We start from the raw sequence: 144,179 nt of genomic DNA, 5'->3' as shown, positions 1-144,179 counted from the left end.
CGCCAGATGATGGCGTCCTACATGAAATAAATGGGGACGCTGGCATGTTTCGTCAAGTGATCTTTGCTCAGTGCTGTGAGTAGCCGCCAGATGATCGCATCTTACATCAAATAAATATGGACGCAGGCCCGTTTCGTCAAGCGAATTTTGCTCTGTGCTGTGAGTAGCCGCAAGGTGATCACATCCTACATCAAATAAATAGGGACTCGGGCGTGTTTAGTCAGGTGAACTTTGCTCAGTGCTGTGAGTAGCCGCCAGATGATCGCATCCTACATCAAATAGAAAGGGACTCAGGCGTGTTTAGTCAAGTGAACTTTGCTCAGTGCTGTGAGTAGCCGCCAGATGATCGCATCCTACATCAAATAAATAGGGACGTAGGCCTGTTTCGTCAAGTGAACTTTGTTCAGTGCTGTGAGTAGCCGCCAGATAATCGCATCCTACATCAAATAAATAGGGACTCAGGCGTGTTTAGTCAAGTGAACTTTGCTCAGTGCTGTGAGTAGCCGCCAGATGATGGCGTCCTACATCAAATAAATAGGGACTCAGGCCTGTTTCGTCAAGTGAACTTTGCTCAGTGCTGTGAGTAGCCCCCAGATGATCGCATCCTGCATCAAATAAATAGGGACTCAGGCGTGTTTAGTCAAGTGAACTTTGCTCAGTGCTGTGAGTAGCCGCCAGATGATCGCATCCTACATGAAATAAATAGGTACTCAGGCCTGTTTCGTCAAATTAACTTTGCTCACTGCTGTTAGTAGCCGCCAGATGATGGCGTCCCACATCAAATAAATAGGGACTCAGGCCTGTTTCGTCAAGTGAACTTTGCTCAGTGCTGTGAGTAGCCGCCAGATGATCGCATCCTACATCAAATAAATAGGGACTCAGGCCTGTTTCGTCAAGTGAACTTTGCTCAGTGCTGTGAGTAGCCGCCAGATGATCGCATCCTACATCAAATAAATAGGGTCGCAGGCCCGTTTCGTCAAGTGCACTTTGCTCAGTGCTGTGAGCAGCCGCCAGATGATCGCATCCTACATCAAATAAATAGGGACTCAGGCGTGTTTAGTCAAGTGAAGTTTGCTCAGTGCTGTGAGTAGCCGCCAGATGATCGCATCCTACATCAAATAAATAGGGAGTCAGGCCTGTTTCGTCAAGTGAACTTTGCTCAGTGCTGTGAGTAGCCCCTAGATGATCGCATCCTACATCAAATAAATAGGGACTCAGGCGTGTTTAGTCAAGTGAACTTTGCTCAGTGCTGTGAGTAGCCGCCATATGATCGCATCCTACATAAAATAAATGGGGACGCAGGCATGTTTCGTCAAGTGATCTTTGCTCAGTGCTGGCTGTGAGTAGCCGCCAGATGATCGCATCTTACATCAAATAAATAGGGAGTCAGGCCTGTTTCGTCAAGTGAATTTTGCTCAGTGCTGTGAGTAGCCGCCAGATGATCGCATCCTACATCAAATAAATAGGGACTCAGGCGTGTTTAGTCAATTGAACTTTGCTCAGTGCTGTGAGTAGCCGCCAGATGATCGCATCCTACATCAAATAAATAGGGACTCAGGCCTGTTTCGTCAAGTGAACTTTGCTCAGTGCTGTTCGTAGTCGCCAGATCATCACATCCTACATCAAATAAATAGGGACAGAGGCCTGTTTCATCAAGTGAACTTTGCTTAGTGCAGTGAGTAGCCGCCAGATGATCGCATCCTACATCAAATAAATAGGGACGCAGGCCTGTTTCGTCAAGTGCACTTTGCTCAGTGCTGAGAGTAGCCGCCAGATGATCGCATCCTACATCAAATAAATAGGAACTCAGGCGTGTTTAGTCAAGTGAACTTTGCACAGTGCTGTGAGTAGCCGCCAGATGATCGCATCCTACATCAAATAAATAGGGACTCAGGCGAGTTTAGTCAAGTGAACTTTGCTCAGTGCTGTGAGTAGCCGCCAGATGATCGCATCCTACATCAAATAAATAGGGACGCAGGCGTGTTTCGTCACGTGCACTTTGCTCAGTGCTGTGAGTAGCCACAAGGTGATCACATCCTACATCAAATAAATAGGGACGCAGGCCTCTTTCGTCAAGTGCACTTTGCTCAGTGCTGTGAGTAGCTGCCAGATGATCGCATACTACATCAAATAAATAGGGACTCAGGCGTGTTTAGTCAAGTGAACTTTGCTCAGTGCTGTGAGTAGCCACCAGATGATCGCATCCTACATCAAATAGATAGGGACTCGGGCCTGTTTCGTCAAGTGAACTTTGCTCAGTGCTGTTAGTAGCCGCCAGATGATGGCGTCCTACATGAAATAAATGGGGACGCAGGCATGTTTCGTCAAGTGATCTTTGCTCAGTGCTGTGAGTAGCCGCCAGATGATCGCATCTTACATCAAATAAATATGGACGCAGGCCCGTTTCGTCAAGCGAATTTTGCTCCGTGCTGTGAGTAGCCGCAAGGTGATCACATCCTACATCAAATAAATAGGGACTCGGGCGTGTTTAGTCAGGTGAACTTTGCTCAGTGCTGTGAGTAGCCGCCAGATGATCGCATCCTACATCAAATAGAAAGGGACTCAGGCGTGTTTAGTCAAGTGAACTTTGCTCAGTGCTGTGAGTAGCCGCCAGATGATCGCATCCTACATCAAATAAATAGGGACGTAGGCCTGTTTCGTCAAGTGAACTTTGTTCAGTGCTGTGAGTAGCCGCCAGATAATCGCATCCTACATCAAATAAATAGGGACTCAGGCGTGTTTAGTAAAGTGAACTTTGCTCAGTGCTGTGAGTAGCCGCCAGATGATCGCATCCTACATTAAATAAATAGGGTCTTAGGCGTGTTTAGTCAAGTGAACTTTGCTCAGTGCTGTTAGTAGCCGCCAGATGATGGCGTCCTAGATAAAATAAATGGGGACGCAGGCGTGTTTCGTCAAGTGATCTTTGCTCAGTGCTGTGAGTAGCCGCCAGATGATCGCATCTTACATCAAAGAAATAGGGACGCAGGCCCGTTTCGTCAAGTGAATTTTGCTCAATGCTGTGAGTAGCTGCCAGATGATCGCATCCTACATCAAATAGAAAGGGACTCAGGCGTGTTTAGTCAAGTGAACTTTGCTCAGTGCTGTGAGTAGCCGCCAGATGATCGCATCCTACATCAAATAAATAGGGACGTAGGCCTGTTTCGTCAAGTGAACTTTGTTCAGTGCTGTGAGTAGCCGCCAGATAATCGCATCCTACATCAAATAAATAGGGACTCAGGCGTGTTTAGTCAAGTGAAGTTTGCTTAGTGCTGTGAGTAGCCGCCAGATGATCGCATCCTACATCAAATAAATAGGGAGTCAGGCCTGTTTCGTCAAGTGAACTTTGCTCAGTGCTGTGAGTAGCCCCTAGATGATCGCATCCTACATCAAATAAATAGGGACTCAGGCGTGTTTAGTCAAGTGAACTTTGCTCAGTGCTGTGAGTAGCCGCCATATGATCGCATCCTACATAAAATAAATGGGGACGCAGGCATGTTTCGTCAAGTGATCTTTGCTCAGTGCTGGCTGTGAGTAGCCGCCAGATGATCGCATCTTACATCAAATAAATAGGGAGTCAGGCCTGTTTCGTCAAGTGAATTTTGCTCAGTGCTGTGAGTAGCCGCCAGATGATCGCATCCTACATCAAATAAATAGGGACTCAGGCGTGTTTAGTCAATTGAACTTTGCTCAGTGCTGTGAGTAGCCGCCAGATGATCGCATCCTACATCAAATAAATAGGGACTCAGGCCTGTTTCGTCAAGTGCACTTTGCTCAGTGCTTTGAGTAGCTGCCAGATGATCGCTTCCTACATCAAATAAATAGGGACTTAGGCGTGTTTAGTCAAGTGAACTTTGGTCAGTGCTGTGAGTAGCCGCCAGATGATCGCATCCTACATCAAATAAATAGGGACTCAGGCGTGTTTAGTCAGGTGAACTTTGCTCAGTGCTGTGAGTAGCCGCCAGATGATCGCATCCTACATCAAAAAGATAGGCACTCAGGCCTGTTTCGTCAAGTGAACTTTGCTCAGTGCTGTTCGTAGTCACCAGATCATCACATCCTACATCAAATAAATAGGGACAGAGGCCTGTTTCATCAAGTGAACTTTGCTTAGTGCAGTGAGTAGCCGCCAGATGATCGCATCCTACATCAAATAAATAGGGACGCAGGCCTGTTTCGTCAAGTGCACTTTGCTCAGTGCTGTGAGTAGCCGCCAGATGATCGCATCCTACATCAAATAAATAGGAACTCAGGCGTGTTTAGTCAAGTGAACTTTGCACAGTGCTGTGAGTAGCCGCCAGATGATCGCATCCTACATCAAATAAATAGGGACTCAGGCGAGTTTAGTCAAGTGAACTTTGCTCAGTGCTGTGAGTAGCCGCCAGATGATCGCATCCTACATCAAATAAATAGGGACGCAGGCGTGTTTCGTCACGTGCACTTTGCTCAGTGCTGTGAGCAGCCACAAGGTGATCACATCCTACATCAAATAAATAGGGACGCAGGCCTCTTTCGTCAAGTGAACTTTGCTCAGTGCTGTGAGTAGCCACCAGATGATCGCATCCTACATCAAATAGATAGGGACTCGGGCCTGTTTCGTCAAGTGAACTTTGCTCAGTGCTGTTAGTAGCCGCCAGATGATGGCGTCCTACATGAAATAAATGGGGACGCTGGCATGTTTCGTCAAGTGATCTTTGCTCAGTGCTGTGAGTAGCCGCCAGATGATCGCATCTTACATCAAATAAATATGGACGCAGGCCCGTTTCGTCAAGCGAATTTTGCTCCGTGCTGTGAGTAGCCGCAAGGTGATCACATCCTACATCAAATAAATAGGGACTCGGGCGTGTTTAGTCAGGTGAACTTTGCTCAGTGCTGTGAGTAGCCGCCAGATGATCGCATCCTACATCAAATAGAAAGGGACTCAGGCGTGTTTAGTCAAGTGAACTTTGCTCAGTGCTGTGAGTAGCCGCCAGATGATCGCATCCTACATCAAATAAATAGGGACGTAGGCCTGTTTCGTCAAGTGAACTTTGTTCAGTGCTGTGAGTAGCCGCCAGATAATCGCATCCTACATCAAATAAATAGGGACTCAGGCGTGTTTAGTCAAGTGAACTTTGCTCAGTGCTGTGAGTAGCCGCCAGATGATCGCATCCTACATTAAATAAATAGGGATCTTAGGCGTGTTTAGTCAAGTGAACTTTGCTCAGTGCTGTTAGTAGCCGCCAGATGATGGCGTCCTAGATAAAATAAATGGGGACGCAGGCGTGTTTCGTCAAGTGATCTTTGCTCAGTGCTGTGAGTAGCCGCCAGATGATCACATCTTACATCAAAGAAATAGGGACGCAGGCCCGTTTCGTCAAGTGAATTTTGCTCAATGCTGTGAGTAGCTGCCAGATGATCGCATCCTACATCAAATAAATAGGGACTCAGGCGTGTTTAGTCAAGTGAACTTTGCTCACTGCTGTTAGTAGCCGCCAGATGATGGCGTCCTACATCAAATAAATAGGGACTCAGGCCTGTTTCGTCAAGTGAACTTTGCTCAGTGCTGTGAGTAGCCCCCAGATGATCGCATCCTGCATCAAATAAATAGGGACTCAGGCGTGTTTAGTCAAGTGAACTTTGCTCAGTGCTGTGAGTAGCCGCCAGATGATCGCATCCTACATGAAATAAATAGGTACTCAGGCCTGTTTCGTCAAATGAACTTTGCTCACTGCTGTTAGTAGCCGCCAGATGATGGCGTCCCACATCAAATAAATAGGGACTCAGGCCTGTTTCGTCAAGTGAACTTTGCTCAGTGCTGTGAGTAGCCGCCAGATGATCGCATCCTACATCAAATAAATAGGGACTCAGGCGAGTTTAGTCAAGTAAACTTTGCTCAGTGCTGTGAGTAGCCGCCAGATGATCGCATCCTACATCAAATAAATAGGGTCGCAGGCCCGTTTCGTCAAGTGCACTTTCTCAGTGCTGTGAGCAGCCGCCAGATGATCGCATCCTACATGAAATAAATAGGGACTCAGGCGTGTTTAGTCAAGTGAAGTTTGCTCAGTGCTGTGAGTAGCCGCCAGATGATCGCATCCTACATCAAATAAATAGGGAGTCAGGCCTGTTTCGTCAAGTGAACTTTGCTCAGTGCTGTGAGTAGCCCCTAGATGATCGCATCCTACATCAAATAAATAGGGACTCAGGCGTGTTTAGTCAAGTGAACTTTGCTCAGTGCTGTGAGTAGCCGCCATATGATCGCATCCTACATAAAATAAATGGGGACGCAGGCATGTTTCGTCAAGTGATCTTTGCTCAGTGCTGGCTGTGAGTAGCCGCCAGATGATCGCATCTTACATCAAATAAATAGGGAGTCAGGCCTGTTTCGTCAAGTGAATTTTGCTCAGTGCTGTGAGTAGCCGCCAGATGATCGCATCCTACATCAAATAAATAGGGACTCAGGCGTGTTTAGTCAATTGAACCTTGCTCAGTGCTGTGAGTAGCCGCCAGATGATCGCATCCTACATCAAATAAATAGGGACTCAGGCCTGTTTCGTCAAGTGAACTTTGCTCAGTGCTGTTCGTAGTCGCCAGATCATCACATCCTACATCAAATAAATAGGGACAGAGGCCTGTTTCATCAAGTGAACTTTGCTTAGTGCAGTGAGTAGCCGCCAGATGATCGCATCCTACATCAAATAAATAGGGACGCAGGCCTGTTTCGTCAAGTGCACTTTGCTCAGTGCTGTGAGTAGCCGCCAGATGATCGCATCCTACATCAAATAAATAGGAACTCAGGCGTGTTTAGTCAAGTGAACTTTGCACAGTGCTGTGAGTAGCCGCCAGATGATCGCATCCTACATCAAATAAATAGGGACTCAGGCGAGTTTAGTCAAGTGAACTTTGCTCAGTGCTGTGAGTAGCCGCCAGATGATCGCATCCTACATCAAATAAATAGGGACGCAGGCGTGTTTCGTCACGTGCACTTTGCTCAGTGCTGTGAGTAGCCACAAGGTGATCACATCCTACATCAAATAAATAGGGACGCAGGCCTCTTTCGTCAAGTGCACTTTGCTCAGTGCTGTGAGTAGCTGCCAGATGATCGCATACTACATCAAATAAATAGGGACTCAGGCGTGTTTAGTCAAGTGAACTTTGCTCAGTGCTGTGAGTAGCCACCAGATGATCGCATCCTACATCAAATAGATAGGGACTCGGGCCTGTTTCGTCAAGTGAACTTTGCTCAGTGCTGTTAGTAGCCGCCAGATGATGGCGTCCTACATGAAATAAATGGGGACGCTGGCATGTTTCGTCAAGTGATCTTTGCTCAGTGCTGTGAGTAGCCGCCAGATGATCGCATCTTACATCAAATAAATATGGACGCAGGCCCGTTTCGTCAAGCGAATTTTGCTCCGTGCTGTGAGTAGCCGCAAGGTGATCACATCCTACATCAAATAAATAGGGACTCGGGCGTGTTTAGTCAGGTGAACTTTGCTCAGTGCTGTGAGTAGCCGCCAGATGATCGCATCCTACATCAAATAGAAAGGGACTCAGGCGTGTTTAGTCAAGTGAACTTTGCTCAGTGCTGTGAGTAGCCGCCAGATGATCGCATCCTACATCAAATAAATAGGGACGTAGGCCTGTTTCGTCAAGTGAACTTTGTTCAGTGCTGTGAGTAGCCGCCAGATAATCGCATCCTACATCAAATAAATAGGGACTCAGGCGTGTTTAGTCAAGTGAACTTTGCTCAGTGCTGTGAGTAGCCGCCAGATGATCGCATCCTACATTAAATAAATAGGGATCTTAGGCGTGTTTAGTCAAGTGAACTTTGCTCAGTGCTGTTAGTAGCCGCCAGATGATGGCGTCCTAGATAAAATAAATGGGGACGCAGGCGTGTTTCGTCAAGTGATCTTTGCTCAGTGCTGTGAGTAGCCGCCAGATGATCACATCTTACATCAAAGAAATAGGGACGCAGGCCCGTTTCGTCAAGTGAATTTTGCTCAATGCTGTGAGTAGCTGCCAGATGATCGCATCCTACATCAAATAAATAGGGACTCAGGCGTATTTAGTCAAGTGAACTTTGCTCACTGCTGTTAGTAGCCGCCAGATGATGGCGTCCTACATCAAATAAATAGGGACTCAGGCCTGTTTCGTCAAGTGAACTTTGCTCAGTGCTGTGAGTAGCCCCCAGATGATCGCATCCTGCATCAAATAAATAGGGACTCAGGCGTGTTTAGTCAAGTGAACTTTGCTCAGTGCTGTGAGTAGCCGCCAGATGATCGCATCCTACATGAAATAAATAGGTACTCAGGCCTGTTTCGTCAAATGAACTTTGCTCACTGCTGTTAGTAGCCGCCAGATGATGGCGTCCCACATCAAATAAATAGGGACTCAGGCCTGTTTCGTCAAGTGAACTTTGCTCAGTGCTGTGAGTAGCCGCCAGATGATCGCATCCTACATCAAATAAATAGGGACTCAGGCGAGTTTAGTCAAGTAAACTTTGCTCAGTGCTGTGAGTAGCCGCCAGATGATCGCATCCTACATCAAATAAATAGGGTCGCAGGCCCGTTTCGTCAAGTGCACTTTCTCAGTGCTGTGAGCAGCCGCCAGATGATCGCATCCTACATCAAATAAATAGGGACTCAGGCGTGTTTAGTCAAGTGAAGTTTGCTCAGTGCTGTGAGTAGCCGCCAGATGATCGCATCCTACATCAAATAAATAGGGAGTCAGGCCTGTTTCGTCAAGTGAACTTTGCTCAGTGCTGTGAGTAGCCCCTAGATGATCGCATCCTACATCAAATAAATAGGGACTCAGGCGTGTTTAGTCAAGTGAACTTTGCTCAGTGCTGTGAGTAGCCGCCATATGATCGCATCCTACATAAAATAAATGGGGACGCAGGCATGTTTCGTCAAGTGATCTTTGCTCAGTGCTGGCTGTGAGTAGCCGCCAGATGATCGCATCTTACATCAAATAAATAGGGAGTCAGGCCTGTTTCGTCAAGTGAATTTTGCTCAGTGCTGTGAGTAGCCGCCAGATGATCGCATCCTACATCAAATAAATAGGGACTCAGGCGTGTTTAGTCAATTGAACCTTGCTCAGTGCTGTGAGTAGCCGCCAGATGATCGCATCCTACATCAAATAAATAGGGACTCAGGCCTGTTTCGTCAAGTGAACTTTGCTCAGTGCTGTTCGTAGTCGCCAGATCATCACATCCTACATCAAATAAATAGGGACAGAGGCCTGTTTCATCAAGTGAACTTTGCTTAGTGCAGTGAGTAGCCGCCAGATGATCGCATCCTACATCAAATAAATAGGGACGCAGGCCTGTTTCGTCAAGTGCACTTTGCTCAGTGCTGTGAGTAGCCGCCAGATGATCGCATCCTACATCAAATAAATAGGAACTCAGGCGTGTTTAGTCAAGTGAACTTTGCACAGTGCTGTGAGTAGCCGCCAGATGATCGCATCCTACATCAAATAAATAGGGACTCAGGCGAGTTTAGTCAAGTGAACTTTGCTCAGTGCTGTGAGTAGCCGCCAGATGATCGCATCCTACATCAAATAAATAGGGACGCAGGCGTGTTTCGTCACGTGCACTTTGCTCAGTGCTGTGAGTAGCCACAAGGTGATCACATCCTACATCAAATAAATAGGGACGCAGGCCTCTTTCGTCAAGTGCACTTTGCTCAGTGCTGTGAGTAGCTGCCAGATGATCGCATACTACATCAAATAAATAGGGACTCAGGCGTGTTTAGTCAAGTGAACTTTGCTCAGTGCTGTGAGTAGCCACCAGATGATCGCATCCTACATCAAATAGATAGGGACTCGGGCCTGTTTCGTCAAGTGAACTTTGCTCAGTGCTGTTAGTAGCCGCCAGATGATGGCGTCCTACATGAAATAAATGGGGACGCAGGCATGTTTCGTCAAGTGATCTTTGCTCAGTGCTGTGAGTAGCCGCCAGATGATCGCATCTTACATCAAATAAATATGGACGCAGGCCCGTTTCGTCAAGCGAATTTTGCTCCGTGCTGTGAGTAGCCGCAAGGTGATCACATCCTACATCAAATAAATAGGGACTCGGGCGTGTTTAGTCAGGTGAACTTTGCTCAGTGCTGTGAGTAGCCGCCAGATGATCGCATCCTACATCAAATAGAAAGGGACTCAGGCGTGTTTAGTCAAGTGAACTTTGCTCAGTGCTGTGAGTAGCCGCCAGATGATCGCATCCTACATCAAATAAATAGGGACGTAGGCCTGTTTCGTCAAGTGAACTTTGTTCAGTGCTGTGAGTAGCCGCCAGATAATCGCATCCTACATCAAATAAATAGGGACTCAGGCGTGTTTAGTCAAGTGAACTTTGCTCAGTGCCGTGAGTAGCCGCCAGATGATCGCATCCTACATTAAATAAATAGGGTCTTAGGCGTGTTTAGTCAAGTGAACTTTGCTCAGTGCTGTTAGTAGCCGCCAGATGATGGCGTCCTAGATAAAATAAATGGGGACGCAGGCGTGTTTCGTCAAGTGATCTTTGCTCAGTGCTGTGAGTAGCCGCCAGATGATCGCATCTTACATCAAAGAAATAGGGACGCAGGCCCGTTTCGTCAAGTGAATTTTGCTCAATGCTGTGAGTAGCTGCCAGATGATCGCATCCTACATCAAATAAATAGGGACTCAGGCGTGTTTAGTCAAGTGAACTTTGCTCACTGCTGTTAGTAGCCGCCAGATGATGGCGTCCTACATCAAATAAATAGGGACTCAGGCCTGTTTCGTCAAGTGAACTTTGCTCAGTGCTGTGAGTAGCCCCCAGATGATCGCATCCTGCATCAAATAAATAGGGACTCAGGCGTGTTTAGTCAAGTGAACTTTGCTCAGTGCTGTGAGTAGCCGCCAGATGATCGCATCCTACATGAAATAAATAGGTACTCAGGCCTGTTTCGTCAAATGAACTTTGCTCACTGCTGTTAGTAGCCGCCAGATGATGGCGTCCCACATCAAATAAATAGGGACTCAGGCGAGTTTAGTCAAGTAAACTTTGCTCAGTGCTGTGAGTAGCCGCCAGATGATCGCATCCTACATCAAATAAATAGGGACGCAGGCCCGTTTCGTCAAGTGCACTTTGCTCAGTGCTGTGAGCAGCCGCCAGATGATCGCATCCTACATCAAATAAATAGGGACTCAGGCGTGTTTAGTCAAGTGAAGTTTGCTCAGTGCTGTGAGTAGCCGCCAGATGATCGCATCCTACATCAAATAAATAGGGAGTCAGGCCTGTTTCGTCAAGTGAACTTTGCTCAGTGCTGTGAGTAGCCCCTAGATGATCGCATCCTACATCAAATAAATAGGGACTCAGGCGTGTTTAGTCAAGTGAACTTTGCTCAGAGCTGTGAGTAGCCGCCATATGATCGCATCCTACATAAAATAAATGGGGTCGCAGGCATGTTTCGTCAAGTGATCTTTGCTCAGTGCTGTGAGTAGCTGCCAGATGATCGCATCTTACATCAAATAAATAGGAACGCAGGCCCGTTTCGTCAAGTGAACTTTGCTCAGTGCTGTGAGTAGCCGCCAGATGATCGCATCCTACATCAAATAAATAGGGACTCAGGCCTGTTTCGTCAAGTGAACTTTGCTCAGTGCTGTGAGTAGCTGCCAGATGATCGCATCCTACATCAAATAAATAGGGACGCAGGCGTGTTTCGTCACGTGCACTTTGCTCAGTGCTGTGAGTAGCCGCCAGACGATGGCATCCTACATCAAATAATATGGACTCAGGCGTGTTTAGTCAAGTGAACTTTGCTCAGTGCTGTGAGTAGCCGCCAGATGATGGCGTCCTACTTAAAATAAATGGGGACGCAGGCATGCTTCGTCAAGTGATCTCTGCTCAGTGCTGTGAGTAGCTGCCAGATGATCGCATACTACATCAAATAAATAGGGACTCAGGCGTGTTTAGTCAAGTGAACTTTGCTCAGTGCTGTGAGTAGCCACCAGATGATCGCATCCTACATCAAATAAATATGGACGCAGGCCCGTTTCGTCAAGCGAATTTTGCTCCGTGCTGTGAGTAGCCGCAAGGTGATCACATCCTACATCAAATAAATAGGGACTCGGGCGTGTTTAGTCAGGTGAACTTTGCTCAGTGCTGTGAGTAGCCGCCAGATGATTGCATCCTACATCAAATAGAAAGGGACTCAGGCGTGTTTAGTCAAGTGAACTTTGCTCAGTGCTGTTAGTAGCTGCCAGATGATCGCATACTACATCAAATAAATAGGGACTCAGGCGTGTTTAGTCAAGTGAACTTTGCTCAGTGCTGTGAGTAGCCGCCAGATGATCGCATCTTACATCAAATAAATATGGACGCAGGCCCGTTTCGTCAAGCGAATTTTGCTCCGTGCTGTGAGTAGCCGCAAGGTGATCGCATCCTACATCAAATAAATAGGGACTCGGGCGTGTTTAGTCAGGTGAACTTTGCTCAGTGCTGTGAGTAGCCGCCAGATGATTGCATCCTACATCAAATAGAAAGGGACTCAGGCGTGTTTAGTCAAGTGAACTTTGCTCAGTGCTGTTAGTAGCCGCCAGATGATCGCATCCTACATCAAATAAATAGGGAGTCAGGCGTGTTTCGTCAAGTGAACTTTGCTGAGTGCTGTGAGTAGCCCCTAGATGATCGCATCCTACATCAAATAAATAGGGACTCAGGCGTGTTTAGTCAAGTGAACTTTGCTCAGTGCTGTTAGTAGCCGCCAGATGATGGCGTCCTACTTAAAATAAATGGGGACGCAGGCATGTTTCGTCAAGTGATCTCTGCTCAGTGCTGTGAGTAGCTGCCAGATGATCGCATCCTACATCAAATAAATAGGGACTCAGGCGTGTTTAGTCAAGTGAACTTTGCTCAGTGCTGTGAGTAGCCACCAGATGATGGCATCCTACATCAAATAGATAGGGACTCGGGCCTGTTTCGTCAATTGAACTTTGCTCAGTGCTGTTAGTAGCCGCCAGATGATGGCGTCCTACATGAAATAAATGGGGACGCAGGCATGTTTCGTCAAGTGATCTTTGCTCAGTGCTGTGAGTAGCCGCCAGATGATCGCATCTTTTATCAAATAAATATGCACGCAGGCCCGTTTCGTCAAGTGAATTTTGCTCCGTGCTGTGAGTAGCCGCAAGGTGATCACATCCTACATCAAATAAATAGGGACGCAGGCCTGTTTCGTCAAGTGCACTTTGCTCAGTGCTGTGAGTAGCCGCCAGATGATCGCATCCTACATCAAATAATAGGGACTCAGGCCTGTTTCGTCAAGTGAACTTTGCTCAGTGCTGTGAGTAGCCCCTAGATGATCGCATCCTACATCAAATAAATAGGGACTCAGGCGTGTTTAGTCAAGTGAACTTTGCTCAGTGCTGTGAGTAGCCTCCAGATGATCGCATCCTACATCAAATAAATAGGGACGCAGGCGTGTTTCGTCACGTGCACTTTGCTCAGTGCTGTGAGTAGCCGCCAGATGATCGCATCCTACATCAAATTAATAGGGACTCTGGCGTGTTTAGTCAAGTGAACTTTGCTCAGTGCTGTGAGTAGCCGCCAGATGATCGCATCCTACATCAAATAAATAGGGAGTCAGGCGTGTTTCGTCAAGTGAACTTTGCTGAGTGCTGTGAGTAGCCCCTAGATGATCGCATCCTACATCAAATAAATAGGGACTCAGGCGTGTTTAGTCAAGTGAACTTTGCTCAGTGCTGTTAGTAGCCGCCAGATGATGGCGTCCTACTTAAAATAAATGGGGACGCAGGCATGTTTCGTCAAGTGATCTCTGCTCAGTGCTGTGAGTAGCTGCCAGATGATCGCATCCTACATCAAATAATAGGGACTCAGGCGTGTTTAGTCAAGTGAACTTTGCTCAGTGCTGTGAGTAGCCACCAGATGATCGCATCCTACATCAAATAGATAAGGACTCGGGCCTGTTTCGTCAAGTGAACTTTGCTCAGTGCTGTTAGTAGCCGCCAGATGATGCGTCCTACATGAAATAAATGGGGACGCAGGCATGTTTCGTCAAGTGATCTTTGCTCAGTGCTGTGAGTAGCTGCCAGATGATCGCATCATATATCAAATAAATATGCACGCAGGCCCGTTTCGTCAAGTGAATTTTGCTCCGTGCTGTGAGTAGCCGCAAGGTGATCACATCCTACAGCAAATAAATAGGGACGCAGGCCTGTTTCGTCAAGTGCACTTTGCTCAGTGCTGTGAGTAGCCGCCAGATGATCGCATCCTACATCAAATAATAGGGACTCAGGCCTGTTTCGTCAAGTGAACTTTGCTCAGTGCTGTGAGTAGCCCCTAGATGATCGCATCCTACATCAAATAAATAGGGACTCAGGCGTGTTTAGTCAAGTGAACTTTGCTCAGTGCTGTGAGTAGCCGCCATATGATCGCATCCTACATAAAATAAATGGGGACGCAGGCATGTTTCGTCAAGTGATCTTTGCTCAGTGCTGGCTGTGAGTAGCCGCCAGATGATCGCATCTTACATCAAATAAATAGGGACGCAGGCCCGTTTCGTCAAGTGAATTTTGGTCAGTGCTGTGAGTAGCCGCCAGATGATCGCATCCTACATCAAATAAATATGGACTCAGGCGTGTTTAGTCAAGTGCACTTTGCTCAGTGCTTTGAGTAGCCGCCAGATGATCGCATCCTACATCAAATAAATAGGGACTTAGGCGTGTTTAGTCAAGTGAACTTTGCTCAGTGCTGTGAGTAGCCGCCAGATGATCGCATCCTACATCAAATAAATAGGCACTGAGGCGTGTTTAGTGAAGTGAACTTTGCTCAGTGCTGTGAGTAGCCGCCAGATGATCGCATCCTACATCAAATAAATAGGGACAGAGGCCTGTTTCATCAAGTGAACTTTGCTTAGTGGAGTGAGTAGCCGCCAGATGATCGCATCCTACATCAAATAAATAGGGCCGCAGGCGTGTTTGGTCAAGTGAACTTTGCTCACTGCTGTTAGTAGCCACCAGATGATGGCGTCCTACATCAAATAAATAGGGACTCAGGCCTGTTTCGTCAAGTGAACTTTGCTCAGTGCTGTGAGTAGCCCCCAGATGATCGCATCCTACATCAAATATATAGTGACTCAGGCGTGTTTAGTCAAGTGAACTTTGCTCAGTGCTGTGAGTAGCCGCCAGATCGCATCCTACATGAAATAAATAGGTACTCAGGCCTGTTTCGTCAAATGAACTTTGCTCACTGCTGTTAGTAGCCGCAAGATGATGGCGTCCTACATCAAATAAATAGGGACTCAGGCCTGTTTCGTCAAGTGAACTTTGCTCAGTGCTGTGAGTAGCCGCCAGATGATCGCATCCTACATCAAATAAATAGGGACGCAGGCCCGTTTCGTCAAGTGCACTTTGCTCAGTGCTGTGAGCAGCCGCCAGATGATCGCATCCTACATCAAATAAATAGGGACTCAGGCGTGTTTAGTCAAGTGAAGTTTGCTCAGTGCTGTGAGTAGCCGCCAGATGATCGCATCCTACATCAAATAAATAGGGAGTCAGGCCTGTTTCGTCAAGTGAACTTTGCTCAGTGCTGTGAGTAGCCCCTAGATGATCGCATCCTACATCAAATAAATAGGTACTCAGGCATGTTTAGTCAAGTGAACTTTGCTCAGTGCTGTGAGTAGCCGCCAGATGATCGCATCCTACATCAAATAAATATGGAGTCAGGCCTGTTTCGTCAAGTGAACTTTGCTGAGTGCTGTAAGTAGCCCCTAGATGATCGCATCCTACATCAAATAAATAGGGACTCAGGCGTGTTTAGTCAAGTGAACTTTGCTCAGTGCTGTGAGTAGCCGCCATATGATCGCATCCTACATAAAATAAATGGGGACGCAGGCATGTTTCGTCAAGTGATCTTTGCTCAGTGCTGGCTGTGAGTAGCCGCCAGATGATCGCATCTTACATCAAATAAATAGGGACGCAGGCCCGTTTCGTCAAGTGAATTTTGGTCAGTGCTGTGAGTAGCCGCCAGATGATCGCATCCTACATCAAATAAATATGGACTCAGGCGTGTTTAGTCAAGTGCACTTTGCTCAGTGCTTTGAGTAGCCGCCAGATGATCGCATCCTACATCAAATAAATAGGGACTTAGGCGTGTTTAGTCAAGTGAACTTTGCTCAGTGCTGTGAGTAGCCGCCAGATGATCGCATCCTACATCAAATAAATAGGCACTGAGGCGTGTTTAGTGAAGTGAACTTTGCTCAGTGCTGTGAGTAGCCGCCAGATGATCGCATCCTACATCAAATAAATAGGGACAGAGGCCTGTTTCATCAAGTGAACTTTGCTTAGTGGAGTGAGTAGCCGCCAGATGATCGCATCCTACATCAAATAAATAGGGCCGCAGGCGTGTTTGGTCAAGTGAACTTTGCTCACTGCTGTTAGTAGCCACCAGATGATGGCGTCCTACATCAAATAAATAGGGACTCAGGCCTGTTTCGTCAAGTGAACTTTGCTCAGTGCTGTGAGTAGCCCCCAGATGATCGCATCCTACATCAAATATATAGTGACTCAGGCGTGTTTAGTCAAGTGAACTTTGCTCAGTGCTGTGAGTAGCCGCCAGATCGCATCCTACATGAAATAAATAGGTACTCAGGCCTGTTTCGTCAAATGAACTTTGCTCACTGCTGTTAGTAGCCGCCAGATGATGGCGTCCTACATCAAATAAATAGGGACTCAGGCCTGTTTCGTCAAGTGAACTTTGCTCAGTGCTGTGAGTAGCCGCCAGATGATCGCATCCTACATCAAATAAATAGGGACGCAGGCCCGTTTCGTCAAGTGCACTTTGCTCAGTGCTGTGAGCAGCCGCCAGATGATCGCATCCTACATCAAATAAATAGGGACTCAGGCGTGTTTAGTCAAGTGAAGTTTGCTCAGTGCTGTGAGTAGCCGCCAGATGATCGCATCCTACATCAAATAAATAGGGAGTCAGGCCTGTTTCGTCAAGTGAACTTTGCTCAGTGCTGTGAGTAGCCCCTAGATGATCGCATCCTACATCAAATAAATAGGTACTCAGGCATGTTTAGTCAAGTGAACTTTGCTCAGTGCTGTGAGTAGCCGCCAGATGATCGCATCCTACATCAAATAAATATGGAGTCAGGCCTGTTTCGTCAAGTGAACTTTGCTGAGTGCTGTAAGTAGCCCCTAGATGATCGCATCCTACATCAAATAAATAGGGACTCAGGCGTGTTTAGTCAAGTGAACTTTGCTCAGTGCTGTTAGTAGCCGCCAGATGATGGCGTCCTACTTAAAATAAATGGGGACGCAGGCATGTTTCGTCAAGTGATCTCTGCTCAGTGCTGTAAGTAGCTGCCAGATGATCGCATCATACATCAAATAAATAGGGACTCAGGCGTGTTTAGTCAAGTGAACTTTGCTCAGTGCTGGGAGTAGCCACCAGATGATCGCATCCTACATCAAATAGATAGGGACTCGGGCCTGTTTCGTCAAGTGAACTTTGCTCAGTGCTGTTAGTAGCCGCCAGATGATGGCGTCCTACATGAAATAATTGGGGACGCAGGCATGTTTCGTCAAGTGATCTTTGCTCAGTGCTGTGAGTAGCCGCCAGATGATCGCATCTTATATCAAATAAATATGCACGCAGGCCCGTTTCGTCAAGTGAATTTTGCTCCGTGCTGTGATTAGCCGCAAGGTGATCACATCCTACATCAAATAAATAGGGACGCAGGCCTGTTTCGTCAAGTGCACTTTGCTCAGTGCTGTGAGTAGCCACCAGATGATCGCATCCTACATCAAATAATAGGGACTCAGGCCTGTTTCGTCACGTGAACTTTGCTCAGTGCTGTGTGTAGCCCCTAGATGATCGCATCCTACATCAAATAAATAGGGACTCAGGCGTGTTTAGTCAAGTGAACTTTGCTCAGTGCTGTGAGTAGCCGCCATATGATCGCATCCTACATAAAATAAATGGGGACGCAGGCATGTTTCGTCAAGTGAACTTTGCTCACTGCTGTTAGTAGCCGCCAGATGATGGCGTCCTACATCAAATAAATAGGGACTCAGGCCTGTTTCGTCAAGTGAACTTTGCTCAGTGCTGTGAGTAGCCCCCAGATGATCGCATCCTACATCAAATAAATAGGGACTCAGGCGTGTTTAGTCAAATGAACTTTGCTCAGTGCTGTTAGTAGCCGCCAGATGATGGCGTCCTACATCAAATAAATAGGGACTCAGGCCTGTTTCGTCAAGGGAACTTTGCTCAGTGCTGTGAGTAGCCGCCAGATGATCGCATCCTACATCAAATAAATAGGGACTCAGGCGAGTTTAGTCAAGTAAACTTTGCTCAGTGCTGTGAGTAGCCGCCAGATGATCGCATCCTACATCAAATAAATAGGGACGCAGGCCCGTTTCGTCAAGTGCACTTTGCTGAGTGCTCTGAGCAGCCGCCAGATGATCGCATCCTACATCAAATAAATAGGGACTCAGGCGTGTTTAGTCAAGTGAAGTTTGCTCAGTGCTGTGAGTAGCCGCCAGATGATCGCATCCTACATCAAATAAATAGGGAGTCAGGCCTGTTTCGTCAAGTGAACTTTGCTCAGTGCTGTGAGTAGCCCCTAGATTATCGCATCCTACATCAAATAAATAGGGGCTCAGGCGTGTTTAGTCAAGTGAAATTTGCTCAGTGCTGTGAGTAGCCGCCATATGATCGCATCCTACATAAAATAAATGGGGACGCAGGCATGTTTCGTCAAGTGATCTTTGCTCAGTTCTGGCTGTGAGTAGCCGCCAGATGATCGCATCTTACATCAAATAAATAGGGACGCAGGCCCGTTTCGTCAAGTGAATTTTGCTCAGTGCTGTGAGTAGCCGCCAGATGATCGCATCCTACATCAAATAAATAGGGACTCAGGCGTGTTTAGTCAATTGAACTTTGCTCAGTGCTGTGAGTAGCCGCCAGATGATCGCATCCTACATCAAATAAATAGGGACTCAGGCCTGTTTCGTCAAGTGCACTTTGCTCAGTGCTTTGAGTAGCCGCCAGATGATCGCTTCCTACATCAAATGAATAGGGACTTAGGCGTGTTTAGTCAAGTGAACTTTGGTCAGTGCTGTGAGTAGCCGCCAGATGATCGCATCCTACATCAAATAAATAGGCACTGAGGAGTGTTTAGTCAAGTGAACTTTGCTCAGTGCTGTGAGTAGCCGCCAGATGATCGCATCCTACATCAAAAAGATAGGCACTCAGGCCTGTTTCGTCAAGTGAACTTTGCTCAGTGCTGTTCGTAGTCGCCAGATCATCACATCCTACATCAAATAAATAGGGACAGAGGCCTGTTTCATCAAGTGAACTTTGCTTAGTGCAGTGAGTAGCCGCCAGATGATCGCATCCTACATCAAATAAATAGGGACGCAGGCCTGTTTCGTCAAGTGCACTTTGCTCAGTGCTGTGAGTAGCCGCCAGATGATCGCATCCTACATCAAATAAATAGGAACTCAGGCGTGTTTATTCAAGTGAACTTTGCTCAGTGCTGTGGGTAGCCGCCAGATGATCGCATCCTACATCAAATAAATAGGGACTCAGGCGTGTTTAGTCAAGTGCACTTTGCTCAGTGCTGTGAGCAGCCGCCAGATGATCGCATCCTACATCAAATAAATAGGCACTCAGGCGTGTTTAGTCAAGTGAAGTTTGCTCAGTGCTGTGAGTAGCCGCCAGATGATCGCATCCTACATCAAATAAATAGGGAGTCAGGCCTGTTTCGTCAAGTGAACTTTGCTCAGTGCTGTGAGTAGCCCCTAGATGATCGCATCCTACATCAAATAAATAGGGACTCAGGCCTGTTTCGTCAAGTGCACTTTGCTCAGTGCTTTGAGTAGCCGCCAGATGATCGCTTCCTACATCAAATAAATAGGGACTTAGGCGTGTTTAGTCAAGTGAACTTTGGTCAGTGCTGTGAGTAGCCGCCAGATGATCGCATCCTACATCAAATAAATAGGCACTGAGGAGTGTTTAGTCAAGTGAACTTTGCTCAGTGCTGTGAGTAGCCGCCAGATGATCGCATCCTACATCAAAAAGATAGGCACTCAGGCCTGTTTCGTCAAGTGAACTTTGCTCAGTGCTGTTCGTAGTCGCCAGATCATCACATCCTACATCAAATAAATAGGGACAGAGGCCTGTTTCATCAAATGAACTTTGCTTAGTGCAGTGAGTAGCCGCCAGATGATCGCATCCTACATCAAATAAATAGGGACGCAGGCCTGTTTCGTCAAGTGCACTTTGCTCAGTGCTGTGAGTAGCCGCCAGATGATCGCATCCTACATCAAATAAATAGGAACTCAGGCGTGTTTAGTCAAGCGAACTTTGCTCAGTGCTGTGAGTAGCCGCCAGATGATCGCATACTACATCAAATAAATAGGGAGTCAGGCCTGTTTCGTCAAGTGAACTTTGCTCAGTGCTGTGAGTAGCCCCTAGATGATCGCATCCTACATCAAATAAATAGGTACTCAGGCATGTTTAGTCAAGTGAACTTTGCTCAGTGCTGTGAGTAGCCGCCAGATGATCGCATCCTACATCAAATAAATATGGAGTCAGGCCTGTTTCGTCAAGTGAACTTTGCTGAGTGCTGTAAGTAGCCCCTAGATGATCGCATCCTACATCAAATAAATAGGGACTCAGGCGTGTTTAGTCAAGTGAACTTTGCTCAGTGCTGTTAGTAGCCGCCAGATGATGGCGTCCTACTTAAAATAAATGGGGACGCAGGCATGTTTCGTCAAGTGATCTCTGCTCAGTGCTGTAAGTAGCTGCCAGATGATCGCATCATACATCAAATAAATAGGGACTCAGGCGTGTTTAGTCAAGTGAACTTTGCTCAGTGCTGGGAGTAGCCACCAGATGATCGCATCCTACATCAAATAGATAGGGACTCGGGCCTGTTTCGTCAAGTGAACTTTGCTCAGTGCTGTTAGTAGCCGCCAGATGATGGCGTCCTACATGAAATAATTGGGGACGCAGGCATGTTTTGTCAAGTGATCTTTGCTCAGTGCTGTGAGTAGCCGCCAGATGATCGCATCTTATATCAAATAAATATGCACGCAGGCCCGTTTCGTCAAGTGAATTTTGCTCCGTGCTGTGATTAGCCGCAAGGTGATCACATCCTACATCAAATAAATAGGGACGCAGGCCTGTTTCGTCAAGTGCACTTTGCTCAGTGCTGTGAGTAGCCGCCAGATGATCGCATCCTACATCAAATAATAGGGACTCAGGCCTGTTTCGTCACGTGAACTTTGCTCAGTGCTGTGTGAAGCCCCTAGATGATCGCATCCTACATCAAATAAATAGGGACTCAGGCGTGTTTAGTCAAGTGAACTTTGCTCAGTGCTGTGAGTAGCCGCCATATGATCGCATCCTACATAAAATAAATGGGGACGCAGGCATGTTTCGTCAAGTGAACTTTGCTCACTGCTGTTAGTAGCCGCCAGATGATGGCGTCCTACATCAAATAAATAGGGACTCAGGCCTGTTTCGTCAAGTGAACTTTGCTCAGTGCTGTGAGTAGCCCCCAGATGATCGCATCCTACATCAAATAAATAGGGACTCAGGCGTGTTTAGTCAAATGAACTTTGCTCAGTGCTGTTAGTAGCCGCCAGATGATGGCGTCCTACATCAAATAAATAGGGACTCAGGCCTGTTTCGTCAAGGGAACTTTGCTCAGTGCTGTGAGTAGCCGCCAGATGATCGCATCCTACATCAAATAAATAGGGACTCAGGCGAGTTTAGTCAAGTAAACTTTGCTCAGTGCTGTGAGTAGCCGCCAGATGATCGCATCCTACATCAAATAAATAGGGACGCAGGCCCGTTTCGTCAAGTGCACTTTGCTGAGTGCTCTGAGCAGCCGCCAGATGATCGCATCCTACATCAAATAAATAGGGACTCAGGCGTGTTTAGTCAAGTGAAGTTTGCTCAGTGCTGTGAGTAGCCGCCAGATGATCGCATCCTACATCAAATAAATAGGGAGTCAGGCCTGTTTCGTCAAGTGAACTTTGCTCAGTGCTGTGAGTAGCCCCTAGATTATCGCATCCTACATCAAATAAATAGGGGCTCAGGCGTGTTTAGTCAAGTGAAATTTGCTCAGTGCTGTGAGTAGCCGCCATATGATCGCATCCTACATAAAATAAATGGGGACGCAGGCATGTTTCGTCAAGTGATCTTTGCTCAGTTCTGGCTGTGAGTAGCCGCCAGATGATCGCATCTTACATCAAATAAATAGGGACGCAGGCCCGTTTCGTCAAGTGAATTTTGCTCAGTGCTGTGAGTAGCCGCCAGATGATCGCATCCTACATCAAATAAATAGGGACTCAGGCGTGTTTAGTCAATTGAACTTTGCTCAGTGCTGTGAGTAGCCGCCAGATGATCGCATCCTACATCAAATAAATAGGGACTCAGGCCTGTTTCGTCAAGTGCACTTTGCTCAGTGCTTTGAGTAGCCGCCAGATGATCGCTTCCTACATCAAATGAATAGGGACTTAGGCGTGTTTAGTCAAGTGAACTTTGGTCAGTGCTGTGAGTAGCCGCCAGATGATCGCATCCTACATCAAATAAATAGGCACTGAGGAGTGTTTAGTCAAGTGAACTTTGCTCAGTGCTGTGAGTAGCCGCCAGATGATCGCATCCTACATCAAAAAGATAGGCACTCAGGCCTGTTTCGTCAAGTGAACTTTGCTCAGTGCTGTTCGTAGTCGCCAGATCATCACATCCTACATCAAATAAATAGGGACAGAGGCCTGTTTCATCAAGTGAACTTTGCTTAGTGCAGTGAGTAGCCGCCAGATGATCGCATCCTACATCAAATAAATAGGGACGCAGGCCTGTTTCGTCAAGTGCACTTTGCTCAGTGCTGTGAGTAGCCGCCAGATGATCGCATCCTACATCAAATAAATAGGAACTCAGGCGTGTTTATTCAAGTGAACTTTGCTCAGTGCTGTGGGTAGCCGCCAGATGATCGCATCCTACATCAAATAAATAGGGACTCAGGCGTGTTTAGTCAAGTGCACTTTGCTCAGTGCTGTGAGCAGCCGCCAGATGATCGCATCCTACATCAAATAAATAGGCACTCAGGCGTGTTTAGTCAAGTGAAGTTTGCTCAGTGCTGTGAGTAGCCGCCAGATGATCGCATCCTACATCAAATAAATAGGGAGTCAGGCCTGTTTCGTCAAGTGAACTTTGCTCAGTGCTGTGAGTAGCCCCTAGATGATCGCATCCTACATCAAATAAATAGGGACTCAGGCCTGTTTCGTCAAGTGCACTTTGCTCAGTGCTTTGAGTAGCCGCCAGATGATCGCTTCCTACATCAAATAAATAGGGACTTAGGCGTGTTTAGTCAAGTGAACTTTGGTCAGTGCTGTGAGTAGCCGCCAGATGATCGCATCCTACATCAAATAAATAGGCACTGAGGAGTGTTTAGTCAAGTGAACTTTGCTCAGTGCTGTGAGTAGCCGCCAGATGATCGCATCCTACATCAAAAAGATAGGCACTCAGGCCTGTTTCGTCAAGTGAACTTTGCTCAGTGCTGTTCGTAGTCGCCAGATCATCACATCCTACATCAAATAAATAGGGACAGAGGCCTGTTTCATCAAATGAACTTTGCTTAGTGCAGTGAGTAGCCGCCAGATGATCGCATCCTACATCAAATAAATAGGGACGCAGGCCTGTTTCGTCAAGTGCACTTTGCTCAGTGCTGTGAGTAGCCGCCAGATGATCGCATCCTACATCAAATAAATAGGAACTCAGGCGTGTTTAGTCAAGCGAACTTTGCTCAGTGCTGTGAGTAGCCGCCAGATGATCGCATACTACATCAAATAAATAGGGACTCAGGCGAGTTTAGTCAAGTGAACTTTGCTCACTGCTGTGAGTAGCCGCCAGATGATCGCATCCTACATCAAATAAATAGGGACGCAGGCGTGTTTCGTCACGTGCACTTTGTTCAGTGCTGTGAGTAGCCGCCAGATGATCGCATCCTACATCAAATTAATAGGGACTCAGGCGTGTTTAGTCAAGTGAACTTTGCTCAGTGCTGTGAGTAGCCGCCAGATGATCGCATCCTACATCAAATAAATAGGGAGTCAGGCGTGTTTCGTCAAGTGAACTTTGCTGAGTGCTGTGAGTAGCCCCTAGATGATCGCATCCTACATCAAATAAATAGGGACTCAGGCGTGTTTAGTCAAGTGAACTTTGCTCAGTGCTGTTAGTAGCCGCCAGATGATGGCGTCCTACTTAAAATAAATGGGGACGCAGGCATGTTTCGTCAAGTGATCTCTGCTCAGTGCTGTGAGTAGCTGCCAGATGATCGCATCCTACATCAAATAAATAGGGACTCAGGCGTGTTTAGTCAAGTGAACTTTGCTCAGTGCTGTGAGTAGCCACCAGATGATCGCATCCTACATCAAATAGATAGGGACTCGGGCCTGTTTCGTCAAGTGAACTTTGCTCAGTGCTGTTAGTAGCCGCCAGATGATGGCGTCCTACATGAAATAAATGGGACGCAGGCATGTTTCGTCAAGTGATCTTTGCTCAGTGCTGTGAGTAGCCGCCAGATGATCGCATCTTATATCAAATAAATATGCACGCAGGCCCGTTTCGTCAAGTGAATTTTGCTCCGTGCTGTGAGTAGCCGCAAGGTGATCACATCCTACATCAAATAAATAGGGACGCAGGCCTGTTCGTCAAGTGCACTTTGCTCAGTGCTGTGAGTAGCCGCCAGATGATCGCATCCTACATCAAATAATAGGGACTCAGGCCTGTTTCGTCAAGTGAACTTTGCTCAGTGCTGTGAGTAGCCCCTAGATGATCGCATCCTACATCAAATAAATAGGGACTCAGGCGTGTTTAGTCAAGTGAACTTTGCTCAGTGCTGTGAGTAGCCGCCATATGATCGCATCCTACATAAAATAAATGGGGACGCAGGCATGTTTCGTCAAGTGATCTTTGCTCAGTGCTGGCTGTGAGTAGCCGCCAGATGATCGCATCTTACATCAAATAAATAGGGACGCAGGCCCGTTTCGTCAAGTGAATTTTGCTCAGTGCATTGAGTAGCCGCCAGATGATCGCATCCTACATCAAATAAATAGGGATTCAGGCGTGTTTAGTCAAGTGCACTTTGCTCAGTGCTTTGAGTAGCCGCCAGATGATCGCATCCTACATAAAATAAATAGGGACTTAGGCGTGTTTAGTCAAGTGAACTTTGCTCAGTGCTGTGAGTAGCCGCCAGATGATCGCATCCTACATCAAATAAATAGGCACTGAGGCGTGTTTAGTGAAGTGAACTTTGCTCAGTGCTGTGAGTAGCCGCCAGATGATCGCATCCTACATCAAAAAGATAGGCACTCAGGCCTGTTTCGTCAAGTGAACTTTGCTCAGTGCTGTTCGTAGTCGCCAGATCATCACATCCTACATCAAATAAATAGGGACAGAGGCCTGTTTCATCAAGTGAACTTTGCTTAGTGCAGTGAGTAGCCGCCAGATGATCGCATCCTACATCAAATAAATAGGGACGCAGGCCTGTTTCGTCAAGTGCACTTTGCTCAGTGCTGTGAGTAGCCGCCAGATGATCGCATCCTCCATCAAATAAATAGGAACTCAGGCGTGTTTAGTCAAGTGAACTTTGCTCAGTGCTGTGAGTAGCCGCCAGATGATCGCATCCTACATCAAATAAATAGGGACTCAGGCGAGTTTAGTCAAGTGAACTTTGCTCAGTGCTGTGAGTAGCTGCCAGATGATCGCATCCTACATCAAATAAATAGGGACGCAGGCGTGTTTCGTCACGTGCACTTTGCTCAGTGCTGTGAGTAGCCGCCAGATGATCGCATCCTACATCAAATTAATAGGGACTCAGGCGTGTTTAGTCAAGTGAACTTTGCTCAGTGCTGTGAGTAGCCGCCAGATGATCGCATCCTACATCAAATAAATAGGGAGTCAGGCGTGTTTCGTCAAGTGAACTTTGCTGAGTGCTGTGAGTAGCCCCTAGATGATCGCATCCTACATCAAATAAATAGGGACTCAGGCGTGTTTAGTCAAGTGAACTTTGCTCAGTGCTGTTAGTAGCCACCAGATGATGGCGTCCTACTTAAAATAAATGGGGACGCAGGCATGCTTCGTCAAGTCATCTCTGCTTAGTGCTGTGAGTAGCTGCCAGATGATCGCATCCTACATCAAATAAATAGGGACTCAGGCGTGTTTAGTCAAGTGAACTTTGCTCAGTGCTGTGAGTAGCCGCCAGATGATCGCATCCTACATGAAATAAAAAGGGTCTTAGGCGTGTTTAGTCAAGTGAACTTTGCTCAGTGCTGTTAGTAGCCGCCAGATGATGGCGTCCTAGATAAAATAAATAGGGACGCAGGCATGTTTCGTCAAGTGATCTTTGCTCAGTGCTGTGAGTAGCCGCCAGATGATCGCATCTTACATCAAAGAAATAGGGACGCAGGCCCGTTTCGTCAAGTGAATTTTGCTCAATGCTGTGAGTAGCTGCCAGATGATCGCATCCTACATCAAATAAATAGGGACTCAGGCGTGTTTATTCAAGTGAACTTTGCTCACTGCTGTTAGTAGCCGCCAGATGATGGCGTCCTACATCAAATAAATAGGGACTCAGGCCTGTTTCGTCAAGTGAACTTTGCTCAGTGCTGTGAGTAGCCCCCAGATGATTGCATCCTACATCAAATAAATAGGGACTCAGGCGTGTTTAGTCAAGTGAACTTTGCTCAGTGCTGTGAGTAGCCGCCAGATGATCGCATCCTACATGAAATAAATAGGTACTCAGGCCTGTTTCGTCAAATGAACTTTGCTCACTGCTGTTAGTAGCCGCCAGATGATGGCGTCCTACATCAAATAAATAGGGACTCAGGCCTGTTTGGTCAAGTGAACTTTGCTCAGTGCTGTGAGTAGCCGCCAGATGATCGCATCCTACATCAAATAAATAGGGACTCAGGCGAGTTTAGTCAAGTGAACTTTGCTCAGTGCTGTGAGTAGCCGCCAGATGATCGCATCCTACATCAAATAAATAGGGACGCAGGCCCGTTTCGTCAAGTGCACTTTGCTCAGTGCTGTGAGCAGCCGCCAGATGATCGCATCCTACATCAAATAAATAGGGACTCAGGCGTGTTTAGTCAAGTGAAGTTTGCTCAGTGCTGTGAGTAGCCGCCAGATGATCGCATCCTACATCAAAAAAATAGGGAGTCAGGCCTGTTTCGTCAAGTGAACTTTGCTCAGTGCTGTGAGTAGCCCCTAGATGATCGCATCCTACATCAAATAAATAGGGACTCAGGCGTGTTTAGTCAAGTGAACTTTGCTGAGTGCTGTGAGTAGCTGCCATATGATCGCATCCTACATAAAATAAATGGGGACGCAGGCATGTTTCGTCAAGTGATCTTTGCTCAGTGCTGGCTGTGAGTAGCCGCCAGATGATCGCATCTTACATCAAATAAATAGGGATGCAGGCCCGTTTCGTCAAGTGAATTTTGCTCAGTGCTGTGAGTAGCCGCCAGATGATCGCATCCTACATCAAATAAATAGGGACTCAGGCGTGTTTAGTCAATTGAACTTTGCTCAGTGCTGTGAGTAGCCGCCAGATGATCGCATCCTACATCAAATAAATAGGGACTCAGGCCTGTTTCGTCAAGTGCACTTTGCTCAGTGCTTTGAGTAGCCGCCAGATCATCACATCCTACATCAAATAAATAGGGACAGAGGCCTGTTTCATCAAGTGAACTTTGCTTAGTGCAGTGAGTAGCCGCCAGATGATCGCATCCTACATCAAATAAATAGGGACGCAGGCCTGTTTCGTCAAGTGCACTTTGCTCAGTGCTGTGAGTAGCCGCCAGATGATCGCATCCTACATCAAATAAATAGGAACTCAGGCGTGTTTAGTCAAGTGAACTTTGCTCAGTGCTGTGAGTAGCCGCCAGATGATCGCATCCTACATCAAATTAATAGGGACTCAGGCGTGTTTAGTCAAGTGAACTTTGCTCAGTGCTGTGAGTAGCCGCCAGATGATCGCATCCTACATCAAATAAATAGGGAGTCAGGCGTGTTTCGTCAAGTGAACTTTGCTGAGTGCTGTGAGTAGCCCCTAGATGATCGCATCCTACATCAAATAAATAGGGACTCAGGCTTGTTTAGTCAAGTGAACTTTGCTCAGTGCTGTTAGTAACCGCCAGATAATGGCGTCCTACTTAAAATAAATGGGGACGCAGGCATGTTTCGTCAAGTGATCTCTGCTCAGTGCTGTGAGAACCTGCCAGATGATCGCATCCTACATCAAATAAATTGGGACTCAGGCATGTTTAGTCAAGTGAACTTTGCTCAGTGCTGTGAGTAGCCACCAGATGATCGCGTCCTACATCAAATAGATAGGGACTCGGGCCTGTTTCGTCAAGTGAACTTTGCTCAGTGCTGTTAGTAGCCGTCAGATGATGGCGTCCTACATGAAATAAATGGGGACGCAGGCATGTTTCGTCAAGTGATCTTTGCTCAGTGCTGTGAGTAGCCGCCAGATGATCGCATCTTATATCAAATAAATATGCACGCAGGCCCGTTTCGTCAAGTGAATTTTGCTCCGTGCTGTGAGTAGCCGCAAGGTGATCACATCCTACATCAAATAAATAGGGACGCAGGCCTATTTCGTCAAGTGCACTTTGCTCAGTGCTGTGAGTAGCCACCAGATGATCGCATCCTACATCAAATAATAGGGACTGAGGGGTGTTTAGTCAAGTGAACTTTGCTCAGTGCTGTGAGTAGCCGCCAGATGATCGCATCCTACATTAATAAATAGGGTCTCAGGCCTGTTTCGTCAAGTGAACTTTGCTCAGTGCTGTGAGTATCCCCCAGATCGCATCCTACATCAAATAAATAGGGACTCAGGCGTGTTTATTCAAGTGAACTTTGCTCAGTGCTGTGAGTAGCCGCCAGATGATCGCATCTTACATCAAATAAATAGGAACTCAGGCGTGTTTAGTCAAGTGAACTTTGCTCAGTGCTGTGAGTAGCCGCCAGATGATCGCATCCTACATAAATAAATAGGGACTCAGGCGTGTTTAGTCAAGTGAAGTTTCCTCAGTGCTGTGAGTAGCCGCCAGATGATCGCATCCTACATCAAATAAATAGGGAGTCAGGCCTGTTTCGTCAAGTGAACTTTGCTCAGTGCTGTGAGTAGCGCCTAGATTATCGCATCCTACATCAAATAAATAGGGGCTCAGGCGTGTTTAGTCAAGTGAACTTTGCTCAGTGCTGTGAGTAGCCGCCATATGATCGCATCCTACATAAAATAAATGGGGACGCAGGCATGTTTCGTCAAGTGATCTTTGCTCAGTGCTGGCTGTGAGTAGCCGCCAGATGATCGCATCTTACATCAAATAAATAGGGACGCAGGCCCGTTTCGTCAAGTGAATTTTGCTCAGTGCTGTGAGTAGCCGCCAGATGATCGCATCCTACATCAAATAAATATGGACTCAGGCGTGTTTAGTCAATTGAACTTTGCTCAGTGCTGTGAGTAGCCGCCAGATGATCGCATCCTACATCAAATAAATAGGGACTCAGGCCTGTTTCGTCAAGTGCACTTTGCTCAGTGCTTTGAGTAGCCGCCAGATGATCGCTTCCTACATCAAATGAATAGGGACTTAGGCGTGTTTAGTCAAGTGAACTTTGGTCAGTGCTGTGAGTAGCCGCCAGATGATCGCATCCTACATCAAATAAATAGGCACTGAGGAGTGTTTAGTCAAGTGAACTTTGCTCAGTGCTGTGAGTAGCCGCCAGATGATCGCATCCTACATCAAAAAGATAGGCACTCAGGCCTGTTTCGTCAAGTGAACTTTGCTCAGTGCTGTTCGTAGTCGCCAGATCATCACATCCTACATCAAATAAATAGGGACAGAGGCCTGTTTCATCAAGTGAACTTTGCTTAGTGCAGTGAGTAGCTGCCAGATGATCGCATCCTACATCAAATAAATAGGGACGCAGGCCTGTTTCGTCAAGTGCACTTTGCTCAGTGCTGTGAGTAGCCGCCAGATGATCGCATCCTACATCAAATAAATAGGAACTCAGGCGTGTTTAGTCAAGTGAACTTTGCTCAGTGCTGTGAGTAGCCGCCAGATGATCGCATCCTACATCAAATAAATAGGGACTCAGGCGAGTTTAGTCAAGTGAACTTTGCTCAGTGCTGTGAGTAGCCGCCAGATGATCGCATCCTACATCAAATAAATAGGTACGCAGGCGTGTTTCGTCACGTGCACTTTGCTGAGTGCTGTGAGTAGCCCCTAGATGATCGCATCCTACATCAAATAAATAGGGACTCAGGCGTGTTTAGTCAAGTGAACATTGCTCAGTGCTGTTAGTAGCCGCCAGATGATGGCGTCCTACTTAAAATAAATGGGGACGCAGGCATGTTTCGTCAAGTGATCTCTGCTCAGTGCTGTGAGTAGCTGCCAGATGATCGCATCCTACATCAAATAATAGGGACTCAGGCGTGTTTAGTCAAGTGAACTTTGCTCAGTGCTGTGAGTAGCCACCAGATGATCGCATCCTACATCAAATAGATAAGGACTCGGGCCTGTTTCGTCAAGTGAACTTTGCTCAGTGCTGTTAGTAGCCGCCAGATGATGGCGTCCTACATGAAATAAATGGGGACGCAGGCATGTTTCGTCAAGTGATCTTTGCTCAGTGCTGTGAGTAGCTGCCAGATGATCGCATCTTATATCAAATAAATATGCACGCAGGCCCATTTCGTCAAGTGAATTTTGCTCCGTGCTGTGAGTAGCCGCAAGGTGATCACATCCTACAGCAAATAAATAGGGACGCAGGCCTGTTTCGTCAAGTGCACTTTGCTCAGTGCTGTGAGTAGCCGCCAGATGATCGCATCCTACATCAAATAATAGGGACTCAGGCCTGTTTCGTCAAGTGAACTTTGCTCAGTGCTGTGAGTAGCCGCCATATGATCGCATCCTACATAAAATAAATGGGGACGCAGGCATGTTTCGTCAAGTGATCTTTGCTCAGTGCTGGCTGTGAGTAGCCGCCAGATGATCGCATCTTACATCAAATAAATAGGGACGCAGTCCCGTTTCGTCAAGTGAATTTTGCTCAGTGCTGTGAGTAGCCGCCAGATGATCGCATCCTACATCAAATAAATATGGACTCAGGCGTGTTTAGTCAAGTGCACTTTGCTCAGTGCTTTGAGTAGCCGCCAGATGATCGCATCCTACATCAAATAAATAGGGACTTAGGCGTGTTTAGTCAAGTGAACTTTGCTCAGTGCTGTGAGTAGCCGCCAGATGATGGCGTCCTACATGAAATAAATGGGGACGCAGGCATGTTTCGTCAAGTGATCTTTGCTCAGTGCTGTGAGTAGCCGCCAGATGATCGCATCTTATATCAAATAAATATGCACGCAGGCCCGTTTCGTCAAGTCAATTTTGCTCCGTGCTGTGAGTAGCCGCAAGGTGATCACATCCTACATCAAATAAATAGGGACGCAGGCCTGTTCGTCAAGTGCACTTTGCTCAGTGCTGTGAGTAGCCGCCAGATGATCGCATCCTACATCAAATAATAGGGACTCAGGCCTGTTTCGTCAAGTGAACTTTGCTCAGTGCTGTGAGTAGCCCCTAGATGATCGCATCCTACATCAAATAAATAGGGACTCAGGCGTGTTTAGTCAAGTGAACTTTGCTCAGTGCTGTGAGTAGCCGCCATATGATCGCATCCTACATAAAATAAATGGGGACGCAGGCATGTTTCGTCAAGTGATCTTTGCTCAGTGCTGGCTGTGAGTAGCCGCCAGATGATCGCATCTTACATCAAATAAATAGGGACGCAGGCCCGTTTCGTCAAGTGAATTTTGCTCAGTGCATTGAGTAGCCGCCAGATGATCGCATCCTACATCAAATAAATAGGGATTCAGGCGTGTTTAGTCAAGTGCACTTTGCTCAGTGCTTTGAGTAGCCGCCAGATGATCGCATCCTACATAAAATAAATAGGGACTTAGGCGTGTTTAGTCAAGTGAACTTTGCTCAGTGCTGTGAGTAGCCGCCAGATGATCGCATCCTACATCAAATAAATAGGCACTGAGGCGTGTTTAGTGAAGTGAACTTTGCTCAGTGCTGTGAGTAGCCGCCAGATGATCGCATCCTACATCAAAAAGATAGGCACTCAGGCCTGTTTCGTCAAGTGAACTTTGCTCAGTGCTGTTCGTAGTCGCCAGATCATCACATCCTACATCAAATAAATAGGGACAGAGGCCTGTTTCATCAAGTGAACTTTGCTTAGTGCAGTGAGTAGCCGCCAGATGATCGCATCCTACATCAAATAAATAGGGACGCAGGCCTGTTTCGTCAAGTGCACTTTGCTCAGTGCTGTGAGTAGCCGCCAGATGATCGCATCCTCCATCAAATAAATAGGAACTCAGGCGTGTTTAGTCAAGTGAACTTTGCTCAGTGCTGTGAGTAGCCGCCAGATGATCGCATCCTACATCAAATAAATAGGGACTCAGGCGAGTTTAGTCAAGTGAACTTTGCTCAGTGCTGTGAGTAGCTGCCAGATGATCGCATCCTACATCAAATAAATAGGGACGCAGGCGTGTTTCGTCACGTGCACTTTGCTCAGTGCTGTGAGTAGCCGCCAGATGATCGCATCCTACATCAAATTAATAGGGACTCAGGCGTGTTTAGTCAAGTGAACTTTGCTCAGTGCTGTGAGTAGCCGCCAGATGATCGCATCCTACATCAAATAAATAGGGAGTCAGGCGTGTTTCGTCAAGTGAACTTTGCTGAGTGCTGTGAGTAGCCCCTAGATGATCGCATCCTACATCAAATAAATAGGGACTCAGGCGTGTTTAGTCAAGTGAACTTTGCTCAGTGCTGTTAGTAGCCACCAGATGATGGCGTCCTACTTAAAATAAATGGGGACGCAGGCATGCTTCGTCAAGTCATCTCTGCTTAGTGCTGTGAGTAGCTGCCAGATGATCGCATCCTACATCAAATAAATAGGGACTCAGGCGTGTTTAGTCAAGTGAACTTTGCTCAGTGCTGTGAGTAGCCGCCAGATGATCGCATCCTACATGAAATAAATAGGGTCTTAGGCGCGTTTAGTCAAGTGAACTTTGCTCAGTGCTGTTAGTAGCCGCCAGATGATGGCGTCCTAGATAAAATAAATAGGGACGCAGGCATGTTTCGTCAAGTGATCTTTGCTCAGTGCTGTGAGTAGCCGCCAGATGATCGCATCTTACATCAAAGAAATAGGGACGCAGGCCCGTTTCGTCAAGTGAATTTTGCTCAATGCTGTGAGTAGCTGCCAGATGATCGCATCCTACATCAAATAAATAGGGACTCAGGCGTGTTTATTCAAGTGAACTTTGCTCACTGCTGTTAGTAGCCGCCAGATGATGGCGTCCTACATCAAATAAATAGGGACTCAGGCCTGTTTCGTCAAGTGAACTTTGCTCAGTGCTGTGAGTAGCCCCCAGATGATCGCATCCTACATCAAATAAATAGGGACTCAGGCGTGTTTAGTCAAGTGAACTTTGCTCAGTGCTGTGAGTAGCCGCCAGATGATCGCATCCTACATGAAATAAATAGGTACTCAGGCCTGTTTCGTCAAATGAACTTTGCTCACTGCTGTTAGTAGCCGCCAGATGATGGCGTCCTACATCAAATAAATAGGGACTCAGGCCTGTTTGGTCAAGTGAACTTTGCTCAGTGCTGTGAGTAGCCGCCAGATGATCGCATCCTACATCAAATAAATAGGGACTCAGGCGAGTTTAGTCAAGTGAACTTTGCTCAGTGCTGTGAGTAGCCGCCAGATGATCGCATCCTACATCAAATAAATAGGGACGCAGGCCCGTTTCGTCAAGTGCACTTTGCTCAGTGCTGTGAGCAGCCGCCAGATGATCGCATCCTACATCAAATAAATAGGGACTCAGGCGTGTTTAGTCAAGTGAAGTTTGCTCAGTGCTGTGAGTAGCCGCCAGATGATCGCATCCTACATCAAAAAAATAGGGAGTCAGGCCTGTTTCGTCAAGTGAACTTTGCTCAGTGCTGTGAGTAGCCCCTAGATGATCGCATCCTACATCAAATAAATAGGGACTCAGGCGTGTTTAGTCAAGTGAACTTTGCTGAGTGCTGTGAGTAGCTGCCATATGATCGCATCCTACATAAAATAAATGGGGACGCAGGCATGTTTCGTCAAGTGATCTTTGCTCAGTGCTGGCTGTGAGTAGCCGCCAGATGATCGCATCTTACATCAAATAAATAGGGATGCAGGCCCGTTTCGTCAAGTGAATTTTGCTCAGTGCTGTGAGTAGCCGCCAGATGATCGCATCCTACATCAAATAAATAGGGACTCAGGCGTGTTTAGTCAATTGAACTTTGCTCAGTGCTGTGAGTAGCCGCCAGATGATCGCATCCTACATCAAATAAATAGGGACTCAGGCCTGTTTCGTCAAGTGCACTTTGCTCAGTGCTTTGAGTAGCCGCCAGATCATCACATCCTACATCAAATAAATAGGGACAGAGGCCTGTTTCATCAAGTGAACTTTGCTTAGTGCAGTGAGTAGCCGCCAGATGATCGCATCCTACATCAAATAAATAGGGACGCAGGCCTGTTTCGTCAAGTGCACTTTGCTCAGTGCTGTGAGTAGCCGCCAGATGATCGCATCCTACATCAAATAAATAGGAACTCAGGCGTGTTTAGTCAAGTGAACTTTGCTCAGTGCTGTGAGTAGCCGCCAGATGATCGCATCCTACATCAAATTAATAGGGACTCAGGCGTGTTTAGTCAAGTGAACTTTGCTCAGTGCTGTGAGTAGCCGCCAGATGATCGCATCCTACATCAAATAAATAGGGAGTCAGGCGTGTTTCGTCAAGTGAACTTTGCTGAGTGCTGTGAGTAGCCCCTAGATGATCGCATCCTACATCAAATAAATAGGTACTCAGGCTTGTTTAGTCAAGTGAACTTTGCTCAGTGCTGTTAGTAACCGCCAGATAATGGCGTCCTACTTAAAATAAATGGGGACGCAGGCATGTTTCGTCAAGTGATCTCTGCTCAGTGCTGTGAGTACCTGCCAGATGATCGCATCCTACATCAAATAAATTGGGACTCAGGCATGTTTAGTCAAGTGAACTTTGCTCAGTGCTGTGAGTAGCCACCAGATGATCGCGTCCTACATCAAATAGATAGGGACTCGGGCCTGTTTCGTCAAGTGAACTTTGCTCAGTGCTGTTAGTAGCCGTCAGATGATGGCGTCCTACATGAAATAAATGGGGACGCAGGCATGTTTCGTCAAGTGATCTTTGCTCAGTGCTGTGAGTAGCCGCCAGATGATCGCATCTTATATCAAATAAATATGCACGCAGGCCCGTTTCGTCAAGTGAATTTTGCTCCGTGCTGTGAGTAGCCGCAAGGTGATCACATCCTACATCAAATAAATAGGGACGCAGGCCTATTTCGTCAAGTGCACTTTGCTCATTGCTGTGAGTAGCCACCAGATGATCGCATCCTACATCAAATAATAGGGACTGAGGGGTGTTTAGTCAAGTGAACTTTGCTCAGTGCTGTGAGTAGCCGCCAGATGATCGCATCCTACATTAATAAATAGGGTCTCAGGCCTGTTTCGTCAAGTGAACTTTGCTCAGTGCTGTGAGTATCCCCCAGATCGCATCCTACATCAAATAAATAGGGACTCAGGCGTGTTTATTCAAGTGAACTTTGCTCAGTGCTGTGAGTAGCCGCCAGATGATCGCATCTTACATCAAATAAATAGGAACTCAGGCGTGTTTAGTCAAGTGAACTTTGCTCAGTGCTGTGAGTAGCCGCCAGATGATCGCATCCTACATAAATAAATAGGGACTCAGGCGTGTTTAGTCAAGTGAAGTTTCCTCAGTGCTGTGAGTAGCCGCCAGATGATCGCATCCTACATCAAATAAATAGGGAGTCAGGCCTGTTTCGTCAAGTGAACTTTGCTCAGTGCTGTGAGTAGCGCCTAGATTATCGCATCCTACATCAAATAAATAGGGGCTCAGGCGTGTTTAGTCAAGTGAACTTTGCTCAGTGCTGTGAGTAGCCGCCATATGATCGCATCCTACATAAAATAAATGGGGACGCAGGCATGTTTCGTCAAGTGATCTTTGCTCAGTGCTGGCTGTGAGTAGCCGCCAGATGATCGCATCTTACATCAAATAAATAGGGACGCAGGCCCGTTTCGTCAAGTGAATTTTGCTCAGTGCTGTGAGTAGCCGCCAGATGATCGCATCCTACATCAAATAAATATGGACTCAGGCGTGTTTAGTCAATTGAACTTTGCTCAGTGCTGTGAGTAGCCGCCAGATGATCGCATCCTACATCAAATAAATAGGGACTCAGGCCTGTTTCGTCAAGTGCACTTTGCTCAGTGCTTTGAGTAGCCGCCAGATGATCGCTTCCTACATCAAATGAATAGGGACTTAGGCGTGTTTAGTCAAGTGAACTTTGGTCAGTGCTGTGAGTAGCCGCCAGATGATCGCATCCTACATCAAATAAATAGGCACTGAGGAGTGTTTAGTCAAGTGAACTTTGCTCAGTGCTGTGAGTAGCCGCCAGATGATCGCATCCTACATCAAAAAGATAGGCACTCAGGCCTGTTTCGTCAAGTGAACTTTGCTCAGTGCTGTTCGTAGTCGCCAGATCATCACATCCTACATCAAATAAATAGGGACAGAGGCCTGTTTCATCAAGTGAACTTTGCTTAGTGCAGTGAGTAGCTGCCAGATGATCGCATCCTACATCAAATAAATAGGGACGCAGGCCTGTTTCGTCAAGTGCACTTTGCTCAGTGCTGTGAGTAGCCGCCAGATGATCGCATCCTACATCAAATAAATAGGAACTCAGGCGTGTTTAGTCAAGTGAACTTTGCTCAGTGCTGTGAGTAGCCGCCAGATGATCGCATCCTACATCAAATAAATAGGGACTCAGGCGAGTTTAGTCAAGTGAACTTTGCTCAGTGCTGTGAGTAGCCGCCAGATGATCGCATCCTACATCAAATAAATAGGTACGCAGGCGTGTTTCGTCACGTGCACTTTGCTGAGTGCTGTGAGTAGCCCCTAGATGATCGCATCCTACATCAAATAAATAGGGACTCAGGCGTGTTTAGTCAAGTGAACATTGCTCAGTGCTGTTAGTAGCCGCCAGATGATGGCGTCCTACTTAAAATAAATGGGGACGCAGGCATGTTTCGTCAAGTGATCTCTGCTCAGTGCTGTGAGTAGCTGCCAGATGATCGCATCCTACATCAAATAATAGGGACTCAGGCGTGTTTAGTCAAGTGAACTTTGCTCAGTGCTGTGAGTAGCCACCAGATGATCGCATCCTACATCAAATAGATAAGGACTCGGGCCTGTTTCGTCAAGTGAACTTTGCTCAGTGCTGTTAGTAGCCGCCAGATGATGGCGTCCTACATGAAATAAATGGGGACGCAGGCATGTTTCGTCAAGTGATCTTTGCTCAGTGCTGTGAGTAGCTGCCAGATGATCGCATCTTATATCAAATAAATATGCACGCAGGCCCATTTCGTCAAGTGAATTTTGCTCCGTGCTGTGAGTAGCCGCAAGGTGATCACATCCTACAGCAAATAAATAGGGACGCAGGCCTGTTTCGTCAAGTGCACTTTGCTCAGTGCTGTGAGTAGCCGCCAGATGATCGCATCCTACATCAAATAATAGGGACTCAGGCCTGTTTCGTCAAGTGAACTTTGCTCAGTGCTGTGAGTAGCCGCCATATGATCGCATCCTACATAAAATAAATGGGGACGCAGGCATGTTTCGTCAAGTGATCTTTGCTCAGTGCTGGCTGTGAGTAGCCGCCAGATGATCGCATCTTACATCAAATAAATAGGGACGCAGTCCCGTTTCGTCAAGTGAATTTTGCTCAGTGCTGTGAGTAGCCGCCAGATGATCGCATCCTACATCAAATAAATATGGACTCAGGCGTGTTTAGTCAAGTGCACTTTGCTCAGTGCTTTGAGTAGCCGCCAGATGATCGCATCCTACATCAAATAAATAGGGACTTAGGCGTGTTTAGTCAAGTGAACTTTGCTCAGTGCTGTGAGTAGCCGCCAGATGATCGCATCCTACATCAAATAAATAGGGACAGAGGCCTGTTTCATCAAGTGAACTTTGCTTAGTGCAGTGAGTAGCCGCCAGATGATCGCATCCTACATCAAATAAATAGGGACGCAGGCCTGTTTCGTCAAGTGCACTTTGCTCAGTGCTGTGAGTAGCCGCCAGATGATCGCATCCTACATCAAATAAATAGGAACTCAGGCGTGTTTAGTCAATTGAACTTTGCTCAGTGCTGTGAGTAGCCGCCAGATGATCGCATCCTGCATCAAATAAATAGGGACTCAGGCGAGTTTAGTCACGTGCACTTTGCTCAGTGCTGTGAGTAGCCGCCAGATGATCGCATCCTACATCAAATTAATAGGGACTCAGGCGTGTTTAGTCAAGTGAACTTTGCTCAGTGCTGTTAGTAGCCGCCAGATGATCGCATCCTACATCAAATAAATAGGGAGTCAGGCGTGTTTCGTCAAGTGAACTTTGCGGAGTGCTGTGAGTAGCCCCTAGATGATCGTATCCTACATCAAATAAATAGGGACTCAGGCGTGTTTAGTCAAGTGAACTTTGCTCAGTGCTCTTAGTAGCCGCCAGATGATGGCGTCCTACTTAAAATAAATGGGGACGCAGGCATGTTTCGTCAAGTGATCTCTGCTCAGTGCTGTGAGTAGCTGCCAGATGATCGCATCCTACATCAAATAAATAGGGACTCAGGCGTGTTTAGTCAAGTGAACTTTGCTCAGTGCTGTGAGTAGCCACCAGATGATCGCATCCTACATCAAATAGATAGGGACTCGGGCCTGTTTCGTCAAGTGAACTTTGCTCAGTGCTGTTAGTAGCCGCCAGATGATGGCGTCCTACATGAAATAAATGGGGACGCAGGCATGTTTCGTCAAGTGATCTTTGCTCAGTGCTGTGAGTAGCTGCCAGATGATCGCATCTTATATCAAATAAATATGCACGCAGGCCCATTTCGTCAAGTGAATTTTGCTCCGTGCTGTGAGTAGCCGCCAGATGATCGCATCCTACATCAAATAAATAGGGACGCAGGCCCGTTTCGTCAAGTGCACTTTGCTCAGTGCTGTGAGCAGCCGCCAGATGATCGCATCCTACATCAAATAAATAGGGACTCAGGCGTGTTTAGTCAAGTGAAGTTTCCTCAGTGCTGTGAGTAGCCGCCAGATGATCGCATCCTACATCAAATAAATAGGGAGTCAGGCCTGTTTCGTCAAGTGAACTTTGCTCAGTGCTGTGAGTAGCGCCTAGATTATCGCATCCTACATCAAATAAATAGGGGCTCAGGCGTGTTTAGCCAAGTGAACTTTGCTCAGTGCTGTGAGTAGCCGCCAGATGATCGCATCCTACATCAAATAAATAGGGAGTCAGGCCTGTTTCGTCAAGTGAACTTTGCTGAGTGCTGTGAGTAGCCCCTAGATGATCGCATCCTACATCAAATAAATAGGGACTCAGGCGTGTTTATTCAAGTGAACTTTGCTCAGTGCTGTTAGTAGCCGCCAGATGATGGCGTCCTACTTAAAATAAATGGGGACGCAGGCATGTTTCGTCAAGTGATCTCTGCTCAGTGCTGTGAGTAGCCGCCAGATGATCGCATCCTACATCAAATAAATAGGGACTCAGGCGTGTTTAGTCAAGTGAACTTTGCTCAGTGCTGTGAGTAGCCACCAGATGATCGCATCCTACATCAAATTAATAGGGACTCAGGCGTGTTTAGTCAAGTGAACTTTGCTTAGTGCTGTGAGTAGCCGCCAGATGATCGCATCCTACATCAAATAAATAGGGAGTCAGGCGTGTTTCGTCAAGTGAACTTTGCTGAGTGCTGTGAGTAGCCCCTAGATGATCGCATCCTACATCAAATAAATAGGGACTCAGGCTTGTTTAGTCAAGTGAACTTTGCTCAGTGCTGTTAGTAACCGCCAGATAATGGCGTCCTACTTAAAATAAATGGGGACGCAGGCATGTTTCGTCAAGTGATCTCTGCTCAGTGCTGTGAGTACCTGCCAGATGATCGCATCCTACATCAAATAAATTGGGACTCAGGCATGTTTAGTCAAGTGAACTTTGCTCAGTGCTGTGAGTAGCCACCAGATGATCGCGTCCTACATCAAATAGATAGGGACTCGGGCCTCTTTCGTCAAGTGAACTTTGCTCAGTGCTGTTAGTAGCCGTCAGATGATGGCGTCCTACATGAAATAAATGGGGACGCAGGCATGTTTCGTCAAGTGATCTTTGCTCAGTGCTGTGAGTAGCCGCCAGATGATCGCATCTTATATCAAATAAATATGCACGCAGGCCCGTTTCGTCAAGTGAATTTTGCTCCGTGCTGTGAGTAGCCGGAAGGTGATCACATCCTACATCAAATAAATAGGGACGCAGGCCTATTTCGTCAAGTGCACTTTGCTCAGTGCTGTGAGTAGCCACCAGATGATCGCATCCTACATCAAATAATAGGGACTCAGGGGTGTTTAGTCAAGTGAACTTTGCTCAGTGCTGTGAGTAGCCGCCAGATGATCGCATCCTACATTAATAAATAGGGTCTCAGGCCTGTTTCGTCAAGTGAACTTTGCTCAGTGCTGTGAGTATCCCCCAGATCGCATCCTACATCAAATAAATAGGGACTCAGGCGTGTTTATTCAAGTGAACTTTGCTCAGTGCTGTGAGTAGCCGCCAGATGATCGCATCTTACATCAAATAAATAGGAACTCAGGCGTGTTTAGTCAAGTGAACTTTGCTCAGTGCTGTGAGTAGCCGCCAGATGATCGCATCCTACATCAAATAAATAGGGACTCAGGCGAGTTTAGTCAAGTGAAATTTGCTCAGTGCTGTGAGTAGCCGCCAGATGATCGCATCCTACATCAAATAAATAGGGACGCATGCCCGTTTCGTCAAGTGCACTTTGCTCAGTGCTGTGAGCAGCCGCCAGATGATCGCATCCTACATCAAATAAATAGGGACTCAGGCGTGTTTAGTCAAGTGAACTTTGCTCAGTCTGTGAGTAGCCGCCAGATGATCACATCCTACATCAAATATATAGGGAGTCAGGCGAGTTTAGTCAAGTGATCTTTGCTCAGTGCTGTGAGTAGCCGCCAGATGATCGCATCCTACATCAAATAAATAGGGACGCAGGCGTGTTTCGTCACGTGCACTTTGCTCAGTGCTGTGAGTAGCCGCCAGATGATCGCATCCTACATCAAATTAATAGGGACTCAGGCGTGTTTAGTCAAGTGAACTTTGCTCAGTGCTGTGAGTAGCCGCCAGATGATCGCATCCTACATCAAATAAATAGGGTGTCAGGCGTGTTTCGTCAAGTGAACTTTGCTGAGTGCTGTGACTAGCCCCTAGATGATCGCATCCTACATCAAATAAATAGGGACTCAGGCGTGTTTAGTCAAGTGAACTTTGCTCAGTGCTGTTAGTAGCCGCCAGATGATGGCGTCCTACTTAAAATAAATGGGGACGCAGGCATGTTTCGTCAAGTGATCTCTGCTCAGTGCTGTGAGTAGCTGCCAGATGATCGCATCCTACATCAAATAAATAGGGACTCAGGCGTGTTTAGTCAAGTGAACTTTGCTCAGTGCTGTGAGTAGCCACCAGATGATCGCATCCTACATCAAATAGATAGGGACTCGGGCCTGTTTCGTCAAGTGAACTTTGCTCAGTGCTGTTAGTAGCCGCCAGATGATGGCGTCCTACATGAAATAAATGGGGACGCAGGCATGTTTCGTCAAGTGATCTTTGCTCAGTGCTGTGAGTAGCTGCCAGATGATCGCATCTTATATCAAATAAATATGCACGCAGGCCCATTTCGTCAAGTGAATTTTGCTCCGTGCTGTGAGTAGCCGCCAGATGATCGCATCCTACATCAAATAAATAGGGACGCAGGCCCGTTTCGTCAAGTGCACTTTGCTCAGTGCTGTGAGCAGCCGCCAGATGATCGCATCCTACATCAAATAAATAGGGACTCAGGCGTGTTTAGTCAAGTGAAGTTTCCTCAGTGCTGTGAGTAGCCGCCAGATGATCGCATCCTACATCAAATAAATAGGGAGTCAGGCCTGTTTCGTCAAGTGAACTTTGCTCAGTGCTGTGAGTAGCGCCTAGATTATCGCATCCTACATCAAATAAATAGGGGCTCAGGCGTGTTTAGCCAAGTGAACTTTGCTCAGTGCTGTGAGTAGCCGCCAGATGATCGCATCCTACATCAAATAAATAGGGAGTCAGGCCTGTTTCGTCAAGTGAACTTTGCTGAGTGCTGTGAGTAGCCCCTAGATGATCGCATCCTACATCAAATAAATAGGGACTCAGGCGTGTTTATTCAAGTGAACTTTGCTCAGTGCTGTTAGTAGCCGCCAGATGATGGCGTCCTACTTAAAATAAATGGGGACGCAGGCATGTTTCGTCAAGTGATCTCTGCTCAGTGCTGTGAGTAGCCGCCAGATGATCGCATCCTACATCAAATAAATAGGGACTCAGGCGTGTTTAGTCAAGTGAACTTTGCTCAGTGCTGTGAGTAGCCACCAGATGATCGCATCCTACATCAAATTAATAGGGACTCAGGCGTGTTTAGTCAAGTGAACTTTGCTTAGTGCTGTGAGTAGCCGCCAGATGATCGCATCCTACATCAAATAAATAGGGAGTCAGGCGTGTTTCGTCAAGTGAACTTTGCTGAGTGCTGTGAGTAGCCCCTAGATGATCGCATCCTACATCAAATAAATAGGGACTCAGGCTTGTTTAGTCAAGTGAACTTTGCTCAGTGCTGTTAGTAACCGCCAGATAATGGCGTCCTACTTAAAATAAATGGGGACGCAGGCATGTTTCGTCAAGTGATCTCTGCTCAGTGCTGTGAGTACCTGCCAGATGATCGCATCCTACATCAAATAAATTGGGACTCAGGCATGTTTAGTCAAGTGAACTTTGCTCAGTGCTGTGAGTAGCCACCAGATGATCGCGTCCTACATCAAATAGATAGGGACTCGGGCCTCTTTCGTCAAGTGAACTTTGCTCAGTGCTGTTAGTAGCCGTCAGATGATGGCGTCCTACATGAAATAAATGGGGACGCAGGCATGTTTCGTCAAGTGATCTTTGCTCAGTGCTGTGAGTAGCCGCCAGATGATCGCATCTTATATCAAATAAATATGCACGCAGGCCCGTTTCGTCAAGTGAATTTTGCTCCGTGCTGTGAGTAGCCGGAAGGTGATCACATCCTACATCAAATAAATAGGGACGCACGCCTATTTCGTCAAGTGCACTTTGCTCAGTGCTGTGAGTAGCCACCAGATGATCGCATCCTACATCAAATAATAGGGACTCAGGGGTGTTTAGTCAAGTGAACTTTGCTCAGTGCTGTGAGTAGCCGCCAGATGATCGCATCCTACATTAATAAATAGGGTCTCAGGCCTGTTTCGTCAAGTGAACTTTGCTCAGTGCTGTGAGTATCCCCCAGATCGCATCCTACATCAAATAAATAGGGACTCAGGCGTGTTTATTCAAGTGAACTTTGCTCAGTGCTGTGAGTAGCCGCCAGATGATCGCATCTTACATCAAATAAATAGGAACTCAGGCGTGTTTAGTCAAGTGAACTTTGCTCAGTGCTGTGAGTAGCCGCCAGATGATCGCATCCTACATCAAATAAATAGGGACTCAGGCGAGTTTAGTCAAGTGAAATTTGCTCAGTGCTGTGAGTAGCCGCCAGATGATCGCATCCTACATCAAATAAATAGGGACGCATGCCCGTTTCGTCAAGTGCACTTTGCTCAGTGCTGTGAGCAGCCGCCAGATGATCGCATCCTACATCAAATAAATAGGGACTCAGGCGTGTTTAGTCAAGTGAACTTTGCTCAGTCTGTGAGTAGCCGCCAGATGATCACATCCTACATCAAATATATAGGGAGTCAGGCCTTTTTCGTCAAGTGAACTTTGCTCAGTGCTGTGAGTAGCCCCTAGATGATCGCATCCTACATCAAATAAATAGGTACTCAGGCGTGTTTAGTCAAGTGAACTTTGCTCAGTGCTGTGAGTAGCCGCCAGATGATCGCATCCTACATCAAATAGATAGGCACTCAGGCCTGTTTCGTCAAGTGAACTTTGCTGAGTGCTGTTAGTAGAAGCCAGATGATGGCGTCCTACATAAAATAAATGGGGACGCAGGCATGTTTCGTCAAGTGATCTTTGCTCAGGGCTGGCTGTGAGTAGCTGCCAGATGATCGCATCTTACATTAAATAAATAGGGACGCAGGCCCGTTTCGTCAAGTGAATTTTGCTCAGTGCTGTGAGTAGCCGCCAGATGATCGCATCCTACATCAAATAAATAGGGACTCAGGCGTGTTTAGTCAATTAAATTTTGCTCAGTGCTGTGAGTAGGCGCCAGATGATCGCATCCTACATGAAATAAATAGGGACTCAGGCCTGTTTCGTCAAGTGCACTTTGCTCAGTGCTGTGAGTAGCCGCCAGATGATCGTATCCTACATCAAATAAATAGGGACTTAGGCGTGTTTAGTCAAGTGAACTTTGCTCAGTGCTGTGAGTAGCCGCCAGATGATCGCATCCTACATCAAATAAATAGGCACTGAGGCGTGTTTACTCAAGTAAACTTTGCTCATTGCTGTGAGTAGCTGCCAGGTGATCGCATCCTACATCAAATAGATAGGAACTCGGCCTGTTTGTCAAGTGAACTTTGCTCAGTGCTGTTAGTAGCCGCCAGATGATGGCGTCCTACATAAAATAAATGGTGACGCAGGCATGTTTCGTCAAGTGATCTTTGCTCAGTGCTGTGAGTAGCCCCCAGATCGCATGCGACATCAAATAAATAGGGACGGATGCCTGTTTCGTCAAGTGAACTTTGCTAAGTGCTGTCAGTAGCCCCCAGATGATCGCATCCTACATGAAATAAATAGGTACTCAGGCGTGTTTAGTCAAGTGAACTTTGCTCATTGCTGTGTGTAGCCGCCAGATGATCGCATCCTACATGAAATAAATAGGGACTCAGGCCTGTATCGTCAAGTGAACTTTGCTCAGTGCTGTTAGTAGCCGCCAGATGATGGCGTCCTACATCAAATAAATAGGGACTCAGGCATGTTTCGTCAAGTGAACTTTGCTCAGTGCTTTGAGTAGCCCCCTGATGATCGCATCCTACATCAAATAAATAGGGACTCAGGCGTGTTTAGTCAAGTGAACTTTGCTCAGTGCGGTGAGTAGCCGCCAGATGATCGCATCCTACATCAAATAAATAGGGACGCAGGCCTGTTTCGTCAAGTGCACTTTGCTCAGTGCTGTGAGTAGCCGCCAGATGATCGCATCTTACATCAAATAAATAGGAACTCAGGCGTGTTTAGTCAAGTGAACTTTGCTCAGTGCTGTGAGTAGCTGCCAGATGATCGCATCCTACATCAAATAAATAGGGACTCAGGCGAGTTTAGTCAACTGAACTTTGCTCAGTGCTGTGAGTAGCCGCCAGATGATCGCATCCTACTTCAAATAAATAGGGACGCAGGCCCGTTTCGTCAAGTGAACTTTGCTCAGTGCTGTGAGCAGCCGCCAGATGATCGCATCCTACATCAAATAAATAGGGACTCAGGCGTGTTTCGTCAAGGGATCTTTGCTCAGTGCTGTAAGTAGCCGCCAGATGATCGCATCTTATATCAAATAAATATGCACGCAGGCCCGTTTCGTCAAGTGAATTTTGCTCCGTGCTGTGAGTAGCCGCAAGGTGATCACATCCTACATCAAATAAAAAGGGATGCAGGCCTGTTTCGTCAAGTGCACTTTGCTCAGTGCTGTGAGTAGCCGCCAGATAATGGCGTCCTACATCAAATAAATAGGGACTCAGGCGTGTTTAGTCAATTAAAATTTGCTCAGTGCTGTGAGTAGCCGCCAGATGATCGCATCCTACATCAAATAAATAGGCACTGAGGCGTGTTTAGTCAAGTGAACTTTGCTCAGTGCTGTGAGTAGCCGCCAGATGATCGCATCCTACATCAAAAAGATAGGCACTCAGGCCTGTTTCGTCAAGTGAACTTTGCTCAGTGCTGTTCGTAGTCGCCAGATCATCACATCCTACATCAAATAAATAGGGACAGAGGCCTGTTTCATCAAGTGAACTTTGCTTAGTGCAGTGAGTAGCCGCCAGATGATCGCATCCTACATCAAATAAATAGGGACGCAGGCCTGTTTCGTCAAGTGCACTTTGCTCAGTGCTGTGAGTAGCCGCCAGATGATCGCATCCTACATCAAATAAATAGGAACTCAGGCGTGTTTAGTCAATTGAACTTTGCTCAGTGCTGTGAGTAGCCGCCAGATGATCGCATCCTGCATCAAATAAATAGGGACTCAGGCGAGTTTAGTCACGTGCACTTTGCTCAGTGCTGTGAGTAGCCGGCAGATGATCGCATCCTACATCAAATAAATAGGGAGTCAGGCGTGTTTCGTCAAGTGAACTTTGCGGAGTGCTGTGAGTAGCCCCTAGATGATCGTATCCTACATCAAATAAATAGGGACTCAGGCGTGTTTAGTCAAGTGAACTTTGCTCAGTGCTCTTAGTAGCCGCCAGATGATGGCGTCCTACTTAAAATAAATGGGGACGCAGGCATGTTTCGTCAAGTGATCTCTGCTCAGTGCTGTGAGTAGCTGCCAGATGATCGCATCCTACATCAAATAAATAGGGACTCAGGCGTGTTTAGTCAAGTGAACTTTGCTCAGTGCTGTGAGTAGCCACCAGATGATCGCATCCTACATCAAATAGATAGGGACTCGGGCCTGTTTCGTCAAGTGAACTTTGCTCAGTGCTGTTAGTAGCCGCCAGATGATGGCGTCCTACATGAAATAAATGGGGACGCAGGCATGTTTCGTCAAGTGATCTTTGCTCAGTGCTGTGAGTAGCCGCCAGATGATCGCATCTTATATCAAATAAATATGCACGCAGGCCCGTTTCGTCAAGTGAATTTTGCTCCGTGCTGTGAGTAGCCGCAAGGTGATCACATCCTACGTCAAATAAAAAGGGATGCAGGCCTGTTTCGTCAAGTGCACTTTGCTCAGTGCTGTGAGTAGCCGCCAGATGATCGCATCCTACATCAAATAAATAGGAACTCAGGCGTGTTTAGTCAAATGAACTTTGCTCGCTGCGGTTAGTAGCCGCCAGATGATGGCGTCCTACATCAAATAAATAGGGACTCAGGCCTGTTTCGTCAAGTGAACTTTGCTCAGTGCTGTGAGTAGCCGCCAGATGATCGCATCCTACATCAAATAAATAGGGACTCAGGCGAGTTTAGTCAAGTAAACTTTGCTCAGTGCGGTGAGTAGCCGCCAGATGATCGCATCCTACATCAAATAAATAGGGACGCAGGCCCGTTTCGTCAAGTGCACTTTGCTCAGTGCTGTGAGCAGCCGCCAGATGATCGCATCCTACATCAAATAAATAGGGACTCAGGCGTGTTTAGTCAAGTGAAGTTTCCTCAGTGCTGTGAGTAGCCGCCAGATGATCGCATCCTACATCAAATAAATAGGGAGTCAGGCCTGTTTCGTCAAGTGAACTTTGCTCAGTGCTGTGAGTAGCGCCTAGATTATCGCATCCTACATCAAATAAATAGGGGCTCAGGCGTGTTTAGTCAAGTGAACTTTGCTCAGTGCTGTGAGTAGCCGCCATATGATCGCATCCTACATAAAATAAATGGGGACGCAGGCATGTTTCGTCAAGTGATCTTTGCTCAGTGCTGGCTGTGAGTAGCCGCCAGATGATCGCATCTTACATCAAATAAATAGGGACGCAGGCCCGTTTCGTCAAGTGAATTTTGCTCAGTGCTGTGAGTAGCCGCCAGATGATCGCACTCTACATCAAATAAATATGGACTCAGGCGTGTTTAGTCAATTGAACTTTGCTCAGTGCTGTGAGTAGCCGCCAGATGATCGCGTCCTACATCAAATAAATAGGGACTCAGGCCTGTTTCGTCAAGTGCACTTTGCTCAGTGCTTTGAGTAGCCGCCAGATGATCGCTTCCTACATCAAATGAATAGGGACTCAGGCGTGTTTAGTCAATTAAATTTTGCTCAGTGCTGTGAGTAGGCGCCAGATGATCGCATCCTACATGAAATAAATAGGGACTCAGGCCTGTTTCGTCAAGTGCACTTTGCTCAGTGCTGTGAGTAGCCGCCAGATGATCGTATCCTACATCAAATAAATAGGGACTTAGGCGTGTTTAGTCAAGTGAACTTTGCTCAGTGCTGTGAGTAGCCGCCAGATGATCGCATCCTACATCAAATAAATAGGCACTGAGGCGTGTTTACTCAAGTAAACTTTGCTCATTGCTGTGAGTAGCTGCCAGGTGATCGCATCCTACATCAAATAGATAGGAACTCGGCCTGTTTGTCAAGTGAACTTTGCTCAGTGCTGTTAGTAGCCGCCAGATGATGGCGTCCTACATAAAATAAATGGTGACGCAGGCATGTTTCGTCAAGTGATCTTTGCTCAGTGCTGTGAGTAGCCCCCAGATCGCATGCGACATCAAATAAATAGGGACGGATGCCTGTTTCGTCAAGTGAACTTTGCTAAGTGCTGTGAGTAGCCCCCAGATGATCGCATCCTACATGAAATAAATAGGTACTCAGGCGTGTTTAGTCAAGTGAACTTTGCTCATTGCTGTGTGTAGCCGCCAGATGATCGCATCCTACATGAAATAAATAGGGACTCAGGATGTATCGTCAAGTGAACTTTGCTCAGTGCTGTTAGTAGCCGCCAGATGATGGCGTCCTACATCAAATAAATAGGGACTCAGGCATGTTTCGTCAAGTGAACTTTGCTCAGTGCTTTGAGTAGCCCCCTGATGATCGCATCCTACATCAAATAAATAGGGACTCAGGCGTGTTTAGTCAAGTGAACTTTGCTCAGTGCGGTGAGTAGCCGCCAGATGATCGCATCCTACATCAAATAAATAGGGACGCAGGCCTGTTTCGTCAAGTGCACTTTGCTCAGTGCTGTGAGTAGCCGCCAGATGATCGCATCTTACATCAAATAAATAGGAACTCAGGCGTGTTTAGTCAAGTGAACTTTGCTCAGTGCTGTGAGTAGCTGCCAGATGATCGCATCCTACATCAAATAAATAGGGACTCAGGCGAGTTTAGTCAACTGAACTTTGCTCAGTGCTGTGAGTAGCCGCCAGATGATCGCATCCTACTTCACATAAATAGGGACGCAGGCCCGTTTCGTCAAGTGAACTTTGCTCAGTGCTGTGAGCAGCCGCCAGATGATCGCATCCTACATCAAATAAATAGGGACTCAGGCGTGTTTCGTCAAGGGATCTTTGCTCAGTGCTGTGAGTAGCCGCCAGATGATCGCATCTTATATCAAATAAATATGCACGCAGGCCCGTTTCGTCAAGTGAATTTTGCTCCGTGCTGTGAGTAGCCGCAAGGTGATCACATCCTACATCAAATAAAAAGGGATGCAGGCCTGTTTCGTCAAGTGCACTTTGCTCAGTGCTGTGAGTAGCCGCCAGATGATGGCGTCCTACATCAAATAAATAGGGACTCAGGCGTGTTTAGTCAATTAAAATTTGCTCAGTGCTGTGAGTAGCCGCCAGATGATCGCATCCTACATCAAATAAATAGGCACTGAGGCGTGTTTAGTCAAGTGAACTTTGCTCAGTGCTGTGAGTAGCCGCCAGATGATCGCATCCTACATCAAAAAGATAGGCACTCAGGCCTGTTTCGTCAAGTGAACTTTGCTCAGTGCTGTTCGTAGTCGCCAGATCATCACATCCTACATCAAATAAATAGGGACAGAGGCCTGTTTCATCAAGTGAACTTTGCTTAGTGCAGTGAGTAGCCGCCAGATGATCGCATCCTACATCAAATAAATAGGGACGCAGGCCTGTTTCGTCAAGTGCACTTTGCTCAGTGCTGTGAGTAGCCGCCAGATGATCGCATCCTACATCAAATAAATAGGAACTCAGGCGTGTTTAGTCAATTGAACTTTGCTCAGTGCTGTGAGTAGCCGCCAGATGATCGCATCCTGCATCAAATAAATAGGGACTCAGGCGTGTTTAGTCAAGTGAACTTTGCTCAGTGCTGTTAGTAGCCGCCAGATGATCGCATCCTACATCAAATAAATAGGGAGTCAGGCGTGTTTCGTCAAGTGAACTTTGCGGAGTGCTGTGAGTAGCCCCTAGATGATCATATCCTACATCAAATAAATAGGGACTCAGGCGTGTTTAGTCAAGTGAACTTTGCTCAGTGCTCTTAGTAGCCGCCAGATGATGGCGTCCTACTTAAAATAAATGGGGACGCAGGCATGTTTCGTCAAGTGATCTCTGCTCAGTGCTGTGAGTAGCTGCCAGATGATCGCATCCTACATCAAATAAATAGGGACTCAGGCGTGTTTAGTCAAGTGAACTTTGCTCAGTGCTGTGAGTAGCCACCAGATGATCGCATCCTACATCAAATAGATAGGGACTCGGGCCTGTTTCGTCAAGTGAACTTTGCTCAGTGCTGTTAGTAGCCGCCAGATGATGGCGTCCTACATGAAATAAATGGGGACGCAGGCATGTTTCGTCAAGTGATCTTTGCTCAGTGCTGTGAGTAGCCGCCAGATGATCGCATCTTATATCAAATAAATATGCACGCAGGCCCGTTTTGTCAAGTGAATTTTGCTCCGTGCTGTGAGTAGCCGCAAGGTGATCACATCCTACGTCAAATAAAAAGGGATGCAGGCCTGTTTCGTCAAGTGCACTTTGCTCAGTGCTGTGAGTAGCCGCCAGATGATCGCATCCTACATCAAATAAATAGGAACTCAGGCGTGTTTAGTCAAATGAACTTTGCTCACTGCTGTTAGTAGCCGCCAGATGATGGCGTCCTACATCAAATAAATAGGGACGCAGGCCCGTTTCGTCAAGTGCACTTTGCTCAGTGCTGTGAGCAGCCGCCAGATGATCGCATCCTACATCAAATAAATAGGGACTCAGGCGTGTTTAGTCAAGTGAAGTTTCCTCAGTGCTGTGAGTAGCCGCCAGATGATCGCATCCTACATCAAATAAATAGGGAGTCAGGCCTGTTTCGTCAAGTGAACTTTGCTCAGTGCTGTGAGTAGCGCCTAGATTATCGCATCCTACATCAAATAAATAGGGGCTCAGGCGTGTTTAGTCAAGTGAACTTTGCTCAGTGCTGTGAGTAGCCGCCATATGATCGCATCCTACATAAAATAAATGGGGACGCAGGCATGTTTCGTCAAGTGATCTTTGCTCAGTGCTGGCTGTGAGTAGCCGCCAGATGATCGCATCTTACATCAAATAAATAGGGACGCAGGCCCGTTTCGTCAAGTGAATTTTGCTCAGTGCTGTGAGTAGCCGCCAGATGATCGCATCCTACATCAAATAAATATGGACTCAGGCGTGTTTAGTCAATTGAACTTTGCTCAGTGCTGTGAGTAGCCGCCAGATGATCGCATCCTACATCAAATAAATAGGGACTCAGGCGAGTTTAGTCAAGTGAACTTTGCTCAGTGCTGTGAGTAGCCGCCAGATGATCGCATCCTACATCAAACAAATAGGGACGCAGGCGTGTTTCGTCACGTGCACTTTGCTCAGTGCTGTGAGTAGCCGCCAGATGATCGCATCCTACATCAAATTAATAGGGACTCTGGCGTGTTTAGTCAAGTGAACTTTGCTCAGTGCTGTGAGTAGCCGCCAGATGATCGCATCGTACATCAAATAAATAGGGAGTCAGGCGTGTTTCGTCAAGTGAACTTTGCTGAGTGCTGTGAGTAGCCCCTAGATGATCGCATCCTACATCAAATAAATAGGGACTCAGGCGTGTTTAGTCAAGTGAACATTGCTCAGTGCTGTTAGTAGCCGCCAGATGATGGCGTCCTACTTAAAATAAATGGGGACGCAGGCATGTTTCGTCAAGTGATCTCTGCTCAGTGCTGTGAGTAGCTGCCAGATGATCGCATCCTACATCAAATAATAGGGACTCAGGCGTGTTTAGTCAAGTGAACTTTGCTCAGTGCTGTGAGTAGCCACCAGATGATCGCATCCTACATCAAATAGATAAGGACTCGGGCCTGTTTCGTCAAGTGAACTTTGCTCAGTGCTGTTAGTAGCCGCCAGATGATGGCGTCCTACATGAAATAAATGGGGACGCAGGCATGTTTCGTCAAGTGATCTTTGCTCAGTGCTGTGAGTAGCTGCCAGATGATCGCATCTTATATCAAATAAATATGCACGCAGGCCCATTTTGTCAAGTGAATTTTGCTCCGTGCTGTGAGTAGCCGCAAGGTGATCACATCCTACAGCAAATAAATAGGGACGCAGGCCTGTTTCGTCAAGTGCACTTTGCTCAGTGCTGTGAGTAGCCGCCAGATGATCGCATCCTACATCAAATAATAGGGACTCAGGCCTGTTTCGTCAAGTGAACTTTGCTCAGTGCTGTGAGTAGCCGCCATATGATCGCATCCTACATAAAATAAATGGGGACGCAGGCATGTTTCGTCAAGTGATCTTTGCTCAGTGCTGGCTGTGAGTAGCCGCCAGATGATCGCATCTTACATCAAATAAATAGGGACGCAGGCCCGTTTCGTCAAGTGAATTTTGCTCAGTGCTGTGAGTAGCCGCCAGATGATCGCATCCTACATCAAATAAATATGGACTCAGGCGTGTTTAGTCAAGTGCACTTTGCTCAGTGCTTTGAGTAGCCGCCAGATGATCGCATCCTACATCAAATAAATAGGGACTTAGGCGTGTTTAGTCAAGTGAACTTTGCTCAGTGCTGTGAGTAGCCGCCAGATGATCGCATCCTACATCAAATAAATAGGGACAGAGGCCTGTTTCATCAAGTGAACTTTGCTTAGTGCAGTGAGTAGCCGCCAGATGATCGCATCCTACATCAAATAAATAGGGACGCAGGCCTGTTTCGTCAAGTGCACTTTGCTCAGTGCTGTGAGTAGCCGCCAGATGATCGCATCCTACATCAAATAAATAGGAACTCAGGCGTGTTTAGACAATTGAACTTTGCTCAGTGCTGTGAGTAGCCGCCAGATGATCGCATCCTGCATCAAATAAATAGGGACTCAGGCGAGTTTAGTCACGTGCACTTTGCTCAGTGCTGTGAGTAGCCGCCAGATGATCGCATCCTACATCAAATTAATAGGGACTCAGGCGTGTTTAGTCAAGTGAACTTTGCTCAGTGCTGTTAGTAGCCGCCAGATGATCGCATCCTACATCAAATAAATAGGGACTCAGGCGTGTTTAGTCAAGTGAACTTTGCTCAGTGCTCTTAGTAGCCGCCAGATGATGGCGTCCTGCTTAAAATAAATGGGGACGCAGGCATGTTTCGTCAAGTGATCTCTGCTCAGTGCTGTGAGTAGCTGCCAGATGATCGCATCCTACATCAAATAAATAGGGACTCAGGCGTGTTTAGTCAAGTGAACTTTGCTCAGTGCTGTGAGTAGCCACCAGATGATCGCATCCTACATCAAATAGATAGGGACTCGGGCCTGTTTCGTCAAGTGAACTTTGCTCAGTGCTGTTAGTAGCCGCCAGATGATGGCGTCCTACATGAAATAAATGGGGACGCAGGCATGTTTCGTCAAGTGATCTTTGCTCAGTGCTGTGAGTAGCCGCCAGATGATCGCATCTTATATCAAATAAATATGCACGCAGGCCCGTTTCGTCAAGTGAATTTTGCTCCGTGCTGTGAGTAGCCGCAAGGTGATCACATCCTACGTCAAATAAAAAGGGATGCAGGCCTGTTTCGTCAAGTGCACTTTGCTCAGTGCTGTGAGTAGCCGCCAGATGATCGCATCCTACATCAAATAAATAGGAACTCAGGCGTGTTTAGTCAAATGAACTTTGCTCACTGCTGTTAGTAGCCGCCAGATGATGGCGTCCTACATCAAATAAATAGGGACTCAGGCCTGTTTCGTCAAGTGAACTTTGCTCAGTGCTGTGAGTAGCCGCCAGATGATCGCATCCTACATCAAATAAATAGGGACTCAGGCGAGTTTAGTCAAGTAAACTTTGCTCAGTGCGGTGAGTAGCCGCCAGATGATCGCATCCTACATCAAATAAATAGGGACGCAGGCCCGTTTCGTCAAGTGCACTTTGCTCAGTGCTGTGAGCAGCCGCCAGATGATCGCATCCTACATCAAATAAATAGGGACTCAGGCGTGTTTAGTCAAGTGAAGTTTCCTCAGTGCTGTGAGTAGCCGCCAGATGATCGCATCCTACATCAAATAAATAGGGAGTCAGGCCTGTTTCGTCAAGTGAACTTTGCTCAGTGCTGTGAGTAGCGCCTAGATTATCGCATCCTACATCAAATAAATAGGGGCTCAGGCGTGTTTAGTCAAGTGAACTTTGCTCAGTGCTGTGAGTAGCCGCCATATGATCGCATCCTACATAAAATAAATGGGGACGCAGGCATGTTTCGTCAAGTGATCTTTGCTCAGTGCTGGCTGTGAGTAGCCGCCAGATGATCGCATCTTACATCAAATAAATAGGGACGCAGGCCCGTTTCGTCAAGTGAATTTTGCTCAGTGCTGTGAGTAGCCGCCAGATGATCGCATCCTACATCAAATAAATATGGACTCAGGCGTGTTTAGTCAATTGAACTTTGCTCAGTGCTGTGAGTAGCCGCCAGATGATCGCATCCTACATCAAATAAATAGGGACTCAGGCCTGTTTCGTCAAGTGCACTTTGCTCAGTGCTTTGAGTAGCCGCCAGATGATCGCTTCCTACATCAAATGAATAGGGACTTAGGCGTGTTTAGTCAAGTGAACTTTGGTCAGTGCTGTGAGTAGCCGCCAGATGATCGCATCCTACATCAAATAAATAGGCACTGAGGAGTGTTTCGTCAAGTGAACTTTGCTCAGTGCTGTGAGTAGCCGCCAGATGATCGCATCCTACATCAAAAAGATAGGCACTCAGGCCTGTTTCGTCAAGTGAACTTTGCTCAGTGCTGTTCGTAGTCGCCAGATCATCACATCCTACATCAAATAAATAGGGACAGAGGCCTGTTTCATCAAGTGAACTTTGCTTAGTGCAGTGAGTAGCCGCCAGATGATCGCATCCTACATCAAATAAATAGGGACGCAGGCCTGTTTCGTCAAGTGCACTTTGCTCAGTGCTGTGAGTAGCCGCCAGATGATCGCATCCTACATCAAATAAATAGGAACTCAGGCGTGTTTAGTCAAGTGAACTTTGCTCAGTGCTGTGAGTAGCCGCCAGATGATCGCATCCTACATCAAATAAATAGGGACTCAGGCGAGTTTCGTCAAGTGATCTCTGCTCAGTGCTGTGAGTAGCTGCCAGATGATCGCATCCTACATCAAATAATAGGGACTCAGGCGTGTTTAGTCAAGTGAACTTTGCTCAGTGCTGTGAGTAGCCACCAGATGATCGCATCCTACATCAAATAGATAAGGACTCGGGCCTGTTTCGTCAAGTGAACTTTGCTCAGTGCTGTTAGTAGCCGCCAGATGATGGCGTCCTACATGAAATAAATGGGGACGCAGGCATGTTTCGTCAAGTGATCTTTGCTCAGTGCTGTGAGTAGCTGCCAGATGATCGCATCTTATATCAAATAAATATGCACGCAGGCCCATTTTGTCAAGTGAATTTTGCTCCGTGCTGTGAGTAGCCGCAAGGTGATCACATCCTACAGCAAATAAATAGGGACGCAGGCCTGTTTCGTCAAGTGCACTTTGCTCAGTGCTGTGAGTAGCCGCCAGATGATCGCATCCTACATCAAATAATAGGGACTCAGGCCTGTTTCGTCAAGTGAACTTTGCTCAGTGCTGTGAGTAGCCGCCATATGATCGCATCCTACATAAAATAAATGGGGACGCAGGCATGTTTCGTCAAGTGATCTTTGCTCAGTGCTGGCTGTGAGTAGCCGCCAGATGATCGCATCTTACATCAAATAAATAGGGACGCAGGCCCGTTTCGTCAAGTGAATTTTGCTCAGTGCTGTGAGTAGCCGCCAGATGATGGCATCCTACATCAAATAAATATGGACTCAGGCGTGTTTAGTCAAGTGCACTTTGCTCAGTGCTTTGAGTAGCCGCCAGATGATCGCATCCTACATCAAATAAATAGGGACTTAGGCGTGTTTAGTCAAGTGAACTTTGCTCAGTGCTGTGAGTAGCCGCCAGATGATCGCATCCTACATCAAATAAATAGGCACTGAGGCGTGTTTAGTGAAGTGAACTTTGCTCAGTGCTGTGAGTAGCCGCCAGATGATCGCATCCTACATCAAAAAGATAGGCACTCAGGCCTGTTTCGTCAAGTGAACTTTGCTCAGTGCTGTTCGTAGTCGCCAGATCATCACATCCTACATCAAATAAATAGGGACAGAGGCCTGTTTCATCAAGTGAACTTTGCTTAGTGCAGTGAGTAGCCGCCAGATGATCGCATCCTACATCAAATAAATAGGGACGCAGGCCTGTTTCGTCAAGTGCACTTTGCTCAGTGCTGTGAGTAGCCGCCAGATGATCGCATCCTACATCAAATAAATAGGAACTCAGGCGTGTTTAGTCAAGTGAACTTTGCTCAGTGCTGTGAGTAGCCGCCAGATGATCGCATCCTACATCAAATAAATAGGGACTCAGGCTAGTTTAGTCACGTGCACTTTGCTCAGTGCTGTGAGTAGCCGCCAGATGATCGCATCCTACATCAAATTAATAGGGACTCAGGCGTGTTTAGTCAAGTGAACTTTGCTCAGTGCTGTGAGTAGCCGCCAGATGATCGCATCCTACATCAAATAAATAGGGAGTCAGGCGTGTTTCGTCAAGTGAACTTTGCGGAGTGCTGTGAGTAGCCCCTAGATGATCGTATCCTACATCAAATAAATAGGGACTCAGGCGTGTTTAGTCAAGTGAACTTTGCTCAGTGCTGTGAGTAGCTGCCAGATGATCGCATCTTATATCAAATAAATATGCACGCAGGCCCATTTTGTCAAGTGAATTTTGCTCCGTGCTGTGAGTAGCCGCAAGGTGATCACATCCTACAGCAAATAAATAGGGACGCAGGCCTGTTTCGTCAAGTGCACTTTGCTCAGTGCTGTGAGTAGCCGCCAGATGATCGCATCCTACATCAAATAAATAGGGACTCAGGCCTGTTTCGTCAAGTGCACTTTGCTCAGTGCTTTGAGTAGCCGCCAGATGATCGCTTCCTACATCAAATGAATAGGGACTTAGGCGTGTTTAGTCAAGTGAACTTTGGTCAGTGCTGTGAGTAGCCGCCAGATGATCGCATCCTACATCAAATAAATAGGCACTGAGGAGTGTTTCGTCAAGTGAACTTTGCTCAGTGCTGTGAGTAGCCGCCAGATGATCGCATCCTACATCAAAAAGATAGGCACTCAGGCCTGTTTCGTCAAGTGAACTTTGCTTAGTGCAGTGAGTAGCCGCCAGATGATCGCATCCTACATCAAATAAATAGGGACGCAGGCCTGTTTCGTCAAGTGCACTTTGCTCAGTGCTGTGAGTAGCCGCCAGATGATCGCATCCTACATCAAAAAGATAGGCACTCAGGCCTGTTTCGTCAAGTGAACTTTGCTCAGTGCTGTTCGTAGTCGCCAGATCATCACATCCTACATCAAATAAATAGGGACAGAGGCCTGTTTCATCAAGTGAACTTTGCTTAGTGCAGTGAGTAGCCGCCAGATGATCGCATCCTACATCAAATAAATAGGGACGCAGGCCTGTTTCGTCAAGTGCACTTTGCTCAGTGCTGTGAGTAGCCGCCAGATGATCGCATCCTACATCAAATAAATAGGAACTCAGGCGTGTTTAGTCAAGTGAACTTTGCTCAGTGCTGTGAGTAGCCGCCAGATGATCGCATCCTACATCAAATAAATAGGGACTCAGGCGAGTTTCGTCAAGTGATCTCTGCTCAGTGCTGTGAGTAGCTGCCAGATGATCGCATCCTATATCAAATAATAGGGACTCAGGCGTGTTTAGTCAAGTGAACTTTGCTCAGTGCTGTGAGTAGCCACCAGATGATCGCATCCTACATCAAATAGATAAGGACTCGGGCCTGTTTCGTCAAGTGAACTTTGCTCAGTGCTGTTAGTAGCCGCCAGATGATGGCGTCCTACATGAAATAAATGGGGACGCAGGCATGTTTCGTCAAGTGATCTTTGCTCAGTGCTGTGAGTAGCTGCCAGATGATCGCATCTTATATCAAATAAATATGCACGCAGGCCCATTTTGTCAAGTGAATTTTGCTCCGTGCTGTGAGTAGCCGCAAGGTGATCACATCCTACAGCAAATAAATAGGGACGCAGGCCTGTTTCGTCAAGTGCACTTTGCTCAGTGCTGTGAGTAGCCGCCAGATGATCGCATCCTACATCAAATAATAGGGACTCAGGCCTGTTTCGTCAAGTGAACTTTGCTCAGTGCTGTGAGTAGCCGCCATATGATCGCATCCTACATAAAATAAATGGGGACGCAGGCATGTTTCGTCAAGTGATCTTTGCTCAGTGCTGGCTGTGAGTAGCCGCCAGATGATCGCATCTTACATCAAATAAATAGGGACGCAGGCCCGTTTCGTCAAGTGAATTTTGCTCAGTGCTGTGAGTAGCCGCCAGATGATGGCATCCTACATCAAATAAATATGGACTCAGGCGTGTTTAGTCAAGTGCACTTTGCTCAGTGCTTTGAGTAGCCGCCAGATGATCGCATCCTACATCAAATAAATAGGGACTTAGGCGTGTTTAGTCAAGTGAACTTTGCTCAGTGCTGTGAGTAGCCGCCAGATGATCGCATCCTACATCAAATAAATAGGCACTGAGGCGTGTTTAGTGAAGTGAACTTTGCTCAGTGCTGTGAGTAGCCGCCAGATGATCGCATCCTACATCAAAAAGATAGGCACTCAGGCCTGTTTCGTCAAGTGAACTTTGCTCAGTGCTGTTCGTAGTCGCCAGATCATCACATCCTACATCAAATAAATAGGGACAGAGGCCTGTTTCATCAAGTGAACTTTGCTTAGTGCAGTGAGTAGCCGCCAGATGATCGCATCCTACATCAAATAAATAGGGACGCAGGCCTGTTTCGTCAAGTGCACTTTGCTCAGTGCTGTGAGTAGCCGCCAGATGATCGCATCCTACATCAAATAAATAGGAACTCAGGCGTGTTTAGTCAAGTGAACTTTGCTCAGTGCTGTGAGTAGCCGCCAGATGATCGCATCCTACATCAAATAAATAGGGACTCAGGCTAGTTTAGTCACGTGCACTTTGCTCAGTGCTGTGAGTAGCCGCCAGATGATCGCATCCTACATCAAATTAATAGGGACTCAGGCGTGTTTAGTCAAGTGAACTTTGCTCAGTGCTGTGAGTAGCCGCCAGATGATCGCATCCTACATCAAATAAATAGGGAGTCAGGCGTGTTTCGTCAAGTGAACTTTGCGGAGTGCTGTGAGTAGCCCCTAGATGATCGTATCCTACATCAAATAAATAGGGACTCAGGCGTGTTTAGTCAAGTGAACTTTGCTCAGTGCTGTGAGTAGCTGCCAGATGATCGCATCTTATATCAAATAAATATGCACGCAGGCCCATTTTGTCAAGTGAATTTTGCTCCGTGCTGTGAGTAGCCGCAAGGTGATCACATCCTACAGCAAATAAATAGGGACGCAGGCCTGTTTCGTCAAGTGCACTTTGCTCAGTGCTGTGAGTAGCCGCCAGATGATCGCATCCTACATCAAATAAATAGGGACTCAGGCCTGTTTCGTCAAGTGCACTTTGCTCAGTGCTTTGAGTAGCCGCCAGATGATCGCTTCCTACATCAAATGAATAGGGACTTAGGCGTGTTTAGTCAAGTGAACTTTGGTCAGTGCTGTGAGTAGCCGCCAGATGATCGCATCCTACATCAAATAAATAGGCACTGAGGAGTGTTTCGTCAAGTGAACTTTGCTCAGTGCTGTGAGTAGCCGCCAGATGATCGCATCCTACATCAAAAAGATAGGCACTCAGGCCTGTTTCGTCAAGTGAACTTTGCTTAGTGCAGTGAGTAGCCGCCAGATGATCGCATCCTACATCAAATAAATAGGGACGCAGGCCTGTTTCGTCAAGTGCACTTTGCTCAGTGCTGTGAGTAGCCGCCAGATGATCGCATCCTACATCAAATAAATAGGAACTCAGGCGTGTTTAGTCAAGTGAACTTTGCTCAGTGCTGTGAGTAGCCGCCAGATGATCGCATCCTACATCAAATAAATAGGGACTCAGGCGAGTTTCGTCAAGTGATCTCTGCTCAGTGCTGTGAGTAGCTGCCAGATGATCGCATCCTACATCAAATAAATAGGGACGCAGGCCTGTTTCGTCAAGTGCACTTTGCTCAGTGCTGTGAGTAGCCGCCAGATGATCGCATCCTACATCAAATAAATAGGAACTCAGGCGTGTTTAGTCAAGTGAACTTTGCTCAGTGCTGTGAGTAGCCGCCAGATGATCGCATCCTACATCAAATAAATAGGGACTCAGGCGAGTTTAGTCACGTGCACTTTGCTCAGTGCTGTGAGTAGCCGCCAGATGATCGCATCCTACATCAAATTAATAGGGACTCAGGCGTGTTTAGTCAAGTGAACTTTGCTCAGTGCTGTGAGTAGCCGCCAGATGATCGCATCCTACATCAAATAAATAGGGAGTCAGGCGTGTTTCGTCAAGTGAACTTTGCGGAGTGCTGTGAGTAGCCCCTAGATGATCGTATCCTACATCAAATAAATAGGGACTCAGGCGTGTTTAGTCAAGTGAACTTTGCTCAGTGCTCTTAGTAGCCGCCAGATGATGGCGTCCTACTTAAAATAAATGGGGACGCAGGCATGTTTCGTCAAGTGATCTCTGCTCAGTGCTGTGAGTAGCTGCCAGATGATCGCATCCTACATCAAATAAATAGGGACTCTGGCGTGTTTAGTCAAGTGAACTTTGCTCAGTGCTGTGAGTAGCCACCAGATGATCGCATCCTACATCAAATAGATAGGGACTCGGGCCTGTTTCGTCAAGTGAACTTTGCTCAGTGCTGTTAGTAGCCGCCAGATGATGGCGTCCTACATGAAATAAATGGGGACGCAGGCATGTTTCGTCAAGTGATCTTTGCTCAGTGCTGTGAGTAGCCGCCAGATGATCGCATCTTATATCAAATAAATATGCACGCAGGCCCGTTTCGTCAAGTGAATTTTGCTCCGTGCTGTGAGTAGCCGCAAGGTGATCACATCCTACGTAAAATAAAAAGGGATGCAGGCCTGTTTCGTCAAGTGCACTTTGCTCAGTGCTGTGAGTAGCCGCCATATGATCGCATCCTACATCAAATAAATAGGGACTCAGGCGTGTTTAGTCAAATGAACTTTGCTCACTGCTGTTAGTAGCCGCCAGATGATGGCGTCCTACATCAAATAAATAGGGACTCAGGCCTGTTTCGTCAAGTGAACTTTGCTCAGTGCTGTGAGTAGCCGCCAGATGATCGCATCCTACATCAAAAAGATAGGCACTCAGGCCTGTTTCGTCAAGTGAACTTTGCTTAGTGCAGTGAGTAGCCGCCAGATGATCGCATCCTACATCAAATAAATAGGGACGCAGGCCTGTTTCGTCAAGTGCACTTTGCTCAGTGCTGTGAGTAGCCGCCAGATGATCGCATCCTACATCAAATAAATAGGAACTCAGGCGTGTTTAGTCAAGTGAACTTTGCTCAGTGCTGTGAGTAGCCGCCAGATGATCGCATCCTACATCAAATAAATAGGGACTCAGGCGAGTTTCGTCAAGTGATCTCTGCTCAGTGCTGTGAGTAGCTGCCAGATGATCGCATCCTACATCAAATAAATAGGGACGCAGGCCTGTTTCGTCAAGTGCACTTTGCTCAGTGCTGTGAGTAGCCGCCAGATGATCGCATCCTACATCAAATAAATAGGAACTCAGGCGTGTTTAGTCAAGTGAACTTTGCTCAGTGCTGTGAGTAGCCGCCAGATGATCGCATCCTACATCAAATAAATAGGGACTCAGGCGAGTTTAGTCACGTGCACTTTGCTCAGTGCTGTGAGTAGCCGCCAGATGATCGCATCCTACATCAAATTAATAGGGACTCAGGCGTGTTTAGTCAAGTGAACTTTGCTCAGTGCTGTGAGTAGCCGCCAGATGATCGCATCCTACATCAAATAAATAGGGAGTCAGGCGTGTTTCGTCAAGTGAACTTTGCGGAGTGCTGTGAGTAGCCCCTAGATGATCGTATCCTACATCAAATAAATAGGGACTCAGGCGTGTTTAGTCAAGTGAACTTTGCTCAGTGCTCTTAGTAGCCGCCAGATGATGGCGTCCTACTTAAAATAAATGGGGACGCAGGCATGTTTCGTCAAGTGATCTCTGCTCAGTGCTGTGAGTAGCTGCCAGATGATCGCATCCTACATCAAATAAATAGGGACTCTGGCGTGTTTAGTCAAGTGAACTTTGCTCAGTGCTGTGAGTAGCCACCAGATGATCGCATCCTACATCAAATAGATAGGGACTCGGGCCTGTTTCGTCAAGTGAACTTTGCTCAGTGCTGTTAGTAGCCGCCAGATGATGGCGTCCTACATGAAATAAATGGGGACGCAGGCATGTTTCGTCAAGTGATCTTTGCTCAGTGCTGTGAGTAGCCGCCAGATGATCGCATCTTATATCAAATAAATATGCACGCAGGCCCGTTTCGTCAAGTGAATTTTGCTCCGTGCTGTGAGTAGCCGCAAGGTGATCACATCCTACGTAAAATAAAAAGGGATGCAGGCCTGTTTCGTCAAGTGCACTTTGCTCAGTGCTGTGAGTAGCCGCCAGATGATCGCATCCTACATCAAATAAATAGGGACTCAGGCGTGTTTAGTCAAATGAACTTTGCTCACTGCTGTTAGTAGCCGCCAGATGATGGCGTCCTACATCAAATAAATAGGGACTCAGGCCTGTTTCGTCAAGTGAACTTTGCTCAGTGCTGTGAGTAGCCGCCAGATGATCGCATCCTACATCAAATAAATAGGGACTCAGGCGAGTTTAGTCAAGTAAACTTTGCTCAGTGCGGTGAGTAGCCGCCAGATGATCGCATCCTACATCAAATAAATAGGGACGCAGGCCCGTTTCGTCAAGTGCACTTTGCTCAGTGCTGTGAGCAGCCGCCAGATGATCGCATCCTACATCAAATAAATAGGTACTCAGGCGTGTTTAGTCAAGTGAAGTTTCCTCAGTGCTGTGAGTAGCCGCCAGATGATCGCATCCTACATCAAATAAATAGGGAGTCAGGCCTGTTTCGTCAAGTGAACTTTGCTCAGTGCTGTGAGTAGCGCCTAGATTATCGCATCCTACATCAAATAAATAGGGGCTCAGGCGTGTTTAGTCAAGTGAACTTTGCTCAGTGCTGTGATTAGCCGCCATATGATCGCATCCTACATAAAATAAATGGGGACGCAGGCATGTTTCGTCAAGTGATCTTTGCTCAGTGCTGGCTGTGAGTAGCCGCCAGATGATCGCATCTTACATCAAATAAATAGGGACGCAGGCCCGTTTCGTCAAGTGAATTTTGCTCAGTGCTGTGAGTAGCCGCCAGATGATCGCATCCTACATCAAATAAATATGGACTCAGGCGTGTTTAGTCAATTGAACTTTGCTCAGTGCTGTGAGTAGCCGCCAGATGATCGCATCCTACATCAAATAAATAGGGACTCAGGCCAGTTTCGTCAAGTGCACTTTGCTCAGTGCTTTGAGTAGCCGCCAGATGATCGCTTCCTACATCAAATGAATAGGGACTTAGGCGTGTTTAGTCAAGTGAACTTTGGTCAGTGCTGTGAGTAGCCGCCAGATGATCGCATCCTACATCAAATAAATAGGCACTGAGGAGTGTTTAGTCAAGTGAACTTTGCTCAGTGCTGTGAGTAGCCGCCAGATGATCGCATCCTACATCAAATAAATAGGGACGCAGGCGTGTTTCGTCACGTGCACTTTGCTCAGTGCTGTGAGTAGCCGCCAGATGATCGCATCCTACATCAAATTAATAGGGACTCTGGCGTGTTTAGTCAAGTGAACTTTGCTCAGTGCTGTGAGTAGCCGCCAGATGATCGCATCCTACATCAAATAAATAGGGAGTCAGGCGTGTTTCGTCAAGTGAACTTTGCTGAGTGCTGTGAGTAGCCCCTAGATGATCACATCCTACATCAAATAAATAGGGACTCAGGCGTGTTTAGTCAAGTGAACATTGCTCAGTGCTGTTAGTAGCCGCCAGATGATGGCGTCCTACTTAAAATAAATGGGGACGCAGGCATGTTTCGTCAAGTGATCTCTGCTCAGTGCTGTGAGTAGCTGCCAGATGATCGCATCTTATATCAAATAAATATGCACGCAGGCCCGTTTCGTCAAGTGAATTTTGCTCCGTGCTGTGAGTAGCCGCAAGGTGATCACATCCTACAGCAAATAAATAGGGACGCAGGCCAGTTTCGCCAAGTGCACTTTGCTCAGTGCTGTGAGTAGCCGCCAGATGATCGCATCCTACATCAAATAATAGGGACTCAGGCCTGTTTCGTCAAGTGAACTTTGCTCAGTGCTGTGAGTAGCCGCCATATGATCGCATCCTACATAAAATAAATGGGGACGCAGGCATGTTTCGTCAAGTGATCTTTGCTCAGTGCTGGCTGTGAGTAGCCGCCAGATGATCGCATCTTACATCAAATGAATAGGGACGCAGGCCCGTTTCGTCAAGTGAATTTTGCTCAGTGCTGTGAGTAGCCGCCAGATGATCGCATCCTACATCAAATAAATATGGACTCAGGCGTGTTTAGTCAAGTGCACTTTGCTCAGTGCTGTGAGTAGCCGCCAGATGATCGCATCCTACATCAAATAAATAGGGACTCAGGCGTGTTTAGTCAAATGAACTTTGCTCACTGCTGTTAGTAGCCGCCAGATGATGGCGTCCTACATCAAATAAATAGGGACTCAGGCCTGTTTCGTCAAGTGAACTTTGCTCAGTGCTGTGAGTAGCCGCCAGATGATCGCATCCTACATCAAAAAGATAGGCACTCAGGCCTGTTTCGTCAAGTGAACTTTGCTTAGTGCAGTGAGTAGCCGCCAGATGATCGCATCCTACATCAAATAAATAGGGACGCAGGCCTGTTTCGTCAAGTGCACTTTGCTCAGTGCTGTGAGTAGCCGCCAGATGATCGCATCCTACATCAAATAAATAGGAACTCAGGCGTGTTTAGTCAAGTGAACTTTGCTCAGTGCTGTGAGTAGCCGCCAGATGATCGCATCCTACATCAAATAAATAGGGACTCAGGCGAGTTTCGTCAAGTGATCTCTGCTCAGTGCTGTGAGTAGCTGCCAGATGATCGCATCCTACATCAAATAAATAGGGACGCAGGCCTGTTTCGTCAAGTGCACTTTGCTCAGTGCTGTGAGTAGCCGCCAGATGATCGCATCCTACATCAAATAAATAGGAACTCAGGCGTGTTTAGTCAAGTGAACTTTGCTCAGTGCTGTGAGTAGCCGCCAGATGATCGCATCCTACATCAAATAAATAGGGACTCAGGCGAGTTTAGTCACGTGCACTTTGCTCAGTGCTGTTAGTAGCCGCCAGATGATCGCATCCTACATCAAATTAATAGGGACTCAGGCGTGTTTAGTCAAGTGAACTTTGCTCAGTGCTGTGAGTAGCCGCCAGATGATCGCATCCTACATCAAATAAATAGGGAGTCAGGCGTGTTTCGTCAAGTGAACTTTGCGGAGTGCTGTGAGTAGCCCCTAGATGATCGTATCCTACATCAAATAAATAGGGACTCAGGCGTGTTTAGTCAAGTGAACTTTGCTCAGTGCTCTTAGTAGCCGCCAGATGATGGCGTCCTACTTAAAATAAATGGGGACGCAGGCATGTTTCGTCAAGTGATCTCTGCTCAGTGCTGTGAGTAGCTGCCAGATGATCGCATCCTACATCAAATAAATAGGGACTCTGGCGTGTTTAGTCAAGTGAACTTTGCTCAGTGCTGTGAGTAGCCACCAGATGATCGCATCCTACATCAAATAGATAGGGACTCGGGCCTGTTTCGTCAAGTGAACTTTGCTCAGTGCTGTTAGTAGCCGCCAGATGATGGCGTCCTACATGAAATAAATGGGGACGCAGGCATGTTTCGTCAAGTGATCTTTGCTCAGTGCTGTGAGTAGCCGCCAGATGATCGCATCTTATATCAAATAAATATGCACGCAGGCCCGTTTCGTCAAGTGAATTTTGCTCCGTGCTGTGAGTAGCCGCAAGGTGATCACATCCTACGTAAAATAAAAAGGGATGCAGGCCTGTTTCGTCAAGTGCACTTTGCTCAGTGCTGTGAGTAGCCGCCAGATGATCGCATCCTACATCAAATAAATAGGGACTCAGGCGTGTTTAGTCAAATGAACTTTGCTCACTGCTGTTAGTAGCCGCCAGATGATGGCGTCCTACATCAAATAAATAGGGACTCAGGCCTGTTTCGTCAAGTGAACTTTGCTCAGTGCTGTGAGTAGCCGCCAGATGATCGCATCCTACATCAAATAAATAGGGACTCAGGCGAGTTTAGTCAAGTAAACTTTGCTCAGTGCGGTGAGTAGCCGCCAGATGATCGCATCCTACATCAAATAAATAGGGACGCAGGCCCGTTTCGTCAAGTGCACTTTGCTCAGTGCTGTGAGCAGCCGCCAGATGATCGCATCCTACATCAAATAAATAGGTACTCAGGCGTGTTTAGTCAAGTGAAGTTTCCTCAGTGCTGTGAGTAGCCGCCAGATGATCGCATCCTACATCAAATAAATAGGGAGTCAGGCCTGTTTCGTCAAGTGAACTTTGCTCAGTGCTGTGAGTAGCGCCTAGATTATCGCATCCTACATCAAATAAATAGGGGCTCAGGCGTGTTTAGTCAAGTGAACTTTGCTCAGTGCTGTGATTAGCCGCCATATGATCGCATCCTACATAAAATAAATGGGGACGCAGGCATGTTTCGTCAAGTGATCTTTGCTCAGTGCTGGCTGTGAGTAGCCGCCAGATGATCGCATCTTACATCAAATAAATAGGGACGCAGGCCCGTTTCGTCAAGTGAATTTTGCTCAGTGCTGTGAGTAGCCGCCAGATGATCGCATCCTACATCAAATAAATATGGACTCAGGCGTGTTTAGTCAATTGAACTTTGCTCAGTGCTGTGAGTAGCCGCCAGATGATCGCATCCTACATCAAATAAATAGGGACTCAGGCCAGTTTCGTCAAGTGCACTTTGCTCAGTGCTTTGAGTAGCCGCCAGATGATCGCTTCCTACATCAAATGAATAGGGACTTAGGCGTGTTTAGTCAAGTGAACTTTGGTCAGTGCTGTGAGTAGCCGCCAGATGATCGCATCCTACATCAAATAAATAGGCACTGAGGAGTGTTTAGTCAAGTGAACTTTGCTCAGTGCTGTGAGTAGCCGCCAGATGATCGCATCCTACATCAAATAAATAGGGACGCAGGCGTGTTTCGTCACGTGCACTTTGCTCAGTGCTGTGAGTAGCCGCCAGATGATCGCATCCTACATCAAATTAATAGGGACTCTGGCGTGTTTAGTCAAGTGAACTTTGCTCAGTGCTGTGAGTAGCCGCCAGATGATCGCATCCTACATCAAATAAATAGGGAGTCAGGCGTGTTTCGTCAAGTGAACTTTGCTGAGTGCTGTGAGTAGCCCCTAGATGATCACATCCTACATCAAATAAATAGGGACTCAGGCGTGTTTAGTCAAGTGAACATTGCTCAGTGCTGTTAGTAGCCGCCAGATGATGGCGTCCTACTTAAAATAAATGGGGACGCAGGCATGTTTCGTCAAGTGATCTCTGCTCAGTGCTGTGAGTAGCTGCCAGATGATCGCATCTTATATCAAATAAATATGCACGCAGGCCCGTTTCGTCAAGTGAATTTTGCTCCGTGCTGTGAGTAGCCGCAAGGTGATCACATCCTACAGCAAATAAATAGGGACGCAGGCCAGTTTCGCCAAGTGCACTTTGCTCAGTGCTGTGAGTAGCCGCCAGATGATCGCATCCTACATCAAATAATAGGGACTCAGGCCTGTTTCGTCAAGTGAACTTTGCTCAGTGCTGTGAGTAGCCGCCATATGATCGCATCCTACATAAAATAAATGGGGACGCAGGCATGTTTCGTCAAGTGATCTTTGCTCAGTGCTGGCTGTGAGTAGCCGCCAGATGATCGCATCTTACATCAAATGAATAGGGACGCAGGCCCGTTTCGTCAAGTGAATTTTGCTCAGTGCTGTGAGTAGCCGCCAGATGATCGCATCCTACATCAAATAAATATGGACTCAGGCGTGTTTAGTCAAGTGCACTTTGCTCAGTGCTTTGAGTAGCCGCCAGATGATCGCATCCTACATCAAATAAATAGGGACTTAGGCGTGTTTAGTCAAGTGAACTTTGCTCAGTGCTGTGAGTAGCCGCCAGATGATCGCATCCTACATCAAATAAATAGGCACTGAGGCGTGTTTAGTGAAGTGAACTTTGCTCAGTGCTGTGAGTAGCCGCCAGATGATCGCCTCCTACATCAAAAAGATAGGCACTCAGGCCTGTTTCGTCAAGTGAACTTTGCTCAGTGCTGTTCGTAGTCGCCAGATCATCACATCCTACATCAAATAAATAGGGACAGAGGCCTGTTTCATCAAGTGAACTTTGCTTAGTGGAGTGAGTAGCCGCCAGATGATCGCATCCTACATCAAATAAATAGGGACGCAGGCGTGTTTAGTCAAGTGAACTTTGCTCACTGCTGTTAGTAGCCGCCAGATGATGGCGTCCTACATCAAATAAATAGGGACTCAGGCCTGTTTCGTCAGTGAACTTTGCTCAGTGCTGTGAGTAGCCCCCAGATGATCGCATCCTACATCAAATAAATAGTGACTCAGGCGTGTTTAGTCAAGTGAACTTTGCTCAGTGCTGTGAGTAGCCGCCAGATCGCATCCTACATGAAATAAATAGGTACTCAGGCCTGTTTCGTCAAATGAACTTTGCTCACTGCTGTTAGTAGCCGCCAGATGATGGCGTCCTACATCAAATAAATAGGGACTCAGGCCTGTTTCGTCAAGTGAACTTTGCTCAGTGCTGTGAGTAGCCGCCAGATGATCGCATCCTACATCAAATAAATAGGGACTCAGGCGAGTTTAGTCAAGTAAACTTTGCTCAGTGCTGTGAGTAGCCGCCAGATGATCGCATCCTACATCAAATAAATAGGGACGCAGGCCCGTTTCGTCAAGTGCACTTTGCTCAGTGCTGTGAGCAGCCGCGAGATGATCGCATCCTACATCAAATAAATAGGGACTCAGGCGTGTTTAGTCAAGTGAAGTTTGCTCAGTGGTGTGAGTAGCCGCCAGATGATCGCATCCTACATCAAATAAATAGGGAGTCAGGAATGTTTCGTCAAGTGAACTTTGCTCAGTGCTGTGAGTAGCCCCTAGATGATCGCATCCTACATCAAATAAATAGGGACTCATACGTCTTTAGCCAAGTGAACTTTGCTCAGTGCTGTGAGTAGCCGCCAGATGATCGCATCCTACATCAAATAAATAGGGAGTCAGGCCTGTTTCGTCAAGTGAACTTTGCTGAGTGCTGTGAGTAGCCCCTAGATGATCGCATCCTACATCAAATAAATAGGGACTCAGGCGTGTTTAGTCAAGTGAACTTTGCTCAGTGCTGTTAGTAGCCGCCAGATGATGGCGTCCTACTTAAAATAAATGGGGACGCAGGCATGTTTCGTCAAGTGATCTCTGCTCAGTGCTGTGAGTAGCTGCCAGATGATCGCATCCTACATCAAATAAATAGGGACTCAGGCGTGTTTAGTCAAGTGAACTTTGCTCAGTGCTGTGAGTAGCCACCAGATGATCGCATCCTACATCAAATAGATAGGGACTCGGGCCTGTTTCGTCAAGTGAACTTTGCTCAGTGCTGTTAGTAGCCGCCAGATGATGGCGTCCTACATGAAATAAATGGGGACGCAGGCATGTTTCGTCAAGTGATCTTTGCTCAGTGCTGTGAGTAGCCGCCAGATGATCGCATCCTACATCAAAAAGATAGGCACTCAGGCCTGTTTCGTCAAGTGAACTTTGCTCAGTGCTGTAAGTAGTCGCCAGATCATCACATCCTACATCAAATAAATAGGGACAGAGGCCTGTTTCATCAAGTGAACTTTGCTTAGTGGAGTGAGTAGCCGCCAGATGATCGCATCCTACATCAAATAAATAGGGACGCAGGCGTGTTTAGTCAAGTGAACTTTGCTCACTGCTGTTAGTAGCCGCCAGATGATGGCGTCCTACATCAAATAAATAGGGACTCAGGCCTGTTTCGTCAAGTGAACTTTGCTCAGTGCTGTGAGTAGCCCCCAGATGATCGCATCCTACATCAAATAAATAGTGACTCAGGCGTGTTTAGTCAAGTGAACTTTGCTCAGTGCTGTGAGTAGCCGCCAGATCGCATCCTACATGAAATAAATAGGTACTCAGGCCTGTTTCGTCAAATGAACTTTGCTCACTGCTGTTAGTAGCCGCCAGATGATGGCGTCCTACATCAAATAAATAGGGACTCAGGCCTGTTTCGTCAAGTGAACTTTGCTCAGTGCTGTGAGTAGCCGCCAGATGATCGCATCCTACATCAAATAAATAGGGACTCAGGCGAGTTTAGTCAAGTAAACTTTGCTCAGTGCTGTGAGTAGCCGCCAGATGATCGCATCCTACATCAAATAAATAGGGACGCAGGCCCGTTTCGTCAAGTGCACTTTGCTCAGTGCTGTGAGCAGCCGCCAGATGATCGCATCCTACATCAAATAAATAGGGACTCAGGCGTGTTTAGTCAAGTGAAGTTTGCTCAGTGGTGTGAGTAGCCGCCAGATGATCGCATCCTACATCAAATAAATAGGGAGTCAGGCCTGTTTCGTCAAGTGAACTTTGCTCAGTGCTGTGAGTAGCCCCTAGATGATCGCATCCTACATCAAATAAATAGGGACTCAGGCGTCTTTAGTCAAGTGAACTTTGCTCAGTGCTGTGAGTAGCCGCCAGATGATCGCATCCTACATCAAATAAATAGGGAGTCAGGCCTGTTTCGTCAAGTGAACTTTGCTGAGTGCTGTGAGTAGCCCCTAGATGATCGCATCCTACATCAAATAAATAGGGACTCAGGCGTGTTTAGTCAAGTGAACTTTGCTCAGTGCTGTTAGTAGCCGCCAGATGATGGCGTCCTACTTAAAATAAATGGGGACGCAGGCATGTTTCGTCAAGTGATCTCTGCTCAGTGCTGTGAGTAGCTGCCAGATGATCGCATCCTACATCAAATAAATAGGGTCTCAGGCGTGTTTAGTCAAGTGAACTTTGCTCAGTGCTGTGAGTAGCCACCAGATGATCGCATCCTACATCAAATAGATAGGGACTCGGGCCTGTTTCGTCAAGTGAACTTTGCTCAGTGCTGTTAGTAGCCGCCAGATGATGGCGTCCTACATGAAATAAATGGGGACGCAGGCATGTTTCGTCAAGTGATCTTTGCTCAGTGCTGTGAGTTGCCGCCAGATGATCGCATCTTATATCAAATAAATATGCACGCAGGCCCGTTTCGTCAAGTGAATTTTGCTCCGTGCTGTGAGTAGCCGCAAGGTGATCACATCCTACATCAAATAAATAGGGACGCAGGCCTGTTTCGTCAAGTGCACTTTGCTCAGTGCTGTGAGTAGCCGCCAGATGATCGCATCCTACATCAAATAATAGGGACTCAGGCCTGTTTCGTCAAGTGAACTTTGCTCAGTGCTGTGAGTAGCACCTAGATGATCGCATCCCACATCAAATAAATAGGGACTCAGGCGTGTTTAGTCAAGTGAACTTTGCTCAGTGCTGTGAGTAGCCGCCAGATGATCGCATCCTACATCAAATAAATAGGCACTGAGGCGTGTTTAGTGAAGTGAACTTTGCTCAGTGCTGTGAGTAGCCGCCAGATGATCGCATCCTACATCAAAAAGATAGGCACTCAGGCCTGTTTCGTCAAGTGAACTTTGCTCAGTGCTGTAAGTAGTCGCCAGATCATCACATCCTACATATAATAAATAGGGACAGAGGCCTGTTTCATCAAGTGAACTTTGCTTAGTGGAGTGAGTAGCCGCCAGATGATCGCATCCTACATCAAATAAAGAGGGACGCAGGCGTGTTTAGTCAAGTGAACTTTGCTCACTGCTGTTAGTAGCCGCCAGATGATGGCGTCCTACATCAAATAAATAGGGACTCAGGCCTGTTTCGTCAAGTGAACTTTGCTCAGTGCTGTGAGTAGCCCCCAGATGATCGCATCCTACATCAAATAAATAGTGACTCAGGCGTGTTTAGTCAAGTGAACTTTGCTCAGTGCTGTGAGTAGCCGCCAGATCGCATCCTACATGAAATAAATAGGTACTCAGGCCTGTTTCGTCAAATGAACTTTGCTCACTGCTGTTAGTAGCCGCCAGATGATGGCGTCCTACATCAAATAAATAGGGACTCAGGCCAGTTTCGTCAAGTGAACTTTGCTCAGTGCTGTGAGTAGCCGCCAGATGATCGCATCCTACATCAAATAAATAGGGACTCAGGCGAGTTTAGTCAAGTAAACTTTGCTCAGTGCTGTGAGTAGCCACCAGATGATCGCATCCTACATCAAATAAATAGGGACGCAGGCCCGTTTCGTCAAGTGCACTTTGCTCAGTGCTGTGAGCAGCCGCCAGATGATCGCATCCTACATCAAATAAATAGGGACTCAGGCGTGTTTAGTCAAGTGATCTTTGCTCAGTGCTGTGAGTAGCCGCCAGATGATCGCATCTTATATCAAATAAATATGCACGCAGGCCCGTTTCGTCAAGTGAATTTTGCTCCGTGCTGTGAGTAGCCGCAAGGTGATCACATCCTACATCAAATAAATAGGGACGCAGGCCTGTTTCGTCAAGTGCACTTTGCTCAGTGCTGTGAGTAGCCGCCAGTTGATCGCATCCTACATCAAATGATAGGGACTCAGGCCTGTTTCGTCAAGTGAACTTTGCTCAGTGCTGTGAGTAGCACCTAGATGATCGCATCCTACATCAAATAAATAGGGACTCAGGCGTGTTTAGTCAAGTGAACTTTGCTCAGTGCTGTGAGTAGCCGCCATATGATCGCATCCTACATAAAATAAATGGGGACGCAGGCATGTTTCGTCAAGTGAACTTTGCTCACTGCTGTTAGTAGCCGCCAGATGATGGCGTCCTACATCAAATAAATAGGGACTCAGGCCTGTTTCGTCAAGTGAACTTTGCTCAGTGCTGTGAGTAGCCCCCAGATGATCGCATCCTACATCAAATAAATAGGGACTCAGGCGTGTTTAGTCAAATGAACTTTGCTCACTGCTGTTAGTAGCCGCCAGATGATGGCGTCCTACATCAAATAAATAGGGACTCAGGCCTGTTTCGTCAAGTGAACTTTGCTCAGTGCTGTGAGTAGCCGCCAGATGATCGCATCCTACATCAAATAAATAGGGACTCAGGCGAGTTTAGTCAAGTAAACTTTGCCCAGTGCTGTGAGTAGCCGCCAGATGATCGCGTCCTACATCAAATAAATAGGGACGCAGGCCCGTTTCGTCAAGTGCACTTTGCTCAATGCTGTGAGCAGCCGCCAGATGATCGCATCCTACATCAAATAAATAGGGACTCAGGCGTGTTTAGTCAAGTGAAGTTTGCTCAGTGCTGTGAGTAGCCGCCAGATGATCGCATCCTACATCAAATAAATAGGGAGTCAGGCCTGTTTCGTCAAGTGAACTTTGCTCAGTGCTGTGAGTAGCCGCCAGATGATCGCATCCTACATCAAATAAATAGGGACTCAGGCGTGTTTAGTCAATTGAACTTTGCTCAGTGCTGTGAGTAGCCGCCAGATGATCGCATCCTACGTCAAATAAATAGGGACTCAGGCCTGTTTCGTCAAGTGCACTTTGCTCAGTGCTTTGAGTAGCCGCCAGATGATCGCTTCCTACATCAAATGAATAGGGACTTAGGCGTGTTTAGTCAAGTGAACTTTGGTCAGTGCTGTGAGTAGCCGCCAGATGATCGCATCCTACATCAAATAAATAGGCACTGAGGAGTGTTTAGTCAAGTGAACTTTGCTCAGTGCTGTGAGTAGCCGCCAGATGATCGCATCCTACATCAAAAAGATAGGCACTCAGGCCTGTTTCGTCAAGTGAACTTTGCTCAGTGCTGTTCGTAGTCGCCAGATCATCACATCCTACATCAAATAAATAGGGACAGAGGCCTGTTTCATCAAGTGAACTTTGCTTAGTGCAGTGAGTAGCCGCCAGATGATCGCATCCTACATCAAATAAATAGGGACGCAGGCCTGTTTCGTCAAGTGCACTTTGCTCAGTGCTGTGAGTAGCCGCCAGATGATCGCATCCTACATCAAATAAATAGGAACTCAGGCGTGTTTATTCAAGTGAACTTTGCTCAGTGCTGTGCGTAGCCGCCAGATGATCGCATCCTACATCAAATAAATAGGGACTCAGGCGAGTTTAGTCAAGTAAACTTTGCTCAGTGCTGTGAGTAGCCGCCAGATGATCGCATCCTACATCAAATAAATAGGGACGCAGGCCCGTTTCGTCAAGTGCACTTTGCTCAGTGCTGTGAGCAGCCGCCAGATGATCGCATCCTACATCAAATAAATAGGGACTCAGGCGTGTTTAGTCAAGTGCGCTTTGCTCAGTGCTGTGAGCAGCCGCCAGATGATCGCATCCTACATCAAATAAATAGGGACTCAGGCGTGTTTAGTCAAGTGAAGTTTGCTCAGTGCTGTGAGTAGCCGCCAGATGATCGCATCCTACATCAAATAAATAGGGAGTCAGGCCTGTTTCGTCAAGTGAACTTTGCTCAGTGCTGTGAGTAGCCCCTAGATGATCGGATCCTACATCAAATAAATAGGGACTCAGGCCTGTTTCGTCAAGTGCACTTTGCTCAGTGCTTTGAGTAGCCGCCAGATGATCGCTTCCTACATCAAATAAATAGGGACTTAGGCGTGTTTAGTCAAGTGAACTTTGGTCAGTGCTGTGAGTAGCCGCCAGATGATCGCATCCTACATCAAATAAATAGGCACTGAGGAGTGTTTAGTCAAGTGAACTTTGCTCAGTGCTGTGAGTAGCCGCCAGATGATCGCATCCTACATCAAAAAGATAGGCACTCAGGCCTGTTTCGTCAAGTGAACTTTGCTCAGTGCTGTTCGTAGTCGCCAGATCATCACATCCTACATCAAATAAATAGGGACAGAGGCCTGTTTCATCAAATGAACTTTGCTTAGTGCAGTGAGTAGCCGCCAGATGATCGCATCCTACATCAAATAAATAGGGACGCAGGCCTGTTTCGTCAAGTGCACTTTGCTCAGTGCTGTGAGTAGCCGCCAGATGATCGCATCCTACATCAAATAAATAGGAACTCAGGCGTGTTTAGTCAAGTGAACTTTGCTCAGTGCTGTGAGTAGCCGCCAGATGATCGCATCCTACATCAAATAAATAGGGACTCAGGCGAGTTTAGTCAAGTGAACTTTGCTCAGTGCTGTGAGTAGCCGCCAGATGATCGCATCCTACATCAAATAAATAGGGACGCAGGCGTGTTTCGTCACGTGCACTTTGTTCAGTGCTGTGAGTAGCCGCCAGATGATCGCATCCTACATCAAATTAATAGGGACTCAGGCGTGTTTAGTCAAGTGAACTTTGCTCAGTGCTGTGAGTAGCCGCCAGATGATCGCATCCTACATCAAATAAATAGGGAGTCAGGCGTGTTTCGTCAAGTGAACTTTGCTGAGTGCTGTGAGTAGCCCCTAGATGATCGCATCCTACATCAAATAAATAGGGACTCAGGCGTGTTTAGTCAAGTGAACTTTGCTCAGTGCTGTTAGTAGCCGCCAGATGATGGCGTCCTACTTAAAATAAATGGGGACGCAGGCATGTTTCGTCAAGTGATCTCTGCTCAGTGCTGTGAGTAGCTGCCAGATGATCGCATCCTACATCAAATAAATAGGGACTCAGGCGTGTTTAGTCAAGTGAACTTTGCTCAGTGCTGTGAGTAGCCACCAGATGATCGCATCCTACATCAAATAGATAGGGACTCGGGCCTGTTTCGTCAAGTGAACTTTGCTCAGTGCTGTTAGTAGCCGCCAGATGATGGCGTCCTACTTGAAATAAATGGGGACGCAGGCATGTTTCGTCAAGTGATCTTTGCTCAGTGCTGTGAGTAGCCGCCAGATGATCGCATCTTATATCAAATAAATATGCACACAGGCCCGTTTCGTCAAGTGAATTTTGCTCCGTGCTGTGAGTAGCCGCAAGGTGATCACATCCTACATCAAATAAATAGGGACGCAGGCCTGTTTCGTCAAGTGCACTTTGCTCAGTGCTGTGAGTAGCCGCCAGATGATCGCATCCTACATCAAATAATAGGGACTCAGGCCTGTTTCGTCAAGTGAACTTTGCTCAGTGCTGTGAGTAGCCCCTAGATGATCGCATCCTACATCAAATAAATAGGGACTCAGGCGTGTTTAGTCAAGTGAACTTTGCTCAGTGCTGTGAGTAGCCGCCATATGATCGCATCCTACATAAAATAAATGGGGACGCAGGCATGTTTCGTCAAGTGATCTTTGCTCAGTGCTGGCTGTGAGTAGCCGCCAGATGATCGCATCTTTCATCAAATAAATAGGGACGCAGGCCCGTTTCGTCAAGTGAATTTTGCTCAGTGCATTGAGTAGCCGCCAGATGATCGCATCCTACATCAAATAAATAGGGACTCAGGCGTGTTTAGTCAAGTGCACTTTGCTCAGTGCTTTGAGTAGCCGCCAGATGATCGCATCCTACATCAAATAAATAGGGACTTAGGCGTGTTTAGTCAAGTGAACTTTGCTCAGTGCTGTGAGTAGCCGCCAGATGATCGCATCCTACATCAAATAAATAGGCACTGAGGCGTGTTTAGTGAAGTGAACTTTGCTCAGTGCTGTGAGTAGCCGCCAGATGATCGCATCCTACATCAAAAAGATAGGCACTCAGGCCTGTTTCGTCAAGTGAACTTTGCTCAGTGCTGTTCGTAGTCGCCAGATCATCACATCCTACATCAAATAAATAGGGACAGAGGCCTGTTTCATCAAGTGAACTTTGCTTAGTGCAGTGAGTAGCCGCCAGATGATCGCATCCTACATCAAATAAATAGGGACGCAGGCCTGTTTCGTCAAGTGCACTTTGCTCAGTGCTGTGAGTAGCCGCCAGATGATCGCATCCTCCATCAAATAAATAGGAACTCAGGCGTGTTTAGTCAAGTGAACTTTGCTCAGTGCTGTGAGTAGCCGCCAGATGATCGCATCCTACATCAAATAAATAGGGACTCAGGCGAGTTTAGTCAAGTGAACTTTGCTCAGTGCTGTGAGTAGCTGCCAGATGATCGCATCCTACATCAAATAAATAGGGACGCAGGCGTGTTTCGTCACGTGCACTTTGCTCAGTGCTGTGAGTAGCCGCCAGATGATCGCATCCTACATCAAATTAATAGGGACTCAGGCGTGTTTAGTCAAGTGAACTTTGCTCAGTGCTGTGAGTAGCCGCCAGATGATCGCATCCTACATCAAATAAATAGGGAGTCAGGCGTGTTTCGTCAAGTGAACTTTGCTGAGTGCTGTGAGTAGCCCCTAGATGATCGCATCCTACATCAAATAAATAGGGACTCAGGCGTGTTTAGTCAAGTGAACTTTGCTCAGTGCTGTTAGTAGCCACCAGATGATGGCGTCCTACTTAAAATAAATGGGGACGCAGGCATGCTTCGTCAAGTGATCTCTGCTTAGTGCTGTGAGTAGCTGCCAGATGATCGCATCCTACATCAAATAAATAGGGACTCAGGCGTGTTTAGTCAAGTGAACTTTGCTCAGTGCTGTGAGTAGCCGCCAGATGATCGCATCCTACATGAAATAAATAGGGTCTTAGGCGTGTTTAGTCAAGTGAACATTGCTCAGTGCTGTTAGTAGCCGCCAGATGATGGCGTCCTAGATAAAATAAATGGGGACGCAGGCATGTTTCGTCAAGTGATCTTTGCTCAGTGCTGTGAGTAGCCGCCAGATGATCGCATCTTACATCAAAGAAATAGGGACGCAGGCCCGTTTCGTCAAGTGAATTTTGCTCAATGCTGTGAGTAGCTGCCAGATGATCGCATCCTACATCAAATAAATAGGGACTCAGGCGTGTTTAGTCAAGTGAACTTGCTCACTGCTGTTAGTAGCCGCCAGATGATGGCGTCCTACATCAAATAAATAGGGACTCAGGCCTGTTTCGTCAAGTGAACTTTGCTCAGTGCTGTGAGTAGCCCCCAGATGATCGCATCCTACATCAAATAAATAGGGACTCAGGCGTGTTTAGTCAAGTGAACTTTGCTCAGTGCTGTGAGTAGCCGCCAGATGATCGCATCCTACATGAAATAAATAGGTACTCAGGCCTGTTTCGTCAAATGAACTTTGCTCACTGCTGTTAGTAGCCGCCAGATGATGGCGTCCTACATCAAATAAATAGGGACTCAGGCCTGTTTCGTCAAGTGAACTTTGCTCAGTGCTGTGAGTAGCCGCCAGATGATCGCATCCTACATCAAATAAATAGGGACTCAGGCGAGTTTAGTCAAGTGAACTTTGCTCAGTGCTGAGTAGCCGCCAGATGATCGCATCCTACATCAAATAGATAGGGACTCGGGCCTGTTTCGTCAAGTGAACTTTGCTCAGTGCTGTTAGTAGCCGCCAGATGATGGCGTCCTACATGAAATAAATGGGGACGCAGGCATATTTCGTCAAGTGATCTTTGCTCAGTGCTGTGAGTAGCCGCCAGATGATCGCATCTTATATCAAATAAATATGCACGCAGGCCCGTTTCGTCAAGTGAATTTTGCTCCGTGCTGTGAGTAGCCGCAAGGTGATCACATCCTACATCAAATAAATAGGGACGCAGGCCTGTTTCGTCAAGTGCACTTTGCTCAGTGCTGTGAGTAGCCGCCAGTTGATCGCATCCTACATCAAATGATAGGGACTCAGGCCTGTTTCGTCAAGTGAACTTTGCTCAGTGCTGTGAGTAGCACCTAGATGATCGCATCCTACATCAAATAAATAGGGACTCAGGCGTGTTTAGTCAAGTGAACTTTGCTCAGTGCTGTGAGTAGCCGCCATATGATCGCATCCTACATAAAATAAATGGGGACGCAGGCATGTTTCGTCAAGTGAACTTTGCTCACTGCTGTTAGTAGCCGCCAGATGATGGCGTCCTACATCAAATAAATAGGGACTCAGGCCTGTTTCGTCAAGTGAACTTTGCTCAGTGCTGTGAGTAGCCCCCAGATGATCGCATCCTACATCAAATAAATAGGGACTCAGGCGTGTTTAGTCAAATGAACTTTGCTCACTGCTGTTAGTAGCCGCCAGATGATGGCGTCCTACATCAAATAAATAGGGACTCAGGCCTGTTTCGTCAAGTGAACTTTGCTCAGTGCTGTGAGTAGCCGCCAGATGATCGCATCCTACATCAAATAAATAGGGACTCAGGCGAGTTTAGTCAAGTAAACTTTGCCCAGTGCTGTGAGTAGCCGCCAGATGATCGCGTCCTACATCAAATAAATAGGGACGCAGGCCCGTTTCGTCAAGTGCACTTTGCTCAATGCTGTGAGCAGCCGCCAGATGATCGCATCCTACATCAAATAAATAGGGACTCAGGCGTGTTTAGTCAAGTGAAGTTTGCTCAGTGCTGTGAGTAGCCGCCAGATGATCGCATCCTACATCAAATAAATAGGGAGTCAGGCCTGTTTCGTCAAGTGAACTTTGCTCAGTGCTGTGAGTAGCCGCCAGATGATCGCATCCTACATCAAATAAATAGGGACTCAGGCGTGTTTAGTCAATTGAACTTTGCTCAGTGCTGTGAGTAGCCGCCAGATGATCGCATCCTACGTCAAATAAATAGGGACTCAGGCCTGTTTCGTCAAGTGCACTTTGCTCAGTGCTTTGAGTAGCCGCCAGATGATCGCTTCCTACATCAAATGAATAGGGACTTAGGCGTGTTTAGTCAAGTGAACTTTGGTCAGTGCTGTGAGTAGCCGCCAGATGATCGCATCCTACATCAAATAAATAGGCACTGAGGAGTGTTTAGTCAAGTGAACTTTGCTCAGTGCTGTGAGTAGCCGCCAGATGATCGCATCCTACATCAAAAAGATAGGCACTCAGGCCTGTTTCGTCAAGTGAACTTTGCTCAGTGCTGTTCGTAGTCGCCAGATCATCACATCCTACATCAAATAAATAGGGACAGAGGCCTGTTTCATCAAGTGAACTTTGCTTAGTGCAGTGAGTAGCCGCCAGATGATCGCATCCTACATCAAATAAATAGGGACGCAGGCCTGTTTCGTCAAGTGCACTTTGCTCAGTGCTGTGAGTAGCCGCCAGATGATCGCATCCTACATCAAATAAATAGGAACTCAGGCGTGTTTATTCAAGTGAACTTTGCTCAGTGCTGTGCGTAGCCGCCAGATGATCGCATCCTACATCAAATAAATAGGGACTCAGGCGAGTTTAGTCAAGTAAACTTTGCTCAGTGCTGTGAGTAGCCGCCAGATGATCGCATCCTACATCAAATAAATAGGGACGCAGGCCCGTTTCGTCAAGTGCACTTTGCTCAGTGCTGTGAGCAGCCGCCAGATGATCGCATCCTACATCAAATAAATAGGGACTCAGGCGTGTTTAGTCAAGTGCGCTTTGCTCAGTGCTGTGAGCAGCCGCCAGATGATCGCATCCTACATCAAATAAATAGGGACTCAGGCGTGTTTAGTCAAGTGAAGTTTGCTCAGTGCTGTGAGTAGCCGCCAGATGATCGCATCCTACATCAAATAAATAGGGAGTCAGGCCTGTTTCGTCAAGTGAACTTTGCTCAGTGCTGTGAGTAGCCCCTAGATGATCGGATCCTACATCAAATAAATAGGGACTCAGGCCTGTTTCGTCAAGTGCACTTTGCTCAGTGCTTTGAGTAGCCGCCAGATGATCGCTTCCTACATCAAATAAATAGGGACTTAGGCGTGTTTAGTCAAGTGAACTTTGGTCAGTGCTGTGAGTAGCCGCCAGATGATCGCATCCTACATCAAATAAATAGGCACTGAGGAGTGTTTAGTCAAGTGAACTTTGCTCAGTGCTGTGAGTAGCCGCCAGATGATCGCATCCTACATCAAAAAGATAGGCACTCAGGCCTGTTTCGTCAAGTGAACTTTGCTCAGTGCTGTTCGTAGTCGCCAGATCATCACATCCTACATCAAATAAATAGGGACAGAGGCCTGTTTCATCAAATGAACTTTGCTTAGTGCAGTGAGTAGCCGCCAGATGATCGCATCCTACATCAAATAAATAGGGACGCAGGCCTGTTTCGTCAAGTGCACTTTGCTCAGTGCTGTGAGTAGCCGCCAGATGATCGCATCCTACATCAAATAAATAGGAACTCAGGCGTGTTTAGTCAAGTGAACTTTGCTCAGTGCTGTGAGTAGCCGCCAGATGATCGCATCCTACATCAAATAAATAGGGACTCAGGCGAGTTTAGTCAAGTGAACTTTGCTCAGTGCTGTGAGTAGCCGCCAGATGATCGCATCCTACATCAAATAAATAGGGACGCAGGCGTGTTTCGTCACGTGCACTTTGTTCAGTGCTGTGAGTAGCCGCCAGATGATCGCATCCTACATCAAATTAATAGGGACTCAGGCGTGTTTAGTCAAGTGAACTTTGCTCAGTGCTGTGAGTAGCCGCCAGATGATCGCATCCTACATCAAATAAATAGGGAGTCAGGCGTGTTTCGTCAAGTGAACTTTGCTGAGTGCTGTGAGTAGCCCCTAGATGATCGCATCCTACATCAAATAAATAGGGACTCAGGCGTGTTTAGTCAAGTGAACTTTGCTCAGTGCTGTTAGTAGCCGCCAGATGATGGCGTCCTACTTAAAATAAATGGGGACGCAGGCATGTTTCGTCAAGTGATCTCTGCTCAGTGCTGTGAGTAGCTGCCAGATGATCGCATCCTACATCAAATAAATAGGGACTCAGGCGTGTTTAGTCAAGTGAACTTTGCTCAGTGCTGTGAGTAGCCACCAGATGATCGCATCCTACATCAAATAGATAGGGACTCGGGCCTGTTTCGTCAAGTGAACTTTGCTCAGTGCTGTTAGTAGCCGCCAGATGATGGCGTCCTACTTGAAATAAATGGGGACGCAGGCATGTTTCGTCAAGTGATCTTTGCTCAGTGCTGTGAGTAGCCGCCAGATGATCGCATCTTATATCAAATAAATATGCACACAGGCCCGTTTCGTCAAGTGAATTTTGCTCCGTGCTGTGAGTAGCCGCAAGGTGATCACATCCTACATCAAATAAATAGGGACGCAGGCCTGTTTCGTCAAGTGCACTTTGCTCAGTGCTGTGAGTAGCCGCCAGATGATCGCATCCTACATCAAATAATAGGGACTCAGGCCTGTTTCGTCAAGTGAACTTTGCTCAGTGCTGTGAGTAGCCCGTAGATGATCGCATCCTACATCAAATAAATAGGGACTCAGGCGTGTTTAGTCAAGTGAACTTTGCTCAGTGCTGTGAGTAGCCGCCATATGATCGCATCCTACATAAAATAAATGGGGACGCAGGCATGTTTCGTCAAGTGATCTTTGCTCAGTGCTGGCTGTGAGTAGCCGCCAGATGATCGCATCTTTCATCAAATAAATAGGGACGCAGGCCCGTTTCGTCAAGTGAATTTTGCTCAGTGCATTGAGTAGCCGCCAGATGATCGCATCCTACATCAAATAAATAGGGACTCAGGCGTGTTTAGTCAAGTGCACTTTGCTCAGTGCTTTGAGTAGCCGCCAGATGATCGCATCCTACATCAAATAAATAGGGACTTAGGCGTGTTTAGTCAAGTGAACTTTGCTCAGTGCTGTGAGTAGCCGCCAGATGATCGCATCCTACATCAAATAAATAGGCACTGAGGCGTGTTTAGTGAAGTGAACTTTGCTCAGTGCTGTGAGTAGCCGCCAGATGATCGCATCCTACATCAAAAAGATAGGCACTCAGGCCTGTTTCGTCAAGTGAACTTTGCTCAGTGCTGTTCGTAGTCGCCAGATCATCACATCCTACATCAAATAAATAGGGACAGAGGCCTGTTTCATCAAGTGAACTTTGCTTAGTGCAGTGAGTAGCCGCCAGATGATCGCATCCTACATCAAATAAATAGGGACGCAGGCCTGTTTCGTCAAGTGCACTTTGCTCAGTGCTGTGAGTAGCCGCCAGATGATCGCATCCTCCATCAAATAAATAGGAACTCAGGCGTGTTTAGTCAAGTGAACTTTGCTCTGTGCTGTGAGTAGCCGCCAGATGATCGCATCCTACATCAAATAAATAGGGACTCAGGCGAGTTTAGTCAAGTGAACTTTGCTCAGTGCTGTGAGTAGCTGCCAGATGATCGCATCCTACATCAAATAAATAGGGACGCAGGCGTGTTTCGTCACGTGCACTTTGCTCAGTGCTGTGAGTAGCCGCCAGATGATCGCATCCTACATCAAATTAATAGGGACTCAGGCGTGTTTAGTCAAGTGAACTTTGCTCAGTGCTGTGAGTAGCCGCCAGATGATCGCATCCTACATCAAATAAATAGGGAGTCAGGCGTGTTTCGTCAAGTGAACTTTGCTGAGTGCTGTGAGTAGCCCCTAGATGATCGCATCCTACATCAAATAAATAGGGACTCAGGCGTGTTTAGTCAAGTGAACTTTGCTCAGTGCTGTTAGTAGCCACCAGATGATGGCGTCCTACTTAAAATAAATGGGGACGCAGGCATGCTTCGTCAAGTGATCTCTGCTTAGTGCTGTGAGTAGCTGCCAGATGATCGCATCCTACATCAAATAAATAGGGACTCAGGCGTGTTTAGTCAAGTGAACTTTGCTCAGTGCTGTGAGTAGCCGCCAGATGATCGCATCCTACATGAAATAAATAGGGTCTTAGGCGTGTTTAGTCAAGTGAACATTGCTCAGTGCTGTTAGTAGCCGCCAGATGATGGCGTCCTAGATAAAATAAATGGGGACGCAGGCATGTTTCGTCAAGTGATCTTTGCTCAGTGCTGTGAGTAGCCGCCAGATGATCGCATCTTACATCAAAGAAATAGGGACGCAGGCCCGTTTCGTCAAGTGAATTTTGCTCAATGCTGTGAGTAGCTGCCAGATGATCGCATCCTACATCAAATAAATAGGGACTCAGGCGTGTTTAGTCAAGTGAACTTTGCTCACTGCTGTTAGTAGCCGCCAGATGATGGCGTCCTACATCAAATAAATAGGGACTCAGGCCTGTTTCGTCAAGTGAACTTTGCTCAGTGCTGTGAGTAGCCCCCAGATGATCGCATCCTACATCAAATAAATAGGGACTCAGGCGTGTTTAGTCAAGTGAACTTTGCTCAGTGCTGTGAGTAGCCGCCAGATGATCGCATCCTACATGAAATAAATAGGTACTCAGGCCTGTTTCGTCAAATGAACTTTGCTCACTGCTGTTAGTAGCCGCCAGATGATGGCGTCCTACATCAAATAAATAGGGACTCAGGCCTGTTTCGTCAAGTGAACTTTGCTCAGTGCTGTGAGTAGCCGCCAGATGATCGCATCCTACATCAAATAAATAGGGACTCAGGCGAGTTTAGTCAAGTGAACTTTGCTCAGTGCTGAGTAGCCGCCAGATGATCGCATCCTACATCAAATAAATAGGGACGCAGGCCCGTTTCGTCAAGTGCACTTTGCTCAGTGCTGTGAGCAGCCGCCAGATGATCGCATCCTACATCAAATAAATAGGGACTCAGGCGTGTTTAGTCAAGTGAAGTTTGCTCAGTTCTGTGAGTAGCCGCCAGATGATCGCATCCTACATCAAATAAATAGGGAGTCAGGCCTGTTTCGTCAAGTGAACTTTGCTCAGTGCTGTGAGTAGCCGCCAGATGATCGCATCCTACATCAAATAAATAGGGACTCAGGCGTGTTTAGTCAATTGAACTTTGCTCAGTGCTGTGAGTAGCCGCCAGATGATCGCATCCTACATCAAATAAATAGGGACTCAGGCCTGTTTCGTCAAGTGCACTTTGCTCAGTGCTTTGAGTAGCCGCCAGATGATCGCTTCCTACATCAAATGAATAGGGACTTAGGCGTGTTTAGTCAAGTGAACTTTGGTCAGTGCTGTGAGTAGCCGCCAGATGATCGCATCCTACATCAAATAAATAGGCACTGAGGAGTGTTTAGTCAAGTGAACTTTGCTCAGTGCTGTGAGTAGCCGCCAGATGATCGCATCCTACATCAAAAAGATAGGCACTCAGGCCTGTTTCGTCAAGTGAACTTTGCTCAGTGCTGTTCGTAGTCGCCAGATCATCACATCCTACATCAAATAAATAGGGACAGAGGCCTGTTTCATCAAGTGAACTTTGCTTAGTGCAGTGAGTAGCCGCCAGATGATCGCATCCTACATCAAATAAATAGGGACGCAGGCCTGTTTCGTCAAGTGCACTTTGCTCAGTGCTGTGAGTAGCCGCCAGATGATCGCATCCTACATCAAATAAATAGGAACTCAGGCGTGTTTATTCAAGTGAACTTTGCTCAGTGCTGTGCGTAGCCGCCAGATGATCGCATCCTACATCAAATAAATAGGGACTCAGGCGAGTTTAGTCAAGTAAACTTTGCTCAGTGCTGTGAGTAGCCGCCAGATGATCGCATCCTACATCAAATAAATAGGGACGCAGGCCCGTTTCGTCAAGTGCACTTTGCTCAGTGCTGTGAGCAGCCGCCAGATGATCGCATCCTACATCAAATAAATAGGGACTCAGGCGTGTTTAGTCAAGTGCGCTTTGCTCAGTGCTGTGAGCAGCCGCCAGATGATCGCATCCTACATCAAATAAATAGGGACTCAGGCGTGTTTAGTCAAGTGAAGTTTGCTCAGTGCTGTGAGTAGCCGCCAGATGATCGCATCCTACATCAAATAAATAGGGAGTCAGGCCTGTTTCGTCAAGTGAACTTTGCTCAGTGCTGTGAGTAGCCCCTAGATGATCGCATCCTACATCAAATAAATAGGGACTCAGGCCTGTTTCGTCAAGTGCACTTTGCTCAGTGCTTTGAGTAGCCGCCAGATGATCGCTTCCTACATCAAATAAATAGGGACTTAGGCGTGTTTAGTCAAGTGAACTTTGGTCAGTGCTGTGAGTAGCCGCCAGATGATCGCATCCTACATCAAATAAATAGGCACTGAGGAGTGTTTAGTCAAGTGAACTTTGCTCAGTGCTGTGAGTAGCCGCCAGATGATCGCATCCTACATCAAAAAGATAGGCACTCAGGCCTGTTTCGTCAAGTGAACTTTGCTCAGTGCTGTTCGTAGTCGCCAGATCATCACATCCTACATCAAATAAATAGGGACAGAGGCCTGTTTCATCAAATGAAGTTTGCTTAGTGCAGTGAGTAGCCGCCAGATGATCGCATCCTACATCAAATAAATAGGGACGCAGGCCTGTTTCGTCAAGTGCACTTTGCTCAGTGCTGTGAGTAGCCGCCAGATGATCGCATCCTACATCAAATAAATAGGAACTCAGGCGTGTTTAGTCAAGTGAACTTTGCTCAGTGCTGTGAGTAGCCGCCAGATGATCGCATCCTACATCAAATAAATAGGGACTCAGGCGAGTTTAGTCAAGTGAACTTTGCTCAGTGCTGTGAGTAGCCGCCAGATGATCGCATCCTACATCAAAGAAATAGGGACGCAGGCGTGTTTCGTCACGTGCACTTTGTTCAGTGCTGTGAGTAGCCGCCAGATGATCGCATCCTACATCAAATTAATAGGGACTCAGGCGTGTTTAGTCAAGTGAACTTTGCTCAGTGCTGTGAGTAGCCGCCAGATGATCGCATCCTACATCAAATAAATAGGGAGTCAGGCGTGTTTCGTCAAGTGAACTTTGCTGAGTGCTGTGAGTAGCCCCTAGATGATCGCATCCTACATCAAATAAATAGGGACTCAGGCGTGTTTAGTCAAGTGAACTTTGCTCAGTGCTGTTAGTAGCCGCCAGATGATGGCGTCCTACTTAAAATAAATGGGGACGCAGGCATGTTTCGTCAAGTGATCTCTGCTCAGTGCTGTGAGTAGCTGCCAGATGATCGCATCCTACATCAAATAAATAGGGACTCAGGCGTGTTTAGTCAAGTGAACTTTGCTCAGTGCTGTGAGTAGCCACCAGATGATCGCATCCTACATCAAATAGATAGGGACTCGGGCCTGTTTCGTCAAGTGAACTTTGCTCAGTGCTGTTAGTAGCCGCCAGATGATGGCGTCCTACTTGAAATAAATGGGGACGCAGGCATGTTTCGTCAAGTGAACTTTGCTCAGTGCTGTTCGTAGTCGCCAGATCATCACATCCTACATCAAATAAATAGGGACAGAGGCCTGTTTCATCAAGTGAACTTTGCTTAGTGCAGTGAGTAGCCGCCAGATGATCGCATCCTACATCAAATAAATAGGGACGCAGGCCTGTTTCGTCAAGTGCACTTTGCTCAGTGCTGTGAGTAGCCGCCAGATGATCGCATCCTCCATCAAATAAATAGGAACTCAGGCGTGTTTAGTCAAGTGAACTTTGCTCAGTGCTGTGAGTAGCCGCCAGATGATCGCATCCTACATCAAATAAATAGGGACTCAGGCGAGTTTAGTCAAGTGAACTTTGCTCAGTGCTGTGAGTAGCTGCCAGATGATCGCATCCTACATCAAATAAATAGGGACGCAGGCGTGTTTCGTCACGTGCACTTTGCTCAGTGCTGTGAGTAGCCGCCAGATGATCGCATCCTACATCAAATTAATAGGGACTCAGGCGTGTTTAGTCAAGTGAACTTTGCTCAGTGCTGTGAGTAGCCGCCAGATGATCGCATCCTACATCAAATAAATAGGGAGTCAGGCGTGTTTCGTCAAGTGAACTTTGCTGAGTGCTGTGAGTAGCCCCTAGATGATCGCATCCTACATCAAATAAATAGGGACTCAGGCGTGTTTAGTCAAGTGAACTTTGCTCAGTGCTGTTAGTAGCCACCAGATGATGGCGTCCTACTTAAAATAAATGGGGACGCAGGCATGCTTCGTCAAGTGATCTCTGCTTAGTGCTGTGAGTAGCTGCCAGATGATCGCATCCTACATCAAATAAATAGGGACTCAGGCGTGTTTAGTCAAGTGAACTTTGCTCAGTGCTGTGAGTAGCCGCCAGATGATCGCATCCTACATGAAATAAATAGGGTCTTAGGCGTGTTTAGTCAAGTGAACATTGCTCAGTGCTGTTAGTAGCCGCCAGATGATGGCGTCCTAGATAAAATAAATGGGGACGCAGGCATGTTTCGTCAAGTGATCTTTGCTCAGTGCTGTGAGTAGCCGCCAGATGATCGCATCTTACATCAAAGAAATAGGGACGCAGGCCCGTTTCGTCAAGTGAATTTTGCTCAATGCTGTGAGTAGCTGCCAGATGATCGCATCCTACATCAAATAAATAGGGACTCAGGCGTGTTTAGTCAAGTGAACTTTGCTCACTGCTGTTAGTAGCCGCCAGATGATGGCGTCCTACATCAAATAAATAGGGACTCAGGCCTGTTTCGTCAAGTGAACTTTGCTCAGTGCTGTGAGTAGCCCCCAGATGATCGCATCCTACATCAAATAAATAGGGACTCAGGCGTGTTTAGTCAAGTGAACTTTGCTCAGTGCTGTGAGTAGCCGCCAGATGATCGCATCCTGCATGAAATAAATAGGTACTCAGTCCTGTTTCGTCAAATGAACTTTGCTCACTGCTGTTAGTAGCCGCCAGATGATGGCGTCCTACATCAAATAAATAGGGACTCAGGCCTGTTTCGTCAAGTGAACTTTGCTCAGTGCTGAGTAGCCGCCAGATGATCGCATCCTACATCAAATAAATAGGGACGCAGGCCCGTTTCGTCAAGTGCACTTTGCTCAGTGCTGTGAGCAGCCGCCAGATGATCGCATCCTACATCAAATAAATAGGGACTCAGGCGTGTTTAGTCAAGTGAAGTTTGCTCAGTTCTGTGAGTAGCCGCCAGATGATCGCATCCTACATCAAATAAATAGGGAGTCAGGCCTGTTTCGTCAAGTGAACTTTGCTCAGTGCTGTGAGTAGCCCCTAGATGATCGCATCCTACATCAAATAAATAGGGACTCAGGCGTGTTTAGTCAAGTGAACTTTGCTCAGTGCTGTGAGTAGCTGCCATATGATCGCATCCTACATAAAATAAATGGGGACGCAGGCATGTTTCGTCAAGTGATCTTTGCTCAGTGCTGGCTGTGAGTAGCCGCCAGATGATCGCATCTTACATCAAATAAATAGGGATGCAGGCCCGTTTCGTCAAGTGAATTTTGCTCAGTGCTGTGAGTAGCCGCCAGATGATCGCATCCTACATCAAATAAATAGGGACTCAGGCGTGTTTAGTCAATTGAACTTTGCTCAGTGCTGTGAGTAGCCGCCAGATGATCGCATCCTACATCAAATAAATAGGGACTCAGGCCTGTTTCGTCAAGTGCACTTTGCTCAGTGCTTTGAGTAGCCGCCAGATCATCGCATCCTACATCAAATAAATAGGGACAGAGGCCTGTTTCATCAAGTGAACTTTGCTTAGTGCAGTGAGTAGCCGCCAGATGATCGCATCCTACATCAAATAAATAGGGACGCAGGCCTGTTTCGTCAAGTGCACTTTGCTCAGTGCTGTGAGTAGCCGCCAGATGATCGCATCCTACATCAAATAAATAGGAACTCAGGCGTGTTTAGTCAAGTGAACTTTGCTCAGTGCTGTGAGTAGCCGCCAGATGATCGCATCCTACATCAAATTAATAGGGACTCAGGCGTGTTTAGTCAAGTGAACTTTACTCAGTGCTGTGAGTAGCCGCCAGATGATCGCATCCTACATCAAATAAATAGGGAGTCAGGCGTGTTTCGTCAAGTGAACTTTGCTGAGTGCTGTGAGCAGCCCCTAGATGATCGCATCCTACATCAAATAAATAGGGACTCAGGCTTGTTTAGTCAAGTGAACTTTGCTCAGTGCTGTTAGTAACCGCCAGATGATGGCGTCCTACTTAAAATAAATGGGGACGCAGGCATGTTTCGTCAAGTGATCTCTGCTCAGTGCTGTGAGTAGCTGCCAGATGATCGCATCCTACATCAAATAAATTGGGACTCAGGCATGTTTAGTCAAGTGAGCTTTGCTCAGTGCTGTGAGTAGCCACCAGATGATCGCGTCCTACATCAAATAGATAGGGACTCGGGCCTGTTTCGTCAAGTGAACATTGCTCAGTGCTGTTAGTAGCCGTCAGATGATGGCGTCCTACATGAAATAAATGGGGACGCAGGCATGTTTCGTCAAGTGATCTTTGCTCAGTGCTGTGAGTAGCCGCCAGATGATCGCATCTTATATCAACTAAATATGCACGCAGGCCCGTTTCGTCAAGTGAATTTTGCTCCGTGCTGTGAGTAGCCGCAAGGTGATCACATCCTACATCAAATAAATAGGGACGCAGGCCTATTTCGTCAAGTGCACTTTGCCCAGTGCTGTGAGTAGCCACCAGATGATCGCATCCTACATCAAATAATAGGGACTCAGGGGTGTTTAGTCAAGTGAACTTTGCTCAGTGCTGTGAGTAGCCGCCAGATGATCGCATCCTACATTAATAAATAGGGTCTCAGGCCTGTTTCTTCAAGTGAACTTTGCTCAGTGCTGTGAGTATCCCCCAGATCGCATCCTACATCAAATAAATAGGGACTCAGGCGTGTTTATTCAAGTGAACTTTGCTCAGTGCTGTGAGTAGCCGCCAGATGATCGCATCTTACATCAAATAAATAGGAACTCAGGCGTGTTTAGTCAAGTGAACTTTGCTCAGTGCTGTGAGTAGCCGCCAGATGATCGCATCCTACATCAAAAAAATGGGGACTCAGGCGAGTTTAGTCAAGTGAACTTTGCTCAGTGCTGTGAGTAGCCGCCAGATGATCGCATCCTACATCAAATAAATAGGGACGCATGCCCGTTTCGTCAAGTGCACTTTGCTCAGTGCTGTGAGCAGCCGCCAGATGATCGCATCCTACATCAAATAAATAGGGACTCAGGCGTGTTTAGTCAAGTGAACTTTGCTCAGTGCTGTGAGTAGCCGCCAGATGATCGCATCCTACATCAAATATATAGGGAGTCAGGCCTTTTTCGTCAAGTGAACTTTGCTCAGTGCTGTGAGTAGCCCCTAGATGATCGCATCCTACATCAAATAAATAGGTACTCAGGCGTGTTTAGTCAAGTGAACTTTGCTCAGTGCTGTGAGTAGCCGCCAGATGATCGCATCCTACATCAAATAGATAGGCACTCAGGCCTGTTTCGTCAAGTGAACTTTGCTGAGTGCTGTTAGTAGCCGCCAGATGATGGCGTCCTACATAAAATAAATGGGGACGCAGGCATGTTTCGTCAAGTGATCTTTGCTCAGTGCTGGCTGTCAGTAGCCGCCAGATGATCGCATCTTACATCAAATAAATAGGGACGCAGGCCCGTTTCGTCAAGTGAATTTTGCTCAGTGCTGTGAGTAGCCGCCAGATGATCGCATCCTACATCAAATAAATAGGGACTCAGGCGTGTTTAGTCAATTAAAATTTGCTCAGTGCTGTGAGTAGGCGCCAGATGATCGCATCCTACATGAAATAAATAGGGACTCAGGCCTGTTTCGTCAAGTGCACTTTGCTCAGTGCTGTGAGTAGCCGCCAGATGATCGTATCCTACATCAAATAAATAGGGACTTAGGCGTGTTTAGTCAAGTGAACTTTGCTCAGTGCTGTGAGTAGCCGCCAGATGATCGCATCCTACATCAAATAAATAGGCACTGAGGCGTGTTTACTCAAGTAAACTTTGCTCATTGCTGTGAGTAGCTGCCAGGTGATCGCATCCTACATCAAATAGATAGGAACTCGGCATGTTTGTCAAGTGAATTTTGCTCAGTGCTGTTAGTAGCCGCCAGATGATGGCGTCCTACATAAAATAAATGGTGACGCAGGCATGTTTCGTCAAGTGATCTTTGCTCAGTGCTGTGAGTAGCCCCCAGATCGCATGCGACATCAAATAAATAGGGACGGATGCCTGTTTCGTCAAGTGAACTTTGCTAAGTGCTGTGAGTAGCCCCCAGATGATCGCATCCTACATGAAATAAATAGGTACTCAGGCGAGTTTAGTCAAGTGAACTTTGCTCATTGCTGTGTGTAGCCGCCAGATGATCGCATCCTACATGAAATAAATAGGGACTCAGGCCTGTTTTGTCAAGTGAACTTTGCTCAGTGCTGTTAGTAGCCGCCAGATGATGGCGTCCTACATCAAATAAATAGGGACTCAGGCATGTTTCGTCAAGTGAACTTTGCTCAGTGCGGTGAGTAGCCGCCAGATGATCGCATCCTACATCAAATAAATAGGGACGCAGGCCTGTTTCGTCAAGTGCACTTTGCTCAGTGCTGTGAGTAGCCGCCAGATGATCGCATCTTACATCAAATAAATAGGAACTCAGGCGTGTTTAGTCAAGTGAACTTTGCTCAGTGCTGTGAGTAGCCGCCAGATGATCGCATCCTACATCAAATAAATAGGGACTCAGGCGAGTTTAGTCAACTGAACTTTGCTCAGTGCTGTGAGTAGCCGCCAGATGATCGCATCCTACTTCAAATAAATAGGGACGCAGGCCCGTTTCGTCAAGTGAACTTTGCTCAGTGCTGTGAGCAGCCGCCAGATGATCGCATCCTACATCAAATAAATAGGGACTCAGGCGTGTTTCGTCAAGTGATCTTTGCTCAGTGCTGTGAGTAGCCGCCAGATGATCGCATCTTATATCAAATAAATATGCACGCAGGCCCGTTTCGTCAAGTGAATTTTGCTCCGTGCTGTGAGTAGCCGCAAGGTGATCACATCCTACATCAAATAAAAAGGGATGCAGGCCTGTCTCGTCAAGTGCACTTTGCTCAGTGCTGTGAGTAGCCGCCAGATGATGGCGTCCTACATCAAATAAATAGGGACTCAGGCGTGTTTAGTCAATTAAAATTTGCTCAGTGCTGTGAGTAGCCGCCAGATGATCGCATCCTACATCAAATAAATAGGCACTGAGGCGTGTTTAGTCAAGTGAACTTTGCTCAGTGCTGTGAGTAGCCGCCAGATGATCGCATCCTACATCAAAAAGATAGGCACTCAGGCCTGTTTCGTCAAGTGAACTTTGCTCAGTGCTGTTCGTAGTCGCCAGATCATCACATCCTACATCAAATAAATAGGGACAGAGGCCTGTTTCAACAAGTGAACTTTGCTTAGTGCAGTGAGTAGCCGCCAGATGATCGCATCCTACATCAAATAAATAGGGACGCAGGCCTGTTTCGTCAAGTGCACTTGCTCAGTGCTGTGAGTAGCCCCTAGATGATCGCATCCTACATCAAATAAATAGGGACTCAGGCGTGTTTAGTCAAGTGAACTTTGCTCAGTGCTGTTAGTAGCCACCAGATGATGGCGTCCTACTTAAAATAAATGGGGACGCAGGCATGCTTCGTCAAGTGATCTCTGCTTAGTGCTGTGAGAAGCTGCCAGATGATCGCATCCTACATCAAATAAATAGGGACTCAGGCGTGTTTAGTCAAGTGAACTTTGCTCAGTGCTGTGAGTAGCCGCCAGATGATCGCATCCTACATGAAATAAATAGGGTCTTAGGCGTGTTTAGTCAAGTGAACTTTGCTCAGTGCTGTTAGTAGCCGCCAGATGATGGCGTCCTAGATAAAATAAATGGGGACGCAGGCATGTTTCGTCAAGTGATCTTTGCTCAGTGCTGTGAGTAGCCGCCAGATGATCGCATCTTACATCAAAGAAATAGGGACGCAGGCCCGTTTCGTCAAGTGAATTTTGCTCAATGCTGTGAGTAGCTGCCAGATGATCGCATCCTACATCAAATAAATAGGGACTCAGGCGTGTTTAGTCAAGTGAACTTTGCTCACTGCTGTTAGTAGCCGCCAGATGATGGCGTCCTTCATCAAATAAATAGGGACTCAGGCCTGTTTCGTCAAGTGAACTTTGCTCAGTGCTGTGAGTAGCCCCCAGATGATCGCATCCTACATCAAATAAATATGGACTCAGGCGTGTTTAGTCAAGTGAACTTTGCTCAGTGCTGTGAGTAGCCGCCAGATGATCGCATCCTACATGAAATAAATAGGTACTCAGGCCTGTTTCGTCAAATGAACTTTGCTCACTGCTGTTAGTAGCCGCCAGATGATGGCGTCCTACATCAAATAAATAGAGACTCAGGCCTGTTTCGTCAAGTGAACTTTGCTCAGTGCTGTGAGTAGCCGCCAGATGATCGCATCCTACATCAAATAAACAGGGACTCAGGCGAGTTTAGTCAAGTGAACTTTGCTCAGTGCTGAGTAGCCGCCAGATGATCGCATCCTACATCAAATAAATAGGGACGCAGGCCCGTTTCGTCAAGTGCACTTTGCTCAGTGCTGTGAGCAGCCGCCAGATGATCGCATCCTACATCAAATAAATAGGGACTCAGGCGTGTTTAGTCAAGTGAAGTTTGCTCAGTGCTGTGAGTAGCCGCCAGATGATCGCATCCTACATCAAATAAATAGGGAGTCAGGCCTGTTTCGTCAAGTGAACTTTGCTCAGTGCTGTGAGTAGCCCCTAGATGATCGCATCCTACATCAAATAAATAGGGACTCAGGCGTGTTTAGTCAAGTGAACTTTGCTCAGTGCTGTGAGTAGCTGCAATATGATCGCTTCCTACATAAAATAAATGGGGACGCAGGCATGTTTCGTCAAGTGATCTTTGCTCAGTGCTGGCTGTGAGTAGCCGCCAGATGATCGCATCTTACGTCAAATAAATAGGGATGCAGGCCCGTTTCGTCAAGTGAATTTTGCTCAGTGCTGTGAGTAGCCGCCAGATGATCGCATCCTACATCAAATAAATATGGACTCAGGCGTGTTTAGTCAAGTGAACTTTGCTCAGTGCTGTGAGTAGCCGCCAGATGATCGCATCCTACATGAAATAAATAGGTACTCAGGCCTGTTTCGTCAAATGAACTTTGCTCACTGCTGTTAGTAGCCGCCAGATGATGGCGTCCTACATCAAATAAATAGGGACGCAGGCCTGTTTCGTCAAGTGCACTTTGCTCAGTGCTGTGAGTAGCCGCCAGATGATCGCATCTTACATCAAATAAATAGGAACTCAGGCGTGTTTAGTCAAGTGAACTTTGCTCAGTGCTGTGAGTAGCTGCCAGATGATCGCATCCTACATCAAATAAATAGGGACTCAGGCGAGTTTAGTCAACTGAACTTTGCTCAGTGCTGTGAGTAGCCGCCAGATGATCGCATCCTACTTCAAATAAATAGGGACGCAGGCCCGTTTCGTCAAGTGAACTTTGCTCAGTGCTGTGAGCAGCCGCCAGATGATCGCATCCTACATCAAATAAATAGGGACTCAGGCGTGTTTCGTCAAGTGATCTTTGCTCAGTGCTGTGAGTAGCCGCCAGATGATCGCATCTTATATCAAATAAATATGCACGCAGGCCCGTTTCGTCAAGTGAATTTTGCTCCGTGCTGTGAGTAGCCGCAAGGTGATCACATCCTACATCAAATAAAAAGGGATGCAGGCCTGTCTCGTCAAGTGCACTTTGCTCAGTGCTGTGAGTAGCCGCCAGATGATGGCGTCCTACATCAAATAAATAGGGACTCAGGCGTGTTTAGTCAATTAAAATTTGCTCAGTGCTGTGAGTAGCCGCCAGATGATCGCATCCTACATCAAATAAATAGGCACTGAGGCGTGTTTAGTCAAGTGAACTTTGCTCAGTGCTGTGAGTAGCCGCCAGATGATCGCATCCTACATCAAAAAGATAGGCACTCAGGCCTGTTTCGTCAAGTGAACTTTGCTCAGTGCTGTTCGTAGTCGCCAGATCATCACATCCTACATCAAATAAATAGGGACAGAGGCCTGTTTCAACAAGTGAACTTTGCTTAGTGCAGTGAGTAGCCGCCAGATGATCGCATCCTACATCAAATAAATAGGGACGCAGGCCTGTTTCGTCAAGTGCACTTGCTCAGTGCTGTGAGTAGCCCCTAGATGATCGCATCCTACATCAAATAAATAGGGACTCAGGCGTGTTTAGTCAAGTGAACTTTGCTCAGTGCTGTTAGTAGCCACCAGATGATGGCGTCCTACTTAAAATAAATGGGGACGCAGGCATGCTTCGTCAAGTGATCTCTGCTTAGTGCTGTGAGAAGCTGCCAGATGATCGCATCCTACATCAAATAAATAGGGACTCAGGCGTGTTTAGTCAAGTGAACTTTGCTCAGTGCTGTGAGTAGCCGCCAGATGATCGCATCCTACATGAAATAAATAGGGTCTTAGGCGTGTTTAGTCAAGTGAACTTTGCTCAGTGCTGTTAGTAGCCGCCAGATGATGGCGTCCTAGATAAAATAAATGGGGACGCAGGCATGTTTCGTCAAGTGATCTTTGCTCAGTGCTGTGAGTAGCCGCCAGATGATCGCATCTTACATCAAAGAAATAGGGACGCAGGCCCGTTTCGTCAAGTGAATTTTGCTCAATGCTGTGAGTAGCTGCCAGATGATCGCATCCTACATCAAATAAATAGGGACTCAGGCGTGTTTAGTCAAGTGAACTTTGCTCACTGCTGTTAGTAGCCGCCAGATGATGGCGTCCTTCATCAAATAAATAGGGACTCAGGCCTGTTTCGTCAAGTGAACTTTGCTCAGTGCTGTGAGTAGCCCCCAGATGATCGCATCCTACATCAAATAAATATGGACTCAGGCGTGTTTAGTCAAGTGAACTTTGCTCAGTGCTGTGAGTAGCCGCCAGATGATCGCATCCTACATGAAATAAATAGGTACTCAGGCCTGTTTCGTCAAATGAACTTTGCTCACTGCTGTTAGTAGCCGCCAGATGATGGCGTCCTACATCAAATAAATAGAGACTCAGGCCTGTTTCGTCAAGTGAACTTTGCTCAGTGCTGTGAGTAGCCGCCAGATGATCGCATCCTACATCAAATAAACAGGGACTCAGGCGAGTTTAGTCAAGTGAACTTTGCTCAGTGCTGAGTAGCCGCCAGATGATCGCATCCTACATCAAATAAATAGGGACGCAGGCCCGTTTCGTCAAGTGCACTTTGCTCAGTGCTGTGAGCAGCCGCCAGATGATCGCATCCTACATCAAATAAATAGGGACTCAGGCGTGTTTAGTCAAGTGAAGTTTGCTCAGTGCTGTGAGTAGCCGCCAGATGATCGCATCCTACATCAAATAAATAGGGAGTCAGGCCTGTTTCGTCAAGTGAACTTTGCTCAGTGCTGTGAGTAGCCCCTAGATGATCGCATCCTACATCAAATAAATAGGGACTCAGGCGTGTTTAGTCAAGTGAACTTTGCTCAGTGCTGTGAGTAGCTGCAATATGATCGCTTCCTACATAAAATAAATGGGGACGCAGGCATGTTTCGTCAAGTGATCTTTGCTCAGTGCTGGCTGTGAGTAGCCGCCAGATGATCGCATCTTACGTCAAATAAATAGGGATGCAGGCCCGTTTCGTCAAGTGAATTTTGCTCAGTGCTGTGAGTAGCCGCCAGATGATCGCATCCTACATCAAATAAATATGGACTCAGGCGTGTTTAGTCAAGTGAACTTTGCTCAGTGCTGTGAGTAGCCGCCAGATGATCGCATCCTACATGAAATAAATAGGTACTCAGGCCTGTTTCGTCAAATGAACTTTGCTCACTGCTGTTAGTAGCCGCCAGATGATGGCGTCCTACATCAAATAAATAGGGACGCAGGCCTGTTTCGTCAAGTGCACTTTGCTCAGTGCTGTGAGTAGCCGCCAGATGATCGCATCTTACATCAAATAAATAGGAACTCAGGCGTGTTTAGTCAAGTGAACTTTGCTCAGTGCTGTGAGTAGCTGCCAGATGATCGCATCCTACATCAAATAAATAGGGACTCAGGCGAGTTTAGTCAACTGAACTTTGCTCAGTGCTGTGAGTAGCCGCCAGATGATCGCATCCTACTTCAAATAAATAGGGACGCAGGCCCGTTTCGTTAAGTGAACTTTGCTCAGTGCTGTGAGCAGCCGCCAGATGATCGCATCCTACATCAAATAAATAGGGACTCAGGCGTGTTTCGTCAAGTGATCTTTGCTCAGTGCTGTGAGTAGCCGCCAGATGATCGCATCTTATATCAAATAAATATGCACGCAGGCCCGTTTCGTCAAGTGAATTTTGCTCCGTGCTGTGAGTAGCCGCAAGGTGATCACATCCTACATCAAATAAAAAGGGATGCAGGCCTGTCTCGTCAAGTGCACTTTGCTCAGTGCTGTGAGTAGCCGCCAGATGATGGCGTCCTACATCAAATAAATAGGGACTCAGGCGTGTTTAGTCAATTAAAATTTGCTCAGTGCTGTGAGTAGCCGCCAGATGATCGCATCCTACATCAAATAAATAGGCACTGAGGCGTGTTTAGTCAAGTGAACTTTGCTCAGTGCTGTGAGTAGCCGCCAGATGATCGCATCCTACATCAAAAAGATAGGCACTCAGGCCTGTTTCGTCAAGTGAACTTTGCTCAGTGCTGTTCGTAGTCGCCAGATCATCACATCCTACATCAAATAAATAGGGACAGAGGCCTGTTTCAACAAGTGAACTTTGCTTAGTGCAGTGAGTAGCCGCCAGATGATCGCATCCTACATCAAATAAATAGGGACGCAGGCCTGTTTCGTCAAGTGCACTTGCTCAGTGCTGTGAGTAGCCCCTAGATGATCGCATCCTACATCAAATAAATAGGGACTCAGGCGTGTTTAGTCAAGTGAACTTTGCTCAGTGCTGTTAGTAGCCACCAGATGATGGCGTCCTACTTAAAATAAATGGGGACGCAGGCATGCTTCGTCAAGTGATCTCTGCTTAGTGCTGTGAGAAGCTGCCAGATGATCGCATCCTACATCAAATAAATAGGGACTCAGGCGTGTTTAGTCAAGTGAACTTTGCTCAGTGCTGTGAGTAGCCGCCAGATGATCGCATCCTACATGAAATAAATAGGGTCTTAGGCGTGTTTAGTCAAGTGAACTTTGCTCAGTGCTGTTAGTAGCCGCCAGATGATGGCGTCCTAGATAAAATAAATGGGGACGCAGGCATGTTTCGTCAAGTGATCTTTGCTCAGTGCTGTGAGTAGCCGCCAGATGATCGCATCTTACATCAAAGAAATAGGGACGCAGGCCCGTTTCGTCAAGTGAATTTTGCTCAATGCTGTGAGTAGCTGCCAGATGATCGCATCCTACATCAAATAAATAGGGACTCAGGCGTGTTTAGTCAAGTGAACTTTGCTCACTGCTGTTAGTAGCCGCCAGATGATGGCGTCCTTCATCAAATAAATAGGGACTCAGGCCTGTTTCGTCAAGTGAACTTTGCTCAGTGCTGTGAGTAGCCCCCAGATGATCGCAACCTACATCAAATAAATATGGACTCAGGCGTGTTTAGTCAAGTGAACTTTGCTCAGTGCTGTGAGTAGCCGCCAGATGATCGCATCCTACATGAAATAAATAGGTACTCAGGCCTGTTTCGTCAAATGAACTTTGCTCACTGCTGTTAGTAGCCGCCAGATGATGGCGTCCTACATCAAATAAATAGAGACTCAGGCCTGTTTCGTCAAGTGAACTTTGCTCAGTGCTGTGAGTAGCCGCCAGATGATCGCATCCTACATCAAATAAACAGGGACTCAGGCGAGTTTAGTCAAGTGAACTTTGCTCAGTGCTGAGTAGCCGCCAGATGATCGCATCCTACATCAAATAAATAGGGACGCAGGCCCGTTTCGTCAAGTGCACTTTGCTCAGTGCTGTGAGCAGCCGCCAGATGATCGCATCCTACATCAAATAAATAGGGACTCAGGCGTGTTTAGTCAAGTGAAGTTTGCTCAGTGCTGTGAGTAGCCGCCAGATGATCGCATCCTACATCAAATAAATAGGGAGTCAGGCCTGTTTCGTCAAGTGAACTTTGCTCAGTGCTGTGAGTAGCCCCTAGATGATCGCATCCTACATCAAATAAATAGGGACTCAGGCGTGTTTAGTCAAGTGAACTTTGCTCAGTGCTGTGAGTAGCTGCAATATGATCGCTTCCTACATAAAATAAATGGGGACGCAGGCATGTTTCGTCAAGTGATCTTTGCTCAGTGCTGGCTGTGAGTAGCCGCCAGATGATCGCATCTTACGTCAAATAAATAGGGATGCAGGCCCGTTTCGTCAAGTGAATTTTGCTCAGTGCTGTGAGTAGCCGCCAGATGATCGCATCCTACATCAAATAAATATGGACTCAGGCGTGTTTAGTCAAGTGAACTTTGCTCAGTGCTGTGAGTAGCCGCCAGATGATCGCATCCTACATGAAATAAATAGGTACTCAGGCCTGTTTCGTCAAATGAACTTTGCTCACTGCTGTTAGTAGCCGCCAGATGATGGCGTCCTACATCAAATAAATAGGGACGCAGGCCTGTTTCGTCAAGTGCACTTTGCTCAGTGCTGTGAGTAGCCGCCAGATGATCGCATCTTACATCAAATAAATAGGAACTCAGGCGTGTTTAGTCAAGTGAACTTTGCTCAGTGCTGTGAGTAGCTGCCAGATGATCGCATCCTACATCAAATAAATAGGGACTCAGGCGAGTTTAGTCAACTGAACTTTGCTCAGTGCTGTGAGTAGCCGCCAGATGATCGCATCCTACTTCAAATAAATAGGGACGCAGGCCCGTTTCGTCAAGTGAACTTTGCTCAGTGCTGTGAGCAGCCGCCAGATGATCGCATCCTACATCAAATAAATAGGGACTCAGGCGTGTTTCGTCAAGGGATCTTTGCTCAGTGCTGTAAGTAGCCGCCAGATGATCGCATCTTATATCAAATAAATATGCACGCAGGCCCGTTTCGTCAAGTGAATTTTGCTCCGTGCTGTGAGTAGCCGCAAGGTGATCACATCCTACATCAAATAAAAAGGGATGCAGGCCTGTTTCGTCAAGTGCACTTTGCTCAGTGCTGTGAGTAGCCGCCAGATGATGGCGTCCTACATCAAATAAATAGGGACTCAGGCGTGTTTAGTCAATTAAAATTTGCTCAGTGCTGTGAGTAGCCGCCAGATGATCGCATCCTACATCAAATAAATAGGCACTGAGGCGTGTTTAGTCAAGTGAACTTTGCTCAGTGCTGTGAGTAGCCGCCAGATGATCGCATCCTACATCAAAAAGATAGGCACTCAGGCCTGTTTCGTCAAGTGAACTTTGCTCAGTGCTGTTCGTAGTCGCCAGATCATCACATCCTACATCAAATAAATAGGGACAGAGGCCTGTTTCATCAAGTGAACTTTGCTTAGTGCAGTGAGTAGCCGCCAGATGATCGCATCCTACATCAAATAAATAGGGACGCAGGCCTGTTTCGTCAAGTGCACTTTGCTCAGTGCTGTGAGTAGCCGCCAGATGATCGCATCCTACATCAAATAAATAGGAACTCAGGCGTGTTTAGTCAATTGAACTTTGCTCAGTGCTGTGAGTAGCCGCCAGATGATCGCATCCTGCATCAAATAAATAGGGACTCAGGCGAGTTTAGTCACGTGCACTTTGCTCAGTGCTGTGAGTAGCCGGCAGATGATCGCATCCTACATCAAATAAATAGGGAGTCAGGCGTGTTTCGTCAAGTGAACTTTGCGGAGTGCTGTGAGTAGCCCCTAGATGATCGTATCCTACATCAAATAAATAGGGACTCAGGCGTGTTTAGTCAAGTGAACTTTGCTCAGTGCTCTTAGTAGCCGCCAGATGATGGCGTCCTACTTAAAATAAATGGGGACGCAGGCATGTTTCGTCAAGTGATCTCTGCTCAGTGCTGTGAGTAGCTGCCAGATGATCGCATCCTACATCAAATAAATAGGGACTCAGGCGTGTTTAGTCAAGTGAACTTTGCTCAGTGCTGTGAGTAGCCACCAGATGATCGCATCCTACATCAAATAGATAGGGACTCGGGCCTGTTTCGTCAAGTGAACTTTGCTCAGTGCTGTTAGTAGCCGCCAGATGATGGCGTCCTACATGAATTAAATGGGGACGCAGGCATGTTTCGTCAAGTGATCTTTGCTCAGTGCTGTGAGTAGCCGCCAGATGATCGCATCTTATATCAAATAAATATGCACGCAGGCCCGTTTCGTCAAGTGAATTTTGCTCCGTGCTGTGAGTAGCCGCAAGGTGATCACATCCTACGTCAAATAAAAAGGGATGCAGGCCTGTTTCGTCAAGTGCACTTTGCTCAGTGCTGTGAGTAGCCGCCAGATGATCGCATCCTACATCAAATAAATAGGAACTCAGGCGTGTTTAGTCAAATGAACTTTGCTCGCTGCGGTTAGTAGCCGCCAGATGATGGCGTCCTACATCAAATAAATAGGGACTCAGGCCTGTTTCGTCAAGTGAACTTTGCTCAGTGCTGTGAGTAGCCGCCAGATGATCGCATCCTACATCAAATAAATGGGGACTCAGGCGAGTTTAGTCAAGTAAACTTTGCTCAGTGCGGTGAGTAGCCGCCAGATGATCGCATCCTACATCAAATAAATAGGGACGCAGGCCCGTTTCGTCAAGTGCACTTTGCTCAGTGCTGTGAGCAGCCGCCAGATGATCGCATCCTACATCAAATAAATAGGGACTCAGGCGTGTTTAGTCAAGTGAAGTTTCCTCAGTGCTGTGAGTAGCCGCCAGATGATCGCATCCTACATCAAATAAATAGGGAGTCAGGCCTGTTTCGTCAAGTGAACTTTGCTCAGTGCTGTGAGTAGCGCCTAGATTATCGCATCCTACATCAAATAAATAGGGGCTCAGGCGTGTTTAGTCAAGTGAACTTTGCTCAGTGCTGTGAGTAGCCGCCATATGATCGCATCCTACATAAAATAAATGGGGACGCAGGCATGTTTCGTCAAGTGATCTTTGCTCAGTGCTGGCTGTGAGTAGCCGCCAGATGATCGCATCTTACATCAAATAAATAGGGACGCAGGCCCGTTTCGTCAAGTGAATTTTGCTCAGTGCTGTGAGTAGCCGCCAGATGATCGCATCCTACATCAAATAAATATGGACTCAGGCGTGTTTAGTCAATTGAACTTTGCTCAGTGCTGTGAGTAGCCGCCAGATGATCGCATCCTACATCAAATAAATAGGGACTCAGGCCTGTTTCGTCAAGTGCACTTTGCTCAGTGCTTTGAGTAGCCGCCAGATGATCGCTTCCTACATCAAATGAATAGGGACTCAGGCGTGTTTAGTCAATTAAATTTTGCTCAGTGCTGTGAGTAGGCGCCAGATGATCGCATCCTACATGAAATAAATAGGGACTCAGGCCTGTTTCGTCAAGTGCACTTTGCTCAGTGCTGTGAGTAGCCGCCAGATGATCGTATCCTACATCAAATAAATAGGGACTTAGGCGTGTTTAGTCAAGTGAACTTTGCTCAGTGCTGTGAGTAGCCGCCAGATGATCGCATCCTACATCAAATAAATAGGCACTGAGGCGTGTTTACTCAAGTAAACTTTGCTCATTGCTGTGAGTAGCTGCCAGGTGATCGCATCCTACATCAAATAGATAGGAACTCGGCCTGTTTGTCAAGTGAACTTTGCTCAGTGCTGTTAGTAGCCGCCAGATGATGGCGTCCTACATAAAATAAATGGTGACGCAGGCATGTTTCGTCAAGTGATCTTTGCTCAGTGCTGTGAGTAGCCCCCAGATCGCATGCGACATCAAATAAATAGGGACGGATGCCTGTTTCGTCAAGTGAACTTTGCTAAGTGCTGTGAGTAGCCCCCAGATGATCGCATCCTACATGAAATAAATAGGTACTCAGGCGTGTTTAGTCAAGTGAACTTTGCTCATTGCTGTGTGTAGCCGCCAGATGATCGCATCCTACATGAAATAAATAGGGACTCAGGCCTGTATCGTCAAGTGAACTTTGCTCAGTGCTGTTAGTAGCCGCCAGATGATGGCGTCCTACATCAAATAAATAGGGACTCAGGCATGTTTCGTCAAGTGAACTTTGCTCAGTGCTTTGAGTAGCCCCCTGATGATCGCATCCTACATCAAATAAATAGGGACTCAGGCGTGTTTAGTCAAGTGAACTTTGCTCAGTGCGGTGAGTAGCCGCCAGATGATCGCATCCTACATCAAATAAATAGGGACGCAGGCCTGTTTCGTCAAGTGCACTTTGCTCAGTGCTGTGAGTAGCCGCCAGATGATCGCATCTTACATCAAATAAATAGGAACTCAGGCGTGTTTAGTCAAGTGAACTTTGCTCAGTGCTGTGAGTAGCTGCCAGATGATCGCATCCTACATCAAATAAATAGGGACTCAGGCGAGTTTAGTCAACTGAACTTTGCTCAGTGCTGTGAGTAGCCGCCAGATGATCGCATCCTACTTCAAATAAATAGGGACGCAGGCCCGTTTCGTCAAGTGAACTTTGCTCAGTGCTGTGAGCAGCCGCCAGATGATCGCATCCTACATCAAATAAATAGGGACTCAGGCGTGTTTCGTCAAGGGATCTTTGCTCAGTGCTGTGAGTAGCCGCCAGATGATCGCATCTTATATCAAATAAATATGCACGCAGGCCCGTTTCGTCAAGTGAATTTTGCTCCGTGCTGTGAGTAGCCGCAAGGTGATCACATCCTACATCAAATAAAAAGGGATGCAGGCCTGTTTCGTCAAGTGCACTTTGCTCAGTGCTGTGAGTAGCCGCCAGATGATGGCGTCCTACATCAAATAAATAGGGACTCAGGCGTGTTTAGTCAATTAAAATTTGCTCAGTGCTGTGAGTAGCCGCCAGATGATCGCATCCTACATCAAATAAATAGGCACTGAGGCGTGTTTAGTCAAGTGAACTTTGCTCAGTGCTGTGAGTAGCCGCCAGATGATCGCATCCTACATCAAAAAGATAGGCACTCAGGCCTGTTTCGTCAAGTGAACTTTGCTCAGTGCTGTTCGTAGTCGCCAGATCATCACATCCTACATCAAATAAATAGGGACAGAGGCCTGTTTCATCAAGTGAACTTTGCTTAGTGCAGTGAGTAGCCGCCAGATGATCGCATCCTACATCAAATAAATAGGGACGCAGGCCTGTTTCGTCAAGTGCACTTTGCTCAGTGCTGTGAGTAGCCGCCAGATGATCGCATCCTACATCAAATAAATAGGAACTCAGGCGTGTTTAGTCAATTGAACTTTGCTCAGTGCTGTGAGTAGCCGCCAGATGATCGCATCCTGCATCAAATAAATAGGGACTCAGGCGTGTTTAGTCAAGTGAACTTTGCTCAGTGCTGTTAGTAGCCGCCAGATGATCGCATCCTACATCAAATAAATAGGGAGTCAGGCGTGTTTCGTCAAGTGAACTTTGCGGAGTGCTGTGAGTAGCCCCTAGATGATCGTATCCTACATCAAATAAATAGGGACTCAGGCGTGTTTAGTCAAGTGAACTTTGCTCAGTGCTCTTAGTAGCCGCCAGATGATGGCGTCCTACTTAAAATAAATGGGGACGCAGGCATGTTTCGTCAAGTGATCTCTGCTCAGTGCTGTGAGTAGCTGCCAGATGATCGCATCCTACATCAAATAAATAGGGACTCAGGCGTGTTTAGTCAAGTGAATTTTGCTCCGTGCTGTGAGTAGCCGCAAGGTGATCACATCCTACGTCAAATAAAAAGGGATGCAGGCCTGTTTCGTCAAGTGCACTTTGCTCAGTGCTGTGAGTAGCCGCCAGATGATCGCATCCTACATCAAATAAATAGGAACTCAGGCGTGTTTAGTCAAATGAACTTTGCTCACTGCTGTTAGTAGCCGCCAGATGATGGCGTCCTACATCAAATAAATAGGGACTCAGGCCTGTTTCGTCAAGTGAACTTTGCTCAGTGCTGTGAGTAGCCGCCAGATGATCGCATCCTACATCAAATAAATAGGGACTCAGGCGAGTTTAGTCAAGTAAACTTTGCTCAGTGCGGTGAGTAGCCGCCAGATGATCGCATCCTACATCAAATAAATAGGGACGCAGGCCCGTTTCGTCAAGTGCACTTTGCTCAGTGCTGTGAGCAGCCGCCAGATGATCGCATCCTACATCAAATAAATAGGGACTCAGGCGTGTTTAGTCAAGTGAAGTTTCCTCAGTGCTGTGAGTAGCCGCCAGATGATCGCATCCTACATCAAATAAATAGGGAGTCAGGCCTGTTTCGTCAAGTGAACTTTGCTCAGTGCTGTGAGTAGCGCCTAGATTATCGCATCCTACATCAAATAAATAGGGGCTCAGGCGTGTTTAGTCAAGTGAACTTTGCTCAGTGCTGTGAGTAGCCGCCATATGATCGCATCCTACATAAAATAAATGGGGACGCAGGCATGTTTCGTCAAGTGATCTTTGCTCAGTGCTGGCTGTGAGTAGCCACCAGATGATCGCATCTTACATCAAATAAATAGGGACGCAGGCCCGTTTCGTCAAGTGAATTTTGCTCAGTGCTGTGAGTAGCCGCCAGATGATCGCATCCTACATCAAATAAATATGGACTCAGGCGTGTTTAGTCAATTGAACTTTGCTCAGTGCTGTGAGTAGCCGCCAGATGATCGCATCCTACATCAAATAAATAGGGACTCAGGCGAGTTTAGTCAAGTGAACTTTGCTCAGTGCTGTGAGTAGCCGCCAGATGATCGCATCCTACATCAAACAAATAGGGACGCAGGCGTGTTTCGTCACGTGCACTTTGCTCAGTGCTGTGAGTAGCCGCCAGATGATCGCATCCTACATCAAATTAATAGGGACTCTGGCGTGTTTAGTCAAGTGAACTTTGCTCAGTGCTGTGAGTAGCCGCCAGATGATCGCATCGTACATCAAATAAATAGGGAGTCAGGCGTGTTTCGTCAAGTGAACTTTGCTGAGTGCTGTGAGTAGCCCCTAGATGATCGCATCCTACATCAAATAAATAGGGACTCAGGCGTGTTTAGTCAAGTGAACATTGCTCAGTGCTGTTAGTAGACCCAGATGATGGCGTCCTACTTAAAATAAATGGGGACGCAGGCATGTTTCGTCAAGTGATCTCTGCTCAGTGCTGTGAGTAGCTGCCAGATGATCGCATCCTACATCAAATAATAGGGACTCAGGCGTGTTTAGTCAAGTGAACTTTGCTCAGTGCTGTGAGTAGCCACCAGATGATCGCATCCTACATCAAATAGATAAGGACTCGGGCCTGTTTCGTCAAGTGAACTTTGCTCAGTGCTGTTAGTAGCCGCCAGATGATGGCGTCCTACATGAAATAAATGGGGACGCAGGCATGTTTCGTCAAGTGATCTTTGCTCAGTGCTGTGAGTAGCTGCCAGATGATCGCATCTTATATCAAATAAATATGCACGCAGGCCCATTTCGTCAAGTGAATTTTGCTCCGTGCTGTGAGTAGCCGCAAGGTGATCACATCCTACAGCAAATAAATAGGGACGCAGGCCTGTTTCGTCAAGTGCACTTTGCTCAGTGCTGTGAGTAGCCGCCAGATGATCGCATCCTACATCAAATAATAGGGACTCAGGCCTGTTTCGTCAAGTGAACTTTGCTCAGTGCTGTGAGTAGCCGCCATATGATCGCATCCTACATAAAATAAATGGGGACGCAGGCATGTTTCGTCAAGTGCACTTTGCTCAGTGCTGTGAGTAGCCACCAGATGATCGCATCCTACATCAAATAAATAGGAACTCAGGCGTGTTTAGACAATTGAACTTTGCTCAGTGCTGTGAGTAGCCGCCAGATGATCGCATCCTGCATCAAATAAATAGGGACTCAGGCGAGTTTAGTCACGTGCACTTTGCTCAGTGCTGTGAGTAGCCGCCAGATGATCGCATCCTACATCAAATTAATAGGGACTCAGGCGTGTTTAGTCAAGTGAACTTTGCTCAGTGCTGTTAGTAGCCGCCAGATGATCGCATCCTACATCAAATAAATAGGGAGTCAGGCGTGTTTCGTCAAGTGAACTTTGCGGAGTGCTGTGAGTAGCCCCTAGATGATCGTATCCTACATCAAATAAATAGGGACTCAGGCGTGTTTAGTCAAGTGAACTTTGCTCAGTGCTCTTAGTAGCCGCCAGATGATGGCGTCCTACTTAAAATAAATGGGGACGCAGGCATGTTTCGTCAAGTGATCTCTGCTCAGTGCTGTGAGTAGCTGCCAGATGATCGCATCCTACATCAAATAAATAGGGACTCAGGCGTGTTTAGTCAAGTGAACTTTGCTCAGTGCTGTGAGTAGCCACCAGATGATCGCATCCTACATCAAATAGATAGGGACTCGGGCCTGTTTCGTCAAGTGAACTTTGCTCAGTGCTGTTAGTAGCCGCCAGATGATGGCGTCCTACATGAAATAAATGGGGACGCAGGCATGTTTCGTCAAGTGATCTTTGCTCAGTGCTGTGAGTAGCCGCCAGATGATCGCATCTTATATCAAATAAATATGCACGCAGGCCCGTTTCGTCAAGTGAATTTTGCTCCGTGCTGTGAGTAGCCGCAAGGTGATCACATCCTACGTCAAATAAAAAGGGATGCAGGCCTGTTTCGTCAAGTGCACTTTGCTCAGTGCTGTGAGTAGCCGCCAGATGATCGCATCCTACATCAAATAAATAGGAACTCAGGCGTGTTTAGTCAAATGAACTTTGCTCACTGCTGTTAGTAGCCGCCAGATGATGGCGTCCTACATCAAATAAATAGGGACTCAGGCCTGTTTCGTCAAGTGAACTTTGCTCAGTGCTGTGAGTAGCCGCCAGATGATCGCATCCTACATCAAATAAATAGGGACTCAGGCGAGTTTAGTCAAGTAAACTTTGCTCAGTGCGGTGAGTAGCCGCCAGATGATCGCATCCTACATCAAATAAATAGGGACGCAGGCCCGTTTCGTCAAGTGCACTTTGCTCAGTGCTGTGAGCAGCCGCCAGATGATCGCATCCTACATCAAATAAATAGGGACTCAGGCGTGTTTAGTCAAGTGAAGTTTCCTCAGTGCTGTGAGTAGCCGCCAGATGATCGCATCCTACATCAAATAAATAGGGAGTCAGGCCTGTTTCGTCAAGTGAACTTTGCTCAGTGCTGTGAGTAGCGCCTAGATTATCGCATCCTACATCAAATAAATAGGGGCTCAGGCGTGTTTAGTCAAGTGAACTTTGCTCAGTGCTGTGAGTAGCCGCCATATGATCGCATCCTACATAAAATAAATGGGGACGCAGGCATGTTTCGTCAAGTGATCTTTGCTCAGTGCTGGCTGTGAGTAGCCGCCAGATGATCGCATCTTACATCAAATAAATAGGGACGCAGGCCCGTTTCGTCAAGTGAATTTTGCTCAGTGCTGTGAGTAGCCGCCAGATGATCGCATCCTACATCAAATAAATATGGACTCAGGCGTGTTTAGTCAATTGAACTTTGCTCAGTGCTGTGAGTAGCCGCCAGATGATCGCATCCTACATCAAATAAATAGGGACTCAGGCCTGTTTCGTCAAGTGCACTTTGCTCAGTGCTTTGAGTAGCCGCCAGATGATCGCTTCCTACATCAAATGAATAGGGACTTAGGCGTGTTTAGTCAAGTGAACTTTGGTCAGTGCTGTGAGTAGCCGCCAGATGATCGCATCCTACATCAAATAAATAGGCACTGAGGAGTGTTTCGTCAAGTGAACTTTGCTCAGTGCTGTGAGTAGCCGCCAGATGATCGCATCCTACATCAAAAAGATAGGCACTCAGGCCTGTTTCGTCAAGTGAACTTTGCTCAGTGCTGTTCGTAGTCGCCAGATCATCACATCCTACATCAAATAAATAGGGACAGAGGCCTGTTTCATCAAGTGAACTTTGCTTAGTGCAGTGAGTAGCCGCCAGATGATCGCATCCTACATCAAATAAATAGGGACGCAGGCCTGTTTCGTCAAGTGCACTTTGCTCAGTGCTGTGAGTAGCCGCCAGATGATCGCATCCTACATCAAATAAATAGGAACTCAGGCGTGTTTAGTCAAGTGAACTTTGCTCAGTGCTGTGAGTAGCCGCCAGATGATCGCATCCTACATCAAATAAATAGGGACTCAGGCGAGTTTCGTCAAGTGATCTCTGCTCAGTGCTGTGAGTAGCTGCCAGATGATCGCATCCTACATCAAATAATAGGGACTCAGGCGTGTTTAGTCAAGTGAACTTTGCTCAGTGCTGTGAGTAGCCACCAGATGATCGCATCCTACATCAAATAGATAAGGACTCGGGCCTGTTTCGTCAAGTGAACTTTGCTCAGTGCTGTTAGTAGCCGCCAGATGATGGCGTCCTACATGAAATAAATGGGGACGCAGGCATGTTTCGTCAAGTGATCTTTGCTCAGTGCTGTGAGTAGCTGCCAGATGATCGCATCTTATATCAAATAAATATGCACGCAGGCCCATTTTGTCAAGTGAATTTTGCTCCGTGCTGTGAGTAGCCGCAAGGTGATCACATCCTACAGCAAATAAATAGGGACGCAGGCCTGTTTCGTCAAGTGCACTTTGCTCAGTGCTGTGAGTAGCCGCCAGATGATCGCATCCTACATCAAATAATAGGGACTCAGGCCTGTTTCGTCAAGTGAACTTTGCTCAGTGCTGTGAGTAGCCGCCATATGATCGCATCCTACATAAAATAAATGGGGACGCAGGCATGTTTCGTCAAGTGATCTTTGCTCAGTGCTGGCTGTGAGTAGCCGCCAGATGATCGCATCTTACATCAAATAAATAGGGACGCAGGCCCGTTTCGTCAAGTGAATTTTGCTCAGTGCTGTGAGTAGCCGCCAGATGATGGCATCCTACATCAAATAAATATGGACTCAGGCGTGTTTAGTCAAGTGCACTTTGCTCAGTGCTTTGAGTAGCCGCCAGATGATCGCATCCTACATCAAATAAATAGGGACTTAGGCGTGTTTAGTCAAGTGAACTTTGCTCAGTGCTGTGAGTAGCCGCCAGATGATCGCATCCTACATCAAATAAATAGGCACTGAGGCGTGTTTAGTGAAGTGAACTTTGCTCAGTGCTGTGAGTAGCCGCCAGATGATCGCATCCTACATCAAAAAGATAGGCACTCAGGCCTGTTTCGTCAAGTGAACTTTGCTCAGTGCTGTTCGTAGTCGCCAGATCATCACATCCTACATCAAATAAATAGGGACAGAGGCCTGTTTCATCAAGTGAACTTTGCTTAGTACAGTGAGTAGCCGCCAGATGATCGCATCCTACATCAAATAAATAGGGACGCAGGCCTGTTTCGTCAAGTGCACTTTGCTCAGTGCTGTGAGTAGCCGCCAGATGATCGCATCCTACATCAAATAAATAGGAACTCAGGCGTGTTTAGTCAAGTGAACTTTGCTCAGTGCTGTGAGTAGCCGCCAGATGATCGCATCCTACATCAAATAAATAGGGACTCAGGCTAGTTTAGTCACGTGCACTTTGCTCAGTGCTGTGAGTAGCCGCCAGATGATCGCATCCTACATCAAATTAATAGGGACTCAGGCGTGTTTAGTCAAGTGAACTTTGCTCAGTGCTGTGAGTAGCCGCCAGATGATCGCATCCTACATCAAATAAATAGGGAGTCAGGCGTGTTTCGTCAAGTGAACTTTGCGGAGTGCTGTGAGTAGCCCCTAGATGATCGTATCCTACATCAAATAAATAGGGACTCAGACGTGTTTAGTCAAGTGAACTTTGCTCAGTGCTGTGAGTAGCTGCCAGATGATCGCATCTTATATCAAATAAATATGCACGCAGGCCCATTTTGTCAAGTGAATTTTGCTCCGTGCTGTGAGTAGCCGCAAGGTGATCACATCCTACAGCAATAAAATAGGGACGCAGGCCTGTTTCGTCAAGTGCACTTTGCTCAGTGCTGTGAGTAGCCGCCAGATGATCGCATCCTACATCAAATAAATAGGGACTCAGGCCTGTTTCGTCAAGTGCACTTTGCTCAGTGCTTTGAGTAGCCGCCAGATGATCGCTTCCTACATCAAATGAATAGGGACTTAGGCGTGTTTAGTCAAGTGAACTTTGGTCAGTGCTGTGAGTAGCCGCCAGATGATCGCATCCTACATCAAATAAATAGGCACTGAGGAGTGTTTCGTCAAGTGAACTTTGCTCAGTGCTGTGAGTAGCCGCCAGATGATCACATCCTACATCAAAAAGATAGGCACTCAGGCCTGTTTCGTCAAGTGAACTTTGCTTAGTGCAGTGAGTAGCCGCCAGATGATCGCATCCTACATCAAATAAATAGGGACGCAGGCCTGTTTCGTCAAGTGCACTTTGCTCAGTGCTGTGAGTAGCCGCCAGATGATCGCATCCTACATCAAATAAATAGGAACTCAGGCGTGTTTAGTCAAGTGAACTTTGCTCAGTGCTGTGAGTAGCCGCCAGATGATCGCATCCTACATCAAATAAATAGGGACTCAGGCGAGTTTCGTCAAGTGATCTCTGCTCAGTGCTGTGAGTAGCTGCCAGATGATCGCATCCTACATCAAATAATAGGGACTCAGGCGTGTTTAGTCAAGTGAACTTTGCTCAGTGCTGTGAGTAGCCACCAGATGATCGCATCCTACATCAAATAGATAAGGACTCGGGCCTGTTTCGTCAAGTGAACTTTGCTCAGTGCTGTTAGTAGCCGCCAGATGATGGCGTCCTACATGAAATAAATGGGGACGCAGGCATGTTTCGTCAAGTGATCTTTGCTCAGTGCTGTGAGTAGCTGCCAGATGATCGCATCTTATATCAAATAAATATGCACGCAGGCCCATTTTGTCAAGTGAATTTTGCTCCGTGCTGTGAGTAGCCGCAAGGTGATCACATCCTACAGCAAATAAATAGGGACGCAGGCCTGTTTCGTCAAGTGCACTTTGCTCAGTGCTGTGAGTAGCCGCCAGATGATCGCATCCTACATCAAATAATAGGGACTCAGGCCTGTTTCGTCAAGTGAACTTTGCTCAGTGCTGTGAGTAGCCGCCATATGATCGCATCCTACATAAAATAAATGGGGACGCAGGCATGTTTCGTCAAGTGATCTTTGCTCAGTGCTGGCTGTGAGTAGCCGCCAGATGATCGCATCTTACATCAAATAAATAGGGACGCAGGCCCGTTTCGTCAAGTGAATTTTGCTCAGTGCTGTGAGTAGCCGCCAGATGATCGCATCCTACATCAAATAAATATGGACTCAGGCGTGTTTAGTCAAGTGCACTTTGCTCAGTGCTTTGAGTAGCCGCCAGATGATCGCATCCTACATCAAATAAATAGGGACTTAGGCGTGTTTAGTCAAGTGAACTTTGCTCAGTGCTGTGAGTAGCCGCCAGATGATCGCATCCTACATCAAATAAATAGGCACTGAGGCGTGTTTAGTGAAGTGAACTTTGCTCAGTGCTGTGAGTAGCCGCCAGATGATCGCATCCTACATCAAAAAGATAGGCACTCAGGCCTGTTTCGTCAAGTGAACTTTGCTCAGTGCTGTTCGTAGTCGCCAGATCATCACATCCTACATCAAATAAATAGGGACAGAGGCCTGTTTCATCAAGTGAACTTTGCTTAGTGCAGTGAGTAGCCGCCAGATGATCGCATCCTACATCAAATAAATAGGGACGCAGGCCTGTTTCGTCAAGTGCACTTTGCTCAGTGCTGTGAGTAGCCGCCAGATGATCGCATCCTACATCAAATAAATAGGAACTCAGGCGTGTTTAGTCAAGTGAACTTTGCTCAGTGCTGTGAGTAGCCGCCAGATGATCGCATCCTACATCAAATAAATAGGAACTCAGGCGAGTTTAGTCACGTGCACTTTGCTCAGTGCTGTGAGTAGCCGCCAGATGATCGCATCCTACATCAAATTAATAGGGACTCAGGCGTGTTTAGTCAAGTGAACTTTGCTCAGTGCTGTGAGTAGCCGCCAGATGATCGCATCCTACATCAAATAAATAGGGAGTCAGGCGTGTTTCGTCAAGTGAACTTTGCGGAGTGCTGTGAGTAGCCCCTAGATGATCGTATCCTACATCAAATAAATAGGGACTCAGGCGTGTTTAGTCAAGTGAACTTTGCTCAGTGCTCTTAGTAGCCGCCAGATGATGGCGTCCTACTTAAAATAAATGGGGACGCAGGCATGTTTCGTCAAGTGATCTCTGCTCAGTGCTGTGAGTAGCTGCCAGATGATCGCATCCTACATCAAATAAATAGGGACTCTGGCGTGTTTAGTCAAGTGAACTTTGCTCAGTGCTGTGAGTAGCCACCAGATGGTCGCATCCTACATCAAATAGATAGGGACTCGGGCCTGTTTCGTCAAGTGAACTTTGCTCAGTGCTGTTAGTAGCCGCCAGATGATGGCGTCCTACATGAAATAAATGGGGACGCAGGCATGTTTCGTCAAGTGATCTTTGCTCAGTGCTGTGAGTAGCCGCCAGATGATCGCATCTTATATCAAATAAATATGCACGCAGGCCCGTTTCGTCAAGTGAATTTTGCTCCGTGCTGTGAGTAGCCGCAAGGTGATCACATCCTACGTAAAATAAAAAGGGATGCAGGCCTGTTTCGTCAAGTGCACTTTGCTCAGTGCTGTGAGTAGCCGCCAGATGATCGCATCCTACATCAAATAAATAGGGACTCAGGCGTGTTTAGTCAAATGAACTTTGCTCACTGCTGTTAGTAGCCGCCAGATGATGGCGTCCTACATCAAATAAATAGGGACTCAGGCCTGTTTCGTCAAGTGAACTTTGCTCAGTGCTGTGAGTAGCCGCCAGATGATCGCATCCTACATCAAATAAATAGGGACTCAGGCGAGTTTAGTCAAGTAAACTTTGCTCAGTGCGGTGAGTAGCCGCCAGATGATCGCATCCTACATCAAATAAATAGGGACGCAGGCCCGTTTCGTCAAGTGCACTTTGCTCAGTGCTGTGAGCAGCCGCCAGATGATCGCATCCTACATCAAATAAATAGGTACTCAGGCGTGTTTAGTCAAGTGAAGTTTCCTCAGTGCTGTGAGTAGCCGCCAGATGATCGCATCCTACATCAAATAAATAGGGAGTCAGGCCTGTTTCGTCAAGTGAACTTTGCTCAGTGCTGTGAGTAGCGCCTAGATTATCGCATCCTACATCAAATAAATAGGGGCTCAGGCGTGTTTAGTCAAGTGAACTTTGCTCAGTGCTGTGATTAGCCGCCATATGATCGCATCCTACATAAAATAAATGGGGACGCAGGCATGTTTCGTCAAGTGATCTTTGCTCAGTGCTGGCTGTGAGTAGCCGCCAGATGATCGCATCTTACATCAAATAAATAGGGACGCAGGCCCGTTTCGTCAAGTGAATTTTGCTCAGTGCTGTGAGTAGCCGCCAGATGATCGCATCCTACATCAAATAAATATGGACTCAGGCGTGTTTAGTCAATTGAACTTTGCTCAGTGCTGTGAGTAGCCGCCAGATGATCGCATCCTACATCAAATAAATAGGGACTCAGGCCAGTTTCGTCAAGTGCACTTTGCTCAGTGCTTTGAGTAGCCGCCAGATGATCGCTTCCTACATCAAATGAATAGGGACTTAGGCGTGTTTAGTCAAGTGAACTTTGGTCAGTGCTGTGAGTAGCCGCCAGATGATCGCATCCTACATCAAATAAATAGGCACTGAGGAGTGTTTAGTCAAGTGAACTTTGCTCAGTGCTGTGAGTAGCCGCCAGATGATCGCATCCTACATCAAATAAATAGGGACGCAGGCGTGTTTCGTCACGTGCACTTTGCTCAGTGCTGTGAGTAGCCGCCAGATGATCGCATCCTACATCAAATTAATAGGGACTCTGGCGTGTTTAGTCAAGTGAACTTTGCTCAGTGCTGTGAGTAGCCGCCAGATGATCGCATCCTACATCAAATAAATAGGGAGTCAGGCGTGTTTCGTCAAGTGAACTTTGCTGAGTGCTGTGAGTAGCCCCTAGATGATCACATCCTACATCAAATAAATAGGGACTCAGGCGTGTTTAGTCAAGTGAACATTGCTCAGTGCTGTTAGTAGCCGCCAGATGATGGCGTCCTACTTAAAATAAATGGGGACGCAGGCATGTTTCGTCAAGTGATCTCTGCTCAGTGCTGTGAGTAGCTGCCAGATGATCGCATCTTATATCAAATAAATATGCACGCAGGCCCGTTTCGTCAAGTGAATTTTGCTCCGTGCTGTGAGTAGCCGCAAGGTGATCACATCCTACAGCAAATAAATAGGGACGCAGGCCAGTTTCGCCAAGTGCACTTTGCTCAGTGCTGTGAGTAGCCGCCAGATGATCGCATCCTACATCAAATAATAGGGACTCAGGCCTGTTTCGTCAAGTGAACTTTGCTCAGTGCTGTGAGTAGCCGCCATATGATCGCATCCTACATAAAATAAATGGGGACGCAGGCATGTTTCGTCAAGTGATCTTTGCTCAGTGCTGGCTGTGAGTAGCCGCCAGATGATCGCATCTTACATCAAATGAATAGGGACGCAGGCCCGTTTCGTCAAGTGAATTTTGCTCAGTGCTGTGAGTAGCCGCCAGATGATCGCATCCTACATCAAATAAATATGGACTCAGGCGTGTTTAGTCAAGTGCACTTTGCTCAGTGCTTTGAGTAGCCGCCAGATGATCGCATCCTACATCAAATAAATAGGGACTTAGGCGTGTTTAGTCAAGTGAACTTTGCTCAGTGCTGTGAGTAGCCGCCAGATGATCGCATCCTACATCAAATAAATAGGCACTGAGGCGTGTTTAGTGAAGTGAACTTTGCTCAGTGCTGTGAGTAGCCGCCAGATGATCGCATCCTACATCAAAAAGATAGGCACTCAGGCCTGTTTCGTCAAGTGAACTTTGCTCAGTGCTGTTCGTAGTCGCCAGATCATCACATCCTACATCAAATAAATAGGGACAGAGGCCTGTTTCATCAAGTGAACTTTGCTTAGTGGAGTGAGTAGCCGCCAGATGATCGCATCCTACATCAAATAAATAGGGACGCAGGCGTGTTTAGTCAAGTGAACTTTGCTCACTGCTGTTAGTAGCCGCCAGATGATGGCGTCCTACATCAAATAAATAGGGACTCAGGCCTGTTTCGTCAAGTGAACTTTGCTCAGTGCTGTGAGTAGCCCCCAGATGATCGCATCCTACATCAAATAAATAGTGACTCAGGCGTGTTTAGTCAAGTGAACTTTGCTCAGTGCTGTGAGTAGCCGCCAGATCGCATCCTACATGAAATAAATAGGTACTCAGGCCTGTTTCGTCAAATGAACTTTGCTCACTGCTGTTAGTAGCCGCCAGATGATGGCGTCCTACATCAAATAAATAGGGACTCAGGCCTGTTTCGTCAAGTGAACTTTGCTCAGTGCTGTGAGTAGCCGCCAGATGATCGCATCCTACATCAAATAAATAGGGACTCAGGCGAGTTAAGTCAAGTAAACTTTGCTCAGTGCTGTGAGTAGCCGCCAGATGATCGCATCCTACATCAAATAAATAGGGACGCAGGCCCGTTTCGTCAAGTGCACTTTGCTCAGTGCTGTGAGCAGCCGCGAGATGATCGCATCCTACATCAAATAAATAGGGACTCAGGCGTGTTTAGTCAAGTGAAGTTTGCTCAGTGGTGTGAGTAGCCGCCAGATGATCGCATCCTACATCAAATAAATAGGGAGTCAGGAATGTTTCGTCAAGTGAACTTTGCTCAGTGCTGTGAGTAGCCCCTAGATGATCGCATCCTACATCAAATAAATAGGGACTCATACGTCTTTAGCCAAGTGAACTTTGCTCAGTGCTGTGAGTAGCCGCCAGATGATCGCATCCTACATCAAATAAATAGGGAGTCAGGCCTGTTTCGTCAAGTGAACTTTGCTGAGTGCTGTGAGTAGCCCCTAGATGATCGCATCCTACATCAAATAAATAGGGACTCAGGCGTGTTTAGTCAAGTGAACTTTGCTCAGTGCTGTTAGTAGCCGCCAGATGATGGCGTCCTACTTAAAATAAATGGGGACGCAGGCATGTTTCGTCAAGTGATCTCTGCTCAGTGCTGTGAGTAGCTGCCAGATGATCGCATCCTACATCAAATAAATAGGGACTCAGGCGTGTTTAGTCAAGTGAACTTTGCTCAGTGCTGTGAGTAGCCACCAGATGATCGCATCCTACATCAAATAGATAGGGACTCGGGCCTGTTTCGTCAAGTGAACTTTGCTCAGTGCTGTTAGTAGCCGCCAGATGATGGCGTCCTACATGAAATAAATGGGGACGCAGGCATGTTTCGTCAAGTGATCTTTGCTCAGTGCTGTGAGTAGCCGCCAGATGATCGCATCTTATATCAAATAAATATGCACGCAGGCCCGTTTCGTCAAGTGAATTTTGCTCCGTGCTGTGAGTAGCCGCAAGGTGATCACATCCTACATCAAATAAATAGGGACGCAGGCCTGTTTCGTCAAGTGCACTTTGCTCAGTGCTGTGAGTAGCCGCCAGATGATCGCATCCTACATCAAATAATAGGGACTCAGGCCTGTTTCGTCAAGTGAACTTTGCTCAGTGCTGTGAGTAGCACCTAGATGATCGCATCCTACATCAAATAAATAGGGACTCAGGCGTGTTTAGTCAAGTGAACTTTGCTCAGTGCTGTGAGTAGCCGCCAGATGATCGCATCCTACATCAAATAAATAGGCACTGAGGCGTGTTTAGTGAAGTGAACTTTGCTCAGTGCTGTGAGTAGCCGCCAGATGATCGCATCCTACATCAAAAAGATAGGCACTCAGGCCTGTTTCGTCAAGTGAACTTTGCTCAGTGCTGTAAGTAGTCGCCAGATCATCACATCCTACATCAAATAAATAGGGACAGAGGCCTGTTTCATCAAGTGAACTTTGCTTAGTGGAGTGAGTAGCCGCCAGATGATCGCATCCTACATCAAATAAATAGGGACGCAGGCGTGTTTAGTCAAGTGAACTTTGCTCACTGCTGTTAGTAGCCGCCAGATGATGGCGTCCTACATCAAATAAATAGGGACTCAGGCCTGTTTCGTCAAGTGAACTTTGCTCAGTGCTGTGAGTAGCCCCCAGATGATCGCATCCTACATCAAATAAATAGTGACTCAGGCGTGTTTAGTCAAGTGAACTTTGCTCAGTGCTGTGAGTAGCCGCCAGATCGCATCCTACATGAAATAAATAGGTACTCAGGCCTGTTTCGTCAAATGAACTTTGCTCACTGCTGTTAGTAGCCGCCAGATGATGGCGTCCTACATCAAATAAATAGGGACTCAGGCCTGTTTCGTCAAGTGAACTTTGCTCAGTGCTGTGAGTAGCCGCCAGATGATCGCATCCTTCATCAAATAAATAGGGACTCAGGCGAGTTTAGTCAAGTAAACTTTGCTCAGTGCTGTGAGTAGCCGCCAGATGATCGCATCCTACATCAAATAAATAGGGACGCAGGCCCGTTTCGTCAAGTGCACTTTGCTCAGTGCTGTGAGCAGCCGCCAGATGATCGCATCCTACATCAAATAAATAGGGACTCAGGCGTGTTTAGTCAAGTGAAGTTTGCTCAGTGGTGTGAGTAGCCGCCAGATGATCGCATCCTACATCAAATAAATAGGGAGTCAGGCCTGTTTCGTCAAGTGAACTTTGCTCAGTGCTGTGAGTAGCCCCTAGATGATCGCATCCTACATCAAATAAATAGGGACTCAGGCGTCTTTAGTCAAGTGAACTTTGCTCAGTGCTGTGAGTAGCCGCCAGATGATCGCATCCTACATCAAATAAATAGGGAGTCAGGCCTGTTTCGTCAAGTGAACTTTGCTGAGTGCTGTGAGTAGCCCCTAGATGATCGCATCCTACATCAAATAAATAGGGACTCAGGCGTGTTTAGTCAAGTGAACTTTGCTCAGTGCTGTTAGTAGCCGCCAGATGATGGCGTCCTACTTAAAATAAATGGGGACGCAGGCATGTTCCGTCAAGTGATCTCTGCTCAGTGCTGTGAGTAGCTGCCAGATGATCGCATCCTACATCAAATAAATAGGGACTCAGGCGTGTTTAGTCAAGTGAACTTTGCTCAGTGCTGTGAGTAGCCACCAGATGATCGCATCCTACATCAAATAGATAGGGACTCGGGCCTGTTTCGTCAAGTGAACTTTGCTCAGTGCTGTTAGTAGCCGCCAGATGATGGCGTCCTACATGAAATAAATGGGGACGCAGGCATGTTTCGTCAAGTGATCTTTGCTCAGTGCTGTGAGTTGCCGCCAGATGATCGCATCTTATATCAAATAAATATGCACGCAGGCCCGTTTCGTCAAGTGAATTTTGCTCCGTGCTGTGAGTAGCCGCAAGGTGATCACATCCTACATCAAATAAATAGGGACGCAGGCCTGTTTCGTCAAGTGCACTTTGCTCAGTGCTGTGAGTAGCCGCCAGATGATCGCATCCTACATCAAATAATAGGGACTCAGGCCTGTTTCGTCAAGTGAACTTTGCTCAGTGCTGTGAGTAGCACCTAGATGATCGCATCCCACATCAAATAAATAGGGACTCAGGCGTGTTTAGTCAAGTGAACTTTGCTCAGTGCTGTGAGTAGCCGCCAGATGATCGCATCCTACATCAAATAAATAGGCACTGAGGCGTGTTTAGTGAAGTGAACTTTGCTCAGTGCTGTGAGTAGCCGCCAGATGATCGCATCCTACATCAAAAAGATAGGCACTCAGGCCTGTTTCGTCAAGTGAACTTTGCTCAGTGCTGTAAGTAGTCGCCAGATCATCACATCCTACATCAAATAAATAGGGACAGAGGCCTGTTTCATCAAGTGAACTTTGCTTAGTGGAGTGAGTAGCCGCCAGATGATCGCATCCTACATCAAATAAATAGGGACGCAGGCGTGTTTAGTCAAGTGAACTTTGCTCACTGCTGTTAGTAGCCGCCAGATGATGGCGTCCTACATCAAATAAATAGGGACTCAGGCCTGTTTCGTCAAGTGAACTTTGCTCAGTGCTGTGAGTAGCCCCCAGATGATCGCATCCTACATCAAATAAATAGTGACTCAGGCGTGTTTAGTCAAGTGAACTTTGCTCAGTGCTGTGAGTAGCCGCCAGATCGCATCCTACATGAAATAAATAGGTACTCAGGCCTGTTTCGTCAAATGAACTTTGCTCACTGCTGTTAGTAGCCGCCAGATGATGGCGTCCTACATCAAATAAATAGGGACTCAGGCCAGTTTCGTCAAGTGAACTTTGCTCAGTGCTGTGAGTAGCCGCCAGATGATCGCATCCTACATCAAATAAATAGGGACTCAGGCGAGTTTAGTCAAGTAAACTTTGCTCAGTGCTGTGAGTAGCCACCAGATGATCGCATCCTACATCAAATAAATAGGGACGCAGGCCCGTTTCGTCAAGTGCACTTTGCTCAGTGCTGTGAGCAGCCGCCAGATGATCGCATCCTACATCAAATAAATAGGGACTCAGGCGTGTTTAGTCAAGTGAAGTTTGCTCAGTGGTGTGAGTAGCCGCCAGATGATCGCATCCTACATCAAATAAATAGGGAGTCAGGCCTGTTTCGTCAAGTGAACTTTGCTCAGTGCTGTGAGTAGCCCCTAGATGATCGCATCCTACATCAAATAAATAGGGACTCAGGCGTCTTTAGTCAAGTGAACTTTGCTCAGTGCTGTGAGTAGCCGCCAGATGATCGCATCCTACATCAAATAAATAGGGAGTCAGGCCTGTTTCGTCAAGTGAACTTTGCTGAGTGCTGTGAGTAGCCCCTAGATGATCGCATCCTACATCAAATAAATAGGGACTCAGGCGTGTTTAGTCAAGTGAACTTTGCTCAGTGCTGTTAGTAGCCGCCAGATGATGGCGTCCTACTTAAAATAAATGGGGACGCAGGCATGTTTCGTCAAGTGATCTCTGCTCAGTGCTGTGAGTAGCTGCCAGATGATCGCATCCTACATCAAATAAATAGGGACTCAGTCGTGTTTAGTCAAGTGAACTTTGCTCAGTGCTGTGAGTAGCCACCAGATGATCGCATCCTACATCAAATAGATAGGGACTCGGGCCTGTTTCGTCAAGTGAACTTTGCTCAGTGCTGTTAGTAGCCGCCAGATGATGGCGTCCTACATGAAATAAATGGGGACGCAGGCATGTTTCGTCAAGTGATCTTTGCTCAGTGCTGTGAGTAGCCGCCAGATGATCGCATCTTATATCAAATAAATATGCACGCAGGCCCGTTTCGTCAAGTGAATTTTGCTCCGTGCTGTGAGTAGCCGCAAGGTGATCACATCCTACATCAAATAAATAGGGACGCAGGCCTGTTTCGTCAAGTGCACTTTGCTCAGTGCTGTGAGTAGCCGCCAGTTGATCGCATCCTACATCAAATGATAGGGACTCAGGCCTGTTTCGTCAAGTGAACTTTGCTCAGTGCTGTGAGTAGCACCTAGATGATCGCATCCTACATCAAATAAATAGGGACTCAGGCGTGTTTAGTCAAGTGAACTTTGCTCAGTGCTGTGAGTAGCCGCCATATGATCGCATCCTACATAAAATAAATGGGGACGCAGGCATGTTTCGTCAAGTGAACTTTGCTCACTGCTGTTAGTAGCCGCCAGATGATGGCGTCCTACATCAAATAAATAGGGACTCAGGCCTGTTTCGTCAAGTGAACTTTGCTCAGTGCTGTGAGTAGCCCCCAGATGATCGCATCCTACATCAAATAAATAGGGACTCAGGCGTGTTTAGTCAAATGAACTTTGCTCACTGCTGTTAGTAGCCGCCAGATGATGGCGTCCTACATCAAATAAATAGGGACTCAGGCCTGTTTCGTCAAGTGAACTTTGCTCAGTGCTGTGAGTAGCCGCCAGATGATCGCATCCTACATCAAATAAATAGGGACTCAGGCGAGTTTAGTCAAGTATACTTTGCCCAGTGCTGTGAGTAGCCGCCAGATGATCGCGTCCTACATCAAATAAATAGGGACGCAGGCCCGTTTCGTCAAGTGCACTTTGCTCAATGCTGTGAGCAGCCGCCAGATGATCGCATCCTACATCAAATAAATAGGGACTCAGGCGTGTTTAGTCAAGTGAAGTTTGCTCAGTGCTGTGAGTAGCCGCCAGATGATCGCATCCTACATCAAATAAATAGGGAGTCAGGCCTGTTTCGTCAAGTGAACTTTGCTCAGTGCTGTGAGTAGCCGCCAGATGATCGCATCCTACATCAAATAAATAGGGACTCAGGCGTGTTTAGTCAATTGAACTTTGCTCAGTGCTGTGAGTAGCCGCCAGATGATCGCATCCTACATCAAATAAATAGGGACTCAGGCCTGTTTCGTCAAGTGCACTTTGCTCAGTGCTTTGAGTAGCCGCCAGATGATCGCTTCCTACATCAAATGAATAGGGACTTAGGCGTGTTTAGTCAAGTGAACTTTGGTCAGTGCTGTGAGTAGCCGCCAGATGATCGCATCCTACATCAAATAAATAGGCACTGAGGAGTGTTTAGTCAAGTGAACTTTGCTCAGTGCTGTGAGTAGCCGCCAGATGATCGCATCCTACATCAAAAAGATAGGCACTCAGGCCTGTTTCGTCAAGTGAACTTTGCTCAGTGCTGTTCGTAGTCGCCAGATCATCACATCCTACATCAAATAAATAGGGACAGAGGCCTGTTTCATCAAGTGAACTTTGCTTAGTGCAGTGAGTAGCCGCCAGATGATCGCATCCTACATCAAATAAATAGGGACGCAGGCCTGTTTCGTCAAGTGCACTTTGCTCAGTGCTGTGAGTAGCCGCCAGATGATCGCATCCTACATCAAATAAATAGGAACTCAGGCGTGTTTATTCAAGTGAACTTTGCTCAGTGCTGTGCGTAGCCGCCAGATGATCGCATCCTACATCAAATAAATAGGGACTCAGGCGAGTTTAGTCAAGTAAACTTTGCTCAGTGCTGTGAGTAGCCGCCAGATGATCGCATCCTACATCAAATAAATAGGGACGCAGGCCCGTTTCGTCAAGTGCACTTTGCTCAGTGCTGTGAGCAGCCGCCAGATGATCGCATCCTACATCAAATAAATAGGGACTCAGGCGTGTTTAGTCAAGTGCGCTTTGCTCAGTGCTGTGAGCAGCCGCCAGATGATCGCATCCTACATCAAATAAATAGGGACTCAGGCGTGTTTAGTCAAGTGAAGTTTGCTCAGTGCTGTGAGTAGCCGCCAGATGATCGCATCCTACATCAAATAAATAGGGAGTCAGGCCTGTTTCGTCAAGTGAACTTTGCTCAGTGCTGTGAGTAGCCCCTAGATGATCGGATCCTACATCAAATAAATAGGGACTCAGGCCTGTTTCGTCAAGTGCACTTTGCTCAGTGCTTTGAGTAGCCGCCAGATGATCGCTTCCTACATCAAATAAATAGGGACTTAGGCGTGTTTAGTCAAGTGAACTTTGGTCAGTGCTGTGAGTAGCCGCCAGATGATCGCATCCTACATCAAATAAATAGGCACTGAGGAGTGTTTAGTCAAGTGAACTTTGCTCAGTGCTGTGAGTAGCCGCCAGATGATCGCATCCTACATCAAAAAGATAGGCACTCAGGCCTGTTTCGTCAAGTGAACTTTGCTCAGTGCTGTTCGTAGTCGCCAGATCATCACATCCTACATCAAATAAATAGGGACAGAGGCCTGTTTCATCAAATGAACTTTGCTTAGTGCAGTGAGTAGCCGCCAGATGATCGCATCCTACATCAAATAAATAGGGACGCAGGCCTGTTTCGTCAAGTGCACTTTGCTCAGTGCTGTGAGTAGCCGCCAGATGATCGCATCCTACATCAAATAAATAGGAACTCAGGCGTGTTTAGTCAAGTGAACTTTGCTCAGTGCTGTGAGTAGCCGCCAGATGATCGCATCCTACATTAATAAATAGGGACTCAGGCGAGTTTAGTCAAGTGAACTTTGCTCAGTGCTGTGAGTAGCCGCCAGATGATCGCATCCTACATCAAATAAATAGGGACGCAGGCGTGTTTCGTCACGTGCACTTTGTTCAGTGCTGTGAGTAGCCGCCAGATGATCGCATCCTACATCAAATTAATAGGGACTCAGGCGTGTTTAGTCAAGTGAACTTTGCTCAGTGCTGTGAGTAGCCGCCAGATGATCGCATCCTACATCAAATAAATAGGGAGTCAGGCGTGTTTCGTCAAGTGAACTTTGCTGAGTGCTGTGAGTAGCCCCTAGATGATCGCATCCTACATCAAATAAATAGGGACTCAGGCGTGTTTAGTCAAGTGAACTTTGCTCAGTGCTGTTAGTAGCCGCCAGATGATGGCGTCCTACTTAAAATAAATGGGGACGCAGGCATGTTTCGTCAAGTGATCTCTGCTCAGTGCTGTGAGTAGCTGCCAGATGATCGCATCCTACATCAAATAAATAGGGACTCAGGCGTGTTTAGTCAAGTGAACTTTGCTCAGTGCTGTGAGTAGCCACCAGATGATCGCATCCTACATCAAATAGATAGGGACTCGGGCCTGTTTCGTCAAGTGAACTTTGCTCAGTGCTGTTAGTAGCCGCCAGATGATGGCGTCCTACTTGAAATAAATGGGGACGCAGGCATGTTTCGTCAAGTGATCTTTGCTCAGTGCTGTGAGTAGCCGCCAGATGATCGCGTCTTATATCAAATAAATATGCACGCAGGCCCGTTTCGTCAAGTGAATTTTGCTCCGTGCTGTGAGTAGCCGCAAGGTGATCACATCCTACATCAAATAAATAGGGACGCAGGCCTGTTTCGTCAAGTGCACTTTGCTCAGTGCTGTGAGTAGCCGCCAGATGATCGCATCCTACATCAAATAATAGGGACTCAGGCCTGTTTCGTCAAGTGAACTTTGCTCAGTGCTGTGAGTAGCCCCTAGATGATCGCATCCTACATCAAATAAATAGGGACTCAGGCGTGTTTAGTCAAGTGAACTTTGCTCAGTGCTGTGAGTAGCCGCCATATGATCGCATCCTACATAAAATAAATGGGGACGCAGGCATGTTTCGTCAAGTGATCTTTGCTCAGTGCTGGCTGTGAGTAGCCGCCAGATGATCGCATCTTTCATCAAATAAATAGGGACGCAGGCCCGTTTCGTCAAGTGAATTTTGCTCAGTGCATTGAGTAGCCGCCAGATGATCGCATCCTACATCAAATAAATAGGGACTCAGGCGTGTTTAGTCAAGTGCACTTTGCTCAGTGCTTTGAGTAGCCGCCAGATGATCGCATCCTACATCAAATAAATAGGGACTTAGGCGTGTTTAGTCAAGTGAACTTTGCTCAGTGCTGTGAGTAGCCGCCAGATGATCGCATCCTACATCAAATAAATAGGCACTGAGGCGTATTTAGTGAAGTGAACTTTGCTCAGTGCTGTGAGTAGCCGCCAGATGATCGCATCCTACATCAAAAAGATGGGCACTCAGGCCTGTTTCGTCAAGTGAACTTTGCTCAGTGCTGTTCGTAGTCGCCAGATCATCACATCCTACATCAAATAAATAGGGACAGAGGCCTGTTTCATCAAGTGAACTTTGCTTAGTGCAGTGAGTAGCCGCCAGATGATCGCATCCTACATCAAATAAATAGGGACGCAGGCCTGTTTCGTCAAGTGCACTTTGCTCAGTGCTGTGAGTAGCCGCCAGATGATCGCATCCTCCATCAAATAAATAGGAACTCAGGCGTGTTTAGTCAAGTGAACTTTGCTCAGTGCTGTGAGTAGCCGCCAGATGATCGCATCCTACATCAAATAAATAGGGACTCAGGCGAGTTTAGTCAAGTGAACTTTGCTCAGTGCTGTGAGTAGCTGCCAGATGATCGCATCCTACATCAAATAAATAGGGACGCAGGCGTGTTTCGTCACGTGCACTTTGCTCAGTGCTGTGAGTAGCCGCCAGATGATCGCATCCTACATCAAATTAATAGGGACTCAGGCGTGTTTAGTCAAGTGAACTTTGCTCAGTGCTGTGAGTAGCCGCCAGATGATCGCATCCTACATCAAATAAATAGGGAGTCAGGCGTGTTTCGTCAAGTGAACTTTGCTGAGTGCTGTGAGTAGCCCCTAGATGATCGCATCCTACATCAAATAAATAGGGACTCAGGCGTGTTTAGTCAAGTGAACTTTGCTCAGTGCTGTTAGTAGCCACCAGATGATGGCGTCCTACTTAAAATAAATGGGGACGCAGGCGTGCTTCGTCAAGTGATCTCTGCTTAGTGCTGTGAGTAGCTGCCAGATGATCGCATCCTACATCAAATAAATAGGGACTCAGGCGTGTTTAGTCAAGTGAACTTTGCTCAGTGCTGTGAGTAGCCGCCAGATGATCGCATCCTACATGAAATAAATAGGGTCTTAGGCGTGTTTAGTCAAGTGAACATTGCTCAGTGCTGTTAGTAGCCGCCAGATGATGGCGTCCTAGATAAAATAAATGGGGACGCAGGCATGTTTCGTCAAGTGATCTTTGCTCAGTGCTGTGAGTAGCCGCCAGATGATCGCATCTTACATCAAAGAAATAGGGACGCAGGCCCGTTTCGTCAAGTGAATTTTGCTCAATGCTGTGAGTAGCTGCCAGATGATCGCATCCTACATCAAATAAATAGGGACTCAGGCGTGTTTAGTCAAGTGAACTTTGCTCACTGCTGTTAGTAGCCGCCAGATGATGGCGTCCTACATCAAATAAATAGGGACTCAGGCCTGTTTCGTCAAGTGAACTTTGCTCAGTGCTGTGAGTAGCCCCCAGATGATCGCATCCTACATCAAATAAATAGGGACTCAGGCGTGTTTAGTCAAGTGAACTTTGCTCAGTGCTGTGAGTAGCCGCCAGATGATCGCATCCTACATGAAATAAATAGGTACTCAGGCCTGTTTCGTCAAATGAACTTTGCTCACTGCTGTTAGTAGCCGCCAGATGATGGCGTCCTACATCAAATAAATAGGGACTCAGGCCTGTTTCGTCAAGTGAACTTTGCTCAGTGCTGTGAGTAGCCGCCAGATGATCGCATCCTACATCAAATAAATAGGGACTCAGGCGAGTTTAGTCAAGTGAACTTTGCTCAGTGCTGAGTAGCCGCCAGATGATCGCATCCTACATCAAATAAATAGGGACGCAGGCCCGTTTCGTCAAGTGCACTTTGCTCAGTGCTGTGAGCAGCCGCCAGATGATCGCATCCTACATCAAATAAATAGGGACTCAGGCGTGTTTAGTCAAGTGAAGTTTGCTCAGTTCTGTGAGTAGCCGCCAGATGATCGCATCCTACATCAAATAAATAGGGAGTCAGGCCTGTTTCGTCAAGTGAACTTTGCTCAGTGCTGTGAGTAGCCCCTAGATGATCGCATCCTACATCAAATAAATAGGGACTCAGGCGTGTTTAGTCAAGTGAACTTTGCTCAGTGCTGTGAGTAGCTGCCATATGATCGCATCCTACATAAAATAAATGGGGACGCAGGCATGTTTCGTCAAGTGATCTTTGCTCAGTGCTGGCTGTGAGTAGCCGCCAGATGATCGCATCTTACATCAAATAAATAGGGATGCAGGCCCGTTTCGTCAAGTGAATTTTGCTCAGTGCTGTGAGTAGCCGCCAGATGATCGCATCCTACATCAAATAAATAGGGACTCAGGCGTGTTTAGTCAATTGAACTTTGCTCAGTGCTGTGAGTAGCCGCCAGATGATCGCATCCTACATCAAATAAATAGGGACTCAGGCCTGTTTCGTCAAGTGCACTTTGCTCAGTGCTTTGAGTAGCCGCCAGATGATCGCTTCCTACATCAAATGAATAGGGACTTAGGCGTGTTTAGTCAAGTGAACTTTTGTCAGTGCTGTGAGTAGCCGCCAGATGATCGCATCCTACATCAAATAAATAGGCACTGAGGAGTGTTTAGTCAAGTGAACTTTGCTCAGTGCTGTGAGTAGCCGCCAGATGATCGCATCCTACATCAAAAAGATAGGCACTCAGGCCTGTTTCGTCAAGTGAACTTTGCTCAGTGCTGTTCGTAGTCGCCAGATCATCACATCCTACATCAAATAAATAGGGACAGAGGCCTGTTTCATCAAGTGAACTTTGCTTAGTGCAGTGAGTAGCCGCCAGATGATCGCATCCTACATCAAATAAATAGGGACGCAGGCCTGTTTCGTCAAGTGCACTTTGCTCAGTGCTGTGAGTAGCCGCCAGATGATCGCATCCTACATCAAATAAATAGGAACTCAGGCGTGTTTATTCAAGTGAACTTTGCTCAGTGCTGTGCGTAGCCGCCAGATGATCGCATCCTACATCAAATAAATAGGGACTCAGGCGAGTTTAGTCAAGTAAACTTTGCTCAGTGCTGTGAGTAGCCGCCAGATGATCGCATCCTACATCAAATAAATAGGGACGCAGGCCCGTTTCGTCAAGTGCACTTTGCTCAGTGCTGTGAGCAGCCGCCAGATGATCGCATCCTACATCAAATAAATAGGGACTCAGGCGTGTTTAGTCAAGTGCGCTTTGCTCAGTGCTGTGAGCAGCCGCCAGATGATCGCATCCTACATCAAATAAATAGGGACTCAGGCGTGTTTAGTCAAGTGAAGTTTGCTCAGTGCTGTGAGTAGCCGCCAGATGATCGCATCCTACATCAAATAAATAGGGAGTCAGGCCTGTTTCGTCAAGTGAACTTTGCTCAGTGCTGTGAGTAGCCCCTAGATGATCGCATCCTACATCAAATAAATAGGGACTCAGGCCTGTTTCGTCAAGTGCACTTTGCTCAGTGCTTTGAGTAGCCGCCAGATGATCGCTTCCTACATCAAATAAATAGGGACTTAGGCGTGTTTAGTCAAGTGAACTTTGGTCAGTGCTGTGAGTAGCCGCCAGATGATCGCATCCTACATCAAATAAATAGGCACTGAGGAGTGTTTAGTCAAGTGAACTTTGCTCAGTGCTGTGAGTAGCCGCCAGATGATCGCATCCTACATCAAAAAGATAGGCACTCAGGCCTGTTTCGTCAAGTGAACTTTGCTCAGTGCTGTTCGTAGTCGCCAGATCATCACATCCTACATCAAATAAATAGGGACAGAGGCCTGTTTCATCAAATGAAGTTTGCTTAGTGCAGTGAGTAGCCGCCAGATGATCGCATCCTACATCAAATAAATAGGGACGCAGGCCTGTTTCGTCAAGTGCACTTTGCTCAGTGCTGTGAGTAGCCGCCAGATGATCGCATCCTACATCCAATAAATAGGAACTCAGGCGTGTTTAGTCAAGTGAACTTTGCTCAGTGCTGTGAGTAGCCGCCAGATGATCGCATCCTACATCAAATAAATAGGGACTCAGGCGAGTTTAGTCAAGTGAACTTTGCTCAGTGCTGTGAGTAGCCGCCAGATGATCGCATCCTACATCAAAGAAATAGGGACGCAGGCGTGTTTCGTCACGTGCACTTTGTTCAGTGCTGTGAGTAGCCGCCAGATGATCGCATCCTACATCAAATTAATAGGGACTCAGGCGTGTTTAGTCAAGTGAACTTTGCTCAGTGCTGTGAGTAGCCGCCAGATGATCGCATCCTACATCAAATAAATAGGGAGTCAGGCGTGTTTCGTCAAGTGAACTTTGCTGAGTGCTGTGAGTAGCCCCTAGATGATCGCATCCTACATCAAATAAATTGGGACTCAGGCGTGTTTAGTCAAGTGAACTTTGCTCAGTGCTGTTAGTAGCCGCCAGATGATGGCGTCCTACTTAAAATAAATGGGGACGCAGGCATGTTTCGTCAAGTGATCTCTGCTCAGTGCTGTGAGTAGCTGCCAGATGATCGCATCCTACATCAAATAAATAGGGACTCAGGCGTGTTTAGTCAAGTGAACTTTGCTCAGTGCTGTGAGTAGCCACCAGATGATCGCATCCTACATCAAATAGATAGGGACTCGGGCCTGTTTCGTCAAGTGAACTTTGCTCAGTGCTGTTAGTAGCCGCCAGATGATGGCGTCCTACTTGAAATAAATGGGGACGCAGGCATGTTTCGTCAAGTGAACTTTGCTCAGTGCTGTTCGTAGTCGCCAGATCATCACATCCTACATCAAATAAATAGGGACAGAGGCCTGTTTCATCAAGTGAACTTTGCTTAGTGCAGTGAGTAGCCGCCAGATGATCGCATCCTACATCAAATAAATAGGGACGCAGGCCTGTTTCGTCAAGTGCACTTTGCTCAGTGCTGTGAGTAGCCGCCAGATGATCGCATCCTCCATCAAATAAATAGGAACTCAGGCGTGTTTAGTCAAGTGAACTTTGCTCAGTGCTGTGAGTAGCCGCCAGATGATCGCATCCTACATCAAATAAATAGGGACTCAGGCGAGTTTAGTCAAGTGAACTTTGCTCAGTGCTGTGAGTAGCTGCCAGATGATCGCATCCTACATCAAATAAATAGGGACGCAGGCGTGTTTCGTCACGTGCACTTTGCTCAGTGCTGTGAGTAGCCGCCAGATGATCGCATCCTACATCAAATTAATAGGGACTCAGGCGTGTTTAGTCAAGTGAACTTTGCTCAGTGCTGTGAGTAGCCGCCAGATGATCGCATCCTACATCAAATAAATAGGGAGTCAGGCGTGTTTCGTCAAGTGAACTTTGCTGAGTGCTGTGAGTAGCCCCTAGATGATCGCATCCTACATCAAATAAATAGGGACTCAGGCGTGTTTAGTCAAGTGAACTTTGCTCAGTGCTGTTAGTAGCCGCCAGATGATGGCGTCCTACTTGAAATAAATGGGGACGCAGGCATGTTTCGTCAAGTGAACTTTGCTCAGTGCTGTGAGTAGCCGCCAGATGATCGCATCTTATATCAAATAAATATGCACGCAGGCCCGTTTCGTCAAGTGAATTTTGCTCCGTGCTGTGAGTAGCCGCAAGGTGATCACATCCTACATCAAATAAATAGGGACGCAGGCCTGTTTCGTCAAGTGCACTTTGCTCAGTGCTTTGAGTAGCCGCCAGATGATCGCATCCTACATCAAATAATAGGGACTCAGGCCTGTTTCGTCAAGTGAACTTTGCTCAGTGCTGTGAGTAGCCCCTAGATGATCGCATCCTACATCAAATAAATAGGGACTCAGGCGTGTTTAGTCAAGTGAACTTTGCTCAGTGCTGTGAGTAGCTGCCATATGATCGCATCCTACATAAAATAAATGGGGACGCAGGCATGTTTCGTCAAGTGATCTTTGCTCAGTGCTGGCTGTGAGTAGCCGCCAGATGATCGCATTTTACATCAAATAAATAGGGATGCAGGCCCGTTTCGTCAAGTGAATTTTGCTCAGTGCTGTGAGTAGCCGCCAGATGATCGCATCCTACATCAAATAAATAGGGACTCAGGCGTGTTTAGTCAATTGAACTTTGCTCAGTGCTGTGAGTAGCCGCCAGATGATCGCATCCTACATCAAATAAATAGGGACTCAGGCCTGTTTCGTCAAGTGCACTTTGCTCAGTGCTTTGAGTAGCCGCCAGATGATCGCTTCCTACATCAAATGAATAGGGACTTAGGCGTGTTTAGTCAAGTGAACTTTGGTCAGTGCTGTGAGTAGCCGCCAGATGATCGCATCCTACATCAAATAAATAGGCACTGAGGAGTGTTTAGTCAAGTGAACTTTGCTCAGTGCTGTGAGTAGCCGCCAGATGATCGCATCCTACATCAAAAAGATAGGCACTCAGGCCTGTTTCGTCAAGTGAACTTTGCTCAGTGCTGTTCGTAGTCGCCAGATCATCACATCCTACATCAAATAAATAGGGACAGAGGCCTGTTTCATCAAGTGAACTTTGCTTAGTGCAGTGAGTAGCCGCCAGATGATCGCATCCTACATCAAATAAATAGGGACGCAGGCCTGTTTCGTCAAGTGCACTTTGCTCAGTGCTGTGAGTAGCCGCCAGATGATCGCATCCTACATCAAATAAATAGGAACTCAGGCGTGTTTATTCAAGTGAACTTTGCTCAGTGCTGTGCGTAGCCGCCAGATGATCGCATCCTACATCAAATAAATAGGGACTCAGGCGAGTTTAGTCAAGTAAACTTTGCTCAGTGCTGTGAGTAGCCGCCAGATGATCGCATCCTACATCAAATAAATAGGGACGCAGGCCCGTTTCGTCAAGTGCACTTTGCTCAGTGCTGTGAGCAGCCGCCAGATGATCGCATCCTACATCAAATAAATAGGGACTCAGGCGTGTTTAGTCAAGTGCGCTTTGCTCAGTGCTGTGAGCAGCCGCCAGATGATCGCATCCTACATCAAATAAATAGGGACTCAGGCGTGTTTAGTCAAGTGAAGTTTGCTCAGTGCTGTGAGTAGCCGCCAGATGATCGCATCCTACATCAAATAAATAGGGAGTCAGGCCTGTTTCGTCAAGTGAACTTTGCTCAGTGCTGTGAGTAGCCCCTAGATGATCGCATCCTACATCAAATAAATAGGGACTCAGGCCTGTTTCGTCAAGTGCACTTTGCTCAGTGCTTTGAGTAGCCGCCAGATGATCGCTTCCTACATCAAATAAATAGGGACTTAGGCGTGTTTAGTCAAGTGAACTTTGGTCAGTGCTGTGAGTAGCCGCCAGATGATCGCATCCTACATCAAATAAATAGGCACTGAGGAGTGTTTAGTCAAGTGAACTTTGCTCAGTGCTGTGAGTAGCCGCCAGATGATCGCATCCTACATCAAAAAGATAGGCACTCAGGCCTGTTTCGTCAAGTGAACTTTGCTCAGTGCTGTTCGTATTCGCCAGATCATCACATCCTACATCAAATAAATAGGGACAGAGGCCTGTTTCATCAAATGAAGTTTGCTTAGTGCAGTGAGTAGCCGCCAGATGATCGCATCCTACATCAAATAAATAGGGACGCAGGCCTGTTTCGTCAAGTGCACTTTGCTCAGTGCTGTGAGTAGCCGCCAGATGATCGCATCCTACATCAAATAAATAGGAACTCAGGCGTGTTTAGTCAAGTGAACTTTGCTCAGTGCTGTGAGTAGCCGCCAGATGATCGCATCCTACATCAAATAAATAGGGACTCAGGCGAGTTTAGTCAAGTGAACTTTGCTCAGTGCTGTGAGTAGCCGCCAGATGATCGCATCCTACATCAAAGAAATAGGGACGCAGGCGTGTTTCGTCACGTGCACTTTGTTCAGTGCTGTGAGTAGCCGCCAGATGATCGCATCCTACATCAAATTAATAGGGACTCAGGCGTGTTTAGTCAAGTGAACTTTGCTCAGTGCTGTGAGTAGCCGCCAGATGATCGCATCCTACATCAAATAAATAGGGAGTCAGGCGTGTTTCGTCAAGTGAACTTTGCTGAGTGCTGTGAGTAGCCCCTAGATGATCGCATCCTACATCAAATAAATAGGGACTCAGGCGTGTTTAGTCAAGTGAACTTTGCTCAGTGCTGTTAGTAGCCGCCAGATGATGGCGTCCTACTTAAAATAAATGGGGACGCAGGCATGTTTCGTCAAGTGATCTCTGCTCAGTGCTGTGAGTAGCTGCCAGATGATCGCATCCTACATCAAATAAATAGGGACTCAGGCGTGTTTAGTCAAGTGAACTTTGCTCAGTGCTGTGAGTAGCCACCAGATGATCGCATCCTACATCAAATAGATAGGGACTCGGGCCTGTTTCGTCAAGTGAACTTTGCTCAGTGCTGTTAGTAGCCGCCAGATGATGGCGTCCTACTTGAAATAAATGGGGACGCAGGCATGTTTCGTCAAGTGAACTTTGCTCAGTGCTGTTCGTAGTCGCCAGATCATCACATCCTACATCAAATAAATAGGGACAGAGGCCTGTTTCATCAAGTGAACTTTGCTTAGTGCAGTGAGTAGCCGCCAGATGATCGCATCCTACATCAAATAAATAGGGACGCAGGCCTGTTTCGTCAAGTGCACTTTGCTCAGTGCTGTGAGTAGCCGCCAGATGATCGCATCCTCCATCAAATAAATAGGAACTCAGGCGTGTTTAGTCAAGTGAACTTTGCTCAGTGCTGTGAGTAGCCGCCAGATGATCGCATCCTACATCAAATAAATAGGGACTCAGGCGAGTTTAGTCAAGTGAACTTTGCTCAGTGCTGTGAGTAGCTGCCAGATGATCGCATCCTACATCAAATAAATAGGGACGCAGGCGTGTTTCGTCACGTGCACTTTGCTCAGTGCTGTGAGTAGCCGCCAGATGATCGCATCCTACATCAAATTAATAGGGACTCAGGCGTGTTTAGTCAAGTGAACTTTGCTCAGTGCTGTGAGTAGCCGCCAGATGATCGCATCCTACATCAAATAAATAGGGAGTCAGGCGTGTTTCGTCAAGTGAACTTTGCTGAGTGCTGTGAGTAGCCCCTAGATGATCGCATCCTACATCAAATAAATAGGGACTCAGGCGTGTTTAGTCAAGTGAACTTTGCTCAGTGCTGTTAGTAGCCACCAGATGATGGCGTCCTACTTAAAATAAATGGGGACGCAGGCATGCTTCGTCAAGTGATCTCTGCTTAGTGCTGTGAGTAGCTGCCAGATGATCGCATCCTACATCAAATAAATAGGGACTCAGGCGTGTTTAGTCAAGTGAACTTTGCTCAGTGCTGTGAGTAGCCGCCAGATGATCGCATCCTACATGAAATAAATAGGGTCTTAGGCGTGTTTAGTCAAGTGAACATTGCTCAGTGCTGTTAGTAGCCGCCAGATGATGGCGTCCTAGATAAAATAAATGGGGACGCAGGCATGTTTCGTCAAGTGATCTTTGCTCAGTGCTGTGAGTAGCCGCCAGATGATCGCATCTTACATCAAAGAAATAGGGACGCAGGCCCGTTTCGTCAAGTGAATTTTGCTCAATGCTGTGAGTAGCTGCCAGATGATCGCATCCTACATCAAATAAATAGGGACTCAGGCGTGTTTAGTCAAGTGAACTTTGCTCACTGCTGTTAGTAGCCGCCAGATGATGGCGTCCTACATCAAATAAATAGGGACTCAGGCCTGTTTCGTCAAGTGAACTTTGCTCAGTGCTGTGAGTAGCCCCCAGATGATCGCATCCTACATCAAATAAATAGGGACTCAGGCGTGTTTAGTCAAGTGAACTTTGCTCAGTGCTGTGAGTAGCCGCCAGATGATCGCATCCTGCATGAAATAAATAGGTACTCAGTCCTGTTTCGTCAAATGAACTTTGCTCACTGCTGTTAGTAGCCGCCAGATGATGGCGTCCTACATCAAATAAATAGGGACTCAGGCCTGTTTCGTCAAGTGAACTTTGCTCAGTGCTGTGAGTAGCCGCCAGATGATCGCATCCTACATCAAATAAATAGGGACTCAGGCGAGTTTAGTCAAGTGAACTTTGCTCAGTGCTGAGTAGCCGCCAGATGATCGCATCCTACATCAAATAAATAGGGACGCAGGCCCGTTTCGTCAAGTGCACTTTGCTCAGTGCTGTGAGCAGCCGCCAGATGATCGCATCCTACATCAAATAAATAGGGACTCAGGCGTGTTTAGTCAAGTGAAGTTTGCTCAGTTCTGTGAGTAGCCGCCAGATGATCGCATCCTACATCAAATAAATAGGGAGTCAGGCCTGTTTCGTCAAGTGAACTTTGCTCAGTGCTGTGAGTAGCCCCTAGATGATCGCATCCTACATCAAATAAATAGGGACTCAGGCGTGTTTAGTCAAGTGAACTTTGCTCAGTGCTGTGAGTAGCTGCCATATGATCGCATCCTACATAAAATAAATGGGGACGCAGGCATGTTTCGTCAAGTGATCTTTGCTCAGTGCTGGCTGTGAGTAGCCGCCAGATGATCGCATCTTACATCAAATAAATAGGGATGCAGGCCCGTTTCGTCAAGTGAATTTTGCTCAGTGCTGTGAGTAGCCGCCAGATGATCGCATCCTACATCAAATAAATAGGGACTCAGGCGTGTTTAGTCAATTGAACTTTGCTCAGTGCTGTGAGTAGCCGCCAGATGATCGCATCCTACATCAAATAAATAGGGACTCAGGCCTGTTTCGTCAAGTGCACTTTGCTCAGTGCTTTGAGTAGCCGCCAGATCATCGCATCCTACATCAAATAAATAGGGACAGAGGCCTGTTTCATCAAGTGAACTTTGCTTAGTGCAGTGAGTAGCCGCCAGATGATCGCATCCTACATCAAATAAATAGGGACGCAGGCCTGTTTCGTCAAGTGCACTTTGCTCAGTGCTGTGAGTAGCCGCCAGATGATCGCATCCTACATCAAATAAATAGGAACTCAGGCGTGTTTAGTCAAGTGAACTTTGCTCAGTGCTGTGAGTAGCCGCCAGATGATCGCATCCTACATCAAATTAATAGGGACTCAGGCGTGTTTAGTCAAGGGAACTTTGCTCAGTGCTGTGAGTAGCCGCCAGATGATCGCATCCTACATCAAATAAATAGGGAGTCAGGCGTGTTTCGTCAAGTGAACTTTGCTGAGTGCTGTGAGCAGCCCCTAGATGATCGCATCCTACATCAAATAAATAGGGACTCGGGCTTGTTTAGTCAAGTGAACTTTGCTCAGTGCTGTTAGTAACCGCCAGATGATGGCGTCCTACTTAAAATAAATGGGGACGCAGGCATGTTTCGTCAAGTGATCTCTGCTCAGTGCTGTGAGTAGCTGCCAGATGATCGCATCCTACATCAAATAAATTGGGACTCAGGCATGTTTAGTCAAGTGAGCTTTGCTCAGTGCTGTGAGTAGCCACCAGATGATCGCGTCCTACATCAAATAGATAGGGACTCGGGCCTGTTTCGTCAAGTGAACTTTGCTCAGTGCTGTTAGTAGCCGTCAGATGATGGCGTCCTACATGAAATAAATGGGGACGCAGGCATGTTTCGTCAAGTGATCTTTGCTCAGTGCTGTGAGTAGCCGCCAGATGATCGCATCTTATATCAAATAAATATGCACGCAGGCCCGTTTCGTCAAGTGAATTTTGCTCCGTGCTGTGAGTAGCCGCAAGGTGATCACATCCTACATCAAATAAATAGGGACGCAGGCCTATTTCGTCAAGTGCACTTTGCCCAGTGCTGTGAGTAGCCGCCAGATGATCGCATCCTACATCAAATAATAGGGACTCAGGGGTGTTTAGTCAAGTGAACTTTGCTCAGTGCTGTGAGTAGCCGCCAGATGATCGCATCCTACATTAATAAATAGGGTCTCAGGCCTGTTTCTTCAAGTGAACTTTGCTCAGTGCTGTGAGTATCCCCCAGATCGCATCCTACATCAAATAAATAGGGACTCAGGCGTGTTTATTCAAGTGAACTTTGCTCAGTGCTGTGAGTAGCCGCCAGATGATCGCATCTTACATCAAATAAATAGGAACTCAGGCGTGTTTAGTCAAGTGAACTTTGCTCAGTGCTGTGAGTAGCCGCCAGATGATCGCATCCTACATCAAAAAAATGGGGACTCAGGCGAGTTTAGTCAAGTGAACTTTGCTCAGTGCTGTGAGTAGCCGCCAGATGATCGCATCCTACATCAAATAAATAGGGACGCATGCCCGTTTCGTCAAGTGCACTTTGCTCAGTGCTGTGAGCAGCCGCCAGATGATCGCATCCTACATCAAATAAATAGGGACTCAGGCGTGTTTAGTCAAGTGAACTTTGCTCAGTGCTGTGAGTAGCCGCCAGATGATCGCATCCTACATCAAATATATAGGGAGTCAGGCCTTTTTCGTCAAGTGAACTTTGCTCAGTGCTGTGAGTAGCCCCTAGATGATCGCATCCTACATCAAATAAATAGGTACTCAGGCGTGTTTAGTCAAGTGAACTTTGCTCAGTGCTGTGAGTAGCCGCCAGATGATCGCATCCTACATCAAATAGATAGGCACTCAGGCCTGTTTCGTCAAGTGAACTTTGCTGAGTGCTGTTAGTAGCCGCCAGATGATGGCGTCCTACATAAAATAAATGGGGACGCAGGCATGTTTCGTCAAGTGATCTCTGCTCAGTGCTGTGAGTAGCTGCCAGATGATCGCATCCTACATCAAATAAATAGGGACTCAGGCGTGTTTAGTCAAGTGAACTTTGCTCAGTGCTGTGAGTAGCCACCAGATGATCGCATCCTACATCAAATAGATAGGGACTCGGGCCTGTTTCGTCAAGTGAACTTTGCTCAGTGCTGTTAGTAGCCGCCAGATGATGGCGTCCTACTTGAAATAAATGGGGACGCAGGCATGTTTCGTCAAGTGAACTTTGCTCAGTGCTGTTCGTAGTCGCCAGATCATCACATCCTACATCAAATAAATAGGGACAGAGGCCTGTTTCATCAAGTGAACTTTGCTTAGTGCAGTGAGTAGCCGCCAGATGATCGCATCCTACATCAAATAAATAGGGACGCAGGCCTGTTTCGTCAAGTGCACTTTGCTCAGTGCTGTGAGTAGCCGCCAGATGATCGCATCCTCCATCAAATAAATAGGAACTCAGGCGTGTTTAGTCAAGTGAACTTTGCTCAGTGCTGTGAGTAGCCGCCAGATGATCGCATCCTACATCAAATAAATAGGGACTCAGGCGAGTTTAGTCAAGTGAACTTTGCTCAGTGCTGTGAGTAGCTGCCAGATGATCGCATCCTACATCAAATAAATAGGGACGCAGGCGTGTTTCGTCACGTGCACTTTGCTCAGTGCTGTGAGTAGCCGCCAGATGATCGCATCCTACATCAAATTAATAGGGACTCAGGCGTGTTTAGTCAAGTGAACTTTGCTCAGTGCTGTGAGTAGCCGCCAGATGATCGCATCCTACATCAAATAAATAGGGAGTCAGGCGTGTTTCGTCAAGTGAACTTTGCTGAGTGCTGTGAGTAGCCCCTAGATGATCGCATCCTACATCAAATAAATAGGGACTCAGGCGTGTTTAGTCAAGTGAACTTTGCTCAGTGCTGTTAGTAGCCACCAGATGATGGCGTCCTACTTAAAATAAATGGGGACGCAGGCATGCTTCGTCAAGTGATCTCTGCTTAGTGCTGTGAGTAGCTGCCAGATGATCGCATCCTACATCAAATAAATAGGGACTCAGGCGTGTTTAGTCAAGTGAACTTTGCTCAGTGCTGTGAGTAGCCGCCAGATGATCGCATCCTACATGAAATAAATAGGGTCTTAGGCGTGTTTAGTCAAGTGAACATTGCTCAGTGCTGTTAGTAGCCGCCAGATGATGGCGTCCTAGATAAAATAAATGGGGACGCAGGCATGTTTCGTCAAGTGATCTTTGCTCAGTGCTGTGAGTAGCCGCCAGATGATCGCATCTTACATCAAAGAAATAGGGACGCAGGCCCGTTTCGTCAAGTGAATTTTGCTCAATGCTGTGAGTAGCTGCCAGATGATCGCATCCTACATCAAATAAATAGGGACTCAGGCGTGTTTAGTCAAGTGAACTTCGCTCACTGCTGTTAGTAGCCGCCAGATGATGGCGTCCTACATCAAATAAATAGGGACTCAGGCCTGTTTCGTCAAGTGAACTTTGCTCAGTGCTGTGAGTAGCCCCCAGATGATCGCATCCTACATCAAATAAATAGGGACTCAGGCGTGTTTAGTCAAGTGAACTTTGCTCAGTGCTGTGAGTAGCCGCCAGATGATCGCATCCTGCATGAAATAAATAGGTACTCAGTCCTGTTTCGTCAAATGAACTTTGCTCACTGCTGTTAGTAGCCGCCAGATGATGGCGTCCTACATCAAATAAATAGGGACTCAGGCCTGTTTCGTCAAGTGAACTTTGCTCAGTGCTGTGAGTAGCCGCCAGATGATCGCATCCTACATCAAATAAATAGGGACTCAGGCGAGTTTAGTCAAGTGAACTTTGCTCAGTGCTGAGTAGCCGCCAGATGATCGCATCCTACATCAAATAAATAGGGACGCAGGCCCGTTTCGTCAAGTGCACTTTGCTCAGTGCTGTGAGCAGCCGCCAGATGATCGCATCCTACATCAAATAAATAGGGACTCAGGCGTGTTTAGTCAAGTGAAGTTTGCTCAGTTCTGTGAGTAGCCGCCAGATGATCGCATCCTACATCAAATAAATAGGGAGTCAGGCCTGTTTCGTCAAGTGAACTTTGCTCAGTGCTGTGAGTAGCCCCTAGATGATCGCATCCTACATCAAATAAATAGGGACTCAGGCGTGTTTAGTCAAGTGAACTTTGCTCAGTGCTGTGAGTAGCTGCCATATGATCGCATCCTACATAAAATAAATGGGGACGCAGGCATGTTTCGTCAAGTGATCTTTGCTCAGTGCTGGCTGTGAGTAGCCGCCAGATGATCGCATCTTACATCAAATAAATAGGGATGCAGGCCCGTTTCGTCAAGTGAATTTTGCTCAGTGCTGTGAGTAGCCGCCAGATGATCGCATCCTACATCAAATAAATAGGGACTCAGGCGTGTTTAGTCAATTGAACTTTGCTCAGTGCTGTGAGTAGCCGCCAGATGATCGCATCCTACATCAAATAAATAGGGACTCAGGCCTGTTTCGTCAAGTGCACTTTGCTCAGTGCTTTGAGTAGCCGCCAGATCATCGCATCCTACATCAAATAAATAGGGACAGAGGCCTGTTTCATCAAGTGAACTTTGCTTAGTGCAGTGAGTAGCCGCCAGATGATCGCATCCTACATCAAATAAATAGGGACGCAGGCCTGTTTCGTCAAGCGCACTTTGCTCAGTGCTGTGAGTAGCCGCCAGATGATCGCATCCTACATCAAATAAATAGGAACTCAGGCGTGTTTAGTCAAGTGAACTTTGCTCAGTGCTGTGAGTAGCCGCCAGATGATCGCATCCTACATCAAATTAATAGGGACTCAGGCGTGTTTAGTCAAGTGAACTTTGCTCAGTGCTGTGAGTAGCCGCCAGATGATCGCATCCTACATCAAATAAATAGGGAGTCAGGCGTGTTTCGTCAAGTGAACTTTGCTGAGTGCTGTGAGCAGCCCCTAGATGATCGCATCCTACATCAAATAAATAGGGACTCAGGCTTGTTTAGTCAAGTGAACTTTGCTCAGTGCTGTTAGTAACCGCCAGATGATGGCGTCCTACTTAAAATAAATGGGGACGCAGGCATGTTTCGTCAAGTGATCTCTGCTCAGTGCTGTGAGTAGCTGCCAGATGATCGCATCCTACATCAAATAAATTGGGACTCAGGCATGTTTAGTCAAGTGAGCTTTGCTCAGTGCTGTGAGTAGCCACCAGATGATCGCGTCCTACATCAAATAGATAGGGACTCGGGCCTGTTTCGTCAAGTGAACTTTGCTCAGTGCTGTTAGTAGCCGTCAGATGATGGCGTCCTACATGAAATAAATGGGGACGCAGGCATGTTTCGTCAAGTGATCTTTGCTCAGTGCTGTGAGTAGCCGCCAGATGATCGCATCTTATATCAAATAAATATGCACGCAGGCCCGTTTCGTCAAGTGAATTTTGCTCCGTGCTGTGAGTAGCCGCAAGGTGATCACATCCTACATCAAATAAATAGGGACGCAGGCCTATTTCGTCAAGTGCACTTTGCCCAGTGCTGTGAGTAGCCACCAGATGATCGCATCCTACATCAAATAATAGGGACTCAGGGGTGTTTAGTCAAGTGAACTTTGCTCAGTGCTGTGAGTAGCCGCCAGATGATCGCATCCTACATTAATAAATAGGGTCTCAGGCCTGTTTCTTCAAGTGAACTTTGCTCAGTGCTGTGAGTATCCCCCAGATCGCATCCTACATCAAATAAATAGGGACTCAGGCGTGTTTATTCAAGTGAACTTTGCTCAGTGCTGTGAGTAGCCGCCAGATGATCGCATCTTACATCAAATAAATAGGAACTCAGGCGTGTTTAGTCAAGTGAACTTTGCTCAGTGCTGTGAGTAGCCGCCAGATGATCGCATCCTACATCAAAAAAATGGGGACTCAGGTGAGTTTAGTCAAGTGAACTTTGCTCAGTGCTGTGAGTAGCCGCCAGATGATCGCATCCTACATCAAATAAATAGGGACGCATGCCCGTTTCGTCAAGTGCACTTTGCTCAGTGCTGTGAGCAGCCGCCAGATGATCGCATCCTACATCAAATAAATAGGGACTCAGGCGTGTTTAGTCAAGTGAACTTTGCTCAGTGCTGTGAGTAGCCGCCAGATGATCGCATCCTACATCAAATATATAGGGAGTCAGGCCTTTTTCGTCAAGTGAACTTTGCTCAGTGCTGTGAGTAGCCCCTAGATGATCGCATCCTACATCAAATAAATAGGTACTCAGGCGTGTTTAGTCAAGTGAACTTTGCTCAGTGCTGTGAGTAGCCGCCAGATGATCGCATCCTACATCAAATAGATAGGCACTCAGGCCTGTTTCGTCAAGTGAACTTTGCTGAGTGCTGTTAGTAGCCGCCAGATGATGGCGTCCTACATAAAATAAATGGGGACGCAGGCATGTTTCGTCAAGTGATCTTTGCTCAGTGCTGGCTGTCAGTAGCCGCCAGATGATCGCATCTTACATCAAATAAATAGGGACGCAGGCCCGTTTCGTCAAGTGAATTTTGCTCAGTGCTGTGAGTAGCCGCCAGATGATCGCATCCTACATCAAATAAATAGGGACTCAGGCGTGTTTAGTCAATTAAAATTTGCTCAGTGCTGTGAGTAGGCGCCAGATGATCGCATCCTACATGAAATAAATAGGGACTCAGGCCTGTTTCGTCAAGTGCACTTTGCTCAGTGCTGTGAGTAGCCGCCAGATGATCGTATCCTACATCAAATAAATAGGGACTTAGGCGTGTTTAGTCAAGTGAACTTTGCTCAGTGCTGTGAGTAGCCGCCAGATGATCGCATCCTACATCAAATAAATAGGCACTGAGGCGTGTTTACTCAAGTAAACTTTGCTCATTGCTGTGAGTAGCTGCCAGGTGATCGCATCCTACATCAAATAGATAGGAACTCGGCATGTTTGTCAAGTGAATTTTGCTCAGTGCTGTTAGTAGCCGCCAGATGATGGCGTCCTACATAAAATAAATGGTGACGCAGGCATGTTTCGTCAAGTGATCTTTGCTCAGTGCTGTGAGTAGCCCCCAGATCGCATGCGACATCAAATAAATAGGGACGGATGCCTGTTTCGTCAAGTGAACTTTGCTAAGTGCTGTGAGTAGCCCCCAGATGATCGCATCCTACATGAAATAAATAGGTACTCAGGCGAGTTTAGTCAAGTGAACTTTGCTCATTGCTGTGCGTAGCCG

Source organism: Haemaphysalis longicornis, unplaced genomic scaffold (assembly GCF_048455015.1).
Source record: "Haemaphysalis longicornis isolate Haplotype H1 unplaced genomic scaffold, Haemaphysalis longicornis Haplotype H1 scaffold_10, whole genome shotgun sequence".
Lineage (NCBI taxonomy): Eukaryota > Metazoa > Arthropoda > Arachnida > Ixodida > Ixodidae > Haemaphysalis > Haemaphysalis longicornis.
The sequence above is the reverse complement of the archived record's forward strand: the minus strand, read 5'-3'. Positions refer to the sequence as shown.